Source organism: Corvus cornix, chromosome 4 (assembly GCF_000738735.6).
Source record: "Corvus cornix cornix isolate S_Up_H32 chromosome 4, ASM73873v5, whole genome shotgun sequence".
NCBI lineage: Eukaryota > Metazoa > Chordata > Aves > Passeriformes > Corvidae > Corvus > Corvus cornix.
This window is the reverse complement of record NC_046334.1, coordinates 62,974,579-63,118,757: the sequence shown is the minus strand read 5'-3', so window position 1 is coordinate 63,118,757 and position 144,179 is coordinate 62,974,579. Positions and strand designations below refer to the sequence as shown.

Here is a 144,179-nt window from a genome sequence, read left to right as displayed (position 1 = left end):
GCTAAAGGTTGTTATATCTTTATATAGAAGATGAAGGATGTTATATCTTTAGCCAGCACTGTTGAAAAAGAATGACACACCGAGAAGTGTCCACAGACTAATCTCACCAAGGTAGTTTTTGGATTCCATTTCTTGTAAAAGCAAAATCCCTATTACTTTAAAATTGACAGTATCATCTAAACTTCTTTTCCCCCACCATATTGTCCCCTGCTGTTTTATTCACCTCTTAACTTTTAGCATTTTTTCACAAAAGTGCATTTTTTAGTGGCAATTAAAAGAATCCTATCTGCTCTTTGGTGAAGGTTTTTGACAAAAATTGTAGAAAAGATAATAAAAACTAAAAATTTCACAAAACAAACTGGACTCACTTTAATTCTTGCAAAACACAAATGCTTTCAAATCTTTTCCCAAAATATTTTGCATACCTTGGCCTCTTTTAGTGAGGTTATGTTGCTGCCTGCCCGAAGGGGCTGCCCTGGTCCCACCCTGCCCAGGCAGGTCCAGATCTGTCTCCACCATGTGCTCCGAGACTTCCTTTGTTCCCAGTACGGGTAAAAGTTGAGAAAAGCACTGACTCTCCAGAGCAGTGTCCGATTGGCCAGCTACCCCGGGTCCGCCCCCTGCCTTCCCCTCTCCCTTCCCCCCAATAAAAGAGAGAGCGCAGGGTGGCTCCCCCTCTTTGGTTCTGCTGCCTTTTGCTGACAGGTTCTGTGTGTCTCTGTCTCAGAACGAGAGCAAACTACTGGCAGGATTAAAGCACAGAACGAGAGCTATATTTCTACCTCTTTGCTTCTGCTCTTGATATTAGCTTTGCAGCTATCACTTGCCACTTTTCGGAGCCGCTGAAGTGCTAGATCGCCCGTGCAGTCTCTCCAGGCAGCTCGGGGCTTTCCAAAGCATTGAACTATGAGCCTAGCCGGCCAAGTGTGCTGTGAGAATATCTTCAAGGTTAGTCAACTCTGTGTCAACACATCACTTAATTCAGGTTAAACCATTCACACAGATTTGTACGGTCTCCTTTTTTCGTACTCCAGTAAAAAACGGGGATACAGGAATACAATTAGCTATAGGAAATATAGCATAGCTACAAATACTTGTTGGCCAGCTGCTTGAGATACCTGTGGTCAGATACACAAAGCCTGGTCCAGACTTCTTCAGCTGAAAGCAGATACTTGTCCTACCAGGATTCATTTGGGGATCTATGGAAGAGGGCTTTGGTAGATCGATGCCGCGTTTGTCCCTGCTGGGTCCCTCGTGGCCCTCTTAGGCGGTGCTCTGCCAGCACCCACGCGTGCACACAGTCTCACCTTGGCAGTGGTTGTGAACAGCCGCTCACACACACAGGCTGTGCACAGACCGGAGACAGAGAGGCGAGAGGGGTTCTCTGTGTGCAATTCCGAGGTGTTTAATGGCAACACACCCGGAGAGAGGCAAGAAAGAACAACCAAACCGAAAGCCCACGCCCGTTTTATCCCAAAAACTCCCAAAGGCGGGCAGAGCATTTAAAACCAATGGTCTGAGGGCTAGGGGGCAGAGGCAAGGTTGAGTGACATAACAGGGGCCAATGGGAAAAGGGATGGGAGAGGGCCAGTGACCATCAGAATCTAGACAAAGGGAGAACTTTCCAGCACAGTGTTGTAGGGAGAGATCACTTTTAAGGCAACTTGGGGGGTGTAAAGTGGACTTAGCCACTGCAACAGGGATCAGGCACCTGAGCTTTGCCTCAGCCCGAGGCAAATATTTCTCACTAAACCTGGGACATTACTAAAAAATTAGTCTGCATTGAGAAGTTTCTGTCATTAATTTCTCATTTGCAGTTTTCTTTCCTTTGCCCACAGTCTGTCTATATTTTTTTCTACTTCTGAGCCATTTTCATCATGTTCACTGTGGAAACACAAGCTCAATATTATTTTAGTTGAACACAAAATCCCAACATAGTTTCAGCACACTTGAAACTGGGACTCTGCTTCCCTGGCTACATAAGCTGAGCTAGAACTGAGAGCCGCAAGCAAAGTAATTCTGCAAAGAGCTCTGAGATTTGAGCAAGACACAAAGTCCTTTTTCACCTTTTTGACTTTAAGCATTTTTATCACCCTCAGTGCTTTCCCCATCTTGCCAGGGCATTTATATTTTAGAGGTTTTCCCACAGAGTTATTTACTGGGTAATGTCTTCATGGAGAACATTTAAGTCATAAATGGCGACTTGTTATTTTTATTATTCTGTAAAAGCCTTTTGTCCACTTTGTTTAGCATCACGAGCCTTTGCCTACAGTGAATTCCACTAGCACTACAACCAAAGTATCACAGCCAACAACTCACATTATATGTGAGCCTTGGATAAGGCTGTGGACTAAGCCATGCAAAGAATCAGTGAGTGGTGTTCTTTCCTCCCTTGCTTGCCAGCATTATTTAAAAGTGATGCCAGAGCATTTTTCACTTAAAACCTATAAATATAGCTCTTTGAACATGTTCTGTTGTTGATTTAAAATTTAAACATTTAATTTAGCTTCCCATTAAAACAAAATCTCACAGGCTTCTCTGAAATGTAACATGCTCTGAGGCAGCTTTCCATTGTGAGGGAGAGTAACAGCTAAATGAGATTTTTTTTCCTCCTAAATTGAGATTTGGAAATTATATTAAATGGTATTGTTTATTGTAGTGAATAAGAAAGAGCACTAAAAGGATGGTTCTGCATTCAATATACTCTGGCAATTTCTGCTTTAAGGGCTTTATTTTCTAAATCACTGAAATGAAAGACAGGATTGCTACTGATTGAAAAATGAGTAGTACCATGCTCTAAGAGCCCATCTCAGAGCCTGCTGAAACCATTGGAAAGCTTTACACCAGCAGCCATGTAAAAAGAGATGTGTGTCCTCTGGATCTTGTGGAAATATACCTGAAAAAGGGCACTGAAAACCACTGGAAAGGTCCGTGAAGGGGATGAATGTCTGCTCATCTCCAAATAGTGTGGGAGGAGCCAGGGAAGTAGGAAATTTAGATGAAGGCCATGAGGCAGAACAACGACCTCTGCCAGGTTTACCTTTCTCCTGTGGTGTGCTCTTGTTGCCTTTCCCATAGCTCTTTTGTTCACCTTCATGAAATATAAATAAACTGCATTGAATAGACTGAGTTGGTTTTGTACTGCAACAATTCCAAATCCTGCATCTCTTCTTTTCCCTTTTGAAACAGAGCCATCACAACTTGAACCCCCCAACCTTAAAGTGAAAATAGGAATTTCTTAGGTATAGAAGTCTCCTTTCCAAAATGGGTGTTCACTTACGGCTGATATTATTTGCCTAATTTCCCTACTCTCAGAACAACTTAAACATCCATCTTGTGTGCCAAGATACAGCGAATGAGCAACTGCTTATGCTTTAATGAGTACAAATGAAATAAAAAACCTACATGCTGCATCTTGTTTCAAATCGTATCATGAGTAGAGACCATGTCTTTCCATCTTGGGAGCCTTTCCACCAACTCGGATCCAGCTCCTACTGAATTTGAAATTGCAGTGGTAACAAGCAAGAAATTGTGTAGGAAAATTACTGTTTGAAATAAGAATGTGAGACTGCATAGCTTCCCAAATAGGACGCTGTTTCCTTTAGTATGTAGCTCTTCAGCAAGAACTGGTAAGCAATGAAGTCACATACCTCTATGTTTTATGTTGAAAAAAAATAGGATTTAGTACATTTCTGCTATATCTAGGGTCTGATTTTCAGAGTTAAAATGATACCAGAATGGAATTTGTTAAGATGAATTCAACTTAATTCAAGACATCTAAAAAGTTTCTATGTCAGCTACTGTTTCTCACAGAAATGCTTCTTCCATCTGTCCTTCAAAAACAGTTCTCGGAATGACGAAAAAAATCATTTAGTTTTTACTAATTATAGAATTGTATGGCAAGTGTTTTGTACAGCCCTGTTTTGCAGCTTTGGCCCAGAGAAACTGTGGAAAGCCTTTTGACAACGTTCCCCACAAAAATGGGTGAGCAAAATGATCACAGTGACAGTAGTGAGAAAGCTCATCCACCCCAAAATGAATGGAAAACATTCATTGCAAAACAGAAAGGGCCAACTTGGTTTCAAACTCAGCTGTAGGTTCAAGAACTCCTACACTTAATTGCTTCCACACAATAGCTATAAAGATAAATATGATCATTTTTCCACTTGTAAATGGAAAAATGAGTTCAGAATCTTTTGTCAGTTGCCAGGTTTTGCAGTTGAACCAGTGGCCAGTGGCATGGACATATCTGCTCAGGTTCCTGAGAACCTGAGCTCAATGCTACAAGTTGTTTTGCACTGTTTAATTTAGAGGTCAAAGTATTTTCATCTCTGAGTAAAGCAGGAGAGGGAGGAGGGAGGAGCGGGAAGGGGAATTGGTGGTAGATGCTTTTGTGTTTTACAGTCTTTTCTTCTAATACAGACCGGGTTGGTGGCTACAGGAGCATAAAGTCTTGAGAATTACTGCTTTGCATGTTGTAATACTGAATAAATTGCTCAGATGGACTAAAAGCATACAAATGTTTACAAATATTTGTGTGCATCTGGTGTGTAAAACCAAATGTGTTTAATCCCAAATATTTTGGAGCATACCACAGCTGTCATTAGCAGTGACATTTCTATTCATGCAAAATAATATGTAGTTACAAAGTCAAATCTAACCTGCTCATCCTCATGTACAGTTTTCTTCTGCCAAAGAGCTAAAAACTAAATGATAGCTCCCCTATGTTCCAGAGCTGGAAGCACACTGTGTTTTTAAACAGCCATCCATCGCAGATCTGGTGAATCCCACTGTTCAAATTAACAGAGCACATGACTCGCCGCCTTGAACATAAGCATCCAGTGGAGGAAGTCCTCATTTGAGAGCAAGTCATGGGCTGAGAAATCCCCTGGGCACAGGGTCGCCTGTGTGACTCCCTCCCGGGGTCACACGCAGGCGGCGGCGGCACGGGGCGATGGGCACACCTTTCCCTGCTCCCCCCGCAGCAGCTGTCATGGGAATGATCAGCTGCCTATTACATGCATGCATGCACTTCCCTGCCTCAGAGCACACAGCCATAATATGCTCTGCTCACAGGGAAAAATTTATATCCCTAGTTTGGCGCAGAAGGGCAGTACCCCCTTGCCAGGCAGCCCCTGCAACCGCCAGGCAATTAATTGAGTGATTTTCCCTGCTTTGTTGAGGGCAGTGGGGAGGGAAGGACAAAATCTGCACCATCAGTAGCAAATTTATTGCAGGATGAATTAAGCACAGCCAGCCCTCAGGGATTACCATGCTCACATGAGCATCAAAAAACCAGGGTCCACCAGGCTCCCTAGTCATCCCAAGCAATGGAGAAAAGCATTTTCTTCACAAGCTAGTTCTTCGGAGTAGCAAAATGTCTCACATCCCTCTTCTTTCGCCCCCTGCCATGACCTCCCTAGAGCTAATTCATGCCAAGTAAAGAGAAGAGGCCTTCAGGAGTAGTGTGATTTTTGTGAGGCAGAGCTGTTAGGATGCAGCATGCACAGAGTCCTCCGATGAGGAACTACAACTGTGTAAAAAATGGTTTGAATGGGAACTGATTTGGAAAACCGCAAAAGAGAATATTCCTTTCCTCTGCAAACTGAGATATCCTGGGGGCCCAAAACTTTGAAAAAAAATGCCTTTTTACAAAGCAATGCTGCCTAGCTTAAATCGAAAACAGATCTAGGTGTACAGTAACACAGATCTGCCCTCCAAAGGACATGGCCTGAACACAAAAAGAGGAGATCAAAGAAATCTGCTGGGCATCTCCAGTGGCAGGCACAGATCCTGCCAGGTATCTTCTGTCATGAAGTGTACTGGATGCTGACCATACATCATTGGTTAAGGCCCATAAACTATCTTTAGTGTAGGAAATTGAGCAGAACATGTTTAAACTGCAAAACCAGATGATATTAATGCTACTACAAGCTCTGTTTGCACAGTCTAAGCATTTTTCTGGTTTTTTTGTTTTTTTTTTTTTTTGAAAGCAGATTCATCTTGTTGGCCTTTTAAGTATGTACCTGGCACTTACTGGCAGTAGAACTTTGACCTTTTCAGTGATGGGTAATCATTTGATTTACCATCCTGTGTTCACCATTTAATTTAAATTGTTTATTTAAATACCAACATAAGCACTGTCCATTATCAATTGACAGACTTCTTTTTACATATATAGTTTTAAAATCAAACAAACCTTCCTGGGTCCTGTTCATGTATTTCTATTGACTTCAGAAGAACGCTAATCATTTCCCTTATCAGAGAGCTGGTTTTCATGTCATTTTCTAGCTCCAAAAAGCTGTGAGGCAAAGACAAAGCAAAATCTTATCAGTTCTATACTTTGTCCTCACAGTTCATTTCCACAAGAGTGCACATAGCATTGATACAACCTGCTTTTCCAGGGAAAATGAGAGAAATATGTGGATGTTGCATAACAGTTGATAAAGATGTGAAGTGCATCTTTAAATTCTCAGTTTAAGATAATATCATGTTTGTTTTTTGGAGATGAAGTGAATAAATTATGGAGTGCCTGACTATTTTTGCACACACTTTTCTTAATGATTGAAATCTCAGTTCTGAAGATTACAGTGATTGTCAAGAGCTCTGAGTTAGCAAAACATGATACTCCTCCACTAAAAGGGCTCAAATCTGATGAGAAAGGAAAATTTGTGATCTTGGCTTCCCTCGATTTTTTTTGCTGTTAGTCCAGAGTCAGAAGAATGAGCAGAGAAGCAATCTTGGAGCCCAGAGAAACATGTGGTTTTTGTCTACCACAATAAGTGACAGACCACTCATGGCCTGTTCTTATCACCTTTAAAATTTGAAGGTTTTGACTTTGGTTCAAATGAACCTGAATTTGTAGGAGGGTTTTTATTCCTTTTTTTTTCTCCCCAGTTGCTCAAAAGTAGTTGGCAAATTCTACTGTTGCAGCAGAGCAATATGGGCCCACATGTTTTGGGGTCGGAGCTTGGATCCAGGAACTTAGCCAGGTGTTTGGAATTATTGTTTGTGTAACAGGCACTGCTGGTGTGTGTGGTGGATTTTGATAAAACCTCAGTGCTGTTGAGTTTTTTCTTAGGAAACAGGTAGAGCTATTGCTTATGGGACACCGGGAAGTTCCGGCCGGTTGGAAGTTTCTTCGAGTCCCCCAGGTCTTGATCCCCCAGGGATCAGTGGCCACAGTTATAAATGACCAGCCCACACTTGGGGATTTCCCAGTTCACATCTTCTTGGTCTGCAGAATCTGGGAGCTAACTGCATGCAACCTGGCAAAGCCAGTCTGCTGCAACATCCTTCTGCCCAGGTGGGAATGGACAAAGTGGAAAACAGCAAGAAAAGATTTTGGAAATCAATTCCAGCCAGTAGTTTTTTGGTGCTCCCAGCACTCTTGTGCTCTGATTCAGAGAAAGTAAACCAAGCAAACCCCCAAATCCCCAAAGCATTCCAAGGAAGAACAACACTTCAGCATCCACAAGCTGTCTCTTGATGCATGGTGATCTTTAGGGAGATAAATAATAGACAGACCATGGCTGTGTCTTGCTTGGTTTCCTGCTTTTGCCCTCTCATGCATAGGGCCAAAGACATTAGCACAGCATAACATTTCCATTGCTGTTCCTGGTCTTGAAGAAATCATAGGTTCCCTTGAAGTAATAATTGTTTCCATAGAAAATCCCCACATGCAGACCAAGTGCCTGATGTTGTCAAGGCACAGAAAAACTTCATATATATACAGCTGAAACTCAGTCTTTATTCAGCAAATACACTGGAAAATACTGATACAGATATTAATGATTATTTTGAAGACTGTTCAGCAGGAAAAAACCCCATAATTTTTAAATATTTTTTCCAGACCTCTTTTACATGTGGAGAAAGATATATGGCAGTTGTATTCTATTTAAAAAAACCCTTGCCTAGCCTCAACCCCAAACAGCCTCACATGGCACAGAGAGATCTTGACTACATTTATAGAGACTTTTAAATTCTGCTAATGTGTCTAAACAAAATATTTTAAGCAGTTTCCAAGTTTAGGTCCAGAGCTGCATGTTTGAGGTCCCATGAATTGATCCCAGCCTGAAAAATGTAATTTGGGGCTTGGAGTCTGTGATATTAAAAAAGGAACTTATTACAGAATTTACACCTGGACCTACAATCTGTTTTTGAATCTATCTCTCCTTTCCCCCATTTCTAAAATTTTGAAAAAAAAAAAAAAAAGATTATAGTTTACAGTGGAATTTGGGAAGATTTGACCCCAGATGACTTTTGCCAGGAACTGTTAAAGAGCAAACAGGGCAGAAAGGAAGAAATGGTTTGTTGCACAAAAATGGTGACTCTGTGCTAAGCTTCATGGATTGGAAAGAGCATTTTGAAAGTCCAGGCAAAAATGTGACAAGAAGCCAGTTTAAATACAAGCACATAGGTGTGATATGTTCTGGGGGCCAGGTGTGACTTGGGAGCCTGGCAGCTTTGTGCACATTGTAACTTTGACATCAAGGATGAAGAGAGACAGGCTAACAAAGATTACTGATAATAAAGTCATGAAAAGGTATGGCTCAGAGTGTTATTGCTCTTATGAGACATGGCGAGCAAATGCACTATGAAGGGTTACTTGTGTAAAAGGCAAGTGCATTGTTTGTGGCATAGCCATGAGCAGTTTACAAATGCACTTATTTCGTCTTGGTACATCTCTCCTTGTAAGCATTTACCTTGTAATAACCAGCTCTGAATAATACTCCATCCTCCTGCTTTTGTGTATGAGGAAGAGGTTAAAAGACAGAAAACAATAACCAGCTTTCTCCTCTTTTTCTGCAATTGGTGGCTGCTGTTATAATTTGCTGAAGAGGTTTTAAGCACAAACACAAACCTTCAGGATCATGAAGAAAAATACCCTTGTGTGAAAGTGTATGTGCCAGGCATCAATTTTTAAAACCCAGATCCTTTGTTTATAACCAGGCCAAGCAGTACTGACATCAGCAGGGCTCCACAGGCAGAAAACCAGTGCAAATTCAGCTTTACAAATCCTCATTTCTTTGCCGGTTACAGAAAAATGATTTATTATCCACTGTTGTTACTTTCCTGAAAAAGTCCCTGATGGGACAAGGGCATGAGAGTTGAGGGTACATCTGAGAGAAAAATCTGTTTCTCATGGTTCTATTTCCCACATAAAACATTATCAAAATGTTTGCTGTATATATGCATGTGTCCAGTGTATGCATTCTCACTTTCCCTCCTAGTAGACCTCCTCTGCTCTTGTCTGTGTTCAAACAGGCCCTTACAGCAAGGGAGGGCTTTGTTTTACTTAGCCATTGGTTTGAAAAAGTTAGGTGTCAGACTTAAGATAGCAGTTTAGGCTCTCTTTGGAGTCAGTGGACCAAAAATACTTGCCTAGAAGATGGTGGAGGAGTTGTCCTCTGCAGGTGATTTCACTGACTGCAGAGGGAGTTTAGATAACCTGCAATGTATGTAGCCGTCTGCCAAAGACAGCAAAGTTCTTCTCAGAGAGGCCTGGCTGGTGTTCTGCTTTTACATACAAGTAACAAGTGCATACAGACTAGGAAAGCTGTTTGCTGCAACTCTTCTCTGTGCATAGAGTATGGCTTCAAAAAATAACTAAAAATTACTCTGAATATATTAAAATATTTGTCCATACTGTATCTCATTTTTGATGTCTACAGAGGAAAAAAATCCTGTTTAAATAATGAAAAGCTATTTAAAGCTGAACATATATATATATGAAAATATGTGTATATATATATATCTTATATATATATAAGAAAATATAATTCATGTTAATAAGTACTGCAGTGATTTTATTATAGCACATAATCCAAAATCCAGAATGTTGGAGTTAGAATAAGAATATACACCTCTACCACTACATATAATTTCCAGTGCTATTTGAGTATATATTACACATTCATAAATCAACATAGCATTACACATATATATGTAACTAAATATGCATATCCTTATGCAAAGAGTTGACTGATCAAGCAGTATGATCATCATGAGGGAATGGGTTCCAGAAGGTCACTATGTGGTGCGTTTTTAACAGGTCTGTGTTAATGAAAAGGCACAGAGCTATAAAATACCAAGATGTTTGTCCTTGTCCTGGTCTGTGTACCCCGTGTAAAGCTGCTGGACACTCTGCAGTGGGACCACAGGCAGGTCAGGCAGTGGGATTAGAAAAGTGGAGTGTTTGCTTGGTTGGGCTGGGACACTTGGGTGCCCCTGGGTAAACAACCCCCAGGTGTGCAGAATAGGGTTCTAAGGGCTGCTTTCAGTGCTGGAGGTTGATTGCAGTGCACAAAGAATCAGAATCCAGGATCAGGTGAGGAGCACAGGCTTTAAATTTTAGTGTGATTGTGTGCACCAAGGAGAAAGAACCCAACAACCCAGTGTACTCAATATAACCATGTGTATTTGGCTTCTTTGGCAGGCTGCTTTTTCATGCTTCAGGAATTCCTGTTCTTTATACATTCCATTCCATTTTACATGATCTTAAATTCCTTTCTGGCTGTCTTCTAGTTTTATAATGCAAAGCAATGTCGAGTGACTGTATGTTTCACATCACTAAGTATATTTCATTTGACACTTCTTTTTCTCTGCAGTTCCTTAGATGCCTTAACATGTTGCTTTCTCCCTCCTGGTGTTCTCTGCTTAATGCTCTTTTCTGCTCCTTCCTGGAGCTTCCTTAATTGATGCATTTGGCTATTTGTTGCATTAAAAAAGAAAAGAGCTTTGACTTACCAATTTAAAACGCTTCCATTGTCTCATGTTGTCGGTTATTGTCCACCGCTTTCTTTCCTCAAAGATAAAGGGAGTGAAATTAAAATGTGTCCCTTTTTCAGACACTAATGTGATTTCCTTAAGCATGGCTATTCTGCATAAACTTTCTCAGGGGTCACCACCAGCTTCAAAGGATTTTTTAATAAGCACAGAAAAAAAAAATCCTGTCTGGGTTCAGTTCCTGTCATGTTGGAAAAAGATGTGACCAGTGTTGGATTGATGCAGTAATATTTGCTTTTAGATTAAAGATGTGTTTAGATTGGAAGTAATTTCTCTTCAACCCATGAATAGAGGGAAACAAATACCACTGTTACTGTGAGTTATTTGCAAGACCTCTGAATTTGAGCAAAGTCTAGGGAAAAAAATACTCAGTTAATGACTGGACCCTTCCAAACCTACTAATAATCAGCATTATTCATAATAAACGTTCAAGCTTTTAAAAAATGGCAATGGTTTCCTCAAGCATCTGGAGGATGGCTCTCCCAGACAGATTGCAGTGGAGGGGCAGCAGATGGAAACTGGAGCCTGAGCCTGCTTTTGACCTGCAATCTTGAGATGCAGACGAGCAGTGGGAATTTGCCCAAAAAAGTGAATTAGCCACGGCCAGAATTAAAATTCCTGGGCAGGACTGCCTGTGCCTGGTGGGGACTCCACAGGCACGTGTCCCCAGCCCCAGCAAGGAGCCCCACAGGGATGAGGAAAAGAAGGAGAGAGGGGAGCTAAGACAGTGCTGCAGCAAACAGCCTTTTCATTTCTCTGTGCTGGTTTAAAGGAGGGAATATAAAAAACCCACAAAACCCAAACAGGCCCACCCTGCTTCTCCTGAGCGGATGTGCTGCTGTGGGTGGGCTGCTTCAGCACAGATGGGATGGAGCAGATTTGCCCCCAACCCCAGTGAATTCTTCATCACAAGATGCAGCTACAAAACTGCCTGTGAACCAGGATCCAGCCCTGGAACACGCAGAGGCTGGGGTTGGCTGGGCACTGCAAGGCTGAGGGAAAGCAGGTTTTGGGGAGCCCCAGCTTCAGTCCAGGCTGGGGTGAGCTGGCAGCTACATCCCAGGGGAAAGCTGTGAGGTCACAGTCAGGAAGGGCTCCGGCAGAGCTGGGTCATGGGCGCTACTCCTCTCTCCTGGAGATGTTCAGACTTGCAATACACACTTCAGGCAACACCCAAGGCCAGGTTTTCTTCTGCAGCTGGCCCTAGAGAGCTGAAGATCTGGACTGAATTCCTGCATGGACTTCATGCCTGCAGGGACTGAATGCCTGCGTGCACACATTGACCCCCACATGGGCAAACCAGGGCTGGGGGATGCTGAGGATGCCCCATGGCACCCTGCAAATAGAGAGGCTGGGATTGCCAAAGGACAGCGCTGTGACAGCAGGAGTTCTTCCTGGGTGGGTTTGGTATCTTTGCTGTCTGTGCTTGTTCCTTCTACCCTATTGTTTACTGTTGTATTTTCTTTAATATAATCCTCACCTTTCTGTTTTGTGGGGCTGTGAAGCCATCAGGCCCAGAGCTGTTGCAGATGAGTGTACCCAGCCTGTCTAGAAGGACTGTACACAGGAAAAATTCCCAAATGCCTGCTCCTATGGCTGCTTCAGTTTGCAGAAATCCCCCACAAAATCCAAGAATGCTTTTGGAAAATAACAGAAACAAATTTTAAACTACAAGTTTTACTCCTCAGTTCTGAGTTTTAATTGTACCCACATATCTATATGCAATCTTTCTGAACAAAAATCCCTTGTGGGTCAGTTTTCTTTGCTTGGTCCTTAAGAGACTCAAAGATTTCTCTCTAAGTTCTTAGACAGGACTCAATACCTTATTCTATCCATTTTTAAGATACCTTTCTGATTGTCTTTGTAGATCAACACAATTTAAGCATCTTTAGGTGATGATTTGTCAATACTAGATTATTTTGCTTATAACATGAAGTAGGAATACACTATCCTAGACATATGTATGATACTGGGAGATCTTCAGTTAAATTTGCTAGGCTGTTGGGATTGTCCTTCTGTTACTGTGATTTTTTGCTGTTTAAGGAAAAGAATAAACTCCATTTGCACATTTAACTTTAAGGATAAATAAAGGAAAGCTATGCTCATATGTCAATAGTGACATTATGTTCAAGTACTTCAGATGCAGAGAAGATGTCTCTGGAATATGTTTGTAAGATCTCATATGGATTGCTTGAAAATATTAACAGCTTGCATTTAAAACATACACCTAAACTCCTGCAGCATGAAATCATCCTCTAGAAAACTATAAGGCACTTTTTACATGCTTATGTTAGATTTTTAATCTCATTTCTAGGTTTTTCTAACTTAACATCAACCACATGTCACTTACATAGTCCATTTATATTTTAATTTAGTGTCTGCATATCAAATGTATAATGTACAGCTGGGCTCAGCACAACATTTTCTATGAGAGGCATAGGGAGCTATTAGCCAATAAGAAATACATCTGGCTTTAGTGTAGCAGAACTTTTTCAAAGACAGAGAAATTGCTGTGATAATTAAACTTGAGACTCAGAGAAGGACAGAATTTCTGCAGGAGTATTAGACCTTGCTCAAGGACTGGGATCCCGGTGAGAGGGTTTATTTTATGGCTAATAATCTATTGTATATTACTGAAATATTTAAGAAAAGGTGCAGAAAACTATTTGCAGCTGTTAGTTGGTGACTCCATCCAGGTATTAGACAATCTCTTACACACCAGATTAGGAATCTGTCATATTTTTGCTTACAGCCAACTGAGTCCTGAGCAGATGAACGCGCTAAGCTGTCTGCCCTGGCGCTTCCATACAAAAGGCTTTTAAATTAAAGTAAGCATTCATTTTAACAGTGAGGTTATGTTTTCCCTTGAGGTTTCTAACACTGTTCACTTTCATTGCTGAGGATGTTTCCACCTTCATGATAAAAGCTTTTCTTTTTGTTATCCTTGCAGCCCTTGTTAGATTGAATAAGTCAAGGTGCTACTGCCTTTGTGTCGCTAAAGGGCCCAGTCCCACAGCCCTCACACCCGGCTGCGAGAGGCACTCGGAGAGCTGGGGTCTGGAGAGGGGCACAGGTAAAATGAGAGAGAACTAAATGGAAAAGACAAGCAGTTTATTTGTCTGCAGCTTGTTCGTTGTCACCTACAGCTTCCTCCTAGCGAATGGATGGGTTTCTTTTTAAAACAACAAAGGCTTCTCTGGAAAAACTAAAATACCTGCTCAGTTTTGCTCACTAATTTAGTATTCAAGAAATGTTAGTTTCTTCTCTCAAACACCAGCAGACAGATGGCAGAAAAAATATAGTAGACTCTGGACTCCCACTGAAAGCTGACCTAGTCTCACCCCTGGCTTCATTGTTTTTCTTTCATAATTAGCTTTTGCTCAGCTTTGTCATTTTCATAAGCCTCGATATTCTTCAATTAACAAAACAGAACAAGAACAACAAGAGCTTAGGCAGCTCATGAGGTCACTTCTTGCAGGGGCTGGATTATGGCACCAAAAGAAGGCTGAAAAGCATGTATTGATCCAGTCTGACAGTTCCTGCCACATTAAGCCTCACCACAGCTGTGATATAAAGGCGCTTAGAGCTGTTATCATAAATACCATCCACTATCTTTAAAGATCATCAAAATTGCTTCACATTGTATAAGAGTTATTGTCATATAATTTGTTCAATGCATTTTAACAGCATAAATTGGTTTAGCATTTTAATACTAGTTTAAAGGTCAAATGCAGATAATTTAAACTAACATTTATCCTATGAAAGTTATCATATAAGCTCAATTTACTGAATGTGTGGAATGAAAAACAGTCATCTTTATTATTTTGTTCATTTATCCAAAATCTAAATATAGACTTTTTTTTAAATGTTAAGGCAATCCCATTTAATCTGTGAAAGAGCATATTTGAGATTATTTGTCAACGTCTGTAATATTTAGGATATGATCCTATAGCAAAATAATGTCTTATATTTTGCTCTGTAGAAAGGGGATTATAAGAGAAGAATGTTTATTATAATAAAGAATGGAAATTACAGCTAGAGCTTTCATGATGAAGTGAAACTATTAGGAAGAAACCTATCTATGGATCTCAACCCCACCCACAGCTGGGTGTCTGCTCATCTATAGTCCTCCTGTGTGCAGAAACCTCCCTTCCAACTTGTGGCTCATTGAACCAATAAAAGATGGAAGATAAATGCCTGTTTGAGAGAGAGAAATAAATTACTGATCATATGGGTGGAAGGCAATATAGTCAATAACATCAGCAAAGACAAATAGGCCAAGTCTTGTTGTAAAACACACTTTCCCAAGAGGGACTCCTGGAGTTTTTCTGCTGTAGGCAAGGATTGCAAGACACTGGTATGACCTGCAATAAACTGTTCCATCAGCAGAGCTGGAACAGTAATCAGGTCCCAGAGGGAACTTGTGTTCCCACCCTGAATGTGGTTGGGGAAGAGTCAGTGGCCTGCTGGTTACACTGTTCGGGTGGGATAGGATAGACCCAAACCATATCTCCCGAGACTGATCTGAAGCACAGTCAAACCTAACACTTGTGCTGTTCAGGGGCTTGTCTGAGATGTGGTTTGTTCCAGAGTATTTTTCAAACTTGTTGTGTAAACAAGTGTTTGGAGGAGCAGAGGCTGCGGCAGAGGTTTCAGCATGGTAACAGACTTCTCTACTCATCAAGAGGCAGAGATAATTTCTCAAATCAGTTAGTCATCTGATTTGTTTTGTACTTTGTGCTCGGGCAGAAGAGGGAAAAACAGCAAGGTAAAATCACACTTGTTAACTTTCATATAACTTCTGGAGCCAATAGACAGTTTCTTGGATCATTCTGACTGCATTTTATTTGGTCGCAGTTTCTAGAGTCAAGATACCTGCCCAGTGTTTGTCCACAGCTGCAGTGTCATTTATTTTGCAGGACTAATAGTCAGATTTTTGCTGGGGCTTGAGCTGGTATCCCCAGAGCTCCCCACAGCCTCATGGTACCCCTCTGTCCATCTCATCCTCACTGGGAGACTACTCCAGGCTGCAGGAGCTGCCTCCTGGGGTCACTGCCAAACTCCTGCCCTCTCACTCCTTGGTGGCTGTCAAGAAGCATGTGCAGCATTCAGAGCACTAACATCTATTCACGGTGAGGTGCGAGAAATACCGAAACCAGTCACTTGGAGAAGTGTAAGGAAACATCAAAGCCCAGTGATGATGCCCTGAACACTCATTCAGCATCCAGGGATTTGCAGCCAGGGACCTTTCCCAGCCAGAGGTGTTCCCCAGGCAGATGACAAGGGTAAGGGCATGAGTGCTGGGCACAGGCTGGAGGAGTTAGCACCAATGCATAGTTTGGAAGGTTCCCTTGCTTCCTGTTTTGTCTGGTTAGCCCTAATTTCATTCAATCTGCATGGAGACTTTTATTTTCGTTCCAATCTTTTTCCTTCACTGTTTGAGCAGTCTAATCTGATGAGACAACTCCTAATCTAGTCTTAACTCTTCCATGTTTTTTCAAGCCTGATGTTTGTGAGCATTTCTAACAAGCTTCTAACTGTACAAATTAGCTAGCTTAATAAGCATTATAAAGGAGCATAACTGTCTGCATTACCAGAGGTCTTTCTGGTTATGATATTGTGAGATGAAAGATTGAGTGCATGAATCATTTTTAATAACAAATTTGACTTACTATTCTGTTCATGAATAGTCCAGAAAACAAATGTTATGTCAAACAGTTGTATAATTGAAATTCTTTAGACTCTTTTCTACTTCTTTTGGGTATTTTTCCTCTGGAGACATAAGGGTGGAGGGAATCACTTTCTTTTTTGGGGGGCTCTTTTCCCCCCATTTATTAGAGAAAAAGGAAACTTGAAAAAATGCAAAACCATTGTCACTTTAAAAGAAGCTCCCAACTTTAAATTTTGGTCTCAGTGACAAAACAATAACAAAAAAATAGCACTTTTACCTCTTTATCTAGAAGTAATAACAAAACAATTGAAGAATTTTATCACATTGGACAAATAATTTAAAGTACTGTTCCTCTTTTTTACTGTCAGTGGAAACTTCTGGTGTTGTTTCTTCAGTGGGATTCACAGAAGCGGGAGTTTGTAAAATTTGCTACTAATACTCCACACTCCTGGCTAAACACACCTGCTCTCCTCTAGGCTATGGTTCATTTTAAGATGTGAAGAGGTGTCTGTGTCACCTATTTGAGCAGAATCACAAGTGAGTCTCTGAACCACCCAGTAATTTCACTGTTTTGTTGCACTCCAGAAAGTGTGTTGGGAACGACCTAGCATTTTCTAGGGTTACCATGATCACCTCATTTTACCAACTGCTGATAGTAAAAAACACACCTGATCTCTTGCAAAAGAAGAAATAGCAGGAAGGATAAGAATTATTGAGGTTTTTTTGAGTTGTTTTGAGTTTTTTTTGTGCAAATGTTATCACTTAAATGAAAGGCAGAATTAAGTTTTTTATTGCCATTTTTCCTCCTGTATCTCAGAAATGGTATGATTCTTGAAATCACCAGAATTATGCAGAGGAGAGGATTATGAGATGCAAAGTGGGATGCCAAATCCTAGCTTCCTTTTCATCTGTAGGAAGCTTCTGTAAGAAGTTAATGAATTTTACTAGAGTTAATCTGATTCTCTGAGACCTAAAAGAGCTCTGTCTTTAGAACACAAAATCAGCCTTGTAAATAACAGATACTGAGAACAATATGAAGTGGTTTCTGTATTAACAGATATCGTGTCTTTTATTTAGAAACACTTCTTACTGGTCTAGTTGCGTCACCATTACTGTATTGCCATCATTGCAATGGTAATCCTACAAAGAACCTGTCTTATATGAAATCTCTAAGGAGTTTCATTTTGCTCTGGTAGGATGTGATCATACTATTTGGACTTCTAAGCATGAGAAAATCAGACGAAATGGCACACTGGAGAGGTGAATTTGCCCATGCCCTTTCTTCCTCCTTCTCAATGGGTGTTCAGAACTGGGGGAGACAGCCTACTGAACTTGCAGAAGTGCCAAATGCTGCTCACACAGACTTTAAAATTTCAGCCAGAGTGTACCTTACAGCTCACTGTCACATTGGTTCCAGAAACACTGAATTGCAGAGGTTGGAAGGGATGTCTGGAGATCATCTGGTCCAACTATTCTGCCCAAGCAAGAAACTAATTTAAACAATGAAATAATTATTTGGAAATTTGGAAATCTTATGAATGTCAGCTGCATTAATTACTGTTAGAAATGAGGTGAAAATAGCCCATGTGCAGGCAGAGATTTAACAAAACAATTTTAAACCTTGTACCTTTCCTTATAATACCCATAGGTGTAAAAACAAATGAACATCTCACGTGTTTTCACTCCCCCCATCCCTTAGAAATGCACGTGTGTGTGCACACAGATCCATACAGCAGTTCCCTGAGACAGACTCCAGCTCTGACCATCTACATACATTCTTACCTACCCCACATATGTTGAGCTGTCACACTGCCTACGGCACAGCCTGACATGCAGGGATGAGAGATAGACAGGGAATGCTTTGAAGCTACCCTGTCAGTGCTTGAGACTGAAGGATTATCCAACTGTTCTCAATAGTGCTACCAGCTGCAATGTATTCTCACTTAGACATTCTTGAAAGCAAAGGGATCTGGTCATCTGGAAAGGTGAAATATCCCATCATTTTACTCTCTCACTGAGGGGACAGTGAGAGTGTGATTGATATGAAAAGACTCCTAAATGAGAGGTCCCAGATAATCTTTGTGGCTCATTTTTTTGGTGCATTTTTTATTTTTCCCTCATCTTTATTGATGAATGAATGTCAGTGTTTTATAAAAAAGACCCCTACACAAGTTAGTCATATTTCAGGCATTATAGGGTACCATGGTTTGGCAGGAAATATGAGATTTAGTTAATAATTTGGAAGTTGTTGTTTTATTGCATTTACTATCTAAACTCTTAATGAGAAATATAAATTTTACTAATTTGATTTGGAATTTATCTTCAGCTTTTTAAGAGTAAAAGGAACAGACCAGTGCAGGCTATTTACCCAAGAAAAAAATTATTGCAAAGGAAAGTGATTTTCATTTGAGATATTGTGACCTCAGGAAAAAAAATACAGCAATATGACTACATTTTTCCCTTTCTAAGGTTTGTGTCAAGGTCAAAGTCATTTACACAATGTGTTTGGGATTAAAATACACTATTTTAATACAGAAAAGAGAGGTGACCCAGAGTGATCTTCAGAGTCATGGATCCCTCACACAAAAGACATCCAGACTCTTCACTCCTCCTTCTTCTTGCAATTCTTTCTCAAGCACTTCCCAAGCACTTCTTATACTGCTTGAGCTATTTCAATATTTATTCTGCATCAGCCTTTGCTTTCTTCACATCCTCCTTCTGACACCTTTCCTCTGTCCAAATCTTTGGCTCAAGATTTTGTACCAAATTAATGATAAAAGGTACAAAAAACATAAAGGAGCAGACACTGACTGCAAGCACAGAGTGAATGTGATGTGTGTATTTGTTACAAAAATGGTGACCTTGGGAAATGATTTTGTGTAATTATTGACCTCTCCTTTGCTATTACAGTCATGCTTGTTTCTGTCCTGGATATTAAATCATGACTGCCACATACAAGAAGGTAAGACATTTTAATTACTGTTTTTAGTCATTCAGATCCCTTTATTCTGGTTCACATTTACAGTGATGATAACGTATCATTGCTCCCTCTGACACAAATACCCCATTCTGACACAAGTGTCTGTCCACAGAGCAATAACCTAAGCCTGAGGCCCTGTAAGTCAGCCTTGCAGGGAAGGAGAAACCAGTGGCACTGTGTCAGGGTATATTCCAAGTATAAATTATCTTGTTTACCCAAATAAACCAGGCCTGGTGGTAGAAGTGGTAAAACAACACTTTGTTCCAGGCGATTATTTCTTTAAGGAATATTTGCTTAACAGCCATGTTTGGTTGTCAGAGAATAATTATCGTAATAATAAATACTTAATCAGGGAGGAATGGACATAGAATATACCAGTGTTCTCCAGCTTTTTTCAGACTCTTATTCTAAAAGGGCCATTTTATGTATCATCTCAAATGGAAATTTTGCACGTGCCAGGAACTTGAAAAGCTAAATGTAAAAGTAGCACCTAAAACCACTTACCATTATAATATTTTCTTCTTTAGCCAATATTCCAGTGCATTTCTTGCTTGTCATTGCTTCAAACTATTGGACTTTGACTGTTCTTTGAAGTCTGTGGCATATGCTGAAAATTAAGCAAGTTCTTAAGTGTTTAAAGGATTGGTTTCACTTAGAATAGCCAGTACATTTAACTTCCAGCACTAATTCTAAACTTCTGTCTTCAGCAAACTGTCTCTAGATGACACTGAGTGCGGCCCTGCTCTATGTTTGTGACTTTTTACAGTCAGTTATATACCCTATGTTTTCCCAAAATGGCTTGTGGTCAAAGCACATGGCAGTGCAAAGCCATGGCACAAAAAGTGGTGCCATCTTGAGCTGCCAAGCATTTTGAGGAGCACAAAGACCAGGGCATAAAGCAAATTACAGCTTTGGTCTGATAATAAACTCATGTGATTATCCAAGAACTAATATATGTGGATTAACACCTAAAAAATTTCTTACAAGTAAGTGACAGGATTCAAGATTTCTGATCCAAATTCTTGGCAGAATTGGAAATCATAGTCTGAACACAGTGTGGTAGAGATTGGGATCATTTAGTAACACATTGTGTCAGAGCTTCTTTGGCAGAGTGATAATGGCTGCTCTCCATCCCCTAACCTGCCTGGCCCTCTGAGAGCTCATATTGTTTTTGTAGGAGTGTTTCTTTACCTGCTGAAGCAAATGGGAGCCCACTTCCTTGCTCTAATGGCTTTCTGCTCAGCTGAGATCCTGCTGTAGAAATAACTGAGGGTATGGGGTAGAGGATGAAGCAGCAGACAGTCTGCATGATTACTTACATGCATTTTCTCAGGAATAAGCAGAAAGGATGGATGTTGTTCCCTTTAATGTCACTTCCATCTCTTTGGTATAGAAGACAGATTGATCCTTAGTTGGACTTCGGCCAAACTGGCAGAAGAGGATTGGAGGGTCCATTATTCTCTGTGCTCAGGGATTTTTTCCATGCAAGGATACAATTGGAAATGGAAGACCTAAACTACAAGCTGCAAACTTTTCCAGTGTGATGCATCCTGCTCCTGGGATTAACACAATAACCATACAGAGACTTTGCAGTTGTCTTTAGGGCCAGAGAGTTCAGTTTTATGGAACTTGTGGGGAAGTCTGAAGTCTGTTTGTCTAGGTATAAGTTGACATTTGCACAGTATAAACACATGACATAACACTCAAATCCTGTTCTACAGGTATATCCCATTTTAAATCAAGATGTTTTCCTCCATGAAGTCACATACTGGCTGAGGAAGACAGTGGGTCATAAATAGTGAGTTGCAGCTCAACATGCCAGGGTGTCCTAAGCAGAATACAATATTTGAGACAATACAGTGATTGCAAAATCCTTAAATCCTTTCCTAACATTTAGACTGCAATTATCCCACAAACTTAATGGGATTGCTGTCATAATAGGTATCAGGCATTGCTTAGTTACCTACATGATCATCACTCAGAATCAGAGAATCAATTAGGTTGGAAAAGAACTGACCTCTAAGATCAAATCCAACCTTTGGACCGATCACCACCTTGCCAATTAGACCATGGCACTGAGTGCCACGTCCAGTCTTTCCTTCAACACCTCCAGGGACAGTGATCCCACCACCTCCTTGAGCAGCCCATTCCAATGTCTAATCACCCTTTCTGTGAAGAATTTCATCCTAAAGTCCAACCTAAACTTCTCTTGGTGCAGCTTAGGACTGTGTCCTCTCAACCTGTTTCTGGTTGCCTGGCAGATAGATAGACATAAGACAGTTATTCCCTTAAAAAATAAACTGAAAATGCATTGCAAATTTCTTGCTCTTGCTGTATGGCAGGGTTTGAAGAAAACCCAAAATCTAACAAAAGTTTTTATTCACTTGAAAACCCTAAGTTAGCCTGAAGCTTCAAGTAACAATTCTGGGTATAGATGAGAACTATCTGGTTTTGGAGACACCATGCACAGAGGAGCAGAGTGATTGGTGCCACACCTTGAGATCTTTCACTTCATGTCCTGAGTGGCTGTTAATGACTCATGCTGAAGCTTGTGAAATGAAAGTGTCTTAGACAATAAAATCTCCTTTAGCTCTATTTACTTGGAAGGTGTGGGGGTTTTTCAGGACTGCAATACTGTGTTTCGTTTCAGATAGGTAAATTTTTGTGCTTACATCAGAAAAAAGACTGATTCATGTCAGAATCAAAATGGCTTTCAATTGCACACAGAGAAATAATGAACTGTGAACCAGTAACATATTAATTATGAGCCATGAAAAACTGCTTTCTCAACCTAAGCCATGATTTGTTTTAATTTTCTTTTTTTATAAGTCTATTTGAACGCCAAAAGAAAACAAATTGAATTAAAAGATAATGTTTAGAATCTAAGAACTAAATATTTGGTCATGTTTAAGTTAATGCCTCTGTATTTTTGGGTTCTTACATCCCTTTTTTTCCTTGTCTGAAATGAGTTTCAATGTTTAGCCATTTTAGTATGTTACTTAAGTGTTCATTTCTGCTGCCTGTGTCACTCCAAAATTCCATTTCTGGGAGGATATTACTTGCTAACAACCTCCTTGTCAGTTCTCAATAGGGAATGACCTGTAAAAAGTGGAGAAAGCACTCTGAAAATGATAGATTTCATATGATTAGCAGGATTAGCTCAAACGTGTTTTTATGAACTGGGCACTCTATCTTTTGAGTAATAGGTGAAGGGTAATTTTATTAAGTAACCTAAAACCTAAAATCAAGATGAAAATGAGGAGATTTAGAAGGCCCTCCATCTTTGACAGAACTGCCAAGTACTAGGACCTGACAGGTACGATAAAGAGCTTAGATGCCCTTCTAATATCGTTCTTAGCCATAAGCCCCCAGGCTTTGTTCTACATGCTTAGTTAAACTGTTTTTATCTTACATAAATCCTGGTAAGCTACTTTGAGATCCATCAGACTACCTCAATTGCCATTTAAGTGTTTTTTTCTGCACTAACTGCTTCTTGTTAAATAGTTTGACATTTATGTGTCTAGACTTGGGTTGTTTTGATATTGATTTTGGAAAGAATGATAATGGAGCATAGTGGTAATATTACTTTTGCTGTCATACCTAGTAGCAATATATCTCTTTGAACTTCTTATGTTAGGAGCAAAATCTACACACATGTAGGTCTAAATTTAGTCAGTTCCTCAAAGCTAGTATTCTGCTTTTGTTATTTTTCTGCTGCAACTAACATTTCTTCCTTACATTTCTGAGAATCTTTATTTTGAGGAAAATATGTCAGAACACAAAGCTTCCAGGTCAGTGTCTGTACAGGAAAAATGGTTTTGCTATCAGCTAACTCTCTCCCTCCCTTCTCTGTCACTAATGACCTTACTGTGAGTCGGGAAAGCTGCTTTCTGTGGATGCTTAAAGTGTCCATAATAAGCCAATCACTTTTAAGATGTTTACTGCTATCTGTTAAATGAGATGAGCTTTCAGTTGACTTTCCACCCCACCCCCCACCCTAACGTGTTTTGTTGTTTGCCTGTCTCAGATCAAAATACTGGAAAGAGTTCCATTTTTCTGGCTTCAATTTAAATAGTTACATAATGTACAACTAAGATAAAGATTTTCAGGCAGAAAATGAAGAAGTCACCAATTTTCAAAAAAAACCCTCCACCATGAGATAGGAAGTTCTGAACCATGAGATATACAGGCCAATAAGAAGAAAGTCAACCATCAACACTTTAACACCAATATAGCTTTACTATTGAGACATTCACATCAAATATTGTTCTAATTTTTTATGCTAAAATCTTCAAAGACAAGCTGATCACAGTGTTGACCTTTAAAACTGCCCAGGTGCTTGTCTCAGCTTTTATTTCAAGCCTTTGATAGTGTAAGGATATATGGAGGTCATCTTTTGAGAGCAGAAGGAAAGAGATTTCACCCGGAAACAACTGAGTTAGACTTTTTCTTGCCTTTTCTTTCTTTGCCTCTTCCACAGAGGCTTCTGTTCCTCTGTCCTCATCCCCTTGCTTCCACACCGTGCTGATAATTGGGGCAGTGGAAGTGTGTTGGGATGGGCACACAGGGATGGCACCTGTCTTCAGCTGCATATGTCTCCAAGGTGCAGTTACAGCTCTGCTGTCCTGCCAATAATTAGATATAAGCAATTTCAGAAAGAGCATTTCTGGTCTAAGCAAATATATCCTGAACTAGTCAGCAAAAAATCCACCAATATTAAATATATAAGTTGAGAACATGTAAAGTAGTAGTTTCCCATAATTTCCTGAAAGTGAAGAAATTCACATATAATCTGCCTTTTTCTTCTCTTCCTACACTGTACTATCTGGGAGATATCTTTCTCCAAGATTCTAATTCTTCTTGTTCAGTAGTTGTGTATTTAGAGCTTTTTTTCCTAAATGAGATAAAATACTGGCCAATGGCTGAGGTGTGGCCAACCTTGCAGCAGTGATTTAGGACACTTCACATCCCTGGGCTTGGGGCAGCTGTCTCACAGTGCAATGGTCAGGAGAGAAATGGTCCTGTGGCAACCCCATCTGAGGTGACTTCAACAGGACTTGCCAAACATCATACTCAAGAATGGAGTGAACTTTAGCTCAAAAGTAGTGAGTGCTGCTCAACCATGTATTTACACTCAGAAGATGGCTAAGCATGCAAAACCCATGTTTTACTCAGTAGGAAAATATAAGCACCAGGCCATATTTTTTTAAGGAATTGCCAGTAAGCCTTAACTATTCCACTCTCCATGACAATATCAATCTTAGTGGACAGCTATTGAATTTTTAAATTATCTCTTTGTAAGTGAAAAGAAAATCTCTTGGCTATTTATTTCATTTCACAATGGAAATATATGTCTTACAGTCTGTTCTAGGAAAAGCCAGCCTAAATAAGCAAATCAAACCCTTTAAATCCATGGGCTAAGGCCAGAGGTTCCTTCTCTATTTGCACATATTAATGTGCAGAAATCTATAATACATGTAGAGCTGCAATGCATGTAGATCTAACTCCAGTTTTCACCACAGTGATGTAAAACGACTACCCCAATAACTTTCATGGCCACTGAGAATTTAGTTTCCCAGTAATTCTAACATTTCAGGGCTTAGGGATCATTCAATTATTTATTACTTTCCTTCACTCAAATATTTAGTGTAGTCTGACAGCCAAGTTAGCTGGGCATTTTTACCTAGCTGTACTCCAGACAGAAGGCTTGACTTATTAAAATAAATATTAAATTTTCAAGGAAATGTATCTCTTCCAGGAGTTCTGGTGACTACTTCAGTTTTCTGTAATCCATCTGTAAACTTGATGGGTTTGACTTCACGCTGTAATTGCTTTTGCAGAGAAAAATGCACATTGCCTCTAACTCTGGCCCAGCAGAACTCATCTTTGTCCAGGACTGTCCTGAAATTCCTATCCTCTCTGGGTTTTTCTTAAATAAAAATTTCATGCCTGTTAACTCCAATGCTATTTATGATTTCAAGATCACAGACTGTTCTTATGAAAAACATGACAGAGCGATATTGGTGGAAAACACAGCACAATGTTTCTGTATGTCATGCTTGAGGGCCATATTGAGACACTGGTGCTAAAAATGAGTTCTAAAATTTCACTCTAAATAGTAGGAAATATGTCCTTTTGATATAATTATTTAACTTTACACATCCCTATATATGTACTAATTTTTTTCATTTACCAACCAACAATGTGTCCATGTTTTCTGGGGTCCTCAGGACCACAACAGAATCCAGCTCCTTGTCTCCAGGGTAAGGCAGCCTCCCATCCATACACTGAATCCTGACTTTTCTGAGCTTTACCTAGGATTGTGGAAAAAGCTTGGAGTGATAAAATACACCCTAAACATCTTGGTTTTCTCTAAATTAGCTGACTAATCAAGCCAGTTGTCCAGGCTTGCACAATACTCAGCAGAGAGAGATGGGAGCTTCTAGAGGTCTATTTCACTCAGCTGAATCCAGGTGGATAAGACAGTGGCTGAATTACCCTCCAGAAATTCTTATTTTAGATGGCTATTAAGAAAATTTGGACAACTAACTTAGAATAAATACCTACCAGCAAAAATAAAGTGGAAGGAAATAATTTCTCAAGTAAAATATAAGATACTGGGTGTTTCAGCAATCTGGTCTCCCTGGAGTGTATTCAACTTGCCTAAATTTAGTCTTTCACTGTAAGTTTCCATTACAGTCAGCTTGGTGAAACAGGCATTTCAAGGACTTTTTTCACCTGCTTTATCCATCTGGATTTAATTCCACCTAGTTCCAAAATGTAAGTCACTGTTCCCACTACCATTTAATATAATTCCTTGCTAATGAGAGAAAAAAATCGACAACTGCTCAGTCTGCCTTTCATGATGGGAGACTATTCATTTAAATATTAATATTGGTATCATTCAATGCTCTACTGTTTCAGGCTTTTGTCTGGAACATGTCTGCAGTGGTGACAGGACACTTTCCATGTGTATGATGAGCAAATATGAATGCTCCTCAGTGTGTTCTCAGCCTCTCTGGCTAACCAGTCAGTGCCATACCTGAAGCTATTTGGTTCTGTTGGCAAAAGACAAATCCCAGGTCTTTAAAAAAAACCCAAAATAAGTAAGAAGCAGACTACAATTAATGGGGCCTAGTCCTTTAATGGTAGAATGAATCATCTTTGAATCAGAATGAGCTCATGGGCAAAATAAATCTGTGTCTGTTTAGGGAATAACATAGATATTTTCACTGTATGGATAATGGTCTATTATTGGGGAGTAGTAGAAGAATAAGGTTTATTCTCTTCCCTACTTCTGGGTAAAATCTTAGAGTCGTTGCTGCTTGTAATAATTGTGATATTTTACAGTTTTGTGACTAATTTGGCCTCAAATTATTTTAATGTTACATACTTTTATTTTCATTACGTTATATATATGTATTTTTCGATTTAGTTGCTTAAAGTAGTTACCAAAATAGACACAAATGGAAGTCTTCATTGACCAGATGTTTCTTTCCTAGATTGCAAAGGCTGCAGGGCACGTTAGAAACAACGTAATAAGCCTAATAACACAGTGGTGGTTCACAGAACTTGCTCAGTTAGATCTCATAAAGTCCTAGTAAAAGTTCTAGTCCCATAGGCTTCACTGAAAACCCAAGACTTGTACTTCCAGTCCATAAAATTGCCAAAATATTTTGGACTTTAGAAGCTGGTTTGTAAACACTTGTGAAATCAGCTGAATACAGAAATTAGAACAGAGTCATTAATTTAAAATGAGCCAGGCTTTCATTTTGGTGGCTGAAAATACAAGCCATGTTGCAACCTGTGAGATTTCTGCAGCATCTAAAGGTCAGCTTACACTTTTCCATATAGGAAGTGACATGGTATTGAGGGAGCCACACTTTGGCAACTACTTTGGCAGAGCTTGGGGTAGAGAGCCACGTGATAAGCGTGGCAGCAGAAAAGAGCAGACCAGTGAGGAGTGGCCTTTCCTAACAGCTCATGGTGCTCGTATGGAGAACCGAGGATTCTCATGGCCTGGGGCTTTCCTGGTGTTGGGACACCTTGTAGATCAGACTGTCCACTGTCATACAGCCAGTATGTTTTGTGGCACCATCAGCACATCCGAGGGTCATGGACTTGCTGTGGACCTGTCCATCATGTGCCCCAGAGAGCAATGGGAGGAACCTGGGAGTGCTGTAGCCTGGGCTCAGCTGAGGTCTTGAATATGTCTGGAACTGGAAGCAAGTTTTGGAGATGCAATGACAGCTTCAGAGAAAGAGATACTTGAGGGTGGGACACTAGGCTGAGGAAGAAAAGAGGGCAGGCAGAAGTCAGAGATATTAGCTAGGGGGTATATCGGGAAAGAACCAGTAGACAGAAATGCTACATGAAGATGTACCTACTGTGAAATAAAAACTGGTATGTCAGGGGAAGATAGACATTTGGAAAGAGGGTGTAGACAGATGCTAAAAAAAAAAAATGGAGAGGGACATACATGATAGAGAAGACCAAGAAAAAGTGGTATTGTTCAGGTCAGTGATAATCAGAGTGAGCAAAGGCTGTGGCAATAGGGCCTTGCCCAGAATGTACTGAGAGATGGCTGTTTATCTTCAAAGGAGAATTTGGATTCTAGCTGCCCTTGCTCTTTGAATAATCTTACACTGTCTAAGTGAGCCTCATAAGCGTGCCAGGGAGATTTTACAACCCAGAAATTGGGCAACTATTCCTGCTTTTTAATGTGATAGCAATAAACAAGCATCAAGTGTGGGAACAATTATATAATAATAAAAAGGAGATGAAGAATGTACATATTCCCTTTTCCCGTCCAAAAAAATAACCCACTTTGTTGGAAATTAGACTTTTTTCCAGCAGACTGCAATGATAAATAGGAATGGGTGTCGTTAAAATAAAAATATCTCTAAGAATAGCAGTTCTGGTTCTTTGTAGTCCAGTTGGAAACCACTCCAATTCGAAAACTGGACACATGACAATGGCAAAAGACTCTAACTTGATAACTCACAGGCTCTACAGGTGGATCAACTATGGAGTTATGAGACCCAATAAAAATAATGGTTGGACAGATATTGAGTCCATAAAATGATGGCAGCCAGGCATGGAGTATAATACGATACAGATGTAGGTGTATCGTTCTGAATAGTTTGCACTCTGTTTCAACAATAAAAATGTGTGATGTTTCCAGTACCCACCACCAACCATATGAGAGAATAAGTAATCCATCTGGCTTCAATATAAAACACACCATCCTAAAATCAATTGATATTTCATACTCTTTGTATTCTTCTTTCCTGCACATGCAGGAAGTATTAATGGTGACATGATTGTATGTTACTGCAGTTTAACAAAATGATCAGGAAGACAAGCTATGTTAGCAACATTATTCAGACATTTAATAGCATTTATCCTTTAAACTTCATTATAGTGAATGCCCCAAGGCCCAAAGAGAGTTATTTTTAACATGACTTCAGACAGAATGGAGTAAATTCTCATATGAACATGCACTGGCCTCTTTACAGAGATATATTACTAAGGCTCCAGGATACAAAAATAAGGGGCCGCCACTTCTGTCTCCCCTCTGCCCTCACTCTTCCTTGCAACCACTCCATGTGGTCAGTACTCTCCGGTTTCTCCCTAAGGTCAGAAACAAAAGTCCCAGCCCTGAGGCCTTCACAGCTGTTACCACTCTCCAGATGTCAGCACTTGCCTGTCCCTTGTCCCTCTTTCCTCCTCCTCTGAAAAAAACCCAGATCTATTTAAGCTTGCATCTTTTCCCATGCCTCCCTTAAGAAAGCAGTACAAGCTACTCCAAGAAACTGAGCACGTGTGTAGTATGTGCATGTGCATGAAAAATGATCTTTTTCTCCGTGAGTATCCCCTCCATCCCCTCCCAAAAGGGGAGGAGCAAGGATGCAGAGGAGGAAGGAGAGACCTTGTCCCCTCTTGCACACAGCAGAATCGTTGGATGCCATCAGATGCTGGTGATCCCGCTAGTGCCAACATCGCGCAGTGCCACTGTCACTCCCCCAGATATCCAACCCCACCATCACCATTCCTCACTTCAATGAGAGCAAAGCTTCCAGACAACGTTGTTACCACTGTAGCAAGCCACTGATAATTTTAAACCATGTTTATAGATCTGATTTTTGTTCTATTTTTTTTCTCCCCTTTTGTTTCATTTGGTATGCTTATTCCCTTCTGTTTCCTTTACATTTCTTCATCACCCTTTGATTTTCCCACCCTTAACCCCCCAGTTCCTGTTCTTGTCCAGTTTTCCTTTACTTAACTACTTTGATGCCTCAACCATGTTTTTTCTTCCCAGTTCATTTCTCTTCATCTCTAATATTTGTTTATTTATTTGGTGCTGTCAGGTTGGCTGATGACACTTCTGTAATTATAGCAACAAGTCCCAGCACTTACTCTATGGTTCTTGCAACATTTCCTACTTTTTAATTTCCTTTCCTCCTGAAACATGAATATCAGTACTGATACGTTTGTCACCTTTTGTGTGAGATGAACAAGAGATGTTTCTCTGCTCTCAAAAGAGCCATTTTCTATTTTGTCTTTTGTCTTTATAAAAAGATTCATTTTTGTTGGACTGGTTTTTTAGCAATGCAAAGGATGAAGAGTGAAGCCAATCTCAGGATTGCCTTTCATGGATAGTTTTCTTGCTTGTTCTTTTTTTCAAGGGTCTGTACTGGGTTATCCACTCCCATGCAGAGAGCTGCATTTTCATGGCAGTGAAGCACTGCACATGTTGCTCACAGGCCCATCTCGCCCTGTACTATGAATCTCCTCTATGGAATTCTCATCTATTTCCCGTATTGTACTTGGCTAAATCTGTAATTTTCATCATTTGTCTCAAGGAATCCTCACTGTTCTTGGTTTTGTCCATCTTCTCACATGGCTCTTCTATGGACTTGACCAGTCTCATATCCAGTGGGATCCTTTACAGTTAACTGCTGTTCCCTTAACATCTATGTTAGCACCAAGTGCACCTCAGATAAAACACAATTTTTCCATATTACCTTGCTCAGGTCACCCTCATGTCCCCCCCACTCTCTGTCATGTTAAGGCTTATCCCCCTATTATTAAAAATAAAATGTCATGGTTGGGTTTTTTTTCCCCCCAAAAGGATGTCATCCTTTATAAAACCCCATGTGAATCCTCTTCTAGAAAAAAGGAAAATACCCAATACCACACAATCCTTCTAATCCTGCAACACACAGTCAGATTGCTGCTGCACCAATCTATTTATATATTCAATATAGAACACTTCCTTATTCTTCCAGTTCTGCACAAATATTTGCAATAAAAGTTACCCTTGGCACTGGAAGCTATTCACTTGTGTGTTCATACCTAGTTCACATTTCTGCCAGCTGAACTCAATGCAAAAATATCCCGGTTTTTATTGCAGTACTGCCACAATATTATTTCAAAAATGACTGTACCAAACTGATGAACCAGGGAAGAAAGAAATCCCTGGAAATCTGGGAAGCTGACCTCTTCCATAAACTAGGACTGGCCTTTCACTTCACTGACCTCAGCACTGGCAGGGTTGCCGAGGGATGGCAGCACCTTTTTGTGCAGACCATCCTTCAGCCAGTTCTGTGCAGCGTGAGCTTGTCTGACAGAGTCAAGAATACATGTATGAGGCTCTATCACTTTTGGTCTTTCCCTTGGTTTCCCTTTGGCCATGAGAAATGACCTCTTCAATTCTGGCCATGTAAAAATATGTATTAATTATTAGGGAAAACCACAGAATTGCAGAATATGGTGAGTTGGAAGGGGCCCACAAGGATCATCAAGTCCAACTCCTGGTCCTGCACAGAACCATACCCAAGAGTCACACCAGGTGTCCAAGGGCATGTTGCATTATGTATAAAAATAGGTATTATGCAAGAAAAAACAGTACAAAAATGTTAAAGATTCCAAACAGTTCGTTTTGACTAGTCAAAAAAATACGTATTTTAAGCCTCAAAATTTTTCTGCTACACAACATGTTTTCATGTTAATATCAAGAAATCACTTTGAGAGAAAATTATAAATGTGTGAGAACGAAGGAATAAAAAAAGATCATTCAGCTGATTTACATGCAACAGCAAACAACAAAGGCAACAAATATGGTGGGGAAATTATGCCAAGTTGGCAGAATTTCACTGCTAAATGTCCAAAAAGAGAAGGTGGGGTTTTTCCTGCTCTTCTTATCTTCTGTTCTAACTGGGTGGTCACATTTCCTGATCCTGACAGCCGACACTGCTGGTTTTGGTGAGGGCATTGCAGAGTGTTGTCCTTGGGCTTCTGCTGCACATTCATTCCCAGCTGAGGCAGATTGTTGTAGGAACTCCCTGCACACCTCTGCCCTTCCCCTCACAGCTGAATCAGAGAAGCAAATGCATCGCTCATATTGAGGACAACAGCACAACAGGCTGATGAAGAAAGGGGGCAGTGAGGAGGATGACTGAGAACCTTCTACAGAACACCAAGGAAAATTTCTGCAGAGGGCATCAGGGACCACCATATCACTGTGGAGCAGAATAACACCAAGGAAATGAGAGGATGAAGTGTAACTCACGAGTGGGAAGCAGCAGATGTTCTTCCTCAAGGGCATAAGCAGAAATGTAATTACAGAAAGCAAAGACATCCTATCAAGCAGAAGAGCATTAGCTATGCAGCTGAGAAAACCACAAATAAATTGACAAGTATTATTATTTGCCTTTACATAAAGGAAATAAAGGAAAATGACACAGGGTCATCCCCAGGCGCAAAGAAATGGGCATAAGGCAGACAGAAAGGGCTAAGAGCATAAAAGGAAACATTTTATTTACAATGATATGAGACATCCAATAGCATATCAGTAGCAAAATTGTACATGGTGTACTTTAGACAGAAGAAAACTTCATACACCCTTCTTTAGAGCCCAGTGAATTACTCAGAGTCTACCCAGATCATATTTTATGTGAAAGTAACCACCGGGTCACAGATGTGTCAGTGCAATCTCATTGCATTCAGAGGGAACATGCCTGTATCAGAGGCAACTTGGATGTATTTTTAAAGGATTAGTCTCCAAGGCTACGTGTCTGCAATGTATTCAAGCACCTATACCCATCTCATCTGACCAAGCCAAAAACCCTTTGTGATAAATTAACCTGATGTGAAACTGTGGAGTGTAATTTTTTACCATTGTTTGAATAGCACATTGTTTTCATGAGGAAACTAACTCAAAAGGCACTCATCCTCTGAGATTCATTATATCTATAAACATTAAAAGCAGTTTATTTGATTTTATTTCTTATCAGATGCCCCTTGTGGTATCAAAATACTGAGACCAAAGTGGTACAATTCAGAGTGAAGCTGACCTCACCCTATTTAGCCCCACTACAGCTTTGGTGTAGGTAGACCAGAGGTGGGCTCAAGTCCAAGAGTGCTCAAGGTAGTCCCTGATAGATCCACAGGCAGAAAGATCTGCATCCACCCTTTCCTACTCGAAAGCTTTTTCAGTAGAAAAAAGTGAAATACTTTACAAATCATCATCTACAGAACTTTTTAGTGAATTCCAATCTATAACAAAAGTGTTATCCTACCAAACACAATGGACATCTGCGCCACAGAAGGTATGATCAGAAATTAGTGGAGTTACACTGGTTAAAGTGTTTTGCCTGTAGAGCCCCCTTTTCTGATATTAGTATTGTGGAAAAAAATGTATCTTAATGTTCAGATCTATCTTTGCAAGGTGAGCATTACATTTTACTTGCAAAACAAAAACATTCTGTATGGAGCCATTGAAGTAAAAAAAACCCCAACATTTGACATTCAGATTCCGGAAGGAAAACCGATTATGTTTCTACAAAGGGCATCAACTAACTCAACATATCTCTCTTTAGTGTATTTGGAGTCATATCCACAAAATTCTGCAGGAGAAATTTGTTTTGTTTATGCTTCATTCTTTGGTGTATTGCAGGCTCAGCTTAACTGCAAACAAGACAAAACTTGAAAATTTCACCCACCTTGCAAGTCATAAATCTGGGATAAGCTAAAAGGATGGCCAGAAGACAGATGAGGACAAGGACCCTGAGTCTGGGCAGCTGCTGCTGCTCCAAGAAAGCAGTGCCATTGGTGAGGAAATCATGATGGCTGGGCCGGGAGAGCCTGAGGACACCGAACTCATGTAAAGCCCCATGGACTGGTCATCCCAGCATTATCAGGACACTCACTGTTTGTGTGCAGTGTCTCAGGTGGCACGGACATCAGGACATGCTCACAAAAGCTCTGTGGGTGTATAAAACAAGCAGTGACCGAGCGGATAGAAATGATGGACTTGTGACTGGAAAATTATATAAAAATTTCTAAGCAAATGTGTAGTCTTTAAATATCATCAAGAGCTAAGCACATTGTGCTGCCTTACAAACTTCAGAAAAGACTTTTTTGACTATAGGATACAAATCCAGGTAATAACACTGCAGTCAGATAAGTTGTATTGGAACATTGGCCAAATGTCCTTAAGAAGTGATGAAGTCCATTACTGTGCCCTGTTAACCTTCATGTTCAAAAATATCCCCCAACAGCCCAAAGACAAAAACAAACCTGGAGCTGTTGTTTACATTTCACTTCTCTGTCTATCCACCCTATTTTGATGTGCAATTGACAAGTGCAACCCCCACCCCTCAAAAAATATCCATTCAGACAAAAAAAATCTCCAGTTCCATAAAGTATTAAATCGGCAAAGATTATCAAAACAATATCCTAAGGGAAATTTTCACTGGCATAGTGTCAGCTGTCAATCATGCACTTTTATTATCCTTGTCTGGCCTCTATCATTTGCCCTCTATGTGGGTTAGGAGAGAAACTTTACTCTTTTTTACTTCCTTTTATGGTTTATTTGTGAAATGGAGATATTGCTGTCAGCATGCATGCATGTGATGGTCCCTATGCACCTGAAATGTGGCAGCACAGAATGCACTAGGACAGAAAAAGAAAGCATCCACAAACTTGAATGCTTCTAAGACACAAAACGTCCAAAAATATCCTGTGCTCCACGCTTACTCATTGTTCTTCTTCAGAAACCTATACCCACTGATTTCTAAACCCACTTTAAAAATTGGTGTTATATTGCAGTGGAATGTAAGGAAAGAATTTAAGAAGTACCCACCTTTGCTTGGAAATTTGCTTTGGAGCTGTTAAAATGGTCTTTGGAAACGAAGTAACTAGAAAATATTTTGAAAATACGAAGGAGTATCTGAAGGATCAACTCATTAATTTTGTCACTCTTGGGCAATGCCACCTTCACAATATCAAGACACAACTGTTTCTTCACTTGGAACTATTATCATGAACTACACAGGAAATTTCTTTCTTCTCTGGCTTTAATAAAACCATAAAGTTGATGACTATTTTCCATACATAAAGGGGAAATATATTATTTTATATATTGCATAGGTCTGGAGTATATAGCAAAAATAACATGGAAAAATACTGTAAAAATCTGTTCATAATATATTTCCTGCATTTTAGCCAAAAACCTCTGCCAAGATTTAGTACTTTTTTTGTTTTAAATACATGTTTTAAAATAAAATAGATATATAAATTATGGATTTTTTTTAGCAAATTATATTTTTAAAAGCAGAGTTGGCAATTTATGTTGCCTCTAGACACTTTGCCTCTTATGTTTGGTTGTTATTAAAAAGCATTTAGCACTTTAATCCTGGTCTCCAGTTGTCAACATCACAAAGTCATCACACAATCCCAAACTGCTGCAGTCTGTGGTTAGGAACAGAGGAAGGAGCAGAGAAGTGAAAGTTCAGAGTTGTTCTTACCATAGGTCACGTCAGACGTGGCAGACGGGACAAAACGACACACAAGAGACTATATAACGTCTGCTCACATTTTGTGTTCCTCAGGTTGTTTTTACTGGTTTTGCTCTTTAATGAGCCCTGAATTCACCCACTAAAAGGACAAAATATAGCTTAGGGAAACTAAAAGGTTTTCCTTTATTCTACAACGAACACCATTTCATACTTTGTGATGATTCACCACAACTTCATCTGCTGATGACCAACTTAGTGCTTCCAAGGTCTCCAAGCTGTCCATAATTCTTCTGCTGCTCTTGGTCCTTCCCACCCTCACCTCTTCCATTGTGCTGGCAGGGGAAGGGCTTTTCCTTCCCTTTTCCCTTCAGTCTGTTTTTCCTGTCCTTCTGCTAAGTTCACACCAGTAACCTGCTATCTGCCTATTTTGTATCTACCTCCCTACCTTAGGGAGGACACCTACAGCTTTCCTCCACTGCACATAGTATTTGCTTAACCCTTTGCTTCCATACGCCCTACAAATGCAATCCTATCCACAGGATTTAATTATCCTATTAATTCCTCTCCTTGTTTTCTGTGCATATCTGTCAAGCAGTCCTGATTCACAGACTTGTTTGGATCCACTCAGAACTCTGATGGCAAAAAGTGTTTAACAGGTTGGATTGGAAAACTGATATAAATTTCACCAGAACAGTGTTTTATTACAATATATCCAAAGAATCAAGACTGTGTGATGGAGTCATGCCATGTTGGAGATTAACACTTTGTCTTGGTTATTTATCATCACATGTAATGCATTCCATTACAGAGTCAGTAGCAGGCTGCCTTCTGTAAAATATATTTTTAAATGCATTTTAATATGAGCTGTATGTTCTGGAGAACAGAGACATTTTGTCTGATAGTTGCAACTGACTTTATGAGACCCGGAGAAGCCGATCACTTTTTTACAGGTAAAGATCTTCCAGAATTGCTGTCAAACATCCAGTTTGCCAAAGACACAGTCATTATTTCCAAAATACTCAGAAAAGTTATTAGCCCAGAAGTTCAGAACTATCTTCCAAACTGAGGTCCAATAATCTGATGAATAAAAACTGAAAAGAGATAAAATATGATCGTGCATAAACCCTCTGATAAACCCCAGGTAAAGACAGGCAGAAGTTTGTACACACCATAAACTGAAGAGTGTTTCCTGTAAATGCTCTCTGAAATGTTTACGACCAAACTGCCTGGTGCTCTGGGAGCACCCACACCTATGCATCTGGATGGAGAGGGAAATAGATCTCCCTGATTTGATCTTGTAGGTAAACATGGTTTTATCTTCTGTCATCTGCATGCACATAAAACATTGTAACATTGTTTTGCATTTCATAAAAAAATACTCTTAACTAGGCTCAAACTAATGACAGTAAGTCAACATAAGGGCATTTCATTATAAACATGGTGTCCCGAAGTAATTTTCTAAGGTACCCAAAGGTGAGAAAGGTAATCTCCACAAAACTGTGGAGCTAGCTGAAAAGTTAGTACCATTGAGGCCAGCATGGAATAAGTGCCTTTTAGTCAACAGAGAGAAAAGTTCCCTGGTATACAGCAGGACATTCCAATAGCCTGAAGAGAATTTATAATAGCCTCACACACCTCTTTAAAAAAAAAAAAAATTAAATAAAAGTCAGTTCTGCAAATGGGCATGAATGAACACCACCTCACTGCACCTTTTCATAAGCACAAGGTGCTGAGAAGTGCTTATTAAAACTGCAAATGCTTGAAGCATGCTGGGATATCCTCTGCCAGATGTATGTGTCCCTTACATCATCTAGCCTTCCATCGGGTGTCCTTTGTTTGCTTGTTTACAGGCCATCCATATGGCAACACCATTAAGCATGTAATAAAAAAATTACTCAAGTGCTTGTCTTGTTACTCTAATGAAATTACATGGTTTTTAAAACCTTGCCATTCCAACTGCCATGTGTTATGAAACCTGAAGCCGACTGGGATGCCATTTCATGTAAAGTTTAAGTGCCTCACCAGTGAATATAATTAACCATAATAGCATTTTATTAGCCTTAGTTACGACTGCAAGTGAAGTAACACGTTGCAAGTCATGCCAGCACACATAAAAGAGAGAGCAAGTACAGTGCATCAGCTGGGAAGGAGACAGCTACTCCCAGCAATTGCCCTCCTGTCTGGCCTAGCCAGCAGGGGTAGAGGATAATCCTTAAAAATCTCTTCTATAGGGCATAACCACTGCCATCAGGAGGAGAGCGAGGCAGGGGGTGGCTGTTGAGGAGTACTGGGGGAAGCCAAAAGCCAGACTGAGCTGCAGGGGGAACCTGCTGGAGAACTACAGAGGCAGAGAAAGCCATGGCTGCTATATGCTGAAAAAGGGTTTCCTGGCCAATTTTGTAGGCTTGGCTTCCTACCTCTGGAAGAAGATGCAGTGCTAACACCAGATGCTCAGTTGGCACTGGGAGGATGGTGATATTCAGAAAGATGTTCCTGACATGCAGCTGCAGACAGTAGCCTCTCCAAATGGCAGAGCTGGAGCAATAACTGCTATTAAAACTGAACAAAGCTAGATTTTCCAGTCTAAAACTTCATCTTTGCCTCTCCAAAGTAATCTGACCATTCCAACCCATCTGATCCTCTGAATTCAATCTAGGTCGCAGCTGGCAGAAAACATGAATGAGGAGCAAGGAATGATAATGCAGAGGAGAATAGGGTAGGAAAAAGTGGTCAAGGTAGAAAAAATAGAGGAAAAGTGAAATGATTGCACAGGTATAAGCAGTTGCACCAGAGGAGAGCAAACTTTCAGAAAAAAAGTGCTCTTAAACCCTGTGTGTTACTACTGACATCCACAGGTCTGTGCTGAGGCTGCTGAAGCTGGTTACATATTTTGTGCAGGTAGAAACCACAAGTCTATATGTAAATGGTTTTTTCCTGCCAAGGAAGGAGTTAAAATACGCTGGAATGTATCCCATTGCACTGTTCTGGACCTGGGAATACTCTAGAAAAGAGCAATTTGGCCGCATCTGCCCACTTCCCCTTTCCCTTCTTTATGAGTCTTTCCCTCCTTTTGCTGTACCCACTGTAACATATTACTGTCATCACAGGTCTGGTTCTGCTTACCTGGTTACTACCAGAGAAAACCAACAAAAACAACAATAAAAACTGCTTGAAGCACTAGATATAGACTGCACATGGCAAAAGGAAGCAAGATTCTTGCTGAAAACAGCCCCCACCTCTTTCAAAATGCCCTTTTAACAAAATAGTGAATACTTTGATGAAATATAAATTTAGTCAAGGAAAAAATGTACTTCTATGACTGCTTTAAATAAGTTTATATTTTTCATTGTGAGAAGGAGTACTTTTCACCTGAATGATTCTTAACCTTTCTTTAGGGTGGTGCATGTAGTGGAAGAACTTGATGTTACCTTTGATCAAATCAATTACCAGAGTAGCACTTTATTTTTATATATGTTCAAAACAGAGAAAAAGCAAATTAAGATATTGATCCTTTAAAATTTATTTTATGTAGTATAGCATTGCATTTAGATAGAACCCTGCTGCTAAAGATCTGACAGTAGACAAATCTATTTTAGTTAAAAGTCATTTGACGGAAAAGGCAGCAGGTGAGGGAGCATTAGTCACTTGGATAGGTGAGGATCTGAGACATTTACTTAGCTGTAATTTATTCAGTATTACAGCAGACTTGGGAACTGAACCTAAATGTCTTGGTTTCAGATCTCGTGATGGAAATGTGCTCTATTTTGCATCTATTTATTGCTTTTAATAAGCTTTTCTGTCACCATAAAGTTCCTGAGAAATAACAGAAATCAGATCTATGTGATGTTGTCCAAGAGCTGAAAGTTTTTATGAAATTATTTGTGCATTGACCTTCAGATTTGTAGTGGATGTTATAGTCTGTCATGTTTTCTGTGCACCAGTGTGACTGAAAAGCCCAGAGTGCGCATGGCACCTTTTCTCACCCCATCTACACGTGACATAAAGTTAGATGAGAGCTTCAGTCTGCTCAACTTTTCTTCACTTTCCCTGCTGCTCTCTTCCTGTGGTTCACTGGGGTATTTTAAAATGAGCCACTCTGTACTGAAATGCAATCTTATGTGGGCTGGCTGCTATCAGCATATCTCAGTGAAGTGCAACAAATTTGGTAGAGCTAATATTTCAAAGACTTCATTTGATCTAATGCTTGATGCTATCCAAATTCCTCACCCTGATAAATCAAATAAAAATTTCTTTGACTCTCCTAACACCATTCAGCTGCCCATCCAAGACAGGGGTCTGTACCACAGAAACAGCCTTTGACCTTTTTGGCTGTGATTTGCCCACTGTGATTATTTTTTTTTTCTTTGAATTAGCTTAAGCAGAATCAGCTGACATGGTGAGGATGTTGATGAAAAGAAGGGGTACAGTAGACATGTCAATATGTATATTTCAAAAATAGTATTAATAAGTAATAATTAAAAGAATAATATATCTGTTGACATTGCTCATTCATTTAATTTTCACTGATAAAAAGTAAGTTTTTAAAAACCCTGTTCTCCCTGGACTCTATGGCTTTTCTTCAGCCATCCAGAACATCACTGCAGGATCTCTGTAAGACCTCCAAACTGGATCTAATATTTACATTTACATCTGAGAGTTTAAAAACTCCTTGTATATTCAGGCTTTTTTCATTACTAAGTAGCTACATTCATGAAATCCTATATATGTCACCTATATATGTCTAAATTTCCAAATCTTCCTCTAACTGATACTCCTGACATTTCTCCTAGAAATATTTCTCTCTGCAATACACATTCCTTTGAAGTATATTCTTAAAAACACACTGAATTTCACACAGGGCATAAAGGGGTTTTCCCTTAAGTTAATGGTGGTGGCGTTAAACTTATACATTAAAGCATTTGGGATGTCACATTGTTGTTTTGTTTCCTTGTTTTGCTTTGGTTTTCCAAATACTACTCATGAAAACCTGGGTTTAAGTTTCTCTCTTTTATATGAAATAACTTTAAATAAAGAACTAAAAAATATTCCTACATTAAATATATTTTACAGGAGTATTGCATTCAATATTTGGTTCATGCATAAGAGGATATATAATGGAACAAATGTTTTGTTTGACATAGGTTAAATGTAAAACAGGTAGAAATAATGTCTTCTGTCTATTGTCAAACATTTAAATTGGATTTCTACTTGTTTTTATATTTTAGGGGCTGTGCTCCTTGAAAACACATCTCAATTTTCTTATACTTTCTCTTTTCTTCCTATAGATTTCTTCCTCCTCCATCCAATCCTCCAGTCTTTTCCTCCTTATCTTCAGCCAATTCTTCCCCATCCTCGTTCTCTGCAGCAATCTGCCTGCTCTGACTTTAACCAAGTGAGCAACGAGCTGTGAAATCTCCTCTGCAAGCCCTGTTTTTCCAGGAATCTTTTCCCAGCTATTCTACTCCCTCACATTCCAAGCAGTCTTCCTGAAATCTATGCAAGGTTTTGAAGTGCCTTTTGGTAGTTGGGATTGAAACCCAAAAATGAGTCTGAAGAGGGACAAATCTGAACAAAATGGGGTCAAAACACTGCAAACGTAATCCTTACATTTCCTTCCTCTCTTATCAATAATCCTGTTGAAGATATCTATTACATTATACTACTCAACGGCTACAGATACTGCAAATTGGACAATTATAAACCTGGCACCCCTAAAAACTCAATTGAATATCATAACCTTACCTTTCTGAGTATTGTCTATGCTTGGGGATTTGCTTTTTTTTCTTCTGTGAAAGTAGTTGGATTTGCCCAGCCACAGATTAGGTAACAGATGACAATTCAATTTATATCAAGTTATAAATTCACTTCTCTTATTAAACTCACATTGACAGCATTAAATTCTCAAAAAGATTAACCAGTTAAAGTTTTCTTGATAGTGGAATTTTTTTGAGTAGAAAATGAAATGAAATGAAATGAAAAATAATTGCTGCCCTATTCGGCCTCACATGGTAAGTGGCAACAAAAATGCCAAAAAGGAAAAAAATTGGAACATCTGTAATGCATCTTTGTATTAAATAGGAGTCTCTATAGTGACATGAGTCAGAGTCAAGATGCTTTTGAAAAAACCTAGGATGTAGCAAGTGTTTATCCAGATATGTCAATGTCTGTGCTGTGTAGCATGACATGCCATGTGACCGGGATATTCCAACCCTATTGTCCAGATATTGAAAGTCCCAGTCCTTATTCTTGCCTGTTTACTCCAGGGAAAGCAGACTTCCAGTAAGCACTTAGCAGTACAAGACACAGAGGAAGTTACGAGCACCACGTACTTACTTTGTGAAACATTTAACAGACACCACCTTTCACCCAGAGGTAAATTAACTGGTAAGAGTAAGAGAAGAAGAAAGTGAGTGTAAATCAAAGCTAAAATAATCTCATTTATGTTTTGTGAGTTTTTTGAATTAAAAAAAAACAGACAAGCAAACAAAACCAGCTACCAAAAAAAAAAAAAAAAAAACCCCAAAAAAACCCCAAAAAACCCAAAAAAACCAAATCAAAACCAACAAACCACCCAGAGAAAAAACTCCCCAAACAAACCCACAGCAACTATAAATATATGTGATGGCAGTGTGTGTGAAATAGGACATTCACAAACTAAGGGAGGACTGCTCTTGCCTTTCAATGCATACTCAAAGTGGCTCACTTAATTTCCTAGAAAATTTCTTCACTTATGTGAATATTTCCAAACACAAGTGTACTCATTTTCCAGGGAAAGTTAAAGGATGTGTAATAAAACCCAGACTCATTTCTGAAAGGAAACTGGCTTGTTCATAGACTGAAAATATGCCTTGCATTAGGGAAGTGTGATCATTCTCAAGTTTGTGACTTCCACGAAGCAAAAACTCCAAACTCCCAAATCCTGTTTGCAAAGTGGAAAGAATAGGACTTTCCATACTGGATCAAACCAGAGTCCTGGGTAGTTCAATATCCTGTTTGTCACTGTCCAAGAGAGCAGCCTAAGAAGGCAGAACTCCCCCAGGGAGCACATTTCACACAATCTATCCACCCTCAGTTAATTTCTAAGGGTAATTCTAACTTCTAAAGTTGGAAATTGAAAACAAGCTCTTAAATTAAGAGCTTTTGTATAAGATTCAGAATTTTTACTGTATTTGCAAGACTTCTACTGAAGGTATTTTTCTATACTTCTGCTACCATAAGGTTGTAAGTCACCCTTGCTTAATTTGTTAGTAGTGAAGTGTGTGAAGACACATACATTATTTTAAGATTTGTAAGAAAAAGTTGCCACAAATTACTCTAATCATCTTGATATCTGTAACCAATTAAAGCATTTCACTCATTTCTACTGATGGGTCTGAAATATTCAGAGAGGGGAAAAAAAAAAAAAAGAGAAAAATCTAAAAAAGGGCAGAAAAATATTACCTGGTCAGCAGTTAAGCAATTAAAACAACCTCCATGTGGTGGGGGTGCAGCTTTGTGATGCACAAATGTGTGGGGCGGGGGAGCTGTGCCACAGGGCAGGTACCAAGCGCTGCTTGACGGGACAGGGAGATGGTTTGTCACTGCCACAGTGACTGAGAGCTGAAAAACGTCTGTGACTGGCAGTGAAGCATTAAGAGCCACAGCCTACCTGCAAGTGGCCTGAAGCTAATGTGAAATGGCAGCTGAGAGCAGCTCCATACAACTTTCTCAGCCTCCCTAAGTAATTGGTAACCTCTGAACCCCGCTCACATGAGTAGCTGGGGGGAGCTGCTCCCAGATAGGCAGAGAGGTCAAGCCAAAGCCTGATTGTCTGGACCTTCAAACATGTGACCTTCTTCCTCAAAACTTTTATTCTCACACCTCAAGATCATGCCACTGGCCTGCAGAACTGCACTTTGGTCGGGGCTTGGAGTGCTTTGTTTACCTTATGTATTGAGCCCAATCAAACGTCCTTGAACTGTACAGTATCAACTTTTCCCAGGTCCTTTTAATTTGGGCAAAGAGAAACTAGCCTGTCTTAGCAAACTTCTATTTTACTTAGTGCTGATCTTGGACTTTTGCAGAACTGACAGTATCACTAATCTAATCCTGATGTCTGCAATGAGGTTTAACACTTGAAACATCCAAGTGAAGTTTAACCGGAGCTATTTGCTGAGCTTTTAGGTCCAACATTTTTCTGGGGCATATCCAGCTTTTAAATTGAATATGACAGAATGTCCTGATTAGCCCAGTGTTGTGAAAAGTGGAATCAAAGCCTTATTTCAGGCTGCTACCAGGTACTACAGCATTCCTAATCACACTTAACATTTGATCATGCATGCGCTAAAATTTTGCCAGGCCTTTTGAGATGCCAAACCAAGACTTTGTTTTTTAAAAAGAAAAGTGAAAGAATGGATGTCAATAGCTGTTTATTTTTAATGAGATTTAAATAATTTTATTTGGACAAACATCCAAGTATTCTAGTTGCAGAACATATTGGTTATTTCTTCTATATTTCCACTAGCAGCATTTACACCTCACTGTCTGATCATGCTCCAATTTTCCAGATATGGCTTTGTTACTTGTTTTTCTCTGCTAGAAACTCTATTGTTGTCAAGCATCCCTGACTCTGGATCATAAATATCTCATTTCCCCTTAATAAATAAGAAGGCAGCTTGGAGGCTGTTATTGCTATTTCCTTTCTACCAATTCATCTGTTCTACTATCAGTTTCTTTTACTGCATTTTGATTTCTGTTTTGGTGGAAATAATTTCCAAAGCAGGCTGCTAATAAACTGGCAAAGGGCCTGCTCACAGTGGTACTAAGAATAACTCTTCTGGCATTCTCTGATATTGAATTTCACATAGCAATCACTGGCAAGCCCTAAAATTGTTGCAAGTTTTACCAGTACGAAAGGACTTCCCAGTACTCCAAAAATTTGGTACTCACTTAACCTAGTCAAATTCTTTTACAGTTTAGAAAGCCAGCTGCCTTGCAGTGACCGTCAATTTTATTGTACAAATCAATTTGTCTCCACTGACGGAAAATAATTGCAAAGCAAACAAATTATCCATGCTACATTGAACCCTATTCACTCTGGGGACGCTGAGCTTACAGCTTGAGAAGATTTTCCTCTGCCTGTCTCAGAAGTAGAGCTTGTTATTAAAAAAACCCCAACAAAACATAAAAAAATTGTACTGCTTTTACTCTTACTGCTGCCGGAGATTTCCAGTATATTAATTTTGCATTTGTCTGGGCATTAAGATGCCATTATGTGGAACTTTCCTGAGTACATTTAAATCCCAGTATATGATATGGCTTTATATACTAAATTTTCAGTACAAAGAGCACTGTTGTCAAAAGTGGAGGATTTGGAAGTGCTTGAAGGCTTACAAAGTCACTTAGGATCTTATGTAAAAGCACAGTCCAGTGGCTTTCTATATAGGCCAATATCCACAGAGGGATTTAAATCCCTGAATAGACTGGAGGGTTGGAGTGCATTTGCTCAAATTTCACTCTTCAAAACCACCACCCTCTTTTCATCTGCCACTGCAAACGTTTACATTCTGTCAACATGTCTAATGCCCCATGAGTTCTGCTCCTGCCAACCTCCCAAAGCCGCTCTCATGGGGGTGAGGGTCTGGCAGTCCTGCTTGGAAGGTGGAGAACATCAGCCTGGCCTCTACAGGTGTCATTTCCCAGCAGACACCTACCAGTAACTAGGCTTCCCCAGCAAAGGTGGACAGCCCCTGGAGCAGGTCCCAGCTGGATTGTCCTTACTTGAGCAATGCCATCTTCCTTATCTCTCCCTCTGGCATAACAGATATTTAAGTACTTCCATGAAAAGTAGATCAAACTAAACCCTTCTTCAGGAAGACTTTCAGACATGTTTCACCCACTCCTTCATATCCCTGTGAAGCCTCCCTGAGAACAGGGTAGTGCTCAATGCAGCAGCTGCAGTCAGCTCCAGGGAGGGTTCAGATAAGGCCAACACCAAATCCCAGTAAAACTGAAAAAAGAGGGACCTACCTGTAAGAAAAGGACTGCATGTAAGCCACAAGGAGAAGGAGGCACTTCTTCCACCTGGGAAAACCACTGAGCTGTTGAAGGAAATATTTTGTGCCTTCGTCACTCCCTAAGGAGTTGGAAAAATCCATGATTAAAATTTCCTTACCTTTGGCAATTCAGGTCATAGAATCTATGGATCATGAATGCCAGGTCATAATCCACGTCCATCTTCAGACCATGTAGCCTTTACAGGTTCTTGTTCTAAATTCACTGAGTAGAGAACTCAGTGCCAGGCTTGCAGAGCCATCAAATATCCAGTGGATAGCAAAAATGTGGTGGGAAAACCTCCCATTTTCATATATATACACACACTTTTTTTTTGACTTCCACCTGTTTGATTTCAGGTGCTGGAGGTAAATATTCCCCTAATTTGAAATACTTCCTCATTTTCTTTTCCAGAGGTGGAGCTTCTGTGGGGCTATTTATTTATAACCAACATTCATTGGTATGGCAGAATAAATCCCTAGGTACTTACATTGTGTTGTGATATCAGTAAATTTTGAAAGGACAATAGGATCCCCTTACCTATTTTTAAATAAAAATGAGCTATATATAAGCAGGACTTATACTTCCAATTATTCCAGTCTGTGCCAAGGATCCCCTGGGCAGTAACTTTTTGTCCTAGTAAACCAGCCTTTGAGGCTGCATTTCATTTCAAAGGTAACTATTTTATTTCACTGCCTCAGCATTTCAAATAGAAGAGACGCAGCAGTTAAGTTACACTTTTTCCCAAAGATGACATTGAATGCAGTATTTGATGAAATATATCCCACATGGCTTCCCCTTTCAAAGGTGGTGTTTCTAAGAAATGGGTCTTGTCATTCTAAGTGAATATTACAGCCTATTTTACTTTCTATTTTTCTTTATCATTTATTGGAAGATTTTAGCAAAATTTATCCACTTCTATTGATGTAAATTTGTCAGGGATAGGTTGGAAGAAATTTTAAATTTTGTAAATTTTGGAAATAGGCACTCATTATTAAAAAAAAAAGTGTAAATTTACCTCCACTGAGGAATCAGTTATGGTAAAACCCCCACTCATTTTTGACTCCATAAAATCTACATGAAAGAGAAGCCTTGGGAAAGCTCTAAATGCACAAAATGAGGCATGGACTGGGTTACAGCTTCCTTCTTATGTGTCAAACCCAACAAACCTTCCTCAGTTCCAATGCTCATCAACCACCTCAAGCTACTTACCAGACATGAAAGAAATAAAGAGGCCAAGAAGTCAGTGAAGGGAGTTACAAAATACTTGGTAGCATACAGCCTAAATTCTTTAATGACATTTTTAATAAATGTTCTTTCTGCCAAATGTAGTTTGCTTCACCATCAGATCTGTCCCCATTAATTATGCATAATGCCACTTCAAAATTATTCTTGTAAAGAACTTTCTTAATAGCAGATATCAGCTTTGTTCATTGCTACAGAAGTCTGTAGAGCTGGTTTTTTTTGTGAATGTATGGTGTTCTTTATCTGAACATTTGCAATTTAAAACACCACTAAGAAATATGAGAATTCCCGCCAGAAATCCATCCCGAGAGAGGCTAAAGTCAAATCACTGGAGACACAGCTCCTTGATCCTGACCTAGGAAGAACGTTGCCCAATCTACTCTGTGATGAGAAAATATTTGAAACAGGGACAAATTTCTCATTGACCTCCTCTTCCCCCACTAAGCTCACATTCTTCACCTCCACTTCATAACTTTTCATGGAACCAGAAGAACAACACGTATTTTCTCCATATGTTTCTGCTCAAACTCTAGTTCCATTTGTGGAGAGGTTAACTTTCCAAATAAGAAGGGGCAAAAGTATAAACTCCACATTTGTATAAGAAATAAGGGGCAAGAGTATAAGCATTCAGATGCTTGCAGGAGTAGAAGGTCTGAAATAAACCAGATATATTTTCTAAACACACTTTTCATGAGATTTCCAGGAGATTCTTCAGCTCCCAAAATAAAGTGAAATATTTTTGCCTTTATTGAAATGTGCCACTTTCCTGATGAAATTTTGGGAAGTTCCGGAAATTAACGTCTGTGAGGAAAAAAAAATGTGGGAGGGGAAAAAAAAGCCAAAAAGGTTTGTTTCACCTATGCATTAACATCCCAGAAAAGGTTCACAAACAAACTTTACTATTACTGTAAGTTAATTCTGAATATTATATATTAAAAAATTATAGATTAAATATCATAGAATAAATCTGGGCTTCTACTGAGCACTTGAGAAGAGTTTCTGAGCATCAGATATTTCTCTCTTTTTTCATCTCATTTATCTGCTAAATACTAAAAACATTAATTATGTGGTTATCATAACATGATGAAGTAAAAGGAACCAAGATGGGCCCCACACTCAATCCTGTATAAAATAAACAAACCGCAGCTAGGCAGATGGCACATTTGGGACCTGACTCTGCCCTGTGAAGTCATTTACTGTTCCAAAACTCACACAGCAATGTCTGCATGGTCTTTGTCATCAGTTTAGCACAAACACTTTAAAACTACATTTTTGCTCAAACAGGTACAAGCCTGTTTGTCATGGTCATGCTTCCCGGGCTCTGTACACAAATTTCTGAAGCACGACTTTCAGATCAGCACTGATTTAACACTCAGGTAACTCCTTCACCTTTAATGTCTTTCCTCCTGGTTCCCACCTACTGCTCTGAGGGATGAGGAATCCCATTGCACTCATTTAATGTTTCATTGATTGCACTTTAAATCTGCAGTATAGCCATGCACTGCTGCTGGGAGGACAAAAGGAAACACTGTATTAAGATAATATTGATTCATTTAACCAGAATAAAATGAAGAAAAGGTCAAATTGGGGCAAAGCTAGTGCAAGGAAATACATCCCTGGCAGTTAACTGTTGAGATTCAGCTTCCAACAGCTGCAGAAAGGGCATGGAAAGAGACTCTCCAACATTCACTAAATGTGCCATTACTGTGGAGTCATCAGACTGCCTCGAGTTGGGTTTTGTCCCCTAGGCAATCATCACAATTAATTGGGCATGCAATTTATCATAGACTAATTAAGTGGCTTCTACTGCATTTATCACTGCTTGTAAAGTGAAGGAGATCATTCTGACTTTTAATTTGTAACAGTGACAATGAGGTTTAAGGATCATGATTCATCACTTCTAGATGGATTTTAGATTCCCTGCAACTGAGCACCCTTGTGCCCAGGAGGGAGCAGCACTCCATAACAGTGCTCTGGGGCAGATGTGTTTGCATTTGCAAGAGTATTCAGGTGGTATCTGCTGTAAAAGTCCTTGATACACATGGATTTGTTGGAATTTGTGTGCTTATGTGCTCATGCAATTATTTCTACTTGCCACTTGACTTTTGGTCAATTAAAATTTGAGAGATGGAGAAAGATCTCAAAAGAAAGAAGTCCTGCTAAGGCTCCTACTGAGAAGGTGACTTTACAGTAAGTTTAGGCCTGCTTGGACATGGGGGATCTTCTTGGAAACTCTACCTTGAGTCACAAATCAATAGGACACCAGGCATCCTTGGTTCCTATGCTCACAGATTTATGTGTACACACCACTGCTCCTCTGTGCTGCTACAACTTTCTGTTGCCACCAGGATATTTGCTTCACTCACTCTGATCTGGGAGTCATTTTACATTTTACATTTACATTTACTTAAAGAAGATAGCAATTTCAAAGGAAACCTCATTTGAACCATACTTCATATTTAGAGCTATGTCACTTTTAAAGTCAGGGCAGATCAGGGGTGCTTGTGTAGTCATGGTGGGGTGTAGTTGCTTCTGGAAGGTGTTTTTTCCCTACAAATCTTTTGAGCAGACTCTCTGCTGGCTTATTCCTACTGAAGTTGCTAGTTAAACCAAGAGCATTCACATTTGGATGCCTTTTCTGGTGTAACACATCCAACAACTTTGAGCCAGGGTAGACATCCCAATCTCACCACCGCTGTCTAAGGAAATAAGAACTGAGCCAACATCTTGGCCCACCACTCCAAGATCAGTGTTGATGTAGACAGTCAGATACTTGAAAAGCACCAGGAATATGTGTACAAATTTTTTTTTTTTTTTTTTAATATTCCAGAGTTTATCTGTGTGGAATTGTCTACAGAGAAATGAAATGCATAAAGTGCTGAAGGGTGGAGGAATTTGAATCCAAGTTACTACAATAAGAAATCTGTTCAGTGTTGTTTCTGTAACTGGCATAAGAAGCCAATCTTCTCCAGCTAGACAAGGCAGCTTAGCTACTCCATTCGATTATTAGGGCATCTTAGCAAATACTCCTGAGTCCACATAATGACTACTCCCATATGCTCCAAAGGGTTGTGTGGCCTCTTCTCTCAGTCTGCACACTGCAAGGTTAGCTTTGCACATGGAAAATCAAGATTACAAAAGCATTCCTCAATAAGGAGACATTTCCCATTTGGTCCTCAGCTCCTCATTGTATTTCCCACCCACTTAGCCACAACATTTATTTTTATAAACCAAACTGTCAAGAGCATGCCTGCACCACCCTTTTGCATTTTTAGCATGGATTAAATAGAAGAAAACTGTCTTGTGCTATGCCAGCTTCAAATCTCTGCATTTATGTCCCCATTCAAGTAGATTATCAGTCATGGTTAAGGGTGGAGGATGTATTTAATGGTATAGTTATACTCCACACTAATATGCTGAGTGGTGATAAATTACCCAAATTACCTTTAAGCCCAAGTACATGTGGACACTGGAAATTGTCTAGCAAAGCTGCATTAAATTCTTCAAAGTTTTTGTTCCCCCTCACTTTTTGACACGCCACAAGTTTCTCAATTTTGTGGCAGCAGAAGAGCTGAATGGATATTAGCAGCAGCAGGAGGAAAGCAGAAGAGTCCTTGATCTTTACTCAAGATGTGTCTTTAAAGAAATATAAGACTTAAAGTTATCACACTGTCTAGTGTAGCCTGAAAGCTTTCTCACAGTCTAGGGGCGAAGATGCCAGATCTGCTTCATGTCCATCTTTTGCCAAAATCCAATAGCCCATTCCTACTTAAGAAAGCATTCAAACTGACATTCAGTGAGGGGCAAATGGCCAGTTCCCGCCAGAGAGATTTCTGCACCACAGTTTCTGAAAGCTGTCCCTAGTCTGAATAGTGGGGCTTAGTTTTATTTAGGTAGCAAATTAAAACATCATCTTAATAAAGCTAAGAACATTAAAATATCTGCAAACTATGAAAATCACTCCATTGGGGTACAATTGGAGCAAAGTACTTGACAAGAGTTTAACGTGAAAATTGGCATTAAATACCTCATGTAGACATCCACTGCTGCATAATATCTTTGAGGGATTATTTTAAAGGAGACACTGTTTTTTATTCATTAAAACTGTATGTCTCTATATAAGATTACAAGATTTCCACCAGTATCCTTTACTGCATTTCTTCCCATAATGGAGAATTTCTGAGAAATTCCTGAGCAGCCAGATCTTTCAGAGGAATGAGTGTACCATATTATGCTGCTGTTGTTTCCCACCAATGAAGTGGGCAGAGTCTGAATAAGAGGAGGGTGGAGGGAGAAGAAGCAGGGAAAGCACTGCCAAGCAGTGTGGACCTGCCTGAGAGAAAGTGTGGGTGGTGTTACCTTTAAGAAGTCTCTCCTCTTACTTTAACTATATACAAGCAGTAATGAGATACACTTGAAACTGGACACCTGGATTATGTAGAAAATTATGTAGGTGTTCGTGATTGTGCACACAAACTTAAAGCCTAAGATCTTCTACAGAGTAGATATTTCAGGTCACATTATTGTCCCTGTATCTAATGGATGCACTTATCTATTTGATTTTTCAGCCTACAGTGACCATATTTGTGTGAAGAAAGCTAAGCATCTTCAGGAACTTGTCAAAGAATAGCTGCAAAAACAGCGGCCACTGTACCTTTGCTAAAAGAAAACTTGATTGTACAAACATAAGTAACGCAATGGAAATATTGTTCTTTATGGCTCCTTCCCTGTGTCTTCTGAACATTTCTACCTGTCAAATGCTTTTCCAAACAGTTCTTTAGGGTCTTCACGAGACATTTGAAAACATGCTTCTTGATTTGTAAAATCTTCTGCATTCAGACTAAGTGCCAGTCAAAAAATATCGTTGTAAGTCACAGACACTTAGGTCCAGTCTCTTCTTTTTTTGATTAAACATAAATTAGGTGGAGCTCTGCCGTCTTATCAGTGCATGCAAACATCATACTGGCAACAGGGTTTTGGTAGAAGTTTTATGAATAAACATATATTTCTACATGATAAACTAATGTAAAAAGGACTTGAAATGGCCCTGGGTAGAATTTTAGTATCCTTTAAGGGATGAGATCCTCAAAATTCACCTTGGTATGTTTAAAGACTAGAGATTTATCAATTTTGTCAGTAAATTTCTCTATTTAGCTAAACACAAGTTTCTGTGTGTGCCAAGAATTGTGCCAAAAATTGCCCCTATGTCAGAAACTTAGGACCTGACTAGAGCTGGTATGAAAATATTTACATCTAAGATAATGCATCATTACCTGTATCAACTACAAACTGAGCTTAGAGCTAAAATCTTGATTGTGTATATTTACATTAGTCTAGTGAGTTGAGGTACTTCACAGGCCTCTTCACATGTCCAGTCTGATAAATGTATTTAACACACTTTAATAGTGGTGAACAGCTCTTGAAAACAGGGAAAATAACTATGGCAGAGTGTTCTGTCTTTTTAATTATTTTATAGATTTTTTTTAAACTTTAGAAATTGAAGTGTTCAAGGCCAGGCTGGATAGGGCTTTGGAGGAACCTGTGCTAGTGGAAGGTGTCTCTGCCCATGGCAGGGGGGTTTGACAAGATGATCTTTAAGGTCCTGTCCAACCCAAACCATTCTGGGATTCTCTGGTACTATGATTATTAAAAAAAAATCAACTTAAGAAATATCAAGTAGCTCACCCAGAATGACCTAATCACTAGAAAATAGCCCAGTTGGAGGGAATACATGGGTCCAAAGACTTTTTATGGAGGGAAGAGCTGAGGCTGTATCGGCTGTATTTTAAACTGAGGGCTATTGAAGGCTCTGCCTTCTGTAGCTGGGTTTTAAATGCAAGTTGACACGGCTACTGCAGTCTTTTGGATGAGCAACATGAGTGCTGACTGGACCAAGCCTTTCAGGGGAGGTAGTAGGAGGGAAATCCAATTTGTGAATCCCAGCAGAGAATGAAATAGGAGCTGTACCCCTGAGCATGCCATGATGGATGCTTTTGAGCAAGCAGACAAGTAGACATTTAAGTGAGCATTATTAACATCAGAAGAAAAGTATCCTGCATACTTTTGATGCACAAATTGGAGTAGCTGAGCAAGGGCTCTAAAATTTTAGAACTTGAATTTGTCCAATTCTTTTGCCTAAAATGAAATGGCCTTCTGGTGAGAAATGGAGTTTCTTGGGTCCTCTACACAAATGGGAGAAATGTTTTAAGTTAGTGATTTCAATTGACTGCAGTGATTTATTTCCTAGAGACTGATGGGTCTGCATTCAGTTTTTTAGGTAAGTTTCTCTGTTCTCCATTCATTTCTTAACATCAGTGAAAAAATAAAAATTTTGTCAGAAAAACTTCTCATTTCCTGGTTACCTAGTGGAGGGCAGAAGAGTTGCCTTGAGCACTGCATTAGTCACAAAACAACGTTGTTTCAGCTGTCATGCCTCTCCTTTGTTTGCGTCCTGGTAGCCCTAACCACTAAGCCTTACTGCTGCTTTAACTTGCTCAGATCTTGCCTTTTATTTCATTAGTGATTCTGTTACTGAAGGCTTGCACCTTGTGAACTGCTTAAGTCTGATATTTCACATTAATAAAAATATAAGAACTAACTAAATCACTTACATTAATGTACTAGTGCTGATTTTTGGCAGAAAACTTACATATTCATATTTCGGTGACATCAATGTTTCATTCAATTTAGCTGATAAAAAATTAATGAAGAAAAATACCTTAGGTTTTGTGACTCATCTGCTTTTGAAGATGAATTTTGAATATGTTATTTGATTTGAAACAAGGCATATTTACTAAATCTTCAGAAATAATATCCAAATTAAATAAAGAAAATATTACCTTTTTATTCCAAATGGCTTGAATATCTTTCTCATTGCAATACAAAATAATAAGTATATATGACCAAGTAGTATATGACGTAACTAATAATCCATTATTGTTTATATGTGCATTCTATAAAAATATGTCTCCATGTATGGGCACGTGCATGTGTGTGTGTATATATAAATGTACAAATGTGTGAGTATAAATTAAGAGATGTTCCAAACGAACATTCTAATTTTTGAAGTCCTGGTTTGTGACATTTTAAATTTAATAAATATAAAAACCCTTTTCCAATTTAGATTTCATTCAGAGGAATGTCTGTGCAAGTGAGAAAAAGAGTAAACCATATTGTGGGTTAATAAAGGCTCATGGCATTTCTTAAAGACCCAGGAGAGCTTGCATCATGGGCACAGGGAGGCAGAGACCCCTGGAGACCTGCCTCAGTGCTACCCCAGCCCTGGTGCAGGACATGATGACATCCCAGATCTGGCAAGAGGCTATTGTATTTGTTCAGTTGACACAGACACAACCAGTGGCTTTATTCTACAAGAAGAGCTTGTGATCTACCAGCTCAATTTAAACATCTTTGCTTGGGGAAAGTGGCTTTGTTCAGTAGCACTTTGCAGCGCTGGAAATGTAAACCAAATGCAGCTACATCACACAAGCTTTGTCTGCCTGAAGTTTCTAATAGCCATAAAAATCCCATGTAAAGGCAGAGGCTCCATGGCCATGCCTTGTGCCACCTGTCTGGGGACGATTAGTTGCCAGCCTCAGGGAACACAGCATGGAGGTGGCCTGGCCACTGGTCTGATCCAGACCAGAATTTCCTGCATTCCTCTCTACTGCTCTGACTGTCTCAGTCAAGGGTACAATTTGCAGTTAGTCCAGCAAGAATTTACCCGTGAACAGTCATATAATCTCAGAAGTGCATTTTGTCTTCTTGCCCGAGGGAAATAGTTATGTTAGTACTTGGGCTAGTTTTTTCCCTTCCCTTGGGTGGCAGTTGTGCCAGCAAAAGTCCCCAGCACCCTCCTGCCCTCAAAAGCCCACCATGTCCCTTGTCTACTGATGACCTGTCCAGACTTCTTATGGTCAAAATAAGCCAGCCTGGGTAACAAGTCTGTGCCAACTTAGTTCTTGTAAGAAAGGCTGATGAGAAGGGATGATAAAACTATAATAAAACTATTCATGTCAGATAATCCTCATTATATGGATTTACTTCATAAAGTTATATCATCACCTCCTGCAAAAGAATCTCTTAGCTTTTTCAGCAGCCTTTGCTGATAGGACTGCCAGCAACACCTTTGGAGATATCTCACATCTGCTTATGAAATAGGCAAAAAAATTTGTCCTCTTCATTACAATATCTTTTTATTGAAGGCCCTGATGTTTAGGGAAATTCAAAACCCACTTATTGTAGGAAAAGCAGACTTCACTTGGTGAAGATTTTATTGCTAATCAAAAATGGATTAGCATAGTGAGAAAGAAAACTAAACTCAAAACACCTTCCCCACCCCACCTCTCTTTCCAGGCTCTCACTCTCTGATGTAAGCAGACCTGGACCCAGAATCAAAAAGAACACCAAAGAGAGAAGAACTTGTAGTGTCCCCTAAGCATGAGGGATGTCTGGAGGCAGAACACCTCCTCACAGAGGTCTGGCTGCCCCACCAAGGAGGTCAATGTGACACCCTTTTCCAACACAATTTGAGAATACCCAATGTCAGAAAAGGCAAATGTCAAAGGGGATCTCTCCTCCAAGATGCTATAAAGACAAAGACAGCAGGGGAAGTATAGTGCAACCTCCCCATCCACTCCTTTTACTCTGTGGAAGCTTCAAAAGGCAGATCTTACCGTGAAGGAAAACAGCATGAGAGTACCTCTGACAGGAGCTTTGTAAAGAGGTGTATCAGCTTCAGCTCACATTTCCATCCAAGACATTTGAACAACTGCGATCCCTAATGTTCCTTGTCTCCTAAAGGTTGAATCTCCAGTGCTTCACTGCTGCGGGGTGAATGCCCACCCATCACAGAGATCTCCCAGCCTGTCTGCAAGCATCACCTCAGAGACACACAGACTTGTTTCACTTTGATGGCTGCTTTTGTAACCACTAAAGACATCTCCGGCATGTTTTTGAATTGCAGAGCAACACTAGAGTGACGGACACAAAGAAATGGCACAGGCTTGGCAAACTCTGATTGACAGCTCATTCACAGTACTCCAGAACAGCCTGCAATACTGTTTTGGAGTGCTTCCCTTTAGCTGCTAAACCGAGGCATGAAAGGGAGAAAACCTGCATAAACACTGTGAAAAACGATAGCAGGAAGGGCTTCTATTACTCAGTGATTTTGACACTTAAAGTTCTGTTCTCAGCAGTTAGCTTAGGACACCTTTCTCTTCTTTTCTGTCTTTAGGAAAATAAAAATGTTCCTTCCTATATGTGAGTGGCCTGAGACTAGAAGAAAATTTTGTTACAGGATTCGAAGATGTAAACAGCTGCAAAATTTTATGCCTTTATTATTGCTATTTTTGATGTAAAATGTTTTTATGAATGGAACGAACAGACCCAAATCTTCTTTTGTATAATTCATGCATGCAGATTGTAATTTAACTGCTGATCCTCTTTTTTTAATGTGTTCTTGGCTTTTTTGGGCATGTGAATGAAAGAGAAATTGCACATATGACATAAGCAGAGCTTTCTCTTTGCTCTTAATGCTTTTAATGCTGTTAGCTAGATTTGCATGCTTTGACTTGTTGGGAAGATTAATTGCTGGCAGAGCAATGAGGTCTGGAAAGCTGGCAGGTCAAAACATTTATAAGTGTGATTGTGCAGAAAAGTTTGTCTCCATGGTGGAGAAGATCCCTCTGAAATAAATATGGAGACTGGGAAATTAATTATTAAGGAGGATGTTGCAAAAACATACATCAATACTGTTCAATATGTGGTTGGAAGGTAATTGAAAAAAATTATGTAGACTCTGACTTAAAAGGAGAGGGAGTCTGATGAACACACACTATAATTCCTGACAGCACCGTCTGGCTGCTAGACCTGTCATGATCCAAAGTAGCACTGGAAAAAGGCCAAGTCCAGTCTCTAAGGCAGGGTTTAAGCATGATGGAGACTGCCAGAGAACTTTGGATATTTCCCACTTCTTTCCTATGTTACTTGCACTTCACTTGTAGGAGGCCATGTTTCATAGAAGCATTTTAATCCCTCTTTCTATTTAAAAAGTATTTAATATGCTCCTAACTTTATGTTCCATTAAACTGTATATTCACATCTTCCAGAGAGGTGCATGAGAGAGCTGATCACTGTGTTCATTTCATATATTAGTTACAGAGCTGCCTACAGCTGCTTAAATTTCACCACCACTTCAAAATCCTTTGAACCATATTATAGTTGTGGGGTGGGTTATTTTGGGTTATGTCTCTTTTTTTTTTTAAACAAAACTGTCTGATATTAAGCACACATTGCTTGATTTAAATAAATTTTGGAGAAGATTTATGTAATTCAGTTCAGGATACACATCCAAGCTGATGCTTTCTCTCACATATATATGTATAGAACTAAGTCTATAATAATCTCAAATAAAAATGGGATGGTGATATTAATTTTGGTTGCATTGTTATTTGGCTGGCTTTGACCAATTCTTTCTTTCCTTTTTTTTCTTTCCTTCCTTCTTTCCTTTTCTTTCTTTCTTTTTTTCTTTCTTTCTTTCTTTCTTTCTTTCTTTCTTTCTTTCTTTCTTTCTTTCTTTCTTTCTTTCTTCTTTCTTTCTTTCTTTCTTCTTTCTTTCTTTCTTTCTTTCTTCTTTCTTTCTTTCTTTCTTTCTTCTTTCTTTCTTTCTTTCTTTCTTCTTTCTTTCTTTCTTTCTTTCTTTCTTTCTTTCTTTCTTTCTTTCTTTCCTTCTTTATTTCTCTTTCTCTTTCTTTCCTTCTTTGCTTCTTTCCTTTTTTTTCTGGAAGAGCCAATAAATATCTCCTAAATCTCATCTAAAGTCAAACGGATTTTTGGGAGCCACTGTAGTCATTCTGCCAGTGTTTTCTGCCTCCAAGCTAACTGAAAATTGAAGAATTCCTCTTATGAAAAAGATTAAATAGTTCCAGAATACTGAAGAACACCTTTTCCCAAGAGCTTCGCAGTTACTATAATGAAGTTTAATACATCCCTTCTATACAGGCTATTGAGTGTGAACCTGGAGAAGGTTCTGATCTTAACTTTTTCTCTGCTGGACACCTCTTTTTGTAACTGAGGTAGGGAGGGAGGCTATTCTTGCTCTCTCATACCATTTTCACATAAATGGTATAGTTGTACAGCAAACTACTTTTTTTGAACTGTCTCAAACATAAGAAATCTTTACTCAGTAAATCATATTTCCCAAATCTTGACTCTAATCTGCTATTTCAACTCAGGACTGCCAGAAAGAAGTGGATTTTCTGCACAGTCATTCTGTTTTGTATTTCAGCAGGCTTGGGTTTACTGAGATTACTTGAAAAAAATTCTAAATAACCCTAGGAGAATCTAGGAAATACTTAGAGAAAACATTTAAGTATGCAACACATTATGTACTTAAAAAGTGCAGCTAATAGTCATCAATTTGGCATTTTGTTCTGATTTTGTTAGCTTCACCACTGTTTTCACAGGAAGCTGGCTTTGAAAAAAATGACCACAGAAAACAGTAGTAATACCTATTACTGGAAATAAAGTCTGGAGGTGTATCTCCTGCTCAATTTTCTTTGGCATATTTAGGATTCAGAGTTCCTTTAACTTGGCAAGCCTGGGCAAGGAACACTTATCCGTGTGCATGCAGTACATTCACTCCCATATTATTACTTTTTGTTAATGCTCTGAAATAATTTTCTTTCATTTTTACTTAGTCTCCAGTCCTGCAGACATCCAAGCACATGAATAACAGACTCCTAACTTCAATCAGATTACGACTGGGAATAAGGTACTTAGCCATGTGCAGCCTCTGGCTGCAGAATTAAGATCATTCATCTCTTGGGTCTTAGGAAACTACAGAATGAGATACGTGCATGTGGACAAAGGGGTTCACACAATGGAGGCTGCTTTACTGAAGATGAGCAAAAAAGTTTTTAGAAATCATAGGGCAATCCACACAGCTAATCCAGCAGCTCCTGCAGAAAGTATATCAGCTCCAACAATCCCACTATTCACACACTGTGGCATTTAGAGGGGAAAATACAGCCTATATAGAGAGTTCATTAACAGTTCAAGCCAAAAGAAAGTGTGGGCCCATGTGTTTCATCAAAATCAAGGACTTTTTTTATATATATCGCCTTAAAAATACACTGCATCTGATATCTGAGAGAGGACAGCATCTTGCAAGACCAGTATTAACTGAGCTTTACCCAGCTATCTTGAAAAGAAGTTTGTGATTTCTTTGATGCCTACAAGTTTCATTAAAGAGTACACAGGCTCAGAACAGTACATGATGTTAACAATTTTAATGTAATATCTCACACTTTAGCCTAAATTCCTCGTGAATTATCTCATGTATTTTTCTATATCTACACACACATTTATAGGATGTGTGTATTTCTAGCAGTAAAGGCATTTTTCAGTATTTTGCTAAAATACATTAAAAGCCTATTTTTAAATTTATAAAAATATTTAATTTTTTTAAAAAAACACCTACATTTTGAGCTGTTATTAGAAGAGGTAGTGAACTTAATATGTTAATGTAAAAAGGGAAAATAAAAGAGTTTTCTGAGTGTTTCTGAAAGTTGTTTTTAGTATGTAATCATTAATGTATTAAAACGTGTACAAAAATGCATTAAAGGATCAGGAATATTTTCCTGCAGGTACTTAGAACCTAATAAATAATGAATGTGATGATTAACTACATGGGCAGAAGTACAGAGCATTACCAAGAAAAAAAACTGCATAAAATCTGGCCTTTGAAGGGATGTTTTTAATACTTAATACTTAAAAACCCACTTGAATATACTCAGTTGTGTGTGAAGACAAAACAAAAGAAGTAAGCGTGCTTGAATTAACATTATATTTTCAAATGAAACATTTAAATATTGCCAACAGCTGTGAGGGTGTCTGGAATGGAGCGGAAGGGCACGGGAGTGAGCTGAGCAGAGCAGAGCATGGCGATGTCCCTCAGCGCTGCTTGAGCAGCCACAGAGGTTTGTGCAGGTCTAGAGAGCTGAAGTATGACCACCACCAGGGCTTCTCCCTGCCTGATGCGGACCCACCTCGAGCCTCGGGCTGCCCGTGCTGGGCGTGAGGGTCAAAAAGTTCCAGGGGGTCGTAAGGGTCGTACGCGTCCTCCATGGAGCGGCGGAGGAGCTTGTTGGGCCAGGCCTCGACAGGCCGCAACACGAAATCCACTCGCCCGGCCTGTTTCATCCTGGCAGGGATGGTGACCCTCTTCATCACCCGGCTGTACCCCGGCGCCTGGGCGCTGATGATGTACGTCCCTGGAGGCAGGAGTCGCCAGTAGTCGCCATCAGCAGCTTAGGAAAGGGACAGGCACGACAAAACTGAGCTCAGTTTTTAGCCTCACAGACTCGGTAGGTACACACACACCCATGGACACCCACCCCTGGCACAAGCAGCTACAGGGTGGGCCACGGAAGGATCTCAGATTTTGAAAAATGTTTGAATGCAAACTCTAGATGACAAAAAGAGACGTCACCTGTGAAAACGTGGCCCTTGGGAGCTAATGGAGAAAAATTCGCATACGAAATATCAGTAACTGCTGTTCCTGCATCACAGGGAAGAGAAGCTTTCCTTTATGCTGTTTTTCCCAAAGGTACAAGGAATAACTCCCAAAGAAATTAATTTAAAACTATGTGAAACTTAAGAAAGTGAAATCAGAATCCAGGCTGCAATATATTTATATATTTAGCACGTCTAAGGAGCTAAGAAATCCCTCTTTTTATTAAATTACTTTCAATTACTTTGCAGACATTCTAGCATGTAAGACTATGGAGTTGGAGCTGCAGCTGGTATAAATTGACATTAGTGTAAAATGAGTGTAAATTTCCTCCAGCTGAAGGTTAGACCTTGCAGGCAAAATTAGGGAGCTTTAAAACAGAAAAATTTATTCCTCATTTTATATTTCCTTTATTTTGAATGGCAAGTCTCTTAGCTCAGTTAGTGTCGCATTAATACTATTTTTTTGTGGAATTTCTTAGTTCTTTTTAACACTAAAATCAAAAAACTTTTTAACCATATGACATTTTTAACTCCACCTAACTCAGAACAAATAGTCTCCTACAGTGTAAACATATTTTTATTTAATTCTTAATCCTTTAAAGGTCCACTGCCAATGGGAAGCCATTGTCTGGGAAGAAGTTTGAAAAAGACCATAATTCATGCCAGAGTCTCCCACCAGCCTCAAAAATCTGCATCATCTCCACTATTGTATCCCCTCTACTGCTAGTTTTTTTGAAAGCTGGAAAACATCCACTACATTATAAGCCATTCTGGCTTTCCAAATTGATTCAACAACAATCATTAGAGCAAAATGTAACCATTCATGTCTTCTATTTTGCGCTTCTGTGGCCTACCCGGTTCTCACTGAAATCAATAATAAAAAGAAAGCATTAATTTAAGTGACAGCCTAAGAGCTCAGAACTTTATGACTGTGAAAAGTAATAGTTGCATACACCTCAATACATGTTTATCAGTTGGTGACAGGTATAAAGTGGACATAATTCAATGCTCTAGTAATTATTGTCCAAAAATTGCACATATTTATGTGTTTCCAAATAAACAAGGAAGGTTGCAGACCCTTCAATTACTGCAATTATTCTAGATGTGAAAATCAGAGAGGATCCGACTGTACTATCTACAACTCATGTTCACAATATTTCAACTAACTTATTCCATCAGGGCTCCACTCCTCCACATGCTGAGTTACAGCTCCTGAGCAGAGCTGTTGCCATATTCCCCCAAACATTGGCTTTGGTGGACAGAAGACTGTTCCAGGTGGAATTTTTCACATCAAGACCTCTGTCATCCCAGACATGACAGACTGAGCAGCCATCTTGGCATGTCTTCTCTCTTGTTTTTCTAGAAGAAAACCCCCACCTGAGCCTTCAGTTCTCCATTAAGGTGCCATTTCTATCAAACATGACAATACTTTTGCAGGTTCAGCTCACAGGACTTTCACTCTGCCCAAGGAAGAATCTTAAACTAAAAATATTACCTGTGGTGATATCATGTTGAATGCCCCTGACTGAAATACGAGCATTTTTTATTGGGTTGCCAAACTTATCGGACACAATTCCTTTTATCCCCCGATGAACCTGGCAGAGCAAAGAAAAGTTAGATGGGAGTCACTTACTACAGTACCACCTCCTCATCACAAGGAAACCTTTGTAGAGAAGAAACAACTTTCAAAAAGTTCAACCCATTATAGAGGCTCTCAGGTGCTAATGCCCCCTCAGATCATATTCCCTGTTTAGGGAGTTCCAAGGGGGCTGAGGGAAAGGGATAATGGAACCAGAGCTTTTTTGGTCTAGGCATGTGGCTCTGCACTGAGATACCCTTCTCTGTACAAATCACTGGCACCTCATGATCTGACCACAGATTTAAGGACTGTTTCTGAATGTCTGCCCTAGACACAGAACCACAAAGAAATGAAAAGTTAAGTCTTTCAAAACCAATCCGATGCTCTGTACACAGCGAGAAGGCATCAGCTCAGGTACTTTTGACTTATCATCACTCTACTGCCTACACTTCACTGCCTGTCAGAATGACAGCAGTGTGTATGACAGCCATTTTCCCTTCTCTACAAGCACAGAACTGAGCTGCTTGAGCTGCTGAGAAATGTGCTTGGTGACAAACTGAAAAGCAATGTGAATTATGTCATATAAGGAGGTGCACGAGCAGCTATATTGGAAGTCAAATAAAATAAAATTAAACAGAAAAAACAATTCCAAGTATTTAAACATTAAGCCTCTTAAGGTTCTCTTTTTAAAGTGTTCCAAAATTAAAATATTTTATATTGGAAAATCTCTATGACTTCTTTAAGTGAAAAATAATTCCATTTTTATTTTTCCTCTGAACAGCTATAACCAACTTGAGTTGTTCTTTACTTCACTTCCCCACCTCTCCTTTTCTCTTCCTCTCAATTTCCCTTCCCCAGTAGCCTTGTCACAAAAGAAGAATGGATAAAAACCACAAAGCATCAAAACAACATATTTGCTTTTCTGTTGGAATATAAAGATGTTTAAAAATAACCATTAAAATATCCAACTATACAGTAATTGATAATACAAAGCTTGATAAAAAAGTCTAGTCTAGTGAAAGCACTTTTTAATTTAAGGTGAGGCTGTGTTGTCACTGCTCTCGTTAAGCAGCCATTCCATACTGAGTGAAGCTATTCACTGGAAGGTTTAGGAACAACTCAATATAAGGATTTGAAAACTATCCCTTATAATGAAGCACTGCAATTTTCTTTTCAGCATGAACTTGAGGATTTATCATATGGATAGAGAGTAAATCTGGTCAGAAGAGTCATCTCAGACTCAAATTTAATTTACAGTGTAGACATACTCAAAGTAGTATGACCTCATCCAACTTCAATAATAATTTTGCAATTACAACATGATGGGATAAAAATGACAAAAGTGAAATTTCTTTAACAATGTTCCTTTGGTTTGCTTTAGTAAATGTACTATTTTTCATTTTTCCTCAAGTCAGTGCCACATGAGTTTGGCAGAGTGTTCTGATTTTATTTCTGATGGGGAGAAGAGATCAGCATTTAGGAGAATGAATTTTACTTCTGTGCGTTAAGCCAAGTAGATTTGTACACACACCAAACAGCCTGGTATATATCAGAATAAGAAAAGTTTGAATTGGTTGTGGCAGACTTAATCCTTATCGGGGGTAATTCAGTCATCCTTATCTGCAAAGTTGTTTTGCTTACTGTCCTGCATTTACTCAAAAAGCTTTTCCAGCACAGACTTCTAAAGTGTCTCACACTGTAAAATCTTTACATCTTGAAGACTTCAATTGTAATATATATGGATTTAACCCAGCTCCATTTGGATTCACTAAAACTCATTTTCATCAGACAGCTGTAAAACGAAATGAGTTTGGTGGCCTGTACTGTAGACTTTATTGATAGATAATACTTACCACAAGTAGCAAGAGGTTGCTTAGAAAGGCCATAAAAACACTCCTAACAATTTTAAAGTACTGCGTACTCTATCAAAATAAGGCATGACAGAAAACTAATCTACTAATGGCTGAGAGAAAGATGAGCAACTTCTGTTTCTGTTTCACTTACTTATTGTCAGTGAGGTATTTGTTTTTGCTGAACTTAAACTTATTATTAAAAATGACATTTAAGTGGCATGTTTTAATGCTCAGAGACATACAGTTCTTCCTTTAGAAGATTTGGCTTCAGATATTTAATAACTACTTTCATAAAGAAATCAAGATGAAAAGTGTGTAAATGCCATTTCTATCAAGATTTTAGCTGAATCTAAATCTCTTGCTGTGGGACAGTAGGGTTTGGGACACAAACATGGACTATGGAAAGGAAAATTTCAGGAAGCTCTCTGGAGAACAGAGTTTTTTGTTTTAGTCTTCAAGAGGAATGTTGATTCATATTTTTCTGAATACTAGGGTTTTCTCTAGTGTTAAATTTTGGACAGCTGATGAATAATACTGCCCAAAGTATTCATAGATAATTCCCTTTCTCACTATTTTCAAGGCCTTTGCAGTCCTCAGTCTCAATCCCTTCTCCAGCATAGGGAAAATACTACCTGTGTGTCCTGCTAGACAAACTGAGGCACTGGGGTCCCCGGTGGAGTGTGGTGATTGATTTAGCATTATCTTGACAGCTAACCAGGAAAACAGCAAAGAAATGAATTTTGGAAAGAATGAAAAAGGAAAACTGTAAGCACAAAGGTCTGTAAAAAGAGAGCAGTACCATTTCCATGTAATTCAGCAGGGCACCCTTGTTTTCATGCCAGATTGTAAACAGTTCTTCCTCCAAAGGAAACTTTTCACATCCTACCTCCACGGTAACTTCAAAGCAATTTGTGTGAAGGTAATTAAAATCTGCCATACCTATAGGTTTAAAAAGAAAAAAGGAGAGCTCATAAACAGGCCATGTAGCCTTTAACTGGAGCTTTGCTGCTGCAGTCAGCTGAATCCCATCCCTGTGGGTGTGGGTTACTATACTGTAGAGTGCTTGCTGATATATAAAAAGTATTCAACAAATTCAGAATTCTACCACTTGTTTAAACTATAAATTAACTGATGACAATGACACTTCTTTCAGGCAAAAAAGCATAATTTTACATTATTATTCACCTGGCCAAGAAGTAGCAACAGAGCAATAAAGATTGGTTAATCACAGTAATTGTATTATTGGCTGAATCAGAAGTGATTACCAAGGGTCACCAGAACAGAAATGTCCTTTTGCCATTATTGTGTTCAAAACTGTTTCTGTACAAAAGACATTGGATATAATTTTGGGAAGAATGTAAGCCAATGATAGCTAAACCTAATTCTCATGCATGCCCCAAAGCATTCCAAATGTCTAGTTTCAGCATAATTATTTGGGGATCCAGCTGAGTCCTATTGGAAAACAGAACTGAAGCACTGCTGAAAATTTATGAACACTGATATTTTATCCATGCCAGCATTGAAGGAATCCTAAAGAAAACAAAGTACTATTACTGGGGAAATCAAATTAGTAATGGAAGAACAAATGAATTGGATGTTTGTCTCTGTTGTAGTTTTTCCTGAAAAAAGAATTAATTTAAACAGATGAAAAAGCAGCACTTGCATAGTCTACAAGATGGATTCAGACTCATGCTCCTAAGGATTGAGAGCATAGCATTAAACCTTTGTTTCTACATGTCAGATTTGAAAATGAAAATGATATTATATGCTATATATGCTATAAAAAATTTGAGCCTTGCATAACTTGTTAACTTTTCTCAGGTCACATTGGGGTTGAATTCATCCCATGTTATCTGCATATACATGTTTCCAGCATACACGTTACATTTTACTACTTAAATCCCCTACAAATTATGTTTTGCAGGGGTAGGACCTTAAGCAAACTGAAATTAATAAAATTATTTTGTTCAAACCCTGGTGTCTTATAAAGGTCACGTAGAGGTTTTACCTCACTTGATATGATGGTAAAGTGGTTTTACCTCCAGTGAAGCTGTACCACTCAGCGCCATTTATAATACCTCCACGTTTTACAAAGTTCCCACCACAGCGCAGTTCGGAGCGGTCCGAGATGACGGGGTGTGCATCTGCGTAGGCTTTAGCCAGCATTTTGAACACCTGCAACAAACAGGATTGAAATACATTTGCTTTTACAAACTGAAAACCTTGCCATTGCTGCTATTAACTATTGCTGTTGTGAGCCCAGATTATAAGACACCCTGTGTCCTTGAGAATGAGGGAGGTGATAAACTGCTCTGCAAGGAAGTTTTCATTTGTCTTCTCCTCTAGGGTCCTTCTCTGCAATCCAATATATTTAGCCAGAGACAACATATTAAATACCAGTGGATTTTTTGATACGTGGCTTCAATCTACCACCTGGGGCAGGAGCCCAGGTTTTAAAGTTGAAATTTAGGCGTCCTTTAGGTTTTGCTTTAGCTTTTGATATTTTTACCGCTTAAAAAATACCTGTATTACTTTCAGCCCAACTAAATATTCACATTGAATGCTGCTGTTTAAAACAGACAGTGTCAATTTGCTTTTTACTCATCACTCACACAGGAAAACCTGCCAGTTTGATCTCAGAGACAGTTGCTTCTTTGTGGGGCAGAAACCATTCCTAAAAAGTGAAGGATAGGATGTGGTGATGTAGGATGTCACCCCTGATTTCCAAAGAGTGTTGATACTGATGAAGAGCAGAGCAGTCACCATGCAGAAAGGAACAGTGGCAGAACACGTAGTGAAGACAGAAGAAAGAGCAGTTGTCTGAAGAAACCATTTATTTGAATCATGTTCCTGTTCTTCTCCAATGGTTATTTCAACTTCGTACAAAAATCCTGCCTCTCCTTTTTGTTTGTTTGAACTTCATCTGCAAAGGCTATACTTTCAGATTTCAACATTTAAATGACAGCAGTTATCAGATGCTACTTGATCCTACTATTCATGATCATGAATTTCATTCCATATTGCTTAAGAAAACATGTGCAAGAAGTTGGGTGGCTAAAATCCTAGTTTTAGAAGTGATCCTAAAACTTTATCCTAGATGTTGTCATCAAGGATAGAGACTAATATGATCAAGCACACAACACCAGTTAATATTTCTGATTGTTTCTAATAATCACATGGCTGAGCCGATTATGGAATCAGGTAGATGACCAAGGAAAGATGGAAAGAGAGTTTAATGTAAGTGTAAAGACACTTTACTAAATACTTCTGATGACCAGACACTAAAAATCCAGACTTAATATAAAATTCTTTTGCAGCTCCCTTAAGTTTCTATGTATCTAATTATTGTCCAGACCAGAAAATTAAGTGTCCTTCAAAGGTCTGCTGAAAGAAACAGATGTTAATTAAATATGTTAAGAGGAACTTTAACTGCCAACAGTTTAGTGCCAGGCTCAATATCTTTAATTCCTACAGGAATCTGGGTTCCAGTTCTGAACCCTCCGTGGAAGGTATTTGATATAATATTTAGAAGGTGCCTATGTGAGTAAGGAGTATGTTCCTCACCTTTTACAGAGACATCTGCAGATGTCCTATTTCCAGTGACCAAGTCTCCTCTTGTTTCACACCAAGAGGCATAAGGCTTTTGCCTGGCCACTAGTGCAAGTGAAAGAAGACAAGTGGTAGGGAGAAGAGAAAGTGAGAATTCCAAAAGCAAGTGAAATCTATTAAAAAAGAAAAACAAAAAGTTACACTTAAAAAAATTTAAAAGTTCCTGGATAACAATACATTTGTTATCACTTAGAAGCCAATGTATGACAAGTCATGGACGTCAAGGAAACTTAGATATTTAGGTAGATATTTAGGTGTAATATAGTGGGGAAAAAAAAGGGGAAAACCGCAGCAGAATCCTTGTGACTTAGGCAGTGTGTTGTTTCATTCAGTAAAGTGAGGTTAGTGCTGTTACCTTGGCCAGCACTTTTGCACCACTGACCATCACAGGTTGTGCTTTTCAGGGGGAGGGAAGGGAGTGTTTCAACTCATCAAAGGGAATGAATTTGACTTGGTGTGGGCCTTTCTGCTCTAGTGAGCAGAGGCATCAATTCAGCTTCTTGTGTAACACAAAGCGTTAAAACATCCATCTCCACAAACCCCAAAATATGGGAAAGATTTTAATTAGGTGGGCTGAACCAGATGCAAGAATGTGAGTGCAAGGACATGGTCTAGTTTTGAGACTCCTTGCTCTCAGCAGGTACTGGCCCAGGCTGTGGTGCAGGCCAAAAAGAAACTTGAAATCTGCAGTGTCTTGGAGCAGAGGAAAGAGGATCCTCGTGCTTCCACACATGCACCATGATGGATGTGGCAGCAAAGAGATGCATTTTCAAACTGCTGGTTGGAATATATTTCACAGAATTTGATTTTTTAATATCTGGCTATTATCTACTCTCTAGCATTTCACCCTAGGCTGCAAGTTTCCCCTTGCACAGCAAACGTGGCAGGTCAGCTTTCAGAGCAAGGGTTATGGCCAGTGTATGGCAGCTAAACCAAAGTGCTGTATTTTGGGATGCAGGTTCCCTGACAGCAGCAGCTGTAGATCAGATTACTTAAATGCAGGTCACTTCACAGGTACAGGTTTTATAACTTTCTGTGCAAAATCTGAAGTGATACTGATAGGGCTATTAAGGTTCCTGTGCTGAGTCATTTGAAAAATCGGTTCTTCACTGAGGACATCCCCACCCCTCCCTTGTATGTTCTAAACTTCCAGGTTTGTAGCCAACTTCCCAGACTTTGCAGTCACTGATTATGCAGCAGCCACCTATATGAGGTTCCTTGTCTTACTCTGTTGCAAGCCAGGAGTGCCATTAGGGTTTGTCCAACTGTGCACTGCACTGGGATTGAGCCCTTTGTCCATGTGGCTGCATCCTTTCACTCAAAATACACGTCCCCGAGTGGAGATGATGGAGGCACTGCTGTACTTCCATTCCAGGGGTGAAGTGCTTGATAAAGCACACATGGCAATATTCTTTCACCACCTATGCATAGGACAGCCCTAGCTCAGGCAGCGGGATGTAAATGCACAATTTTATGATTTCCCCAGTCCTCAGCAAGAGGTCCTGCAGCTTGCATTAGCACCCACCAGATATTTCTAACACAGGCTTTTTACTGTGCAGTGCCTGGTTAAATTTACTGCTAAATCATTTTCATACACACATAAGTCAGTAGGCATTGTACAGCTCAGAAGAAATGGATTGATACAGAAAATGTTTAACAGTCGTAAATCTTTAAATATTTAATATGTGTTAGTGAGAACTGTCACTTCAAAAGACGTCAGCTAAGAGATATGCTCAAAGATAAAGGATGCTTCAAGTCAAAGATCAACTTCTGACTATTTTGAACTGCTCTTTGTTTATATAAAGAACTACTTTTCTTGAGAGGCCACAGACATTTTTAGCACACACTAGAAGGCTGAAAAGCTAGCTGTTCTCCTGCTGGGCATGTCGGCAATGAATACGAGATTGAGGAAACCAAAGGGAAATAAGAAAGATGGCAAAAAATTTCACAGAAGATTTACAGTGAGTCCCAAATGAGGAACTTTCCAGGGACGAGAGGGGGGAAACCATTCCCATTCATCTGACCTGGAATAAATGTTACAAGGCTGCCACCATATGGCAACGAGCCTTTTTTCCCCCCACTCCTCATGGATTCCAAGGGAAAATAACACTGCTGGTTCCTTCTCTTCTGGAAACCACTGGTAAAAATATCACAGCCTACTCCCTTTAAAAATTAAAAGCCAGGGTTTTCCTAATCTGTGTTTTATGAAACCATGTTTGGCCTCACGGAAGATGGGTAAATCTTTCCAGACCAAGCTGACAGTGTGTAAGCAATTCCTGTATTTTAAAATACATTAAGTAAGTGTATAAATCAGAGTTGCATAATATTCTGAGTTGGAAGGAATCCACAAGGATCAAGTCCAGCTCTTAAGTGAAAGGCCTCTGTGGGGATTGAGGACTTGACCTTGGCATTATTAGCATCAGCTCTACCCAAATGAGGTGATCTCATGTTATATATATGTATATAGACTTGCATTATGTATATAAAATTTTGATTTATTACATATTTAATACATACACGCATACATATACACACGTACATGATCTAAATTAGTCAAAGTTTGTTATTTATTTAAAGAAAATATTTCCATAGTTCCACAAATTGAACCAATATGCTCACCCTGCAGAAACAATATTACCTTCTCATCAGGCGTAGGGGAGAACATTTTTTCTTCCATAGGATGCATTGAATAGTCATAAGGATAGGTCACAACCAGCTCACCCCCATGGAGGCTAGCAGAGAGCACAAATGGGATAGATCTCAACCACTTCATGACAGCTTTTGTCTCAGGGGCCACCTGAAATCCAGGAGAAAAAAAAAGCTGTGACTAGCCATGCAGTTCCAAAAAGAGATTTGATCCTGGGCAGGATGAAACCCAGTGGAGAAGGGACTATGTCAAAAGGAGAATATTGAGGCTCTTTGGCTCTTCCAGCCCAAAAGTTACTGGGGGGAGAAAGTCAGTTTGCTCCAGGGAATAGATGATACACATTGCTCACTGTGGAAAAACTGGAACAAAAAAAGAAACAGAAAATTTGACAGAAGAAAAAACTTTTCATTACAGTGACATTTTCAGATGACGATGGCAGTACTTCAGGCTGGAAAACTTGTGACATTTTATCACTACTTTACCAAACTCCCTATCTAATTTAATTTCTGAATCAGGAGGATTGACTTTGAATGGATACACTGGAATAGGGGGATAAATTTGAAATTCTCATCACTTGTTGAAAATGCATTTGCTATCCTTTGGTCGAAGATAATTTGCAAATAAATGAAAACTAATGCACATAAAGCATAGCAATGCCTGCAGTTTACCTGCAGTGAACTGTGGCTGATAAGTCGCCAAATTTAGGGGTTTTTGACAGTCCCTCCTCAGTAACAGCGGCCAAGGGAGGAGGCACTGGACTCTAAGAGATGTTCAGGCACCCGGCATGCAGGAGGCTCCTTCACCCCGTTTCCGAGGAGTAATTTCTGGGACCTGGTCCGGTGTTAGTTCATTCTTAGGGATAACAGTGTCATCTGGTGGCCGGTCCCTGCAAGCCCAGACTCAAGCCAGTGCCCCTGGAGAGTTGAGGTTCTTTTCTTTGCAGCTGGGGGAAGTTAACTGGGGGAAGTTACCTGGCGAAAATCTGAAGAGGGCAGAGGCTGCTCATCCGGACTCTGCACAACTGCAGATATGCAGGTTTTATAAAAATGAGAAAGATCTGCTATGATGAACTTAGTCCAGCATCTATTTAGGGCTGCCTTAGGAATTGCTTATCACCCTTTGTTTTGACTCCATCAGCTGTCAGGAAACCAGGCAGCCAGGGCTGCAGAGTGCCTAGTGACTAACAGTGTGCAGGGAAAAAAACATCCAGAACAAACAGACAAGAAAACTCAACCAAACCAACCGAATAAAACCCCTAAAGAACAACACATTTGTGTTTCAACAATAGTAATTCCTGTTGTCTTTGGATCAGTCCCTAATCTGCTATTGTTAAAAAAACCTTTGGGGATCCACAAACCCAGGTGTGGAGAAGAGAGAAACACTGTGAAGCAAAGGTGCACCATGGATGTATTATAGCTCCATCAATGAGGCAGAAAGCCAAGGAAAAAGCCATGTCCAAACATAGTTTTACCTGTGATGATTTAAGAAGATATTTCCCTGTCTATTCCTGACCTAAGCAGGAGACCACCTCCCTATAGATGCCATAGTTATTAACTGAGTCCTTCTAATTTTCAGGTTTACTTAAAATGCCCTTCCGTAGCTATTGATCTGAACTAGTGCCTTTAGCCACTGCAAGTGTGAAAGGCTGTACCTTGTACTAGGGAAAAAATGGGACCCTGACTCTCTCACTGCTGCAAGGTGAATCATTAAATCAGTAGTTTGTGATTAGCATATGAACACAAGCCAGTTTGTGCCACTGATCCCCAGGAGAAACAGGACAGGTTCATTTTGTCTATCAGCCTAGTGGTAGCCTCTGAATCTCTGTGTCACAACCCTTTCAACTCTGGCATTTTAAAGAGGCAACTTAAAAAATGGGATATAACAGGTAAAGTCTGATCAATTAAGGAACACACAGAATGCACTTTGCACACCAGAAACCTAATCAGAGTTTTTTCACATTATAGGGAAGATTAAACACAAAGTTTCAAGGAAGGGCATGACATGAAAAAAAGTTTTTTAAAGGCAGATAAAGAACATTCCAAATGGAAAGGACTTTTTGCAGTCTCACACACCCACTCACAACACAGAAGTGAGAGAAGAAAGCAGCTCTCAGGCTTCCTGATAAGGAATATGGCAGTGTCCAAAGAATGCTATCTGCACCAAAGCACTTGTATTTCTGACATTTGTACAGTGTCCTGGGATGATCCCATGATGATCTTTATCCCGGTAGTGCTTGGGACTGCACCAGCCACTCTGACCAGGGCCCTGGAAGTTCATCCTTTGACCCCATCTCTTCTGAAGAGAAGACCCCAGATGGCTTGTAAGAGGCTGCAAGTGTCACTCCCTGTCCCATGGATTTGGGGTGTTCTCAGGGTGGCTGAGCACCTGGAACAAGCTCGCACCCTCCAAGTCCATAGGACCAGCACTCCTGAGGTGGATGCTGTCCCAAAATCCCATCAGCTCCCTGCCCTGCTGCGGCTGCCCCAACTCTTTCTGCCCAGCCAGAGAGGCCATGCCTAACACAGCATCAGCCCAGCTTTCAAACAGCCTTGGGCCTTGATGAGATTTTTAAGTTGCTTCTGCAATTCAGTGGACAAAAGTAAAATGCAGAGTTCTATTTGAGAGCTCCTAATTTCAGTCCTTCATCCTGATCAGCCAACTGGCTAAGTAGATACCTGCATAAGCCCCAAGACAGTGCTGTCTCACAGAGCCAGTGTCTTACTGAAGTGAATGTTGTGGAAAACCAGGAGTTTCAATGTCACTATTTTTATCCTAATAACATTTCAGTGACATCAGTGATTAAGGCTTTGAAATGTGCACATCCTGGTTCAGCTCCACTGGATGACAGCAGATGTTATCTATGTCACTCTGGCCTTTGACTTTTCCTTTAATGTGGGTTTTGTGGGGTTTGATTTTTTTTTTCAGCAGGATTTTGCTTTTAAGTTAGATGAGATCAATTTTAAAGTACCCATCTCACAAGAACAATTCAGAGCACAATTAGAAAACAGCTAAATTATTTCTGCATGAGTACAGAGAAAGGCCACTACCCTTTTTAAACCGGAATCTCATTTCTGTTGATTATACTGCAATTAGTCACTGTCTCCACAGCTTTCAAAGATCTCTTTTTTCCTTTTTAAAAGCAGCCAAATTTTCCTAAAGATTATGCCAGCCTCCACTGGCATAGAATTCCAAATTCTGTTTGAATCAAGCAAATTGAACTGACTTTATTTCAGATGAAGCCTGAAGTCTGTCTGAGCCCTCAGACCGCTTATTACAGTAATTCATAATAGTGGGGAACAAAACATGCTATATAAAGCCAGGCTTTTGGAGAGCGGGAGCTCTGGCTGAGAGCTCACTTTCTGTTTCCTGATCTTTATACAGTACCCTGCCACACTCAGGTAATTACTTCAATCAGGTAGGTAACAAACACTGTTAAGTAAATGGAAGCTGAGAGACTGGTGTTGAAACTTTCAACCTAATGCTCCCGCATGCGCAAAGCACTACTGTAAGAGCCATGGGTTCATCTTCCTGACAAAACTGAGGCTCATTATGGGAGAGCTGATTTGACAGTCCTGTGGTACCACCAGCAAAGGAGACACAAAGTTGTGACACCACTTACTGCTAGGTTTGTGAAGCGTAGGCAACTACAGTCAGCAAGGAGATTTTGTGGTGCCACCGAGGCCACAGGCACACTGGTTCCCTCATTTATTCTCTAGAGCATATGGATTTGGAGATACTTTGGGTGTTGTTTATGTGAGGACCAGCTTTGGGGCCAGGAGAACACCTAGAAGTTCCCCAAGCTTTGGTGCTCTGAGGAGTGATTCCTTGGATGGCTCCCTTATTTCTTCTTTAAATACAAGGAAAGATTTGCAGGAGAAGGGATGTGTTTGTAACCCCAGGACTGCACCCACTGAGGCAGAGCTCAGGCAGGGGGTGGTTGTGTGCCAAGGTTCCCTGGTCCCTTCTCTGTGGTGACAGACAACCCATGGTGACCAGCACGCTGCTGCTGGGGCAGAGCTGTGGTGGTAGCTGTGAGAGCAGTGTTAGGCTGTCTCCACCCATCTCTCTATAAACTACTGTGATGTTACACAGTGTTTAAGAAAGCTAAATACATGGTTATAAAAATGACTTCCTGCAAGTGGCTGCCTGCCACTGAGCATCTCACAGAGCAGCAGAAGAACCAGGGCAGAAGCAGGACTTGGAGAGGGAGGAGGTTAGAGCCAAGAAACCCAGTTATAGGGACTCTGGGCTGCACAGTGTGAGAAAAGATCACAGTTTGCACTGGCAAAAAAGTGGGTCTAAGACATGTTTTTCCTTCCTCATTGTTGCCTGGATCCTCAACCCTGCACCTCTGGAGACACAGAGAGAGTGAGCACATGGCTGGAGGGAGATCTCCATCCTTTCCTTCCCATGTTGGAGCAGGGGAAGAGTCTGAGGAGCTCTCCCTCTCAGGTGGAAGGAGCACCAGAAATAATGTGTGATGAACTGACCACATCCCCCATTTCCAGGGTCCCCCTGGTCCCCCTGTACCACGGGGCGAAGCAGATATAGAATTCTGGTGCAAAGTTAAGCCTGGGAAGAAGGCAGAGGTGGAGGGAAAGTGTTTTTAAGATTTCTCACTACTCTACTCTGATTTGATTCATAATAAATAAAAGAGATATAAATCATTTCCGCAAGTCGATTCTGTTTTTCTTCTGATCGTAATTGGTGACCAATCTCTCCCTGTCTTTACCTTCATCCACCTTTTAGTTTTTTTTCCTGTCCCCTGTCCAGCTGAGATGGGGACTGATAGAGTGGCTTTGGTGGGCACCTGGCATCCAACTAGGGAAACTCACCAAAGGGGTGAATCAAAGTCTCTCTGAATTTCTCCTAAAATCCCCTTTTTTCCCAGCTATTTTCATTTGGCCTCAGGCTCTGCTCCACAGCTCTCAACCTTTTCTTCCCTTCTGAGCCTCTGTACTCGCATTTACCAGCTCACTGTTATCTGTTATTATTCAGTCAAAAGTTGAAAACTTTTAAGCTTGTGACCTTATAATCATGCAGAAATTCAGTGCCATGAGTTGGGATCTGTGATTACATGCATAAAATAGAATAGACTACTCGAGCTTAGTTATGGCAGAAATTAGTGTTCTAATACACTGTGCATTACTGAGCCTCTCACAGCCTTCCACCTTCATATGTACATTATCCTGAGGAAGTGAGGGGCTTTCATCTAGATTTTACTACTGTGAAATGGGGTACCAGAACACTGGGGCAGCATCAGGGATGCCTTTGGGATTTAGACCTGTCTTTATATAAGACCACCTGCATCAGAGTAAGAAACTGAAGTATGATCTCTCAAATCTTCTGCTAATACCAGATACTGAAACAATCCTGTTCCCTACCTGTCTGAGGCTTTGAGCCAGCAACAAATATTGAATTAGATTAAAATGAGCTTAAAAGCAGAGGAAAGCAGAGCTCCCAATATCTGAACTACTGATTTAGCTTCCTGTGATTCTTCTTTCAAGGGCAACTAAGTTCCCCTGAGAGTTGTTGGTGCCGGGAGCTGCTGGGCTGCCAGCAACACAGGTAGGGCTGAGCTCTGCATTCCTGATATAACTTTACACAGAGCTTAGTGGGGATGGGTGTGAAGCCCTGTAGAGCTGCCTCCATCCTGCTCCCACCTGGCAGCAGCAACTCTCCCTTCCAGCAGCACTGCAGCTTGACAGGCTGTTTCCACTGCTCTATATGGTTACAGTGATTTGTAAACATCCTCTTTTAATGGAAGATTACACTGCACAACTTTACATGCAGCCTTTGTACATTTTCCATGGCAGAAACTCCTGTTGCATCAAACCTGTGCAGAGCTTGGTGCAATGACAACCAAATCCATAAAGTCTTTAACATTCACTACAGTTTAAAGCACTAATGATGAATCATTACACACTTGTGACTCCCTTGTAACAGTCATTATTCTTAATCTAAAACAGCAAAGTTCAAATTATCTACAAATTTTCCAAATGATTTGTGACACCTGTCTCTTTGGCCAGACCTACACCATGTTTTCATGCCAATTCTGAGGTTGTCCACTTCAGTCTTACTTATAAAATCTGGTTACAAGCAAATAACTTCAGAACAAGCAATCTCAGTCTCTTTGTTCCCGAGCTGCTCTGTAGTATATATGATTTATAAATTGTGTAATTCATACCTTACCCCACCAGTAGGACTGTGGAATGGGGATGTGGTCCAGACGGGCCCCACGAATCCCAGCTCTTCTGTAAGCCTCAGATGTCAAATCTGGGAAATTTCTGTTCAGATCCAAATTCTGAGCTGTCTGTCGTCCGATGACCCATCCATTGTAACCAGCCCCCTGTTTTGTAACACAGAAGCCAACTTCAGAATAGGTCCCTGTCTCAAAATAGCACTTTGTGGAAATTGATTAATCAAAGGGAAGTTTTAAAAGAAGTAAACTGAAAATGTCTGTACTGTTAAAAACCCACATTTATTAATTAATCACATTTTGTCTCCAGGAATATTAATGCACTAACTAGCATTCAGGAAGTGTTTCACTCACCAGTGATGTGACTCATAAGAGGAACACAGGAGCCTGCTGCTCAGAGCAGCATGCAGAGTGGGTTAGGGGAGGAAAAAAAGAAAATACAGCTGATGCCCCAAGACAGCATGAGGCAAAGTGCAATAACCCCAGACTCATACAACGGACAGAGATCACCACATGAGAAACACAGAGGAAGAAAGGTCTAGTTTCATGCTTGTGGTGGTAAAGAAAACAGTGAGGGGAAAAGAAGAATGTCAGGTAACAAGTAATAGAACCTCTGTTTTCACAGGTCTCCCTCAGACATGGGCTGATCTCTGAAAACTGCCATCCATTATGAAACTTTGACAGTACAGAAAATATTCACATTTCATTATACCTACAGTTTTAAAAGAGGAGGAACATCTATCACATGGTATTAAACTGCATTTCTTTATAAAACAGTGTAAGCCATTAGAGTGAGTCAGTAGGCATTTTGTTCTAGAACAGATAGCAGAGAGTGGTAAGTGTGTGAAAAAGTAACACAGTCATTCCCACATCATCACACGCAGGCAGCAAAAATGACAAATGTGGCTCTGATTTCCTCTTAGTTCTGTTCACATCATCTTTGGAAAGCAATGCACCACCAGCCACACCTGGGATTCTGGCAGTCAATTATTAATGTTCCCTCTTTTACATGACACTCCCCTCCCAGTTTGCTCTTACCCATGGGGAATTGTAGAAACATGAAGGCCTGAACATCTCCCTGTAATAAAATTTTTACCTCTTCTGCAGCCAGTTCATACCCATCAGGATTGAGTGAAGGCAGGAGATGAATTCTGGTGTTATTTATCAAGGTCTGGATGCGAGGGTTCCCCAGAAGATACTCTGAACACAGATACTGTGCAAGGTATATCAGTAGTTCCTTCCCCACAACCTCATTTCCGTGCATGTTGCCAATGTACTTAAATTCTGGCTTGACTGTGGAACATGAAGCAATGAGATGCTTTAATTTGATTATACCTGAGTGGCTTCCAAAATCAGGCTAACCCAAGTTTCTCACTCATGAGTCAAAGTTTTATTTACACTAATTTCCTCCACACGTTCCTGCAAATAGCACAGCAGTTCCAGGTGAACTTCCCTCTGCTAAACATCAGTTCAGCAACAGTTTAAATAGTGTGAAATAAAGTTAAGTCCAAACTATCAGGATTCCAAACCATAAGAGGCAATCATTGGTCTGAGCTTTTGCTAGAGTCATCATTACTTGTGAGCAAAGGATGATGAAAACAAAAACATCAAGCCATGGCTGGGAAAGAACAAATTACAGCCCTGGCACACTGACCTACCTTGGGTGGCTTCAATGCCTTATTTTTTTCATGGACCCTAGAAACGTCCTGCAGATGTGTAATATATTACCCCTTTATTTGGATAAGACGTTGGGTTATGCATAAAAAGGGGCTTTCAGGCTAAATAGCCCTGGAATAAGTCTATTAGAAACACATAACTTCACAGTTCCCTGCAGTTATTCAGTCAGTTTCCATCCTTCCTTAGAGACTAATGGAAAATAGAAAATAGGTGCACTTTGGAAACACCCTTTCCTGTCTATTCCTTCATCTTTGCCTTTGATCCTGGCCAGCCTCGAGCACTGGATACTGGAGGGGGCCTGGCACAGATCAATTGTGCCACTTGCTCGGGCTGGCAAAATCTCCAAATCTGGAGCTATTTCCACCTCCTTTTATGTTGTCCTGAGCAGCATGAAGCAACAGATTTAGAGAAAAATGCTAGGAAATGTGTTACACTAGCATCTTTTATCATGTCATATCAGAGTTTTCATTTAAAATCCTGATTCATAGGCTTCGTGTTTTCCTGGCAAAAGGAGTACAAGCTTAAAAAGACACCTGCAACTTATTTTCTTTGAAAGAGAGAGGAAGGATGATAGGCCAGGAAAATGTAATGTAGATCTTTGCTCTGTTAATGACATCTGCTGGGACCTGATTAAGTTTAAAGGCACCTCAAAATACCTCTAGACCATGCAAGGCAGCACAGCTGAAAGTAAACAAAGCTACCAGTCTTTGCTGTCCTCTCTGACTCCCCTGCAGCACAGCACACAGAGGACACAGCCGCATGATCTGAGATCATAATCTCAATAAAGTATTAAGTCAGATGTCGTTCAGTTCTGCCACACTGCTGAGGCTGTGCTGATGCTGGGGCTCTTCTGATGAGAAACAACCTGAGGCTCTCAGCAGTGGCCACAGCAATCCACCATATCTAGTCAGGTACAATTTTTTGAGCTGGAAGCTGGTAACTGCAAAATAATACCTAATACTGCACTAGAAAATTATCTGCTTTTTGAAGAATTCAAACCACTTAAAAATCAGGCCCTTGCTGTCTTAGTGATGAAACTACAAAAGAGAGATTTGCACCATTCCCCTCTGAAGAAAATTTGTGAGGACTCACATCCTGATGTATATATTAGCACCTATATATAGTATAATAGCATCTATTCAGGTGCTTTGATAACATAATTCCTGGTATTATCCACCTGTTACACTGACAGGTACAGCACTGACATGAACCTCTGCTCATTCTCTGCACATGAGGATTGTTTTCTGTGCTGGATCATCCCTTTTTAGTGACAATCTCCTTCTGTATGTGAGGCCTTCTCAGAAGACATCTGTATTTTGGGATGTGAAGGACAGTGAGGAAGTGGTAGATGATAGAGAGGGCAAGTCAGTAACAGAAAAGTATCCCAGATTTGTACCTTGGGCACAAATAAATAACAGCCACATCACTGCAACCAAATACACAGTCCTACAAGGAACAGGATTACCAAGCGTGGTCATGACAGAGCTCATAACAGTAAGAAATTGCTACTGGGTTGTAACTGCTGCAAGGAATCATTAACTATCACTGTATTTCAGGAGCACAAGGGAGGAGAAATGTTGTTGAATCAATGCTTTTTACAGTTTAAAAGATGTCCCAGTAGAAGGGCCTGTTTTCACTTGGATAATCTGGTCTCTCCTCAAACAACCTGATCAGCACTGATATAACTCACGCAGTTCGTGGTGTCCAGGCTTGGTTGAAAACTCAATCACAAAAAGATCCTTCCCTTCAAAACTGCGCCCTATGCTGTAAGTTGTTGCAATGTGGGAGCACTTAGAAGCAGTCTTCTTCAGCGTGCTCACCATTTGGGAATATGAATGGTGTTTGAACTGAATAAAAGTTGCTGGCAAGTCTGAAGGCACATCTTCCTCAGCATCTACTTCTCCTGCAATGAAAAATCATAACACAGTGTTTAAAACCATAGTGCTCAGAGGATTGTATGAAAGCCTGCACTTTTTTGCAAAATATCTTTATAAGTAGAAGAATTATAGAAAATAAAGCTGTAATCAAACCCTTAAATGTATGTAGTACATCCTACACTTATTGTGGCATGTTTTATTTGCAAAATCCTACTAATGCATATGCACACTAACAAATATTTGTGCAATTTGCAGCTATAATTTGGCCTTTGACATACTAGCTCATTTTAGTAACAAATTGTACAGATTTTTCCCTTTGAATTTTGTGTTTTGGGTTTTTTTTAATGAGATTTATCTGTCTTCAGCTATCTGGATCTTCTTCATCCAAACAAAAATCTGTGACAATCATTAATGAGAATATTTTAACCAGCTGTTAAATTTGACAGGCAGTCACAGATTTATGAGTTCACTAAAGTTTCAGTTTTTAAATAAAAGATTTCAAATATATAGACAGCTATCACGCAAGACAGGGCTTATCTAAATGCATCCAAACATCTTGCCCTGAGCTGCTTGTCTTGATGCTCTTTTTAAATGAGAGAGAGAAATAGCTAGTTCTTGAGCACGGTTTAATTGTTTAAAATAGGTGGAACAGAATTAATGACACGTTACAGGTCTCTACAAAGACAACAGGCTGAGATGACAAGCGAAGAGGTTTTGTGCCATAGACATGTCAAGCTGAGTGAGATGAGACCCTCCCCATGCAGACAAGCTGTGCCAGCAGTTTCCTTGCTCACCTCGCAGCTTTGCCAGCGGGTCAAAGCACCCCTCTTCCTCCCCAGCAAAGAAGCGGTCACAGTCTAAGAAGTAGGGCCAGGCCATGTCTATTGCATCAAAGGCAGGGAGGCAATTTTTTTTGAGGTTTTCACAGACGTGCCTGCAGGGCTTTATGACTTTGTCCTTTTCACACTGTGGGGCCAGCACTGAGCAGCCCAGGAGCCTCAGGTCGGGGTTGCATTCCCCCTGGAGCAAGTTGTGCAGCACACTGATGAGCAGGTACTCAGAGCTGTACTCAATCACTTCTCGAGACTTCTGATCCAGAAAGTTAGGATACACCATTTGAGTATAGGCAACATCAGTACAAGAACTCAGGGCAATATCCACGCATTTTGCTATGAAAAGGAGATGAACATAGAAAAAAATAACTTTCTTCACTGACATTCTGAATAATTCAAAGACAACATAACAAATACCATGTCCAATGAACTTATTTTTTTAGCTCTCAGGTAGGCTGGAAACAGTTTGCAAACTGAATTGCATATTTAAAACCACTTATAGAAAGATGATGAGAAGCACACTTCGTTCTGGAGATATAATTTGAGTTTAGGAATTTGACCAGAGAATTTCTAAGAGAAAGGTGGGAATTTGCTGGTGAGAAAAACTCAGATTCCTGAATAAAAGTGTATTTGTGATATCACTCTCTCCCCTGTCCTTGCCTTTTCATATGGATTCCCTGAGTAGGTGTGAGGATTTTTCTTTAGTGGGGAACATATCACTAAGTTATCTCTTTTCTCTGCTTGGCCCCACAAAATTTGTAGAGTTTAATATCTCTGAAACTACAGACCCACTGTGAAGTTTGATTGAAATTGCCCAAAGAAATGAAAAGTCATTCTGGTGCTTCACTCACAGGCAAGTAGACCCATAAATATGATTACATGTATGTTCTCATAAACCCAATAAATTTAAGGAAATCAGGTTCAGAGATCTTAGGAAAATGTTGGTAATACCTTCAACCCACTTAGAGGTGAAAAAGAGTAATAGAAAGACACCTCCTCATAAAATTACTGGCTGTTATATTAATGTGTCTACATTTGAGCATCCTTGTCTTGGTAATGACTCTGGCTGGTAACAAATACTGTTGTCACAGTAGCAAAATACTACACTGTGTGAAAGAGCACATTTCTCTTGTAAGAGAACCCACTATAGCACCAACATGAGAATACTTGTCAGGAAATAATGAAGAAATACTTATAGTTTTGAGGTTCTCCACAAACAGCGAGGAAAGACACTTCATACCTTTCTGTACAGTTTGGCATTGACCTGTAAATAAAGAGGAAAAGAAAAATCATTACAGGGTGGGTATACATGGTTCCTCCCTTGTGTTAGGTATTGTCTGATCTGATATCCCCACAGAGGCCACTGCAGCTCTGTGTCCTGAGGTCCAGACATACCAGGAACAAGCACATATTCCCAGCAGGCACATATTACAGAATCACAGAATAGGCTGAGTTGAGAAATCCCATTCATCCTCATTCACACACAGTTAGGCACCTAGGAAATTTCACTAATCAAAACCTAGGTCTTTTTAAATCTGGTTTAGTCTAAATGTCCATATGAGTCCTTCTGTACGGATCAAAGTGTCTGATCGATCTCCCCTAAAAGATCTATTTGTCCCATATAATGTTGTGGATACCTTTCCTTTAAAGCAATTCAGCCTTTGGGAGATATGAGAGGACTTTATTACTTCCTCATCCTACTTCATTGTATCTCTAGCAATTGCATTTTATCACACTTTCAATAATAATCTTAAAACTAGTTATTTTCCTCCCCAACTACTCTCATAGGAAAGCTTTTCCAAAAGATCACTCCTCTAATGGCTAGAAATTGCCTTTTAATTTCCTGTTTAAAAGTATTTGTGGCCAGTTTATATCCACTGTTGTTGTGCCAACATTGTCGTTTAGCTTAAGTACCTCTCTGCATTCCCTGGTGCATTCCCTCACACTGTGTTTGCAAGAGCAATTGGATCTCCTCTGCTTTCTGTTTACTAGGTCAAATAAATGATGCTCTCTTGGTTTTGAAGGAACATGGTTTGATGACCCAGGAAATGCTTCCTTTGCTCCTGTAGCCAATGAATTTATATTGTCCTTCTCCAATACTGGCAACTAAAGAAATATATTTCTACCAAGGTATTGGAGTTGGTTTCACCAATGCCTCATAGGAGCTAAATCACTCTATGCAAGTCTGAACACCACCAGGTTCACTTCCCTTGTCATTTATTGGGGATCTCTTCTCTTGCTATTTCTTCTTGCTCTCACTGGGGGGACAGGCATTTAGCTTCTTGCTCAGTAAATTGAGCGTTTGTCCTCACAAGACCAAATTCATTATGCTTTCTTTCTTTCCTTCTAAAGAGAGTTTAAACTTCTACTCCTGGCATATTTGTTTAAATGTAATCATCTGCATATGTGTTGCTAGTGAGTGGATCATTCTTTAGCCAAAATAAAGTCATTGTAATGAGAACCAAATTAGCCCTGGGATTTTATCTTGGAGGGGGACATTTAACTGGAAATTAGTCTGGTTCTATATTATGGATTGCAATTGAGCCACATTACCTCATAAAATAAATGAGGCATCAGAACTAGCAGAAACAGCCCATCCCCAACACCAACAAGTTCTGTTTAGCAGCAAGCTAGAAAAAATTATATCCACACAAACTTCTTTTCCTGGCTCAGTAAATTATGCTAATTGCATTAAATAATACCTGGTTCATCAACAGTGCCTTCCATTATAGGATTTCAATGTTTCCCCTAGCTAGGCACAATCCCCTCTGTGAGTTAGTTATTAAGGTCAAGGCATTTCTAAAAAAGCTTCATCTCAGCCAGATACTGCATGTAGAGTTACATCTGGGGATAATCAAGGAGTAGCATTTTGTACAGTGCTAGCTGGGAGAGAGAAAGAAATGATCTCTTGTTAGTAACAGCTCCAGCAATTAATCCTGCTGATAAAATTGGATGTCACTACCTCCTGAATCTGGATAGTCTTATATACTAACACTATCACACCCACATTTGAGAGACCTTGGACACAAGTCTGGAGTCAGCCAAATGTTTCTTACAGAGGGGAAAAGGTAGTGTGAAGAGAACTGGATTGAGTTTATCCACGTCTCAATGAGGAGAGTGACACTATCTCTATCACCAGGGTCAGTAGCAATGAATCCCCTTTGTTACTGTGAGGGGTGGATTAGAAACGTTTGACACCTTTTTTTCCCTCTTCTGAGCAAAAAAAAAGAATGTATTTTAGCTATTATTTTAGACTAGAGGGTTGTGTGTGCTGGGCAGAATTGTTCATGGGGTGTTTGGGGAGTATGAATGGTCTTTCTACAACTGCTCACATTTCCTCAAAGGTAAGAGGTGTTTTCCCCTCTGCTGGCTCCAGGACCAAGCTGCAATTGTCCTTTTTGTTTATATCTCCAACATCCAGTGATCAAATAACAAAACTGAGGCACACACAGTCTCCCTGACTGCTTTTGCTGTGCAGGACTGCTATAGCCATCAGTCAGCGAGATGTGGCACAGGCCATCTCAGAATTCTGCTTATTCAGCTGGAACAAAAAGGTGTTTTGGCAACACGCTGGAACAAGCAGAGGAAACCAAAGGGAAAATGCAGCAGGCGGGGTCTAGACGTGGTGCTGCCTCTCCCTACTCCAGCTCTCCGAGCAGCAGCAGACTTGCTGCGTTCAGCAGATGCCTCTTTCTGCCCAGCTGGCCAGGAGAGGCATTGGGAGGCAATGGACAGCTGATAGAAGAGACGTGAAATTCTGCTAAGTCATGTGCTGTCCCTGGGTTCACCTGAGGACTGACTCCTTTCATGAGTAGGAGGAGATGTTAGCACAGGAGAGGGAAAGACAGCTCTGGTTTCAGACTGTGCTGCCTGCTGTCTACACTTCGATATTTTACCATATCTATATAGGGAGAGGAAATCTATTAAGCAACATGGCTGTTACTCATTAACAAGGATGCTGACTGAAGAGGACAAATCTATTTTTTAGATGAGGAACCAAATCCATGTAAGTCTTTTCCATGGCAACTGATCTCAGTATGTGATAAGCACGGGTGATTCTGCAACACCCCTGCATAGTAGAGAAAGCTTTTCCACTACTTCTAACCCAGAATGCCCCTTACAAACTCAAAGCTACCAAGACTCCCTTACTGATGAGCAAAAGCGGCTCCTTGCTCCAGGGCCCTGAACCTGGATCTAAACCTAAATCTAGATCTAAGCTAAAATTAGATCTAAGCCTCACACTTTTGCAGCATACCATGGCATTTTCTCTCGGTCTCTCCTTACTAGAGATACCTATGCAACTTTTTCTGCTGTAAGAGGCCACCTCTCCCCATCATGCCAGCTGTCCTGTGACCCATATATCAGCCACAGTTCTGTCTTGTAAACACCCAGGAGTGAAGCAGCTTGAGATGTCAGGTTACTGGGAGTCAATATACATGAAAGCAAGAGAGAAAAGGTCTGGTTTATGCCAAACCTTGCTTTATAGCCAGCCTTAAATGTGTATGTGTGCTGATGTGGTGTTTTGACTTTCCCAACATTTCCCAACGCCAGTGCTTACATATTTTTTGGAGGGTGCAGCTCTGCAGGGGCCAAGGATAATTCTGCAGTATTTGTGCTTATATAAATAAGTGTGGATACATGTAGCTGGGCCAGAGCCTGCCTGCCTAGAGAGCCAGCATCAGGAAACTCTCCAAGACCAGCTCCCAGGCTGCAGCTTTATGCTCTGTTCCTGCAACCTTGCACCTACTGGCCTGGGTCTCTGCACACAGAAATCATCAGAAAATCCCCATCCCCACCCGTAACAGCTCGTTTTCTCTAAGCTCTGGCAATGCCAGAAGAGTTCAGCCACTCCCTTCCTCATTTTCATAAGAGAAATGACAGGCGATGCTACACAGAGTTTCTCAGGTCTCCCAATTCACTTGGCAGGCTTCAGTTGCTGCTTCTTCTGTGCTTGGAAGAATCTAAAATTTTTCAAATTTTTTGTGCAAAATCTTCCCTGGGCTCAAAAGAAGACAGTGTCACCACCTCTCAAAGTCCCATCCACTGACAGGCTGGTACAGAGAGGCCTTTTTCTTCCTGACCCAGAACAGCCTTTTCAGTTTTTTATGTTTATTTTTGTACTCCAGCTATTCCAACAGAGCTACAAAAGTCCTTTCAGTAGCACAGCTTCTATTTAAGATTATGGGTAAAATAACTTATTGAAGAGGAGAAAAGCCATTTCAAGCTTTCTGAGCTCTCTCTATAAAATACACTTCTGGTTTTAATTTGCAAAGGCAAGCTTGAAAATCTACAATGCAGCACATACATATTTTACTGCCAAGCTTACATTTTTTCCCCTTGATGATTCAGCACCAAAGGAAGCAAGCTGCTGTGATTAACCCTAACCAAGACAACAGAGCTCAACAGCAACTTCCAGTACCATGGACTTGCCAGTTGCCTTTTCAAGAGCAAAACCAACAGGAGATTCGTGCAATTGATGATCTGGAATAAGCCCAAGGGCCAGTCTTAAATCTAAAATATCTAAATCATTCAGTGAGGCAGATTGGTAAGGGGTGTGCTGGTCTTTATAATATAAATTATCTCATCTATTTTGATCTGTCCTGACCAGCACACTCCCTCCCAGTTCTCTGGGCTTCTTAAAATACTTTTTTAAACTAGAAGAACATATTTATTCATTTTAGTCTGTTTATAGTCAAAACCTCCATTTTTCCAAGCAAAGCATTTCAGTTCCTTATCACATTACTATTACTATTCTGGCTGTTCTACATGGTTCATCAAGTTAATCTTTCAGTGGCATTCTGCCTTTGTCACTAAAGAGACAAAACTTAGTAGCAAGATACAAACACTGCTGAGCCGTACCATTTTGTAAAACACTGGAGCAGCACCTTCAAATGGCAAAGCACAGCCTGCTTTCAGAGCCAGCTCCTAACTACAGCGCAAGGACAAGGGCAGGACAAGATCCATTATATAACTCTAAAATGGATCAGAATCATCAGGAGGAGGGTGTGGGAGGAGTGGAGATGTAAGGGTGACTAGTGACAGAATAATGAGAGAGCTGAGTAGCTCAAAAAGGGGGAGAATGATTGAGCAGAAAGCCCAGAAGAGACGGCAGCTACACACCTAAGGCGTACATGCAGGGGCAAAAGTGGAGAAGATTCCCAGCCACAGAGAAAAATTCCAGAAAAACTGGAGGAGAGAGGAGTGCTTGCAAAAAGCAGCTATGTGGTTAACTCCATTTTCTGGGTACATCAAAGCTTTTGTGAGTAGAGGACTGAATATCTGTTATCAACCCTCCAGCAATTGCAGTAACTGCCTGGGGGAGGGATGTGTTTGCAACAGGCAGAAGCAGTGCCCAGGAGCACTGTGCAGCCCTCCTTTAACCCTGCTCCTTCACTTGAAGAGGCCTGAAAGCACCTGAAAGAGATTAATGCCTCATCTGCCTTCACTTTGCAGAGCAAGATCGCAGCAGGAAGATGCAAGCCAATGTTCATTGCCAATCACCCTTCTTTCTAACCCACCTGCTGCCCGGCATTGGGTTACACACACATTTTTATTGAATTATTGAAGGTGTTCCCTCAGCATTGCCACTGCAGTCAGCTCTTTCGAGGCTGTTTTTCTGGACTGTTTCTCTCTCAGGACTTCTCTGGGGCCAGTGAGAAGGTGTTGAAGCTTTTCCATGGATGATGTAAGCTCACAGCCTGTGGACCACAGGTCAAAATCTGAGCAGATGCACACCAAGACCTGTCACACAGCAAGGGCACAAAGACAGGCTTAGTGGGCACCAGTAATCTTCCCTTGTTTCTAGTTGTTCAGATGCAACTTAAACATGTCTGCAGTTGTAGGTGCCTAAAAGAAGTGATGAAGAGTATCCCTATCCGTCTGTCTGTCCCCCACCACTGCTTTGGTGCCTCTAGAGACGGGTGTCACCCCAGCTGTGTCTCTGGCTGGTAAGTGCTACTCCAAGGAGTCCTTCAGGAGCTGAAAATCCTGAACATAAACATAATTCCCTAAACAAAACCTACTAAATGCATTTTTCTGGCCTCAGCTGAGATCTTTTCCAAGTTGCGAGGGAAAAATTACCCACTGGGAAAAAAAATGCAACAAAGATGATGATAACAAAGTGGGCCAGCAGTTGCCAATTGACTGAAGGCTTAGTGAGCTGCATGTGTGACTGGGCTGTAGCTGAACAAGCATTTCCTGTGCACCAGGATGATCTGGAGACATGTGGGGATCATCTCTCAGTGTCTGGTCAGTGAAGGAGGAAGAAATCAGCTCATATCTGGGGCATGATGGTGTTAAAAAACAGCTGGGGTGAGAAGGCAGAATAGTCAGGAAATCCCTACAACAATCATCTAAAGGATCAATTTTTTTGCCAGGTTGCCTGGAGAAGGATGAAAACACTTATTAACCAGGTAATCTGAATCTGCAATGCCTCCATAGCTTTACTTTGTGACCATACATTCTTTATTGCTCAGTTCCCACTGTCTAAGGATGTGGTACTCTCTAAGTGCTTTGGCCAACAACCTACCACAGTCAGAAGCTTTCTTTTAAGTAAGCCAAACTGTCTTGAAAGTTATGGGATGGAGGATCATGTCTGAATAATCGAGGGGTCTTTTCTGCCCCAGTCTTTCCAAAACATTTGCCAAAACATCATCCCATCCTCTTTAAACAGTATATCCATCCCCCTAGAACAACTCTGTCTTTTCTTTAGTTTAGATACATGAGAACTGTTATAACTAACATCATGTCTGATTATTCTGTAAGTAGTTGAGTTACAAACAAATGTGGTATTTTTATGTTACAAAAGACTGACAATTTAATAACCTTGACTTAAATCTGTGCCTTAATCTCATATTGTCTCCTAGATAAGTTTATCCTATTATAACCCTAAAAATTAGGTGCCAATTATATCACTGGAGTGACAACAGGATAAATTAAGGGATTGAAACTTCAGTTTTATTTCTCAAGTGGACACAGTAACCCTAAGTCCCTAAACTCCACTGATCTGTGACAGCTGCATCCAGGAAGGGTGATTCTGTCCAAAGAGGAATTCTCCAGTCATAAAAGCCATGGTTCATAAAAGCCCAGCAAAGAGACCAGGACATGTCCCACCAGCCTCAAACACTATGCTCACAACGTGATAAGTGACTTCTGCATGGTACCTCCCTTCATCAAGCAGTAACACATGACATTTATCCAGCATTTGGTCCAGGCTTGAGAAGGGGATGGCTCTCACATGGCATCAGCAACCCAAAGGGGACCATGGGAGCTATCAGCCAGCCAGCATCCTCAAACACTGTGACTGTGTGAAGGGAGAGGTAATGTCTAGAAATGTTGCAGGGGATCAACCATTAGTGTTACTAAGTCTTGCTAAAAGCCTAGCTGTGACTAAGAGCAGTGGGGTTTTGTTCAAGTTTTAACTTCTACATATTCACACCCCCACACTTTAAAGATGTCTGTACAAGTATTCTAAAGAAAACTTTGCCTTCTGATTAAAATCATGCATAAATCATTTCAGCAGTATAAGGAGATACCTGTGTATTTTATTTTCAATATAAACTTACTTTGCCCATATTTTGTCTGTTATATTTGCCCATATATTGTCTGTTTCTGATCCCATTTCCCATTTTAAATGGGGCTGAAGGTCAGCGTTGCTAAAATAATAATATGTAGAAATCCTAGAGCCCCTGGCAGGAATTCAGCAGAGCTCACATGTTTCAGTGATGACAACTGGCTTCACAAAGAGCAGGAATTTCTCATCTTGTGAGTGAGCATGATATAGATCCTAATCCTGCATTTTTTTGTTTTGACACAACTTGGACACATCCATCTCGGGTCCAGCCAGTGAGATTCCTGCAGCTTGGGCTTTCCCACACGTGGCAGCACAGTCCTGTGGTCATGCTCCATGTCAGCACCTGCCTGTGCTAGCCACAGCAAGATGAGGGACCACCCCCCTGGGGCAGGGAGCAGACCCCAGCCCACTGCCAGGTCGCTCACTGCAATCACAGGAGCACAGGAGCAGCAGCAGCTGGAGAGGCTCTGCCTCTGTGTATGCACAGGTTTCACCAGGAAGCCAGCATGAGAAACACCCACAGCAGGTGAACAAATTTGCTCAGGTCCCATGAAGCCAGAGCCATTGTGAAGGTCATGGAAGGAAATAGCTTTTCCCTTTTTTCCCCCTTCACTTAGCAAAAACCATGGAACATTTTGGAGTTTGGAGCTGCAGAGAAGGAGAGGGAAAAGGTATAACATCTACATGTGAACACACTTTTTCTGTCAATCTGACTTTCCACAAGACAATCAGTCTCACTTAAAGCCATAGCTCAGAGAGGAGTCAGTGTCACAGAATCTGTCCTTGGCTCCAGAAGAAATACTGTAACTGTCCCCTGCCTCCTACCCTGGTGGTTTTTCACTCTTCATCTCTCTTCCTTGTACCTCCCCACTCCCTCTCATCTCCAGTGACTAAGGCCAGAGATCTTCAGGATGGGGCAATGCCTGTCTCAAGAGAGAGCCAAAATGATGAAAACAACAAGGTGCTTGGAAGAGGAGGAGACCCACAAGTGACAGGTGTGCCAACCAGCACTCTGGGTGCTCTCCTACCTCCACAGCTTCAGGTTAAACAGCTCCACGCCTCTGGTCTCCTGCCTAGAGAATGGGAGGCTCAGGGGGACCTTCTCTTTTTCTATCCTTACCTGAAGGGGGGTTACAGTGAGGTGGGGATCAGTCTCTTCTCCCAGGTAACAAGTAAAAGGATGAGAGGAAATGGCCTCAGGTTGGTCTAGGAGAGGTTTAAGTTGGATACTAGGAAAGATTTCTTCACAAAAAGGTTGTCAAGCATTGGAACAGGCTGCCCAGGGATCTGGTTGAGTCACCATCCCTGGAAGGATTTAAAAGACGTGTAGATGTGCTGCCTAAGGACCTGGTTTGGCGCTGAACACAGTGGTGCCGGGTTCACGGTTGAACTCAAAGATCATAGCGGTCTTTTCCAACCGTAACAATTCCACGGTTCTGTCATCTGACAGGCTGTGCCACGTGCCCGGACCATCCTTCAAACGCTCGGGCAGGGCTCGGGAGAGTGGCAAAAGGCTCGGGCATCCCTGCTGAGCGCGAGGCCGGCCGGGTCGGTGCCTCCCCGCAGCCGTGTGTGCGAGCCGAGGAGCCACACGGTGGCACCACAGGCGGCGGCGCGGCCCCGGACGGTGGCGGCGGTGGCCGCAGCCCGGAGCCGCCCGCGGCCAGGGCGGACCTGCGGCGTCCCCTCCCCGCGCACCCGGCAAGCCCCGGGGGTTCGCAACCCCACTGGAGCACTGGTGTAGCCCTACCCGGAATTCCCCAATAAAGCGCTCCCTGAATGCCAGTGATCGGGAAAGGAAAGGCTTAACTGCTGTTAGTATCACTGTTGATAAAGGTTTTATCGCTGTTATGCCCCATTCGTGGAAGTGTTCAAGGCCGGGCTGGATAGGGCTTGGAGCAACCTCATCTAGTGGAAGGTGTCCTTGTCCATGGCAGGGGGTTGGAATGAAATAATCTTTAAGGCCCTTTCAAACCCAAACCATTCTATGATTCATCCTTAGCCTAGCCCTGGTGGCATCACAGTTGTAGAGTTGTCCCCACCTGCAAGAAAAGTCACTTATTTGAAGACATATGACTTCGATCTGCTTCTCTGGGTTTTTAGTTCTATGGGTTGTCAATCATTATAAAGCACTTCGTTTAACTAATTACCGCTGGACTACATCAGTCAGCAGTAGAGATGCACCACTTGAATAAACAGGAACCTGGTTTATTAGCTCCCTCTGAAGAGTTCGGCCATCTCTCAGAGGAAACATGCTAAACTGTATTTTTTCTCACCCAAGCTATAGGCTAAGAGGCCAGTTAAACTCATCAGGGTCTGAAAGTGCTGCCTCACTCACATGGGACCATGTAACATCACTGAGAGAGACAGCAGCTTACTGCCCCCCCAGGGATACAGGACACAGCTAGGGAGAAGGGCCCTCCCTCAGTGCCACGGCTCCCAGCTGCTGCCCAAACAGCTCACCACACAGTCTATGACGCCTGTGTCATACTGTGGAGCTGGATGGCAGTAATCATTTCCGTATTTTTCTTAACAGAAAAGCACAAAGCATTTTCAAAGGATCTTGGTATTGTAAACCATGTTTTATTTTGTCTTCTTATTTAAAAAAAAAAAGCAAAATGAGTCACTGCAGAACAAATACCACCAGGAAGCCTGCAGAAAGCAGCTCCAGTCTTGCTGGGAGTCAGACGGTGGCACTGGTTCATGCTGTTCTCTTCTGTAAAACCAGCTCCAGGCTGGTCTCCTCTTGCAGGGCGCTACAGGTCTGACCACTGGGATACAGCACGACCTACCCAAGGGAACCAAAAACAGGGGAGAAAACCCCACTGCTACAGCTGAAGATATAGCCTATGCCCTGAACGCTGAGAGGAGAACCCTGCAAGGTCCATTTGTGAACACGTGCGTCACCGCAGGACCCTCTCTTTTCATGTGGCCTGACATGACCTTATCCCCCCGTTAGAAAAGAAAGGCCCTTGAGAAACCCATCAGGTCTCTCAATGTCCAAGCTGCTACTTTATCGCCTGCTCCAGCAGCCCTCCAGTGTGAAGTGTGTCCCCTACGTGGCACACAATGTGGTGACATTGACAGCTCCCTTTCCCTGCCTCTAGCCATTCCTCTAGCAGCATACTCACCTGCCTTTCTGAAAGCCCTGCCCTAAAGACACCACAGCTGCCAACACACACAAAACACTCTCAGAGTCACCCCTCAATGATCCATACATTTGTGGTTGCTAGGATTAATGTCCCATGGCAAGACTTTGATCAGCTGGAACTGGAGCAGAATCATACCTCACAGAGAAAGGTCATGCTGCAAACCACGCAGCCTCTTCCTGTAATTGGCTGTAAATAGTCTACAACACTTCTCTTTGTGCAGCTTTATCCAAAAATAAAATCCCTTTAGGCTGTGGTAGACCTCACTTTGATGTTCGTGGGAACAGCACTCTCAAATTATATGCAGTACATGGCACATGGACTGTATTGTGTAGCAGTTCAATGCCAGTGACAGTCTATGGCTTATATTTAAGCACTGAAATATAGTTGAATTTCCTTGGGGAACATTAAGGTCAGTTTCAGGTTAATTTATCTCTTCCTGTAATCCCATAAAATAAATATTTTTCTGACTCATTTTAAGTTTAAACTGTCTGAAAATAGTTTTCCTGGAATAGACCTTGTCACTACACCGAATTCGTGTCTCCACTGTCCCCACATAAACGAAATTTTAATTAAGCACACTTGATAAAAAAACCCCATGTATTTTCAAAAGGAACTTTTAATATATGTTATCAGTCAACTGGTTACTGAATCAAAACTTTCAATTAATTTAGCAGCATGTTCCTATCTAACCTTTATTATAAAGGGTAGATCTGCTTTTCCAGCCAATCAACTCATACAAATTCCATATTGCTTATAGCAAGATAAAACACACCCTACAGCTGTCAGATCCTAATAAATCTCATACTTTGGACTTGAAATAAATGACCTAAAGCTAAAAGTAAGGAAAAGCTTTTTTTCTTAAGCAGAAAAACATACAGAAGGTCAAAAGTTCACCTTCTTGCAATCTGACTACCGCATTCCTAGAAGGCAATGCCAGAGATGAGGCAAACCTTCTACATTCCCAATAACAGTGACGGGGGTCCTAACAACTGTCAACTCCACAGATTGACAGAAAGACACCTCTATGACAGCCTTAAAGACAGTGATGGGGAATCATTATGCTCCCTTACATCACAGCCTTGTTTTTCTGTTGCAGAGCCACACACCTCCCACCTTCGCATCCATACTTCCCAAGCACAACCCCAGTTTCATCACCAGCCGTACGCAGATTTCCAAAGAGTTGATCCCCCTCATCTCTAGGGGAGAGTGACAGCTCCTGCCTCCCTCTCCTTGAAGCTGGAACTCTTTAGTTATCTCCAGGAGAAGGAAGAAGAGAAGAAGGAGGACTTTTGGGGTGATTAGCCTTACCTAGGGTCTCCTGGGTGGTTTCACAGCGGGGTGCTGGCTTGGCGGCCCTAAGCAGCCCACCTAGGAGGAGCAGGAGTGTCAGGACCATGCTGGAGCCCCTTGCACAGGCAGCACAGTGATGTGGCACTCACTGCCTGATGGAGTGACTCCTCTCCTGAGCCTCAGCGCGGCTCTGGCTCTCCAAGTTGCAGAGGAAATCAGTGCACTGCAAGGGCATGCCCACGTCTCACAGTGTGTGCAGTCCAGGCGTCAGATTTCAGCTGCATTTGAGCTTGGAAAGCAAAAGGCTTTGAGACAGAGAGGGAGGAGGAATGAGCTCCCCCTCCCCTCTGCCTCCAGACCGTCTCCCTCTTGCAGCCTGGTTTACAATTTCATAAACAGTTTCAGCAATGGGGGTTCCCACAGGGTTGTGCCCTGCTGCTCCTCAGCCGCGGGTCCCTTTGGTCTGCACTCAGCAGTTTTTCTAAAGGACAAGGGACATTCATGAAGCATGTCTCCCTGAAGCCAAGAGAACTGCCTGGAGAGAGCAGAGGGAAGACACAGAGAAAAGCAAACAACAGAAAGCAACTTTCCTCCCGAACTGTGGTATTTCACCACATACTTAACTGCAAGTTTAAAACATAACATGACAGTGAAGAGACTCTGAGCTGCATCCCCTCCAGCACAGAGGGAATGGGAACCCACAGAATAGCCACCAGGATCCCCCTCAGCATGCACCTCCTGGGCATTTTACTTAAGATAAGATGGAGTTTACAGAAGCAAACTTGGAGGGATTCCAGTATTTTCTCTCTATTCTTAAAAAAGAGTAACTTCACAAATGTGTAGATAAGACTCCAGGACAGTGTTATAAGGTTTAAACCAGATGGTAAATCTATATTAAGTTGATAGTAAATTGATATTTTAATTTTCTTGTTTGGTTGGTTTTGGTGGGGCTTTTTCAGTATATTTTAGAGAAATATGCATTGTTTGTTTTTATTTCTGTGCAACAGGTATGGTGGAAAAGCTTGCCTTAGGTAAGATGCAAATTCCTCATTTCTTACTTGCGCATCAAAAAACATCCCATATCATAGAAAAAAGGGAATTTTTCCTCAGAAACCTAGATCAAAACAGACTAAAGCATCCTATCTTTTCAGGCAGTGCATGCTCCTTTGAGAACAGATACCTGCTTACACATGAGAGCACAGAATCTGTCCTTGCAGGTGGAGCATGCTGGCTCCTGCTGATCAGTATCAGAGATCAGTAGGGAGTTATGGTGCTATATGGTAATGTAATCAATTAACCCCCCCATAGGGAAACCACTAAAGAGGCTCACAGGGCAGAAGAAAGCCGTCTATGTCTCAAAAAGCAATTGATGTCTCATCTTATTTGGAAGAGATGCATTGGGAAGCGCAGCAGTCAAGTAGGTCCTCTGCTTCCAGGCTCTGCAAGGCAGGTTGGCTTTTTTTCTCCAGGGTTTCCTTCTAGATCTGGAGACTGAAAAGTCTGTTCTGGGAGTAAACAGTACCAAAACATTTCAGATGTTAAAGAAAAAACTTCCAAGGACAAGAGTACTATCTACCTGCCTTAATTTTTGTCCTGATCACACAGCAGTATGGCTGGACTTTTGAGGAAAAAAAAGTACCAGCACAGCACTGGAAGTGTGGCCTCCAAGGGCAGGAATACTTCACCTTCTGCCCAGCTCCCCAGCAGCTGCCTGCTCTGAATACCAATCTGCCACACTGATGTGCTCAGGTATGGCTGAGGGTATGTCCAAGCCCCAGGCTTGCTGTGTGCCTGGGCTGTGCATTTTGTGTTAAAGGGAAAAAAGAAGCTGCCCAGAACTAAACAAAGTGATTTTTTGCAACAACAAAAGGCAGCAGAGGTTATACCTGCAAACAGAAGCCAACCTTCAGCCCCTGGAAATGCTCATGTCTTTACTGCAGTTTTCTACAGCCCATGAGAGTGTAGGGTGAGATTCTGTTGCATACACCCCTGTTTCCGTTGCTTGTGGAGGTGAGCTCTGCTGCAGAACTAATCCTGTACTATCTATAGTCCTGACAGCTTTTCCCTTCTCTTTTTTTTTTTTTTTTTGTTGGCATGTTTTTCTGCCTGTATTTTCTGTCAGTTTCCTACCCTCCAGCCTAGGCATGATGTCCTTGTGAGTGCCTCCTTCCCTCCACTGCACTTCAGCCACCAGTGCCAGTGTAGATGCCCCAAATACATTGGGACCATGTATTTTAAAACACCAGCAAATGTAAGCCTCCTTTACCAGGATCCCCCAAAACATTTTTCAAACCACTGTCACCTGCTTTCACCAGTGCTATTAGCACTGTGATACTCCACATCCATACTGTGCCTCATACTTAGTCTCAAATACTAATGAGACAAAGTCCCATCCCACTGGGAATACTGATTTGGTGTCATTTGGGAATGTTCATTTGTTTCCCTGAATTAAAATATTGTGGCACACATTATGTAATTTCTTGTTCTCAAGATGATTGTATCTACCTAACATTACTTGTGGCTTGTCCATGCATCAGTTTCCAGACCCCCACACCGCCACGCCCCTGCCCAGTTCAATCAGCCTTTGGGCCTTTTTATCAACTTCAACAGACTCAAATGGAGGCAGTGTAAGGACTATTCAATAGAATAAATAAGTAACAAGGAAAGTGATAAATTAACCCCACAGACACTCAGGAATTAACTAGCAAGTGATGAAGGAGACATTAGCAGGAAGTAGAACATGTTGGTCAGTGCCTGATGGACCATTAAAGCAACAGCTTGGGCCCAGCCTTGAGGAGGGTCAGGCTGAAATTTGTCACTGATTAGAAACATAAAATGTGGTTAACTTCAGTATTAGTGGGTATTAGAAGTGACTTCAGACCATGCAAAACCTGCTAAGGGGAAGGAGCAAAGAGAATAACCAGTGTGGATCAGGGAGGCCTAAGATTAGGAAAATCAGAGGAGGGGATTAAAAGGAATGGCTGCATGCATGTAAGTTGCCAGGCTGTACACTCGTCTGTCTGAGTCCTGTGCCTGATCACTGCAATCCAGTCTGTTTTCATATTCAATCCTTAACTTTTCCTCCTACTATGCAATCTCCCTCTCTGACCTAGGCATGTGTGCTGGAAGGTCAAAATGCCAGCAACCTGAGAGACTAAGGTGTAAGCTGCAAAGTCTAGGTGTCAGCCTCTGGAGGACCTGGATGTGTTTACATTTCCCAAGTGAATATAACCCTGCGTCCATGCGTGTGCTAACAAACTTCAGTCTGGGTTAGCAGGCAAGTAGGAGAGGACTTATCTGAAAAGACTCAAGGTGTGAATCAGTGGCTGGGAAAAGGGCCCAGGGGCATGACCTGACAGCTTGTGCTGATGTTGGAGGAATCTATGAGTGTGAGCATACCTGTGAACCCAGAGTAGGAGCATGTGTGTTTTCACCAGTGTACCTCCATCCTGAACAGCCATAGAGGGACAGCAGGACTGAGCTCTCTGTACTGACACTTATGTGAGTGCTGGTGGCAAACCAGCTCTTCTGGCATCATGTGTGTGTGCTTGTCACCACGGGACTCACCCTCATTTCTGTCTGAACTTGCACATGTCCTCATCGCTTGGATGACACCCACAAACATCATATCCTTCACAAGCTCCACTGCACCAACTAAATAAAGCTGTCAGTAGCTGACAAGCTCCAAGCTTCTTTGTTCCTCAGCTTTCACAGACTTTTTACATTCAATCAGGATGTCTATTGGGTACCAGGATAAAAAATTTATAGCAGAAGTAGGATAGATGGGGGCATAAGAACGACATCCAGGTAATTAAGAACAAAGGTAAATTTATCAGTTTGTCACTACTACCTATAAATGTTTCCATGCTTGCATGCCTTAAGGTATGGAAGACAGAAGATCTGGAAGGGTTATTTCACTTTGAGCTTAGATTGCCTGTTCTTCTCTTCCTTTCCAAGGCATTTGATCCCAGACTTTACAGTGTGTCTTTCTGTGAAGGTTTGGGATGTCTGTCACCTCTGGGTTCCCCTGTTCCCCTTTCTGAGGGAACAGTAGTTCAGATAGTGCTCTTCCCACTTATATGATATTTCCAGCCACCCAGCATTTCTAACTTCTCTGGCTCTTTTTCAGCCCATCATAAGCAGTTTGTGTATATCACTTGCCCTTCCCATATTTTTGTTGTTTGTTATCAACTAACTATATCAAATGGAACTACCAGGAACTGCACAGCTGCATGACCAAACATAAAAGCATTAAAAGCAACTAGGGAAGGGATGGTTGGGAATAGAGGGATTTCTTAACATCTCTGTTTTAACTTCTGGGTTTTAGTAAATCTTCTAGTTGTCCCAGGGGGTTCACAACAAGTTCTGGCTTAGGGTTAAATATGATATTTTTACCCCAGTTCTAAAAGAATCTTTAAAATGAACTAGTGAATCCCAGAGTGTTAAGCAGATGTGACAACATCACCTGAGTTCCATCATTTGCATTCGAATCACTGCAATAAAGGTAGATAATTTCACTAGCTGTTGTTGCTATGTTTTTCCTGATCTGACCTTTCTGTTAGCCTACAGTCCACAGTACAGCAGCAATCCCTAGTCAGACAGGACTAAATACCAAAAATGGTTTATGTCCTTGGCAGGTACTCAAAGTGGGATTAAATACAGTACATTTAACTTGCTTACATTCTCATGATTCTTACTAATGTAAGAGAAATTTAGCAGAGGAGTATCTTAGATTTAGATGAGTTTTCATTACATGGTTCTTTTTTGTTTTGACTCTGCTGAGAGGAGGTTGAACAATAAACAGAAGCAGTGCTGTCTAGATAACTTTTCTGAAGGGCAAACAGACAGAGACCAGATGAAAGTGCTACTTCATGCTTGTTATTCTCTTCCCTACTAGGTGCTAGTGAAGCTGGCAGAAAGTGTTTGGCTGCACATTACATCTGCTCCAGTACAAAGTCAGCAGGTGTGGGTTTAGGATTTTACAGGAGTTTAAATTAATCCAGGAGATATTTTTATTTGCACAGCAGTAACCAATCCCCATTCTGCGGTTTTTATTTTTTTTCTCCCTCTTTCAGTTTCTGCAAAACAGGGCAGAGAAGAGGAGCTGCTCTCAGGACAGACAGGGACTAAATCAGCAACTTCCTGCAAAGCAATAGCAATAGCAATAGCAATAGCAATAGCAATATTTTAAAAAATCCAACCTTATTCTACCTGCCTTTGCAAGACCTTGTCTCCCTATGAACGGATTGAGCTTCATGTAACAGCAGAGAACTGAAAAAGGCCCACAAGGGCTTCTCTTTCAGCTTCTAGCTGCTAAGTTATAAAAGGAAAACAGATTTGTTCTCCAAACAAATATTTCTAATTCAAATTAACATGCATGTGGATAAGAGAGATGGCTAATTTACTCTAAAGATACGCAGACTATTCTGAGCTCTGCACTTAAGCAGATATTTTGGGATGTTTCTCTGTGCCTTCTGGGACCATCTCCATTATGCTTGGGGAGCTTTAAACTTTCTCACTCTGAGAAAGTTTTTTCAGCAGTTCCTTTTATCTCAACTTTCAGTTTGTTCCCCTTATGACCCCCAGGATTAACCTCACTTTAGAAACTGCCACACATAAACATTGAGTGCTGGAAATTTGATTGAGAGACCGTAAAGAAAAAGACCACAAGAACAAGTTTTCCTGTCTTCTTACACTGTACCCTAAAAGTTTAACCTAGAATGGATCATGGACTGCAACTGCCTACATGTCTCAAATACTTCAAAAATTCCCTGTAGCCTCTACCAGTTATTTATCATCATTATTGATCAAGTACATAGTTGTACCAACTCACTAAGGGAGAAAGAATAAAACTTCCTCAGAGTGAACCAGTTTCACCATACTGAAAACATTAAATTTCCTGCAGTGGCTTCAAAATTGGTCTTTATTTTCTTTTTTTCTTTTTTTCTTTTTTTTTTGGCATGTTTTGCCAATTTCTTTCCCCCAGTTTTTTCTCATAAGCTGGAAACAAAAGCAAACAATGACTGGGTGGGTTTACTTCCCCCACTTAACATTACAGTCACAGATACTCCTTTCCTTCCTGATTTAATATAATACATGTTAAAAAATGCAGCTCTCGAAAAATATTTAAATTATTTAAATTCAATACAAGTACTGTCAGTGATAATTAAATTCTGTTTTAATCTTCTGACTTCTCACAGATTAACTAAGTCAATGACCCACAAAATTAGTTACTTATACCACTTCCAGGTGATTCACTGAACTGATCCTATCATAATGCAGAAGAACACAATTAAAATGAGAGAAGGCCCCACCATCCCCAAAAGATTCAACTGAGTACATGCCTTCCTTTCAGCCTACCCTTCATGTGGTCTCCGTGCTTGTTTGAGTTAATCAGTAAGAAATGAAGCCACTCAGAGAGTTTCTTTTGATGACAGGAGAAAATGATATCTAGTTAAAATTCTGCCATGATCAAAGGCACAAATGATACAAAAGACTGGAAGGGAACCTGGCACCAGATGGTAGAATGAGACCACAAAGGGACAACAGTAATAAATATGATTCTTTATCCAGGAGAACATGTGCAAAATAACATGCACTGATCATCAGATCCTGCTATAAGCGCACAATATTATTTAAATTTAATCATTAAAAAGATAGAGCTGACATAAGGACCTTGTTATCCTCTCAAAGGCTGCCTCTTATTACTCCCACATGTAAAGTAGCAAAGCAGGATTACTGCTGAGGGGTTACTGGTGATGCATTTTGCAGTTTTAGTTCAAGACGAGGCCCAAAGGTGACCCTGCCTGACTCCCATAAAGCAAGAAAAATAATACAAATATGTTAGTGAATCATAGAACTGAATATATAACAGCTACAAGGAAAAATGTGTGCTCAAAAAAGATCTGTGCTGAGAACTAAAGGTCTTTCTTTTCTTCTGATCACAGATGGAGTATTAAAAATTAATGTAAGTTCTACCAGAAAAGAACTTGACAGTCCTATTTTGAGACTCATTTCACTTCATCTCTTCTCCCTGTCTCACAGAACATTAATGCCAAAACATTCAAAAGAAGTTCTTTAGGGCTTGCTTTTCACATTCACAGAGGTGCTGGGAAGCATTTTGAAAAAGTGATTTGGAGTGCTTTAGTTCGTAGATACCTGATAGGGGAAATACTTAAGAGACCCCGATGCTTTTAAAGCAGCTCCTTGGTACTTTCCAAAGGAAAATAAAGCCCTCCAAGGCTGGCACTCCCCAGGAAACTGAGAGTTCAGCTCAGATAGCAAGAACTGGTATCCATTTCAGATGATACTAGCATAACAGCTCTGAGGATTTTAACTTCACTTTCAGTAATACACTTCTGAGACACAAGTCTGACTTAAAACCAAGAGCAAAATGTTATTAAAGTAGTCAAAATAGAATGTTTTTAAAGCTATTTAAGCACTTTAAAATTACATAGCAGTATACTGAGAATCTACACCACACTAAGTATCTGTGCTATGATAATATTTAAGTGTCTTCATATTTGTTTTCTATATCAAGGTTCCAACTCTAATTTAAGGTGACACAGCCTATAAAAATAAACAGAGAGTCTTTTAAAAGGTAAGGACTTCTAGTTCAAATTTTATTTTCTGCATTTATTCAAAGAATTTACAAAACATCTATCAGTGTATCAAGGTATCTACCAGTGGAAACTAGAGAACAAATATAAAACCATCGGTTTTTTTCCCAGAAAATCCTTGGAAAACAATATCTCCAGCCTGTGGTATTCAGGCATGCTCCACTCATCATGCTCAGATTAAAGATGTGCTCAATTGCCCACAATCAGCAAAGGTACTGGATAGAGACAGCAACGGGGCAGAGACCAAGTTGGAGGCCGTCCTTGAGGTCACGCAGGATCCCACGCTGCCAGGATTTTCAGCAGCACCATACCCAGCCCCACAGAGGCATCACAAACAGCCTGCTGACCCCAGTGCTGTTCTCCCAGCTTTACCAATGTCTACATTGCCATAACTCATGCCAGCCCCACATGCAGCATCCTGGCTCCCTAAGTTATTTGTAAGAAACTCATCAGTTTCCAGACACAGATTTCTATTTCAAATGTAAGTTGCACAAAGTCCTTTGTGGGGAGGGCAGGGTGGTGGTGCTGTGTCACTGTTCCAGGGCTGCCTTGTGGCCTGTCCCAGGGCTCACTAGAGAGCTACAGAGTCCTGCAAGCACTATGTGCCATCCTTCAGTCAGGCTATTGTGCATTCAATGACATTAGAAGCATGAGTGTTTCCATTTCAGGAAAAGCATTAAAAAATTGGAAAGGATTTGCAGAGAGGTAACAAATTGGATGGGGACTTAAGCATTGACTCATCATGAGAAATAATTTGATCTGTTGAATATGTTTTTTTCTTGGCCAAATAATGACTAATTTGATATTCAGGGGTCTGAAAAAATGAGTTGAATAGAACAGGCCAAGACATAGTTATAAGGGGTCAAGAGAACCAGGACAGGGGAGTAGGGAGAGTGAAAGAAGCTATAAGGTCTTAATTACTAGCCACAGGCTAAACTGTGGGAACAATACCAGTCAAGGGCTAAACTCTGGGAGCAGCTCCATCAATTAGTCAAATTCTCCTCTCTGCTTTTCTAAAAAGCCAGAATTCTGGAATATAACCTCTGCCAGTATAATCTAGTGGTACTGATATCATGATGTTTCCCTGGTTAAAGAGCTGATCCAGAACTGCTAAATTTTGAACAGGTATGAGAAATGCCTTATCATCCACATATCAAACTGAACTCTATGGGAGAGATTTCTTCAGCCCACAAGGCTTCAGGACCTTTAGCAGCTCCAAAGCTGTCATTTGTCATTCTAATCATACCACTAGTAACTGGAGATACTGTGACACTGAGATCCCTATGAAAACTGGGAATTTGCATTTTTCTAACTTCCCTCAACTGTTCATATCACTGAGTTACCTTTTACTGTCATTAGGGAACAAAAAAGTGCTAGTGTCTCAACCAAAAAAGATTAACTTTACTTGTCAAAATTTTTATTAGTCAGGACCTTCCTTTAAACCCCTGCTCAGCAGGACAACTTTGGAGAACAGATATCCAGAGAAATTCCTGAGTTTTTCCATTTCTCTGCAGATTATTGTGTTAGAAAGAGCTTGAATCACCCCTTCTTTCTCATTAAAGTAAACTGCATGGTACCAGAAGGCATGTCCAACCTCTGTGAGGACGCCAGGATGTCAGAGTAAACTATTTACACACTCCACCCAATGCTGGTCCTCTTCAGCTTCCAGTTGCCAAAGAACAGCCACCCTCAGGGCTTATCAAATCAATGCCATGGTGGTAGGGGAAATGACAAAGCTAAAGGTCCTGGTCCCATTTACCTGGGTTTTTTGCAGGTTCATATCATGATATGAAAATCAACTGAAAATCAAAAGGCGGCTGACACTCAATGGCTGAACCTGAGAGAATCAGATTTGGACACAGAGGTTCTGAAGTGCCAGGGCAATTACAGACATTTAGCCATTGCAGGAAGAGCCTGGAGAAACCCACTATGCATCCACATGGGGTAGGTTGCATTTCCATCCAATCTTCCCTTCATTATGCTTATTAGGACAGTAGGTGGGAAGTTTTATGGAAGCTCTAACAGTAAGAATTTTATTTTTATGAGGAATTCATGCTGAATACCTTGATTCAGCCATAAATGGATATCTGGTAATTTTATCTGAAAGTGAGAATGTGACAGTAGTCATATTATTACTCTCTATGTGCCACTGACTGTAGAAATTGGTAGGCTGTAATCCCAAGGGACAAAGAAGATTCAGTAAGATTCTCGGTTTTATTCCTTTACCAGCTTTCTTTGTTGAGCACAAAAAAGTGAGGGGCACAGCTTTCTTCCTCGTTTGTTTAATTTGCAGTCTGCAATCCTGCTCAGCTGCACAAAATTAAAAACTGAAAAGGCTGTCGGTGGAAAACTGATTAAAGACAACAAAGAAACCCCACAGAAAACCAAAACCACAGGGGGAAAAAAAAAGAAAATGTGAGAATACCATCACAATAGCCCAAGGGAAAGCATCAAGGAAAGAAGGGTCTGAACAGCCTGACTTTCAGCTGACATGAGGAACTAGAGGGCAGGTAGAAACTTTACAAGCTGATGAAGGTGGAGGAAGCATGGGAACTGACTGAGCTTCCAGCAGAGGGAGGACAGGCTGGCAGAAATGCCAGGAGCAAATGCTTCTCGTGTCTCTGTTCAGCTCTAAGGCCAGAGAAGAAAATAATTGAGTAGGAGGTAATTTAAGAATAATAAGAATAAACAGAGGGTTTAAGAAGGAAGGAACATACCCTGGGTTTGAATAGCTTTTCAGAACCACTGTGGCTGTGTTCCTCTGGCTCTGGAAGAAAGGAGCTTACAAGTGCCACATTTGGTTGGCTGGAGTGATTGCAGATGCTCAGCAAGCCACGGGTATCCATCAGAGAGAGGGCAGCAGAAGTGTGCACAGAGGCATGGGAAAGCTCAGGGCGAAAAGGGCTCAGAGGTGTAAGTGACAGTCAGAGCACTGGAGTGCAGGCTCCTCAACAGCCACACCATCTGCATGTTCAGTCTGCCTGATATCTTTGCTGTCACTTGAAGAAAAATGTACACCTTAGATTACATTTCCATTCAGTACTGTTAAGGTGGTTTGCTAGGATACACAAGAATCAATTTTTTTTTCTTTAACGTGATTAATTCAGTGTGCAGACTTCATAACTGAGCTGATCTTACATGACCTTCTCAAAAGATTTTTGCAAATTTAGACTTGGACTCTACTGATGAAAGCCTTTGAGTAAAATCTTGATTTACCTCATCCACCTGAAGTCAGTAAAGTCAGGATCATTTCCTGGACTTATTTTCTAATTCAGGAAACTTATTCTCTGCCCACTAACAAAATGAGTGTGATGTAATACACAGATGGGATATAAGCAGCCCTCATAAGAGAGGCAGAGGCATCATCCCTCCTTTGTGATAAATGCCCCACCCCCTCAACTTCACCATCCTGTGCATGGAGCCTGCTCTCTCTCATACACAGCATCTCAAATTTCTACCAAAATTCCAGCCTGGCCAAGGTGGTGTTCTCCAAGGAGACTCCAACCTGAGTTGTCACACCCAGAGAGAACCACTGAAGCTCCATCTAGAAAAGTGCAAAAGGGAGTCGTGACTTCAACACATGAAGCTTTTTTTATGAGTAAAGAGTGTCTGCAACTCCTTTTTTTGCATGGTGCTGGCACTGCAAGCTCCTCAGGATGAGAGGAGGACAGCATCCTATTCTTGTGTCCTAAATATCTTTCTCCCAAAAATTCAGCTCCACTGTCAACTCCAAGGTATGCCTAACCATTATGAGAAACACATTTTTAAATGCCTGAGAAACTTTGAGCAAAAGATCAACAGATAGATTCAGGATGATGTTACTTGTCTTCCATTCCTAGGTATCTTCTAAACCATGATTCATACAATTTCATTCTTTCCTGGCTGTGTGGTCTTTATCTGCCTGTGCCTCAGGTCTCCTGAGAATAGCAGTTCTAGTACTTATCTGGCTTCCAGCAATGTATTAAGAATAAAAGCATAATGAAGTATTCAGGCTACTGTGTGAGAAGCCCAAAAGATATTTTAAATTCCTAAAGCAGGCTTCATTAGCAATGATAACAATAAGGGTCTGATTAGCTGAAAAGCCAGATTTCAAGCTGAAAGCCAGTCTGAGCTATGAATCTGCAAGGAGTGATCAGCAGTCTTTTATAACACAAAGGTCATATGTCACCAATCACCATTTTGTTCTCCCATGATAAAGGACAAATACGAAACCTAAAACTTGTTTAAATATTTCTATGGAGGCACACACACAAAGCACACAAACCCAATCTCCAGTCCCATGCCATGGAGCAAGTGCACTGAGCAATTTATTGGGTTTCAGAAGACATTCTGAAACTGACAGCTGCAAGCAAAGAGAACAGAGTGGTTCGATATGTAAGGGCAGGAATTATAAAAGAAGGTGGTAATGAGTCTGCCACTTATGGTCAGGCTTCATTGAAGTACAATTTGAGTGCTACGCCTTGGTTGGAAAAAAAAGTCAAATTGGGAAAGTGGGTTAAGTAAAACTACTCTAGTGTTAGGCATGAGGAGTTTTCTTGGAAAGCGTTTGAAGATTTCAATCCATTTGGTGAAGGAAAGGAAACTTGGAAACTTATATTGGATAGTTGGCTGCAAATTTGCTGGATACAAAACTGTATGTGACACGTGAAAACAGCAGGATGCAGTGAGATGGATGAAACATGCACAACAAAACTCAGGTTATGTCCCAAAGGAGATGTTTTTGGGTTTTGCTTGGCATCTTTACTGTCCACAGTGGACTGCTCAACAATTTGCACTCTTGTGATAATGGATTGAACACTGAAATGAAGGTGCTTCAGTTACGATTTATAACACTTTAAGGCATCTAGTTAAAATGTCAGTGGACTGGAATGATCTGTAGTTCTCAACACTCAAAAATACCTTTAAAACCATATGGACCCTGTGACATCTAACATACCTGCTTTGCAATATGTTTCATTTGCATAGAGAATGTATGAGAAGCCTGGCTGGGAGCAGCTCATGGTTCATGCATTGCTCACTTACAGAAAAGAGCAGAAGCACCAAGTTTGCATCACACACCCTCCTGTCCTGGCACGGAAAATCTGACATTAAGGGGAGAAGAATCAGGGATATGCAGGAATGGGACCAGTCATTTGGCCTGTTTCCCATTCATAAACCACAGGGAAAAGCAACTCCAGCTCAGAGAAGGAGCTGGCTGCATATACTGTGCCAGGTGACATTTTGCTCCCCCAGGTTTCTAGTATTGAAAGATATTCATATATTTACAACCTTTCTTAAGGTCATCTCTGTTGTGCCTCCAGCTGAGCCATTAAATATTAATTGGACTACTTTCCAAAAATAAAAAGCAGAACCTCTAATTTACTTGTGTAATTAATACCTCCCACAAACCAGGTGTCCTCCTGAACTAGACTGAACAAGCAATTTGCTCTCCACCATCCTGAAATGTGCTATGTGCTTTTGGGACAGACACACAGTTGCTTGTTCATTCCATGTGTACAAGTGCATGTATAATTTGAGGGGAAAAAAACACCTCAAATACAACAGAAAATACATCCTCTGGGTGATGTAGTCAAACCTTCCCACTCACACTAGATCTCTTCAGTTTGTGTTTTGGGTTTGATTTTTTTTTTTTAAAGCATTTTACATCAAAGTGCTTGAACATCTTCTTATAGGTAATTTTTTCAACAAGGCTCAATGCTGCTAAATTTACCAAAGAGCTCAAATTTTAACCCACAGTTGTACAGAGCATGATCACTCTCTGGTCATACCCAAACATTGCAGGAACTTGGATTCTAACTTAAAATCATAGAGTCATTTAAGTTGGAAATGACTTTTGAGGTCATAGACTCCAACTGTAAACATATTTAACCATCTAATAAGCCTAACATTGCAATTAGCTCTGAGGTTTAAGTTCAATATCAGCATTACCCACATTAAGACAAGGTAAATATGTATTCAGTAATCACTGAGCTGCACAGATTATTTGCAGAAGTTTATTAGGTGCTGATTTACCCAGATGAATAACACGCCTGCTCTTCAGTTAGGAAGTTGTGGAGAGAAAATTCACAGAATTCAAGGTCCTCAGTGCTCAGCTGCCATCTAAGCTCAAAGACACTGAATATCTCATCCAAGAAAACTAGTTTTGTTTTTGCACTTGTAGTGAAGCACATCCATCCTGTCAGGATTTAGCAGGCTGGGAGCCAGCTCATACCTAAACCTTTTGGGAATCTGTAGTCTAAGCAATACCTTGACTTTACTGCCTCAAAAACTCAGCCTGTCAGTCTCAGAACCTACCTGAGAAAATAAAAAGCAGCATCTATTTTGTTTTGGAAGAGGTGCCCCTCTTTGTTATTGAGGAATATCAGAGCACTCACCTAGGAAATGAGGCACACAGACTCAATTTCTTCCTCTGAAAAGGCAGATTCAAAATGCCATCCTGGATCTCACCTGAAAATATCCAAATCATTTGACTTGGAAATATTTTGGTGAATGTGTGTTAAGAATTAAAGTTTACTGTCTCCTTAATTGCACAGACTAATTAAAGGTTTGCTGTGCTTCAGAGTTTATACCCTGACTGCCATTAGCTGGAGGATGTCATCCAGGGAAGGTGCAGTTCTCAGCTCCAGTCTCTGCAGACAAATACGACTTTGGAGAAGAGCAGACGACTTTGTGAATTTTAATTGCAAGCAGGAGCTGCAAAACTACAGCCCAGGAGCTATTTGGGGACCCTACTGCTCTGAGAAAATGATGTTTCTCTTGCACACTCTTTTAACAACTTGTCATCCTTTTTCCTCAGCAGCCACAGGTGGGTGACAGCACCTCCTGCTAAGGAAATCACAGTCTCAGGCAGTTCCTGCTGACCCCTGTGGCATTTCCACCTCCACAAAATACCTGCCAAGTATTTTCCAGTATCTTGTCTCTTAGCAAAGGCAGTCCAGGCCTTTGGGCAAGAAATCTGGATGAAGTTTCCTAGAGCACTACCTTTGAGTTGGCAAGAGTGCGTCAATGGCAAGAAGCCATTTTGGATACAGCACTTCAGCTTTGTTGGAAATCTGCTGATCCAGACTAAACCCTACTGCCAGGACTGTGTACCCCCTGTTTTATCTAAAATGTCAAAATGTCAGTAAGAGGGAATCCACAACCTCTGGTGAATGTGCCCATCATGTAAGATATATGTAGCACTAAATCCTTGGCTACTTTTTGCAGCATTCCAAAACAACGGGGGCTGAGTGTGGTTTCCCCCTAGCTTCTCCTGTCCCTGAATAACCCACAGCATGCTGAATGAAGCACAAACCTAATGAGTTTTGCCTATGTCAGGAAGCCAAGGGAACAAAAGCGAGACCTCTCACTGAATGTTTCCTGCTTTTTTAGAAAAGTAGAGCAAGTCCTCCTCTGGTGGGGAATGGGGAGTGAGAAGAGAGAAAGGAAAAATTTACCTGTATACTGACAGTGGGAGATGCCTTTTGGTAATGCTAAACAAGCTGTTAAACTTCATTGCAAATCAGGACTGAGAGTGCTACAGCTCTCCTGGCCCTTCCTTAGTTTCTGGTCTGCAGCACTGTAGACCTTGGCTTCCTAATTCCATGTGAAAATGAAATCTAGAAGATGTTCTGCAACACCTAGTGCAGGCTCAATTTTTTTCCCATCTAGACCCGAGCACTTCCAGAAATATTCAATGCTTAGTGAGGTTGAGTGGTATTGTAAAGTGTACACCCTCAACTGGCATATGTAACCTTCATTAATTAACTTAATAGCAGAGGTAGCACTTTAAATAGGTTCTGTTTTATACCTTTAAAATGTGGCTTATAGCTTATTAGTTCTAGAAGTTTATTACCATAATAGCTTTAAAGTTTATTATTTTTTTCTCCTCTACCATTTTCCCTAATAATAACACATAATTTCATTTGTGTGTCTTGAAGGTGGCAATTTAATACACGTATTTACCTGTAATGTATTCCTTTCCCAAAGCGAGGACCATTTTGTTAAGGAAACGAGGGGTAAGCTAACAACTGTAGGTATCATTAAGCTCATGTTTATTCATGGACAGCTACTGTAGGCCATTAAAACTTTTTGGCACAAAACTGACTAAAAAATTACTGAAAATTTAGCATCCCTCACACTCCCCCCAGAGTTATCGGGTCCTTATGGTGCAGCTGAAATGAAAGACTGAAACATCAGGTTTTTCTAGAGGCATGGTAGAGGGGGAGGCATGGGGAGACAGGAGGAGAGTTAAACTGAAAACATTCCATAGACAACTTTTTTTTTTTTTTCTGAAATACTGTATTTACACAAAATTGAAGAGAGTACAAATACTTTACTAAGAAGACAAAACCATTATAGTACATTCAATTTAAACACAGGCAGAACTATAGATGCAAAGCACAGAGGCCTAAGGTACTTGCATGGGGAAAAAAAAAAAGCATCATAAAGGCCCCAGAGATAAAAGCAGGAGGTAAGAAAACACTGTATTTGTTAGGCAGCATCATCTATCTTTGACTTCAGTGGGGTTAAATAAGACACTCTCCTTCCTCACTGTGGATGGTGGGAAAAACCCTCTCAATGTGCAGACTGCTCAACACTGATTTTGCAAAACGGTTAAGTGTGTGGTTAATTTTCAGCATGGAAATAGAGCTGTTAGCTTCAAAGAAAATCATATTTGTGCCTAATCACATGCTTATATGCTTAGTTTGACCAGAAATAGCCTTCTCAATGCTTTATAGGGTCAAGTCCATTGTTACATAAAAAATAAGAGTACTTTACTGTCATCTTTCTTTTTATTCTTCTTAAAATATAGTTTAGAATCGCTTTAGTTTTCCCTTTATGTATTCAATTAGAAAATAGTAGTTTGTTGAATGCCATAGAATTCTTTAATTTTAATAAATGTCTTATATAATGAAAGGAATGTTGTTCAAAAATAATTCCCACATTTTTCCAAAGCCTGTTTAAATTTAAAAAGAAATAAAAGAGAAAAATACATATAATAACAAAGCAGCTTTATATTTCTGGGCATTTGGCAGCAGGTCTGTTATAATATTTCTCACATCTCTTGTTGTCAGTTAAAATCACCAAATTAATTGATCATTATTAATGAAAAGATTGTACAGTATTATGACAATCCACCATATATAGCCAATGCATGAAATATTTTACACATTATATATCCCTTAAAAAAGATTTAATATATTTTAGCCTTTTCTTTGAAAACAGATAGTTGAAGTAATATATCTTAAACACAAAGGTACCTGTCACTTCTACTGATTTTTTTTTCTGAATAAAAGCTTGCTTGAATAGGACTACTAGCTCAGTGATGGAACTACAGTGCTATTTAACTAAATTCCGTACATGTCTTCGTTACTGTTGCTGCAATTATTGTAATCACATACCACTGAAGTGCTAAATATTAGTAACTCAGATATGTGGACTTTGGTTATGCTTGATAGAATACTGGCATATCAAATATATGTACCACTTCCTAAAGGCTATGTTACAATCATGATGCCTAGTAATAAATAATAATAATAATAATAATAATAGCAATCTCAGATTCAAAGTGCTGACTCACTTGAGGCAATTATACAATAAATCAATCAATTAGAAGACCTATTTTTTATGTTCAAAACTAACAGCAGATCCTGGGCTGCCAAGTTACACGTGCAGCACTAAGGACTCTGAACCTGTCCTTCCAATGTGGGGATTCCTGTGCTCCCAGAAGACACTGGAATATCATGTCTCATATGGAATGCTCCAAGTCATACCAAGTCTTCACACATGAAACATTAAGAGCTGTCTAAGCTTCTCTAAAGCCTCGAAAGGTTCTCTTAAAACCCCTCAAGCCAACTCTATTCACGCGGGGACAAGGCTTTGCCATGAATTGTGCTTGGCTGCAGACCAGGGAAGAGCCTTTTATGAAAGTCCACGATGAAATGTGTCACATTAATGCAGCCTTCACACCCTGGAGACACTGTCACCACTGTCAGCATCAGAGGAGAAAGGCAGCTTTCCAGCAGCAGCAAACACTTGTCTCCCTGGAAGGGGAATGCTTTCATGCTGTCAGTTTGTTCTGTGCAAGCAGTAGTCGTTTTCAGTGTCGAGAGAACTGTTGTACCCCGATGATGGATACAGGTCCCTCTTAAGTATCCTGTTGACGATGTTGATCAGAACTTTTTTGTACTGTTGACGTAAAAGTGAGTAAACAAACGGATCTGATGCAGCCTTACTGTAGGTGAGGCACTTGCTTATAATTCCCCAGTAGTAATTTATGGTAACAAAAGGAAGGAGCTCTATCAACCTGTTAAACATTAAAGAGAAATGGAAACACTTGAGTGTTATATTCACACTGAGCCCAGAGCTCAACTCATGCTTCATGAAACATTCAAGTAACATTTATTTCTTACAGTACACAGTCCCTGCAGGAGAAGGGCCATGTACTTACTCCTCACATTCAATAAGGGCAAAGAGAACTTTCCTAGCAAGGCCACTGGGAGGCAAAAATCAATTCCTTCTATGGAAAGAGGAAAAAAGTGTTTTCAGTGGCAATGCTTCTGTGCATCGGAGATAAGAGAGTGCTGCAGTTTACTGCTCACTTTCTGAAGTTACTGAGCTGTTCTGGTAAGCAGTCAAAATTGTGGTGACATAAATGACTACCTCTCTCCCCCAGCAAACTTGAGATAGACACATGAGACTCGGGGCACCCAGACTCCCTGACCTCAGCTGCCTGAGTAGAGCTGTCTCGTGACACTTGAGACATTTGGACTTAACCCCACTGGCATCAGGCTGCTGCTCCTGGAAGATCTGCTTTAGGTCCTGTGGCATATCTGCCAGCCTAGGTAAAGGACCTGGATACTATGCAGCATCTCAAATGACTCCAGAAACCCAGTCTAGATCATGGAATCCATCCCCTCAGAGACAGACCAGCGAACCTTCACTACACCACTGTGGTGAATTAACACAGATGCAAAGTTGATTCACGTGAGACCACTGCAGTGTGAAGAATAACCTGGCAGTAACTCAGAGGGGTCTGACTGGCAGCTGCAATCCCCCACTGTGTTAAGGAGCACACCTACAACTACTTAGCCATGGAAGTTTTTGTGTGCATTTAGCTGACTGCTAGTTTGGCCAAAGAAAACAAGGAGACAACATTTTATCATCATTATATGACCAGTCAGCTGCCTCCAGACCTGTGTCTCCTGGTCTGTGCTTCACGGATGATTAGTGGCCTCAGCACCTCAAGTGGGAGGGATGTATTAATCATGGGGGCAGAAACTGCAACTAGGTTAAACAACTTTTCCACAAAAGTGAGGGCAATCCTTCAGACTGTTCCAGCAAATGTCTCTCCCAGCTCATCTGCAGTGGGCAAACCCTTCAGGAAGGTAGAAAGAACAGGGTGAGGAATTTTTATTTTCTGTATATCTTTTGTAAAACTTTTTGCAGGAGCAAGAGTATCCTACTTTGCTCTATTCATCCCAGAAGAAAAGAAAATGTTCTGGGAGATAAAATAGCCCTTTTCTGTACTCTGAGACATCATTGTTTGAAGATGTAAGATCAGAAGCTTTCTCAAGGCGTGAAGAACCTTCTGTCCTCTTTCCAAAATGCAGAGCTCCAACTTGCAGGGTGTTGACTTTTGAAGCTGTTCCAATCCCTCCTCATAGAAAAGCTGATTTACCATCATTCGGACTGAACATTACAGCAAGAGACAGGAAAATTTCTTATTTGTATAACTAAAAGTTAAATCATTCCTATGGCAAGTGCATTAAAAAAAACAGATTACTTCTGTTTGAAGCTGCTCAGAAAAAGTTCCAGTGAATTCAAAATAGGTAGAACAGGAAGACACAAAATATGACAAATAAATGTACAATAAATGACATTTGCTACATGATTGCTTAGGTTTACCCCATCCTGCATATCATCCTAATACAAGAAAAATATAATTGATATTTACACAATTGATGTTTTTATAAAGACTCTAAATAAGAAGACTAAGACACTTTTCAGTCTTGAAAATAGATGTATTGCTATGTTCCCATTAAGGCATTATGGATCCAAATTTAATTGCACTGAAGCCAACAGAAGAAAAATTGCACAGATTTTAATAAAATAAAGGGTCTGGCCAAAACAAGTCAGACTTAGAAATACCCATCTGAATGAATCTTAGTATAGTTTTCTTGGTTTTAGTGCTGTTACAAAAGAGATGAAATTCATCTGTCGTCTCTTAGTGAACAGACAAATATATTGCTAATGATCCTAATCTCATTCATATTTCTGAAGTGAGGAGCAAATCCTGAGCACACAATGCAACCTGAATCACCAGGCCAAGAGCAGGAAAACAGGGAGGATGGCTTTCACATTGCTTCCCCAGACACTGCTTCAGTGCCATCCCCCTAAAAAGCAGAATGAGGGAAGAATGGAGAAACAGGCATGGCAGCAAGTCCTCCAAGCTCACCTCCATCACCACCTTTTGTGTAGTGCTGTCTTGGCACTGTCTTGTCTTTGGGACACAGAGCCTTTTAGGATGTGCTCCCCAAATACTTCCTGTTCTGCTGCCACTGAACCAGCTCAGTCCTTGTGACTGAGACAGAAGCTGTACCTTGACACACATTTCCATAAACCAGCCCTCAACCTTCTCTGTAGTGATTCAGTAGGTACCAGTTTGTCACACATAGAAAATGCACCACCTCACATTTGCCAAATGCAAGGTCTGAAGAAGGAATTAACTTTTATTTTAGAAGTTTATGAGAAATAACCTCCATCCTGAAAAATGTGGCCACATTTGGAATTTGCTGAGTTTGGTAAGGTTCAGATGGAAAGAAGATGGCAAAATCCACTTTGCTCAACATAATTACATCCTAATTATGGCAAAAGTGAATAGAAAATTACTCAAAATGTACTGAACAGTGATAAATTAACCTTTTAACTCTGTGATGTAATGCTAATATTTGTAATAATCCTTTCAAACTGCAGAAAAAAGATGTAGCTATCCAGGCAACCAGGAAGGAATCCCTTTGTAAATGGGAACTGAAAAAAATGTCACTTTAAAAACTAAAAAAATATTGTCTGTTTAGTGCACTGGCCTTAACTTATCCCCTACTCCTATCAGAAAAGGGCAGTGACACTGACCATTAATGGCCTATATGTGTGTGACTCTGTAAGATCAGAGCACTAAAGCTGGCCAGTTTCTGTGAGCTGGTGTGGCTGCAGACACTGGCAGCTTGGTAACAACCTTGAAGAAGCCTTCACCAGGGTGTTTTGCACACTAGTGCACCTTCCTCAACACAAGACAGCACTCTTCAAGGCTGTCTTGAACACACTGTGAAGTGGGAAATATTTTTTAAAAATCACTTGTGAAAGATGTAGCCCATTTTAGTTTAGAGATGAAAGGCTAAATCCTGGGGGGCTGCAATTCAGTACAGTTACACTGACTTCCAGCTCACTGGTTTATGCAAGATTTAAAAATAAAAATAATCATCTATTGTATGAAGACTACACAAATACATAACAACAGTGATGTGGACACTTAAAAAGGTGCAAACCACCAGGATGGATGCTTATAATTCTGTCCAGTTGAGGAATATCGTGTTTCCTATATATTTTAGGAGTCTAATTATTGGTTTTCCTCAGAGATAACTTTGACACCTCAACACAAGTCTGGGCTGCACCATTAGCAATATATTTACAGGCATTAATGTTTCCAGACAGAATTCTTATTAGAAAAATTATCAGCCTGGACAAATTTAAATTATATCAACTCAGGTTCCAAAAGCAGCAAGCTTGGCCGTATGCCTTAAAAAAAAAAAAAAAAAAAAAAAATAGCCAAGCTAATCAGGAACGTCTGTCTGTTTTCCTCTCTATTGCTAGGGTTGTGCTAATAAGGAAGGGTGTCAAGTCTTTTAAACTGCTTTTATCTCCCACTGGCAGGTAATTAATTCCTGGTACTTGTCCTAAAAGCCACTTGCTCTTGGCAGAGGCGCCCAGACCCGGCTGCAATGAGGGAAAGAGAGCCAGGTCCTGCCGGGGCTGTGCCCTAGGACTGGGTGTGCGGGCAGGAGCGGCGTGTCAGGGTGTGTTTGCGTGTGTGTGTGTGTGTGTGTGTGTGTGTGTGTGTTCTGCCCCACAAAACCGGCCCCGAGGGTCTGTTCGGTTCTGGCACCCCAAAATTAGCTGTAGGACCCCCGGGCACTTGCGCATCACAGGACATCATGGTCCCGCTAAGTCCCCCACCCCGACAGGGAATACTAACCTGGTGATAATGTAAGGACCAAAACAGATCACGAACGACCCTATAAAAATACTGATTTTCTTGGTAGCCCGCTGCCTCCTCCGTTTCTGCTCGTTCAGACAGCGCTGCTTCACACTACGAAGGGAAAAGAGCAGTAAGGGTGTTAAGGCAGGAAGGGAGGAGGTGAGACGTGAGCCCAAGGGAAAGGGGAAGAACCCTCTCAATGCCCGGGAGCCCCTGCGCCCGGGAAGGGAAAGGGAGAGGAAGGCAGCCCCTGGGGAGAGGAGGGCAGCCCGGTGCGGGGAAGGGCAGCCCCGAGGGGAGGAGGGCAGCCTCCCGGGGCAGAGGAAGGCAGTCCTGACGGGAGGAGGGCAGCCTCTCGGGGCACAAGAAGGCAATCCCCCGGGGAGATGAGGGCAGCCCGGAGGGGAGGAGGGTAGCCCCAGCCCCGCCGAGCCTCGGACGATCGCGCTCAACAAAGCAGTCACTCCCGCTTAAAGGGAGCTCAGGCAAGTGGGATAACCCGGAGAGCCCGATTAGCATTTGAACAGAGAAGGCTACAAATGCACAAGCCACCGTTCCTGGCACTGTAAGCAGCGTTTGAAACTAGAGGCAGAAGCGCTCGCCATGCGGCCGGGGCAGCGGGAAGGGTCGCTGGAGGGGCGGGATATCGCTCTCGCCCGGGGTAACTACCGGGAGTGACCGGGGGCTGTGAATCCGAACGCGCACGCATTACCTGGGGTGGATATCCACCAGCAAAACCAGAGTCTGCATGGTAATAATGTCTATCCGCTTGCAGTGGAACCGGGCAACTTTCAACACCTTTAAATAGGTGAAACACAAGATCACCAGAGACAGCATGAAACTGGTGGAGTGAAAGACAATGGTGAACACTGTAAACCTTCTCCGCTCCGTCTCTTCCTTCAGGTGTAAGGTGCAAGAGGCATAAACGCTGTTATAATCTACCCATGAGTAAAACAAGGATACCAAGGGGAACGTGAGGGAGTGGAACCACGAATAGCCCATCAGTATCACAGCGTCCTTATACCGCATCTTGCTGGTGTAGCTTAGGGGGAACACCACGGCAATCCATTTGTCGATGCTGAGTGCTGCCATGCTCAGCATCGTGTTGGAAGTCAGGAAAGTTTCCAGGAAACCCACCGCCTTGCAGACGCAGCCCCCGAGGGGCTGCTGGTTCCTCAGGATGCCCAGCAGGGTAAAAGGCATGTTCAGAACGGTGAGAAGCAGGTTGCAGAAGGATAAGTTCACCAGGAATACCCCGGCGACCTGCTTGCGGATCTCCGTACTGTAGACGAAGCATAGCAGCACCAGGAGGTTGGAGAGCAGAGAGACCACCAGCACCAGCACGAGGAGCAGCGCCAGCAGCACGCCTGCCAAGTCCATCTCTCAGCGGGTCGCCTGGAGCGGGCGAGGGCAGGAGGAAGGGGGCACCCGCGCCGGCACCGCAGCCTCGCCTGCCGCCCAACGCGGCCGCCCGCGCATGGTGCCGGCGGCGGGGCAGGGGCCGGGGGCAGCGCTGGGGGCAGCGGGGCGCAGGGAGCAGGGCAGGGGCGGGGAGCGGAGTCGAAGGTGCGGAGAGAGGGGCGAGGGGAGCAGAGCTGGGCGGCCGGCCGGGGCAGAGCGGGGAGGCCGCCAGGGACAGCGGGGCCGGGGCTTACTGACAGCGGTCAGGGAGCGGGGAGCGGGGGCCGGCAGGAGCGTGGCCGGAGCCGAGGGTAGCGGCTCCGAGGCACGCAGCCACCGGATCGGGAGATAGGGGGGCGGTGGGGGTACCCGAGAATCGGAGCGGGAGATAGGGGGTCCGGGGCGCCCGGGGACCGGGGCCCAGGGAAGAGCGCCCGGGGGAGCGGGACCGGAGGCGCGGCGGGCCGGAGGGCGCGGGGCTCGCCCTGCGCTGTCCGCGGTGCTGAAGCGGCGCTGCCCGACGGCCGCCCCGCTGTCCCTCAGGCCGGGCAGCGCGGCCCGCCCCGCGCCGCAGCCCGCGCCCCCTCCATGTCCCGCCGCCGCTCCGCTCCGCCGGGCGCGCGGCCTCCGCAGGCTCTGAGCATCTTCCCCCGCTGCCCAGCCCCTCAAATACTCCAGCCGCGGAGCCTCCCGCAGCGACTCATGCGCAGACGAGCGGCTGCGAGGCACAGGCTCAGCCAGGGATCGCGGCGTCGGGCTGATCCACTCCCGGATCGCAGGCGAGAGCGGCAGGAAGCCCAACTTTCAGCTAGTGTGCAGCTCAGGAAGGATCAGACCTGGAGATGAGTTACTGGTAGTTTGATCCCTGCGCTGTGCTCAGCCACATCCTGAGCACAGCGGCTGCATCCAGCGTTCCCGAAACCTGTTTAAGATCTGCTGTCTGTTCCCCTTGGCAGGCTTCCCCCCGTCCATCTGAGGGATTTCTTGCCCTTTCCCCCTACCACGCTTGCTATGGTTGCCTTCTGGGCATTCACACTACCACCCCATTGCCGCTGGCCGGCAATGAGGGGTGTTTCTTTGTTAGAGACTCTGCTTTGACTGCTTGGACTCACCAGCTGATTGAGCAAGTGTCCACATTAGGGCAATGCTGGCACACTCTGTGGAAAACTAAAGTCTCTACCATTTTGCAGTCACACTGATAACACGATAGCGTGGTGGTCAGAAAGGTTCTTTCTGTTACCACATTCTGGCAAAAGCTGAAAAGACAGACATGAAAGAGAGCAGAAATTCCCCCTCTGCAGCTGTCAGAAATGTGGATCACGTGGCTAATTTCCAAAGATGCCATGAATCTTTGTCTTTAATTTGGGAAGAAAAAAAAAAAAAGAGAGAAGACAGAGTAAGTTTTGGTGAATCAAAACACTGGTACAGAAAAAAGCTGCCATGTCTAATTACTGTCACATTTCACAGCTGATCGCCAGAACTGACATGAAGAAAAAGGAGAAGAAAAGGTAGCTTTCCTAGTATCCAAAATTACTATTAATATCCTAAGGAAATGCTGTATATATTGTAGCCTTGTCACGCAAGTGTGACCACTGTGTGAATAACTGTACATAAAACTGCTTGAAAGAGCCTGAAGGCAATGTAGGTTTTGTTGGGCTTTTTTCCCCCAAGGGTAGTTAAAGTTTTGGATCATGCCCTAATTGAAAAGCTTGCTATGGTAAGTGATATGTCTTAAGGAAAGAGCAAAGCAACAAGACATGAGATGTGTTATTTGGAAGCAAACCAGTACTGTACTATTCCTCAGGATGGAAAGAAAATGAATGTTTTCTTTGATCAGAAAGCTGTCATTTCCAAAGTTAAAGCAGCACAGATACATTTGACAGAGCTTATGCTTGACGAACAAAAATCCAATATATATTTGTGCAAGCATTTGAGGGAAAAGAAATCTATAAAAGCATAATACCAGTTTTCTCAGAGTTCAATTGTTGCACTTCTATCACCAGGGAGCTGACACTGTTTGGGAAGGGTTGGGAAGAAATGAGCCATCATGGAAGAACCTGGCTGTATCCTTACAGAGCAAAGGTTCTGCAATTTCCCGCTCTCTCACAGCAGCAATTCTTACAGTTCCTACTAGGCAGAACCCATATATGACCTACCTTTCATTTCACAGTATCACAAGGTTATGGAGCTTTTATGTTATCCATCTGGGATCAGAGGCTGCCTGTGTAGTGGTGTCAAGAGGGGCAGATGCTATTTTCTATCATCACAGAAACAATCTAGATGTGCTGTTCCCTTACTGTGATAGCTACCTGGGAAGCTGCTTCCTCTTGGATCCAGACAGAGGACAACTTCTGTCTCTTTCTTTCTCTCTCTCTTCTACAATTTCTCTCATACGACCTTTTCAAATGAAGAATGAATTGTTTCTAAATACTGATGCAGAAAGAATACATTGAAATAAGACAAGAAAATAAAAAGTGGCAAAAAGATGGGAGAAAAATTATCCTGATTTTTCACATGTGCAGTGCGTTGTATGGTCCCCTGCAACAATATTCTGGTCAAAGAACCCAGTAGGGATGACATTGTTGGATTTCTCCTTTTGCTTTTGGAGCTTTGTTAGTGTGACAAGGTAAACATGCACATAACTTCCCGGGGGGTGTGAGTCCTCTGCTGACCCTTTCCCATTTACAGGCAGCAACCCCATAACACTTCACACCAGACACCTTTCAGTCTTACCTTCAGTTTATGAGGCTGGAAGCCTGTGTGAAACCAGAAGGCTCAGACTTGCTGTGGTGGGCTTGCAAAGGTGGGCAGTGCCTCCTTAGCCCCTGAAAACACATGTACTCCTGTTACTTTTTCATAGATAAGCAGACAGATGCTTCTATCATTGCAAATGCTCACAGCAGCCATACTCTAACACACATATTTTCACAACCAAGTTCTTACAGTGTTTATCAAGGATGATGTCTAGGTGGAAACTGGGGACTGTGGAGACTGCTGCAATACAGTTAAGAAAAGTAAAACTAAAGATGTTCTTGCCAATAATTATCCTGTCATAAACATAGACTGTTTAGTTAACACAGATTAGGTAAGTACTTGAGACTTACTCTAGTAGCTGCATCATTCAAAAACGTACACACTGATCTGTTCTAAATATTGACCACAACTTACTGGATTTAATGGTGAATGGACTGTATTTATTGGAAAAGAATAGGGTAAGATCCAAATTCCTTTTTTAGTTTCATTCCAGGAGAGATGTGTCATGCAAATTTCAATGTAGATCACAACTGCCCATAGTTCAGCTCTAATCAATGTATTCTGCAATGGCTAGGAACACATTTAATTTGGTTCTAATTTTAAGAAAGCACTATGAAAGAAGGAAACCTCAAACGAATTATATCAATTAATTTGCAAGTACAGAGAAAAGCAACCCTTTTTCCCAGATTCTCTTATGACAGGTGATGAGAGGGAAATTAAATTATATTAACCAACATGGGGGAAATGGAATGACTCATGGAACAGATGTTACAAAAAAAGCTTTTCACTTCTGGGGCACTTGCTAAAATGTGACCCATTTCAAAAGTGAGTAAGACTGGTTAATACCCATGAGATTTTTCAGTATGTCCTGTAAATATATCTGGTACTCATAGTTCCTGACAAGCATAGAGAAATATCTTCTCACAGAGAAATATCTTCTCACTACCACAGTGGCTGCAGGTGTGTTGTTGTCACATTACATTTAGCTAATGAAGCTTTAGTGAAGTCAGAGTCTGTCAAGTCTCAAGAGCAACTTTTTAAAATTATTATTCTTTTGCTCTTTTTCATTCCCTCTTTCTTTTCAGAGGCCTATTTTACTAGGATTTGAACTATAGTGTCTTTGAACAAGCAGGGCTACTACACTAATTCAGATTTTATTCTTTCTGGAAAAATAAGACAAATAAGCAAGCAGATAGTAGTATTATGTACAAGTGACATCCTGTTAGTCTCTAAAGAAAAGATGTGAATCCTGACTCATCAGTACAATACAATTCTGAAAGACTGTTCCTGTTGCAGAATTCCAGTAGGCACATTTACCACCTGTGGAATAACTTTGTCCTAAAGATCTTCCTAAAATGGAAAGAAGGAAAACTCCACGTGTGTAAAGCCCACATATTCCTTCACTAGGCCTCTACTTTTCAGGGGAAAAATTTGGAGCAGAAATATGAAGCTCAACCATGCCACAGTTCTGCAGACTGAAATTGCTTCAAAATTGCCAAAGTACTGTAATGAGGAATCTCAAAGTTCAACAGATTGTATCAAAAGTCTACACTTGCAAAAATCTTTAGAGTCATATTTCTCTTTATGCAAACTAGACATATTCCTACAGTCTGCAAAAACTGATCTCAAAATTATTCCAGAAGACAATATTTTATTTTGGAAGATGGAGGGCAACAGAGCTGGTGAAGGGTCTGGAACACAAATCTTATAAGCAGTGGCTGAGGGAGCTGGGGTTGTTTAGCCTGGGGAAATGAGACACATGGAGAACCTTATCACTTTCTACAAGTACCTGAAAAGAAGTTGTAGGGCATCAATCTTTTCTCCCAGCTAACAAGTAACAGGATGAGAGGAAACAGCCTCAAGTTCATTTAGATTGTACAGTAGGAATAATTTCTTCACAAAAAGAGTTGTCAAGCTTTGAAATGGGCTTCCCAGGCATGTGGTTGACACATCATCCCTGGAGGTATTTAAAAGACCTCTAAATATCTTTTAAATGTAGATGTGACATGGAGGGACGTGGTATAGTGGGGATTTGGCAGTCCTGGGTTAACAGCTGGACTCGATGATCTTTAGGGTCGTTTCCAACCTAAGTGATTCTATGATTCTATTCTTGATATTCTTAATGGAAATGGAAGTGCACAAATACTGGAAGATGACAGGAAAAAAAACATTCACAGAAACTCAAGCTAGTTTCAGTTGACATACAACTCTAAAAATAGTTATGTATGGATGTGTGTCAACACTTCCTCTTTCTCACACTATTTCATTTTGTCTTCTTCCTCTTCTTCAACATGAAGCAGCAGGTAGAAACAGAATTCTAGATTGCAAAATTTGGCTTTGGAATCAAGCTGTCTGGCTTGTTTAAGTTTTTTTTCCTAGAGTACAATGCAAAAGTGTGAAGGCAAAAATATGCTATTCTTTTTTTTTACTGAGCAGCAAAATATATTGATTTCAGTGAAGTTTGTGTCAGGAAGTAAGCAAACACTAACTAGCTTTTACACCATGAAGCTTTACAACTATGATGCAAGTCTGAAATATTAGTAGAGGAGCACTGTTGCCTCAAGCAAGTGGCACAGGTACTTGAATCTCTGTTTTTCATAACTCAGGTACAAGTTCTTCAAAATATCCAAACTATGTCAGTTCTTTCCCCAGACTGGTTCTACAATAGAGTTACTTCTGATTTAATTAAATATTCAGGACTTGGTCTATAACCAGAATTTTATATTTTATGAAGGTACAATTCTTCTGTAGTCTGCAGAAAAATAAGATGGTGAGTGGAATCCTACTGAACATGGGAGCGCATATAGCCTCCTTCCATTTTCATCTGTTTTGTCTCTTTTTAAGGATTTGGTTTATCAGTAAATTTTTAACTTGACAGGAATAAAGATTAAAGTGCATTTTTTTGCTATTTTTCAGTGCCTCACAAACACAGTAGGTCTTACTAGAAATGCTGTACTACACCAGATTGTTATAAAACTTATCAAAGCTTCAGGCATGGGGATGAAATTCTCAGGAGCCTTTTACTGGCATTTTCAACAAATGTGACAATGTTTAGCACTTCCAGGGGCCAGTAAACATTAAATGGCATTTTTCAGAAACTGCTGAGGCAATTTATTTAGTGTTGCAGTGAAGTTCCAGGAGCCAACACATGAAAAACCAGCATGTGTTCTTTTGCTGTACTATTGAAATTCTCCTTTTCCTGCTTTACTTGCTCAAAATCTCCCCCACATCTTACAAAGATGGTTTGATTTTGTTTTCCCTGAGTCAGTGCAAATCCAAGATAAGTCTCTTAAAGCCACTGGGAAAACCAACGCAGTGGAAATGAAAGCAATCAAACATAAGACTGTAGAAACAGTATGAAGCCTCTATGATGAGGCCATTTTGATTATAGTTATTTATTACAGAGACCACTCTCAGCAAGCACATCAAGAAAAAATTAACCCCACCTTGTGCAGTGGAAGGGCTAATCTTCCAGGAATCAGTGCTGAGCTGCTCAGGGACAGGTGCACAAAGCCCTTGGGATGGAGGAAGGAGCAGAGGAAGGAGCACAAGCACACAGACGAGAGCTCTATCCTAAGCTCAGGAGCAGTTTAAGCAGATGCTGAATCAAAAGAGCAGAGAAAGCTGGGCTGGACAAGTCACCTCGGTTTGAACTCACACATGGCCAGAGTGGCTGCAGCAGGACAATTTTCCCTGGCATTATGGCACTGTGCCTCTGGGCCCTGAAAATCCCCTCTGACAGGGTGGGCATAACTTATCTTCTCATGGACGTGCAGCAGAGCAGTGCCTGTAATTCAGGCTAACAGCTCTGTGTTGTACAGACTTCACCCAGCCCCAGCCCTTTAACCTTCACACATTAATCTTTCTGCAGCAGGATCTTGCTTGAGTACCTTAGTTTGCCTTTCCTCAGCCCCTCACTGCAGAGATGTTTCTTCACACCCTCACTAACAGGTACAGCCTCTATTGGTGAGGGTAATCAACTGGCACCATCTGCCTTGAGGAATAAATAGCCAGGATATTCTCTACAGCAATATCTAGGCACTGTCCTCCCATCACACCCATCCTTTTACCCTGCCTACCCACACATCCACCCGCCCCCACATCCATCCGCAGGAACATGTTTTTGCAGAAAATACTCTGGCTCAGAGGCAACTCCACTCTAAGAAATGGAATTGGCAGGTAATAAATAGGCCTGCACTATGCTGCTTTCATAGAAACACTCAGGGACTAAGGCTTTTAAATGTGAACACAAGTTACTACGAGTGCACAGCTATCTTGGAGCCTCTATTATCATGCACCTTTCGCTGTGTGTTTCACTGAGTGTATTAAAAAAACCAAGACCAAAAGTCTCCTCTTTCAGTAGGGTAAGGAAAGAAAATCAAGAAACTGCCCAGACAAAATTAACACTGTATAATGCAAACTCTGTGCACTGGCATAGCAGGGGTTCCCACAGCAAATGAGTTGCTTAGGAACAATAATAACACGTAGCCCCCAATCATCCCCTCCAAATATGCAGGAAGACAGGCCCAATCTCCCTCCAGAAGCATAGAAGTAAAATATTTATGCCCCTCCTTGAGTCTCACTCTTATCCTTAGCTGGGATGGGCTTTCATCTGGAGAAAACGGGACAAGTTTTTCCCCAGTCCTGCAGGGAGCCCCTCCACAAATAAATGCTGTCAAAGTCAGTAAGATCTTCAGAAATTCATAGGAATGGGGAACCAAAGCACAAGTGGAAATAGTGGCTTTCTAAAGCCGCTGCTCCTACACCTCCTACAGCTGCCTTTGCCCATCTGTGGGGCAGACTGCAGGAAGGGTTCTCTTGCCCCAAACAATAAGATGGAGTAACCTTGCCCTGACCAGTATCTGTGGCGGCAGAGGCTGAGTGACCCTTGGGCTGGACTTCTGCTTGTTTGCCACGCAGGGGTTTTTGCATGCTGCTTCCTCAAACCTTGGTCCCATGCAGGAAGATGGGAATGAAGGTCTTTCTCAGGCAGGGAGAGAAGAAATGCCACGAGCTCCTTCTCACACAAGGGCTCTGGGAGATTACCTGCAGCTGAAGCTCTGTTGCACCTCACCACTCACACCTCCTCAGAAGTACCCCAACTCTTACCTTGTGAGCCCAGTGCAAATCAATTATTCTCAAAACATTTTTCCCTCCTTATGCCGATGAGGTCCCTCGAGTTTTGTAACCTCTGCAATTTCTTTGGAAATGTGTTACAAATTAATAATTTATTCTGAATTCTGATTTTTTTTTTTCTGTAATTCAGATAATTTTTGTGCCTCTTAAGGGCATTTAGAATTTTGTCTCTTTCACGGATAATTGTTTTCATTAACATAGCAGTAGTCTTGGAAACAGCTAAGCAGAGCTTTGTAGTCATCATCCAGCTTCATGCTATGAGTTAAGCAAGTAAAAATATGCTGTTCTCATATGTGTAGTCATACACAGAGCTGTTCTGGGAAATTAGTGTGTAGAGCTACAGTGAACTCTCCTTGCCACTCCAATACACACTCAGCTTCTTGTATTTTTGACACAGCAGTTTCAAAAAAAGGTAAAAAATAATCTGAGAAATGCCTTTAATCCCTACAAAAAATGTTCAAGGATTTGGAAGAGCTCACTTACTAGTTGAGCTAATTAAGTTGAAAGCCTAAGATAGGAAAAATTTGGATTTAATTCCTAGATCTGCCTGAGTAATCCAGGGTAAAAATTCTGCCTTTTTCTAATATATCTGATCCTTATGTGTTTGATATGCTAATTATGAATAGATTTTATATTTGTTTAGTACAGCAACCTGTCCTTGCATTTTTCCATGGAATTTTTTCTCAACACTATTTAATAACCCTTGTATTTCAGCGTTATGTGTTTTCTCTCTGAAACTGCATCCTCATTTTTATCACATTCTTTACTGTGAAGAACCTAAAGAAGCTAAAAAGAACCCCACAATTTTTTTTTTTGTGAAACTTGCAGATGCTGGGCTTTAGTTTCTCTCACGAATGGACCCAAGGTTGGGATTAAAACCAGTGAACCCCCAAAGTCATTGACAGAGTAAGTATACATGAAACTGAATTTCATGAGAAGTCAGTGGACTTGAGATATGTCAGTAAAACACATAGGTCTGATATCTTTTTAAGGTAGAATTCCTCAAACATGCTCATTCAAGTCAGCATTTCTCATTGTTTATGAATGGATATATCTAGTAAAAATGTCCCAGGAACAGCTATTAAGTTCATTTTGTAAAATTCTCTGTGTTCTTTGAGATTATGTATGTGCTATTCCTTTCCAATTACATTGTATAATTGTATGCAAAAGCAAGGTGTCTGCTAACTTTAAATAGGTTTATTCATAGCCTTGAAAGTTGTGTTGTTTTGTTTTTTATTAGCTAATGCTAAAAATCAATAATCAAGGTATATTAAGAGGATTTATAGATCATCAAACCAAGTAAAGGGAACAGCTGTGATAATTTATTTTGACATTCTTTCAGAAATGGGTATGCAATTATCTTGTTTGTACTACAGCATGAATAAAGATTCAAACTTGATGACAAAAAAAAGTCTTATGCAGGGAATCTGTTGCAGGGGACCTACCATATTTGTCCTGGCTCATTTCTCTCACTGCTAGCAAAGGTATGGCTCATATCTGAACTGCATGTGTTCAGAATTAACTTCAGCTTGGGGATGTCTTATACATTTCTCCACCAGATTAAAGAGCCAGTAATCTAAATTCTACTACTCTTAGTGGACAGATTAAGTCCACCAATTTCCAGTACTTAATTTGAGCCCTCTCCAGTTCATCATGTCTTTAATGGGGAAATCACAATCAAGCACTGCCTTCCAGATGCACTCACAGGTAATACCCACCACACTGATTATAGAGCAAAATTATCTGTTATTCAATGAAGGTTTATATTAAACAACATTTGTTTGCATCTGTGGCTTCTGGCACAGATGGAAAGTAATGTGGAAATTCATGGTGCAGCACTCACTTCCTGAGATCAGAGGGGTCCTTCTTTTCAACATAAGGTAAATTAAATGGCCCTACAGGTATGATTTTACACTGGCTATTTTAAAGCATATACTGCACACTTCTTTTTATTTAGCTGACTGATCTGGACCACTCTAGGCCATAGACCACTCCTCTTTATTGTTACTTGTCTCCATTTTCTTTTTGAGATGAAGCTTTTGTCAGTGATCTTATGTTATCTCCTAAATCCCTGATCAAAGTATTATATATGGCAGACCAGACCCAATTTCCCATGGTATTCTCTAAGAAACATAATAATATGATAGTATTTCTCAACTTAAAATTGCCTTTTATGTAAATTGACTTGTATAATAACTAGCTCACAAATAAAAACTGACAACCTTATTATGCTGTTGCAGAAAAACCCCAAACAAGAAAACAAAACTTTTATTAAAGTAATGATTGAAATCTGGCCATTTCTACATTCAGATTTTCTGAATTATGTTTCTGAATATAAGTGACATGCAGGATGTTTCTGCAGGGTGTGAGGAGCAATCCTGTAAACTCAAACAAGAGTTTCTGCTCAAAAAACCAGTGTGCACTGTTTTATAAGACCAGCATTTTTCAGATATCTTAGGGGATGATGGAGGCATGTGGAAGCTTCCTAATCGATAAATTTTATTTTCATCCCATCTTGAAACTGGGGCAAACCCAGTTTTCTTTATTTGGATCTGATTAAATTCCTGATGATTTCAGGTAGTGGCAGAACAATATGCAGACCCAAGGGTGGTGTTTCCCCCTCTCTCACAGGCAGGTGATCAGCCTGTAGCCATTCCCTTTTCTTCTCCTTGGTTCAGCTGGCTGTGCAGCCTCCTGGCAGAGCTGAGCCCAGCAGCTCTGCTGAAGCCTCAGGTTCCTGGTTCCCAAAGGCACTCAGGAAGATTAAACTGGAGTGACTAAGCATGTACCTGATTTTTTCAAGCAGGTCTCCACAGAAAAAGACAAACCATCATTTCTGGTTAAACAGATAGTATGTTCCTTTGTTTTAAATAGCAAAACCAAAACAAAACAAAAACAAAAACAAAACTAAACTAAACTAAAAAACAACCTAAACCCTCCATGAAAACAAAATGATGAAAAAATGTTTAAACCCAAAATGTTGAATGTGGTAGAAGAATCTATGTAACTGAGAAAAATAATGTCTAAGTGGTCCAGTTTGAGGGTTTTGCTGTTTTGGTTTAGTTGCTTATTTGTTTTTTTTTTTTTTATTATTTTTCTGCAGTTTGATTTATCCTTTTAATTTTTTTTTGCTAGCACTTTCCTATGTCCTTGGATGATACAAGTAACAGAAAAAAAACCCCCAGAAATCAGAATTTTAAATCTTTTTTCCCTCTGAGAATGCATATAGTGGGGCACACTGTGAATAAATTGCAGCATCCCAGCATACAGTTTTTTCATCATTGACTGCCTTTAATTACACTCAATTTATAGCATTAGTGCTGCAAAGCAAGGGGTGTCCTGTTCAGAGTTCTTTTCAGCTGGCTAAGCATTAATGGACGATGATTAACAAAAACCCTTTATGCCTTGCCAGTCCAGACTAAAAGCAAATTGATAATTTGGCCATGGCATGTGCTTGTTGTCCACATATCTGAAAAAAACGAGTAGAATTAATAGTGTTGTTATATAAATGCATGTTGCATTAATTAGTAGACCAATCTAGGCACTCTTTTTTTGCTTTTTTTTTCAGATTAAATTTCAGTTCCAAAACTGCTTCACAACCATTTGGTCAAGATGAATACATTGGTGGTTTGTTTGTTATGAAATTGTATATGAATATCCAAATACCAACTGGTAAGCGCTGTACCCTATCACCAGATGGTTGAGATTTGGGTGGAGGATGGGGAAAGAAACAGTTAGAAGTTAACAAAAAAAGGCCATAATAGGTCAAGATACCGAATTGGCTATAGCATTTCTCATTAACTGAGTTTTGAACCCACTTGGTGCATTCCTTTCATCACAATAGAAACAGAACATTTGAAGTCATCTACCAGAAAGACCTCACATCAGATTACACCTACATTTCTCCTCCCTTTTAAAAAGGAAGCAGAAGCATCTCCAATACCTATCAGTAAAGTTTATAGTGAAATATCTGCCAGCATTAACACAATTTTTTGATGGTAAAAGGCTGCATCCTTTGTAGTTGCTATAGAACTCCCAAGACAAAGATGTAACAAGTTTTTGTACATGGTGAAATAAGATTAATGAGCTCAAATATATAAAATGTCTTTTCTTATGTCATGCTACACAGTTACCAGTTATCAGTGGAATCCATCTATTTATCCAGTATTTTGTAAATAACTCCTCTTTCACTTTAGAGGAACCCAGATTTACCACAAGCTGAAGATTTAACATTTGGGAGTCTCTTATGGAAAAATTGACATATCTTAAGGCTGTGTCAGCATAAAACTGCAGTGAAATGATTGTAGAATGACTCTTAATTAACATGCTCCTTAGTCCAGGGATTTTGTTTCTGTTTGCAAAATACATATTTTGAATTCTGAGGAAACTGTCAAATATATAGGTTATAAAAATAAAAATAATCTTTATTTTTACTCTTAGGTTTTTCATTGTATTTCAGTGAGCATGTAATGGAATAAAATGTCTCTAAGTATTTTAAAGGAGGAGAATATCTAATACTTATTCTTCAGAAAATTCTGCAGGTTTGGCCATTTCAGCAGTCAAGAACCACTCAGTCTGTTTGTTTTACTTCTCTGAATTTCCTTGGATGTGTTTGGGGTAATGTGAGCACTGCAGTCCTTAGGAAGGATGTAGCCACCTAGGAGCTAGAGGGAAACGGCATCTCTGTTACTTTCTATCTCTGCAATGGCAAGAGCTGGCTCAGAGCCTCACTGTCCAAACTGCTGTTCCACCACCATACAACAGAAGAGACGTTCGATTTTTAATGTTCCACAGGAGAAAGAAGATGATTTCAAGCAATAGTAGTGAAATAAGTCTGACAGCACAGTTAGTAGCTAACATCATAACAATATTAGTCCATTACATCATGACTTTGTATATTCTTTATATACACATTCTGAAGTCGCTGGTTTATTTTTTTCTTGTATCATATCGCAAGATTTTGTACAATGAACTTCTTGATTATTGTCAATAAATCTTTACACCTTTCTAGTCTTTTTTCCCTCACTGCATTTTTTAAAATTATTATTAGGTTCCTTGGGTGTTTTAATTATTGTTTTCTTTTGCTTTGTTTAGGTTTTTTCCTGTCCAAATTAATTTCATTTCTAATCTCTTAGCCCTATATTTATAATTTTTTTTGGTACTACTGATCTCTAGACTTCAAAAAGATTAATCAGCCTCTGGAGAGCTATATATACATTTCAGTTTTTCCAGATTTGGGTCTGTCTTTCCAGCTAATATTGAAGATGTTTTTACTCATAATACAATGAGATGTGGTTAGTTGCAGTCCCTACAGTATATGCCATTAGGCACATATCGGCAACACTGTAGAAGGAAGACTCTTTATCACTGCCACATGTTTACAATTTACCAGGCAGTTTCCAGCCCACATGAGTATGCTGCTATCCAAGCCAATCTGAATTAATTTAGCAGTAAGATTTCATGAAACGCACTGCCAAGTGCTTTACTGAACTCTAAATATGCCACATCCTCAGTTTTCCCTTCACATATTTATATTAGAATGGCTGGTGAGGGAAATTTTCAGAGACATGCATATTTAAGCATGGAACCCATTAACTTTCGCTTACAGTTTCGCTTTGATTTACAAAGGCATTTAGGGACCCAGTTTCCATTGGTGTCCTGTTGTGACTTGCTGAAAAACATGCTTGCATCAAAAAAAGAAACTACATCTGCAAAGCAAGTTATTCTTCCTAGCCTTTCCCTATCAGTTACTTCTCAGCTATGCTAGAAGAAGAAAATGGACTGTCCACTGGATCCTGGAATCATTTCAACTCATAATAATGTTTCATAACCTCACAGGAAGAAATGCAACCATTCCTGATGTATTTTTTTTTTTTTTTTCCATCTGCTGTGCAAACAGGTAATCACAAGGGTCCATGTTTGGAAAAAAAAATCTCATCAAAGGTGCTTTCGTCTCTCATCAGTAGTACTAGAAAAGATTGTCGTAACTTCAGTGGTCCCTGCAGGGAAGATGAAGCAAACTGCACACTAATTCCACAGGACTGTGCTTCACAGGTAATTTTGAGCAGCATGTGTTAAAACAGGGTAAAAATAATGAAATAATCCCCTGATAACTGAGTGCATGTAAGGTCAGAATTCTGACAGGGCACAACTACTTGGCTGAGAACAGCTGCTGTTCTTGCAAGAGGAGATTAAAAAGAAGATAGTTTAGCAGGATAGTTTTGCAAGAGCAACTTTTTAAACTACTCTGGCTCTTAAAATTACTATAACTACCTCCATGCAGTGGTTCATTATCAGCATGCAATTAAAGTAATGGACTTCACTTACAATTTCACCAAGTTCCCTTTGAACCACCCTTGCAGCATGAATAAGTTGTGCTTGAAATGAAGGTACAAGTAATCACTTTCTATCTCTTTAACTTCCCAGAGCAGCAGAAAGAGGTTTTGACACAAATGCTAACCAATACCCAGTTTCACAGTGTCTTGGTTAGAAGAGAAGATATTGAGGAGATGATAATGGTGCTTAAAGATTCAGGTGCAGATGCGTGGGTCCTAATGAACACCACATTGAACATGAGCCATCAAAGTGCCCCTGCTGCAAAGGGGGCAAATTTTATCCTGAGCTCCATAAGACAAAATTCCTTCCCCTCTACTCAGCTCTGGTGAGGCCACACCTGAAATTCTGTGTCCTGTTCTGGGCTCCCTACTGCAAGAGAGATGTGGACAGCCCAGAGAGAATCCAACAAAGGGCCACAAAGATGTTAAAGTGACTGGAGCACCTCTCCTTTGAGGAAAGTCTGAGCGACCTGGGACTGTTCAGCCTGAGGAGAAGGTGGCTTAGGGAACTCTATCAATATACATAAGTACCTGAAGGGAGGATGCTGGGAATATTGAGCCCAGTGACAGCAAGACAAGAGGCAATACACAGAAACAAAACAGGGGAGATTCCCTCTGAATATCATGAAACTTTTTTTTTTATTGTGACATTGTGAACACTGACATAGGTTGTCCAGGGAGGTTGTGGAGTCCCCATCTTTGGAGACAGTCAAATGCCATCTGGACGTGGTCCTGGGCAACTGGCTCTAGCTGGCCCTATTTGAACAGAGGTCGCTTTCCACCTCAAACATTCTGTGAGTCTGTGAGTCTGTGACTCGGTGACCACTAGAAAGTATCAATACACTAAAGCAAAATCGTTGGCAGGGTTGTGTCTGTTTTGACAAGATTTTCAAGCAAGAAGGTCATCAAGGTTTTCTATCTTTAGCTTTCCCAGGTAGAAAGTCATCCTCTCCTTTCTCTGCTGGGATTGAGGTCTCATATAAGATGGAAGAGAGATATTTAGACTTCTCTTCTGCCTGATTACATTTAATGTTTAATTTCATATATCACTGATCCGACCTGAATGACACTACAGGTGAAATTCTCTTCCTCCACCTTCTCTTAAAAAAAAAATCACAAATAATAACATTTACTTTCAAGACTCATCAAAATGGAGACAAATTTTGAAATCTCAATTTATCCTTGTGAAATGTTTGTTCCTTGGTCATTTATATTCATGACCTATTATTAGAAGCTGTGTGCTCCCCATTTTCAGGAAGTTCCATATCTGTTTGATATGCTAATTGCTGCTGGATTTTATATGTGTTTAGTACAGCAACATTTTATTGCATTTTTCCACGGTTTTGTTCCTCAACACTCTTTAATAATCCTTGTATTTCAGCTCTGAAGCTGTGTCCGCATTGTGATCACATTCTTTACTGTATCCCTCAAACTAAAAAGAACCCCACAATTTTTTGGTGAAACTTTCAAATGCTGGGTTTTAATTCTCACAGGAATGGACCCAAGGTTGGGATTAAAACCAACAAAACTCCAGAAGTAATAGACAGAGTTAGTATTCACAAGAAATCAGTGGACTTGAGATATGTCAGTAAAACACTTAGTTATGATACCTTTTTAAGATAGAATTCCTCAAATGTATCCATTCAAGTCAGCATTATAGATAAAAGCACATCTTAGCGGAAACACGGGGTCAATAGTTTACCTGTGTGCTTCAGCAATGTAAACAAAGCACAGGAAGACACTATTTCCTGCAAAAATAATGCAGATGACCACATCTGAGAGAAACAGAAGAAATAAACAAAAAAAGGGAACAGAGTAGTGATAACTTAGACAAAACACCGCTTGACAATGGTTTTCATACTGATCCTGGAAAGTTTTATACTACATTGCACTGGGCAAGGAGTCTGGCTCATTAGTCCTTTCCAAACCAGTTAAGCTTTCAGCAACAGGAGTTTCCCCTTGGGTCAGACTGGCAGGCAGGTTACTGGGGTTTTGCCGTGCTGTGCAGCATGAAAAGTGCCTACTCACTGAGGTGGTTCTGGTTATCTTCACCTGACAAGTTTCCTGTTGTTGCAGCTGTCTGAGCACTGGTGATGTCCTTGAAGTCTGTGCCTCTCCTCCCATGCTATGCTGTGGTTTTGTGGCTCTGACCCTTTCAGGGTCAACTCACTGCTAGGATTAGAAAGAATTTTCTGTCTGTAACATGTTTAAGGGTACAGGTGTAGAAACTGTGTGTTTGTGGAGCCTCCTGGACATCCACTTCATGCACGTGATGGGCAGTGAGAGCAGGGGTGCACTCATGGCACACCACATAGACCTGAACCGAACAGCATTCACTCAACTCAGTGCTGATGGTCTGATCTAAATTACTCATGAATCCTTGACCTTTTTCCCAACTAGTGGTCACTGTTATTTAGATATTTCATGGTCTCCAGGAAAATTGTTTTTGAAGTTCTCCTAGATATATATGTAATCCTCACAAATATGGAGTCTCCTGTGTAATTCTTTGTACATTTCTTCCTTGTTATCATCCACCCAGGAAAATGTTACCTCCACTGAAAATTTGTAATTTTTTATAGTTCAAGTCTTTACTACTTTTATTTCTCTCTATAAATCTATTACTCTTGCTGTAATAATAAACACAACCTTCCGTGTCTGACCATCTTTTGGCACCATTGGTTTCTAGTAGCTGTGTACAAATGGAAAGTTTTAGAGCAGCTAAAAGACATTGGCAAGAATCATACATACTTTAAAACAAGAATAGCAGTCTTTAAAAAACAATTGTTTGCAAAGGGGCATAAGCACAGAGAAAATAAATATCAACAGCTAAAATGTTCCTGCTTCTCTAACTTGACATTTTCCCCCTCAAAACTGTTACCAATTTTCTATTCCTTACACTAGATTTTAATACTTTGTTCTATTCCTATTTATTGATATTAGAAGTTCCTGGGTTTTTCTTGATAACACCCAAGGTGGTTGGATATAAATCCATAGTACCTGGAGAGCCTGGTGCTGTGCCTAAGCCTGTAAGGCAGCCCAGCTGTTCTCCGAGCCATGCAGGGAAGTATGGCTGTGCTGGCTGACCTACAACATATGACAGGATGACCTTCTGCCAATCTTTCCCCACTGGAGACAGTAATTTAGACTATCTCTCCTCACTCTCTTTAATAGAACTAGTAAGATCTTAACTATGGCCAAGACTTCTCTTTTATTTTTAGTTGAAACTAAATTTATTAGATGGGAAATTAGAGACAAGTAGCATGAGAGCATTTCCTTAGGAAAACATGTAAAATGTTCAGAAAAAAAAATCAGGTAAAATTCCAGGGGTAGGGAATATGCATTGTTTTGAATATGCTAAAAAAAAATCTTTGTATTTTCTGGGTTTGTTCTTCCATTCCCTGGTCTGGAGAAGGAAACTGAACTTTGTCAGAGCCAGGAAATGTGTGGGTAGAGAGGATGAAAGAAGTAATAAGTAACGATCCCTATGTGAATATCTTCCAAGTATGACCATCCTAACTGCTTTTGAAAAGTGCTTTTTTCCATGCCTAGTGACTTTGCCTTTAAACAGGAATCAAACCTTTTTTGGCAGGGTGCTGGCCCTGCCTCCTGCCCACAGAGCACCTGAGCACAGAGTATCCCCAGTCCTGCTCTGGCAGCACTGCAGCTCTCAGAGCATCCCCCATCCAGGCCTTTTGGGCAAAACTTGACTTACTGTGTGGGACAGACGTTAACAAATGCTCTGGGATGTTGTAAAGCCTGGCCCTGATATTGAAGGCAGGAGCTTGTCTCACCATAATTTAAGAAATAGGCAGCCAGGCAGAGTGTAGGAGGCAAAGCAACTGGTTTGGGTAATAAGGGAAGAAAAGCCAGAGCCAAGGAGATGAAGAGCAAGTTGGCAGAAGGAGAATAATGAGCCTATTTATTAAATTGATACCATGTAAGATTATCGAATCATAGATTCAAGATGACTAAAGGTGACAGAATCAAGATTAAATAATAAAGTAATCAAAGCATTTTTATGAATTGGAAAGCCACCAAGTCAGCTGAAAAGTCCCAAGCATGCTAACATTAACAGTGGGAAGCAGATCAATTGTCAGTTCAGGAAGCAGCACTTTCCCACTTGTGAAAATGCCAAGAAACACATGGCCATGACATCATGCTGAGAAGTGTCCTTTACAGTCACACAGATTTATACATTTGACTGCTCTTTCATAGTGCAGTTCCTGTCCTTATAGCGCAATTCCTCCCTGCTCCACTCAATCACCTACTTTTTTCCTTAGGCCACTGATATATAGGGGCTCAGATGTGCAACAAAAGCTCACCTCTGTAGAGTGGTGTGAGTCGAGGAGCCTCTGCTTCCCTCACTCTAGCAGAGATTTTCCCTTTTGATTTTTTTTCACTCCTTGACATAACAGATTTTCAGGGACACACAAACCTGAAAGTGGTTTAAATGAATTAACTTCTAGTGGTACTATATTAGAAAAAACTCTGTAGTTTAGAAGAAATAATTTTTTTTGTGTTGCCATTAAGTCATTTTAAAATGAAATTCAAATATTTCCCCCACCTTTTTTTCATGAATACATCTGGTAAAAAGCTAGAGGCACCTTTTCCCTGCTTAGGCTAATTGCCAGCAAAAGCTTGTTGAAATATCTCCTTTTCCAGGTTGCTGAGTCCGGTCTGGGAGAAAACACAGGGCTCCCCCATACCACCCATGCCTTTACCCTCAGAACAGACACTGGGTTGCTGCATGTGGGGTCTCAGGACCCACAGTACTTTCCCAGATGTAAGATCTAAGGATGCAGCTCTCACTGTCGGATCATCTATTTTGTCAGCTGTGCAGGGAGGTTCTCCCCACTGGCTCAAACTCTTTGAGAAGGCATCTGGATGGCCACCAGGTTCTATTTGTTTGTTTTCTCTCCCCAGGCTGTTGTTTAAAGACACGGTCTAGCTTCCAGAACAAACTGAGAAGTGAGGTTATGGGATTAATTGTGAATGTCTATCTGTGTTGTAAATATAGATGTGTGTTTATGCTTTTGTATATGTACACATCCTAAAATACTCCTGAAGTTTCCAATTTCCAGAAAGTGGGTGTTATATTCAATTCATAGACATGTGAATTAAAAATTAGGGAAACAGTCAAGCAGAAGGAAATCTGTAAGACAAGACATCCTTACAGCAGGTCCAAAGGCAATAAGCAAAGGCTCCAGTCCATGTATATACAATATTTTCCTCTTCAATCACAAAAATTCTTATTTCCTAAGAACAAGTATAAACAAGCTGTATACCAGATAAATTTATTTTTACCTATTTAAGTTTTAAATTTAACAAAACCCTCAAATTGTTAATTTATTTTCACCTGTTTTAGTTTTAAATAAAAATCCCCACTAAACTGTATGTTAATAATATGGAATTCAGCCCCAAGTTGTTCTATAAATATGGTTATATTAATGCCTCAAAAGGTCTTATAGCCTACCTTAATACACGTCATAGAGTTGAAACTTGAACTAAGAATCTGAGGGTATTTTTCAAAATGTGATAAATTAAGTATGGATCTCTTTTGTTCATGACTATTCTACAGAAACTGTAAATTAAAAATATGACCTTTTTAGTTTCTTTTAAAAAAATTTACACCAAGAAATTACAGTAAACCATATGTGACTATGAATACAAAATTTTATAAGTTTTCCATAGAGTTTTTAGAACCCTTGTTAAGAATGTATGGTCTATTTTATAACTGCAGAGGCTTATAACTCGCTTCATATCTGAGATATTTCAAAACTAGGAAAAAAACCCAAAGAATATCAAAAATCATTGGGTGAAATTTTGCTTTTGAGAGGACATTTTTGGAGCAATAAAAATCGAGTTAACAGTCCCACCCAGCTTTGGACAAAATGTATTTTTCTGAAGAGCTATATCTGAGTCCTTGATACAAACACACTCTTTTCCTCAATCCCAGTCCTGGCAGAGATTTAGCACTTTATACGACCCAGGAGTGTGTGGGGAGGAACTGCTGTTATCACTCAGCAGCAGGCTGGGAGATGTAAGTTGTTAGCAATAAGTGATGCAATTAAGTATTTCTTGGAGTGATCTTCATACATAATTATGGCTCCATTTTGAGACATGCATCACTAATAACACTGTACCTGCTCTGTAATTAGGTGACTACCTTGTATTTCTGATGTACTCATGAGCTGTACAGCAAGAACAAGCTACACTGCAGCACTGTAAAAAGCCATCACTCACTGAGACACAATAGACACCATCTAGTCAATACAAAATGTCTTTTAAATATTATTTCCAGAGTTAGCAGTGATCAGAACAACTTCTTTTTCCCCCCAACAGTATAATTACATTTCAAACTTGAACATCTTGTTGATTTTCAACAAACATTTTTATTGGGCACACAAACTCTGATGGTTCTCAAGTGCACAAAGTGGTTCTTACCTGTTATATAAACCACAGTGGACCCTAAAAAGAGACCTCAGCAACCTGCCATGGCAGCAGCTACTCACACAGAGCACCAGAGACCCTGCACCTCTCATAGTGGTGTGTGACCAGGTGGGACCTACTGTGTAAGGAGACCTGTAGGATCTATATACCTCTGATTTATTCATAGCTGCACAAGGCATCTGTTAACTTTGAATAAAAAAGTCAACTAACAGTTAGCTTGAGAAGGATAAAGATGTTGGAAGATGTATTTCTAAGTAGAAAGCACCTCGGTTTCATGAAAGGCTCTCTTTTTTTCTGAGAAGAGTGAGACCATTTTTCTAGAAAAAGTTGATTGACAAGAATGCATTTTCCAAACAGATGAAGATTTGTGGTTTGTTCCAGCACTACACCAGTTCAATTCCCAATGCCAAAACTGTTGCATTTCTTCCCCACATCCACCAAGGCCTTGGCAGAGCACCATTCTCCAGCCTCTTCCTGTACCCTGAGGAGTTGCATCAGCTGGCACTTTACAGCTTCCACCAGTGACCATTTGGAGTGAATTTACCTCATGTAGACACAATTGTCAACATGAATGACTGGGAAAAATATCCCCTGAGAAGTGTCTGGAGGAAGGTAACTTCTCCTTGGCATTAATCCTGTTAAGGTAAACGTTCTTGAGCTGGGGAGATCTGCTGCAGGCAGACAATGTGTGCTTTGGCAGCAGGAACACACCTTTCATCCTTTGGTACCTCCTGTCACCCACACTACACACATCTCAGTGGTGGTCACTCTGACCTGAGGCTGCCTGGAGAGAAAAGCATGTCTCTCTTTATTTGTATTGTCTGTCTGAGTCGTGTGCCTCGGCCGCGAGTGCCATATTGCAGGTGCCATAAACATTAATAAGAGCAGTGAATATGAAGACAGACTGCTGCTCTGTTAGTAATTACAGGTTTTTCAAATAACATAATTTCCTAGTTAACATTAGAAAAGTGACTGAGAATTGCTATAAATGTAAACATATGGATGTGGGTGCCTCTTTCCTGATATCAGCATTTTCCTGAAAGCAATTTAAATGAGAGAAGTGCAAAAGGAATTTATTTTTAGAGTGTGCTTTCCATAAGTGTTTATAGAGCTGAATGAAGTAATGTAGAAAAAGTTTTCAGAATAAAAAGTGCAGTCACCTTGAAATGCACACTAATATGAATTTTAAATAGAACTCACAGCTCCATATTAGCACAAACACTTTACAAAATACTGAGCTGAATGACAGAGCATTATTTGAATCTTTCCGATTTGTTCTTTATAACCTGAACACTGGCATTTTTTGGGTGTATTGATTAGACCTTCACAGAACTTCAAATGTCACCACAGATGCAATGGCATCCCAGTGCTTGTTTGAGGTGAAAGACACCGATAAAGGGTTTTGCTGTGACCATGTAAGATTTTACTTTCTCCTAAGCTATCTGCCTTTCTGCCTGCTCTGACTGCAAAGCCTGTGTTGCTGATCCAGATGTATTTGCACAAATGCACTTTAGTCAGTGTAACAATTTAGTAAGAGGGAAGAACTGAGGTACTAGCTCACAAGCCTCACCACTGGCTGGATTGTGATGCCCCTTCATCAGGGGCTCGTCATGCTTGGGTATATGAAGAAAAGAAGGGCAGTCAGGTCTTAAATCCAGAGCTCAGAGATCCTGTCTGAGGTGCTTTTTGAATCAAGGTAATATTTTTGTCTTTTTTGGTAATTAATTTCTTTTTTGCAGCAGTGATCAGTGTCAGGTTTAAGTCCAACTGTAAAACTTTTTTTTAAATAAAACCAGGGAAGTAAAAAAAGAAAATGGTGACTGTTTTACTAAGAACAGTTATGAGTAATAGGAATATACAGTGCCTAATTGCAGTTTTGCTATTCACAGAATAGAGAAACAAAGTCCACCCACTTGCTGAGGATGAATGGGAGACAGCTGCATGTGGCAAATCAAAATTTAAATTTCAATATGCAGAGATTGCATCAGCAAAGGTGGAGGGGAAACTGCTGTTGTGTAGGCCAGAGACCTTTTCAGAAGCCCACTGGGTTCCTATGACCTGGCTTCCCACCAGAGTTGAGGACCTTCAAAGAGAAACCCAAACTGAGGAAGCCTTAGTGGTTTCCAAACATCACCTTTGGGTGATCTTCCAGTGCAAGCAAAACCCATATGGGATGCCATCAGTCAAGCCAATGTTGAGCTAACGTCCCTTGGCAGGAATCTGACTGGTAGGCAGGGAGAAGAATCAACAAGCTGCTTGGTGTACTGTCAGCTCATAATCTAGAGTGAAATTTGAGTTATCACAAACTAGATTGTTTGTATGATGAAAGGATAATGGAAAAGGGCTTTTTCCGGTCACCCCATCAGTTGAAGTTAAGCTTCATTTTATGGAATGCAAAATCTGTATTTTGAGTCTGAAAAATAGTGTTTGTTTGGTGGCACATTGTGGGACAGAAACACAGAGAAATGGAGGCTACAAGGCCATACTGACAAGACATAAGCAAAATTAACAATAATATCTTCAAAGTACAAAAGACATGTAACCCATCTTTCACACCAAACTCAGCTGTCCTCAGTAGCAGTGCTGAGCTGAGATGAAAGGTCATGGAGGCAAAGCCAGTATTCTTAACTCCTGACTTTGGACAAGCCCAACCCCTCTGGCTGGCAGTCTTCTCCGAGAGAATATTCAGCGCACGTAGGTTAGGCAATCATTACACAATTAAATGGAGTTCTCTGGACCATGGTCTGCAGGAACTCTTCCCATTCCCTACTTGCACAGCCTATATTCCTAATTAAGCTACGCTGAATATCAACCTGAGTAAGACTTCTTAATACCGGGCAATCATGAGCAGGGATTTATTCTTTTAGAGTCTTCTGTAAATCCCAGAAAAATAAAAGCTGCTCCTGAAGGTAGCAGTATTTGACCCCAGGCATTCAAGCAGCTCGTTTGACTTCACTGAAGTGGCTTATATGTGTGAACTCTGTCTTCAGCTGAAGTTAGAAAAATACTTCACAATCAATAAAGTACGACTGCTTCCTTTTTTCCAGATACTAGTGTTCATCGACATCCACAAGCAACACATATGCCAATCTATTAACCCAAGAGAACATTGCACTGCTCCTGTAACTATTAATAGGATGTTTCTTTGGTTTCATTTTTCTGATAAAATTGTACTTTTTGGTTCTTTCATCTAGTTTTACAGTTTACTAATGAACTGGATATTGCCCTGGAATGAAAAAAAATCCAGTTCTATTATTCTATACTCAGTTTGTCTGGTGTATCCTGGTCATCACCTGTTTCTCTCCTATTTTTTGTTTTTTTCCCTGAGGATCTGTATTCTCTGTGTGTATGCACAGCAAGTTTTCCTGGGATGTTCACCAATGAGTAACTTTATTTACAGCAAAAACAGCCAGACAGAGAGACTCATGTTGTGATCAGGTGTACGCAAGATTTCTTGGCACGAGCTTGGCATGGTTGCATCATGCAGAAGCATGAGCTTCAGCAGAATTTGTTTGTATTTGAGGCACAAATACCTTTTTCAGTGAAAAATGAATTCCTGCTTTCCAGTGCACTTTAATAAACTGCAAAATTAAGTGAAGCCAATTCAAGATTATTATAGACACAAAATTAAAACCAATGGGTATCCTGTCAAGATGGCATGTGGAGCACCCATTTGTAGTGCACAGGGCCCCAAGAATCATTGCCATTTATTCTGTACAACTCCCACGCTCTCTATAGAAAGAAAATTTTAAAAGATTCATGATGAAAGACTGACTAGAAGAAATCATGATTGTTTGAATAGTGCATGTTTTAAAGGCACAAGACCATGATGTACTCACCAAGCACATTCAGTTACAGTGACATTCCTCTGTGCCAAATTGTAGCAGTCAAGGAAAGGTTTTGAATTTTCTTTATTTTTGTGTCTGACACCACCCTGGATGGCCACAGGGGAAAATGGTTTTTTTTGTAGCAGGGGAAAGCCAGGATTGAAATCCTGATTGTGATTTCAGCCTTGTCTTGGAGAAAGAAGTGCACTGTCCACTGCCCCTCAATAAAAAACTGGTGGGCTCCAGCTCAAGGACAAGCAGTGCTGCCAAACATGCCTACTTTTAAATTACTCAATCCAATTTATATAAAAAAAACCAAAAAACCACTAGTTTCCATAGTTTCTTCTGGTTTCTTGTGTCTTACAGGTTCTAATGTACCAAGTCAGTTGAAGAGCAGGGTTAGAGATGTACACTTGCCCTGGAGACACTCGGGGCTTCTATGCCACATCATCTGAGGAACCCATCTGGCATAAACATGCAGGGAAGCCAACCCTCCCTTTGGCTTGCCAGCAGGATAAGTTGATGGTGTATAGCAGCTGATTGGAAAGGTTTAATGTATTTATCATCAAAGTGGACTTTCAACCAATTTTTAATTTTTCTCATGTTTCTCCTCAGAGTTTCACTCAGTAGCTGCATATCACATGCTGTGTTTTCTCAAATAGCTTATTATCATTCTTAACACTTAATCTAGTACTACATGGACTCATATTTCTATAGAGAAAAATTAAGTCCACTGATTTACTCAGATTTCAAGGGAAGAGGAACAAATTAACACTTCTGTTTTCATTTAGTGTCTTGGATAAGGCTGCAATGAGAACACATCAGTTTACCATTTCCTTACAAGCTGGAGGCAACCGAAATTGTAAAGGAATGTTGCTTTACTATATTTTGAACCTTTTTTAAAAAGCTATAGAAATTCCTTATGCTGTGGGATTTCTGTCACACAAAGTGGTTTGTATCTCAAGAAACTCAAGGAAATAAATTTTCTGGTCCTAAAAGAGCTGTGTGATCCAGAAGAGTAGGGTAAGTATTTATTTGCAAAACAGATGATGTCCCAAAATCTCTGCTGAGCATCTGTCTGCTGCTGGATGGAACCTAAGCTGTCTTTTCATCCTCCCCAACATGCAGAGATGGAGTGCTGTGGCAGCTCAGTTTCCTACCCCATTGCATAGGCATGGGGCATGTCCAGCACAGCCAGAAATAGCAGCTAGAACTGGGCTGCAGCTGCTTTCTCTTTAAAACCCAGCCATTAACAGTATAATACACCAAAATCAGAATGCCAAGAAGGATGAGCTCTGAATTGATATTTTTCTCTGCTTTTTGTTGGGACTGAGCAACAGTGTGAAGAGGACAATGAGACTACTCACTTGGACAAGATGAGGAAGAGCACTGCTGTCTCCTCATGATGCAGACACACCAGTTCTGTGGGCCTGGATTCAAAACACATTCAAGAGTTTTTGGATACAAAGGTAAGAATCCCACCTTGTAAATAACTTGGAAGAACATAAACTAAGGACTCTTTGTGTCTAATACTCATACAGAAGGCAAATTATCAAGGCATTTTCCGCTTCTTTCCCCTCAAGAAAATTTTATGACACAGCACTTATAGAGAGATGGGAAATATTCTCATAACTGTACATTTCCTATTGCCATTCTGAATGGCTGCAGCAGTGAGTTTGTTTCTCCTTCAGACTGAAGAAGGACAATAAATATACATATATTCTGTAAGAGTTATCACCATTAGATAGCTATAGATGATAATAAAAAAGACATCCTAGGGAAATAAAAAGACAAAACCCCCAACCCTTCTTTAGTTCTTTCAAATAACCATCAGGGGTTATTAAACATATGGTAGGGAGATCAGCATGGATTTCAGGCTGCTGAAGACCTGAGTCAAGCTAAGATTTGAAGAAATGAAGGATTTCAGTGACATTCCTATCACCAGTTTTTCAAAGTATCTAACTTCAGGCATCTTCTTACCAGCTGTGTGGGGTTTTCGGACCACACAGAGGTTTTCTGTAGACAATATAAAAGAAATGTAAATTATATATATATATATGTATGGAATATATGTGTGTATATATATATGTGTATAGATATATATGTAGATATGTATTAGATATATATGTATGCAAACTAAACATGTAATGATGCTCCCTACCTAGCTCAAGGTGCAGTCTGTGGAATAGGTGCTTAAAAGTAAGGTACTGGGATACTGTGGGTTTACACTCCATCCAATGCACATTTCTATTTAACCACCAGGCTTAATAACCAAAGACAAGTGAAGCATCAAGATGTTTATGGAAACAAGCAGTCCCTGTAGGTTTTACGGAGCATTATATGTTGAATATTTTTTTCGCAGCAAGAAAAATCTAATAAAAATCAGCAACAGTAGAATAATTTCTTTCTCTTCTCTTCCTCTTAATCAGCAGAAAAAAAAATCTAGGAATAGAATGGGGAGAGTTTTTCTCCTGAAAAAACATTTTTCAGCTGTCAGACACAATGAGAAGTGTCATTTATATACAGGTTATAACGTATAGACAGAGCAAATGAACATTTCAAAGTTGAAAAATTTAGGGTGGAAGTAATGAGTTATTCATATGGCTTTACAAAAGTCTTCATTTTTTCAGTCTAGTTTATGCATTCAGCTTTTAATATTAGGATCAAGATTACATCTTATTCTTTGAAAAATAAAGTCTCTGCTGTCTGTGAGCTCGATAACAGGAATTATGTGATAATGTTCTGTTGCCTGTATTTTATTTTTGTTTTTTCATGCAGGAAATCAGAGTAGGTGACCACAATGGTCCTTCCAGGCTTTAAGTTTGAATAGGAATGAACAAATCTGACATTGTAATGGATTTTCTCTTTTTTACTTGAAAGGCAAAGAAATGCAAATTCAAACCTAGGACAGGGCAACATTTAATGACTGAGCGGCTAACTCTCTTCTACTATTAAAATTAGTTGGTTCCAGTTTTTGCATTTAATAATCTTCTCACAGAATAATTTATTTCCTCAAAACAAAAGCATACCTGCATTGAAACAAACCACTGAAAAATAATCAGGCAGAGTTTTTATTAAATGGCATTGTGTGTCTTTATA

General features: G+C 40.6%; 2 protein-coding genes across 2 annotated transcripts; both read right to left on the bottom strand.

Moving 5' to 3' along the window:
- Window positions 1-58,794: 58,794 nt before the first annotated feature.
- CPZ (carboxypeptidase Z) lies at window positions 58,795-93,636 on the bottom strand. Its single transcript, XM_010401985.2, has 11 exons — window positions 93,341-93,636; window positions 81,549-81,572; window positions 80,270-80,644; window positions 79,289-79,501; window positions 77,018-77,214; window positions 75,910-76,071; window positions 69,714-69,872; window positions 65,506-65,641; window positions 64,266-64,405; window positions 61,530-61,629; window positions 58,795-59,829 (listed from the first exon to the last, which is right to left on the bottom strand). The coding sequence occupies exons 1-11, from the start codon at window positions 93,426-93,428 to the stop codon at window positions 59,474-59,476; spliced, it is 1,950 nt and encodes a 649-aa protein (XP_010400287.1). The 5' UTR covers window positions 93,429-93,636; the 3' UTR covers window positions 58,795-59,473.
- A 16,281-nt stretch (window positions 93,637-109,917) lies between these two features.
- On the bottom strand, window positions 109,918-116,658 carry GPR78 (G protein-coupled receptor 78). The gene is made up of 3 exons (XM_010402203.3): window positions 115,890-116,658; window positions 115,175-115,288; window positions 109,918-111,229 (listed from the first exon to the last, which is right to left on the bottom strand). The coding sequence occupies exons 1-3, from the start codon at window positions 116,555-116,557 to the stop codon at window positions 110,992-110,994; spliced, it is 1,020 nt and encodes a 339-aa protein (XP_010400505.2). The 5' UTR covers window positions 116,558-116,658; the 3' UTR covers window positions 109,918-110,991.
- Window positions 116,659-144,179: the final 27,521 nt, after the last annotated feature.

What these genes read in the sequence shown, in the direction of transcription:
- CPZ (XM_010401985.2), bottom strand. Translation starts at nt 93,428, where the DNA reads ATGGTCCTGACACTCCTGCTCCTCCTAGGTGGGCTGCTTAGGGCCGCC. An exon ending in ATGAACTGGCTGCAGAAGAG is followed by an intron (nt 76,072 to 77,017) that starts GTAAAAATTTTA and finishes GTTACAAAACAG; the next exon opens with GGGGCTGGTTACAATGGATG. An exon ending in GTGGTACAGCTTCACTGGAG is followed by an intron (nt 64,406 to 65,505) that starts GTAAAACCACTT and finishes TTAAACCTATAG; the next exon opens with GTATGGCAGATTTTAATTAC.
- GPR78 (XM_010402203.3), bottom strand. Translation starts at nt 116,557, where the DNA reads ATGGACTTGGCAGGCGTGCTGCTGGCGCTGCTCCTCGTGCTGGTGCTG. An exon ending in CTGGTGGATATCCACCCCAG is followed by an intron (nt 115,289 to 115,889) that starts GTAATGCGTGCG and finishes TTCCCTTCGTAG; the next exon opens with TGTGAAGCAGCGCTGTCTGA. An exon ending in GGTCCTTACATTATCACCAG is followed by an intron (nt 111,230 to 115,174) that starts GTTAGTATTCCC and finishes AATGTTTAACAG; the next exon opens with GTTGATAGAGCTCCTTCCTT.